General features: G+C 39.5%; 6 protein-coding genes across 13 annotated transcripts; 3 read left to right on the top strand and 3 right to left on the bottom strand.

Annotated features, from left to right (window-relative positions):
* Positions 1-24,455: 24,455 nt before the first annotated feature.
* On the bottom strand, positions 24,456-31,635 carry dsc2l (desmocollin 2 like). Its single transcript, XM_072363219.1, has 16 exons — positions 31,498-31,635; positions 31,273-31,363; positions 30,935-31,143; positions 30,748-30,846; positions 30,299-30,448; positions 29,780-29,924; positions 29,537-29,691; positions 29,291-29,425; positions 28,974-29,159; positions 28,597-28,844; positions 28,258-28,400; positions 27,538-27,759; positions 26,059-26,280; positions 25,693-25,808; positions 25,280-25,597; positions 24,456-24,916 (listed from the first exon to the last, which is right to left on the bottom strand). Exons 1-16 carry the CDS (start codon positions 31,534-31,536, stop codon positions 24,719-24,721), a joined length of 2,676 nt encoding a protein of 891 aa, XP_072219320.1. The 5' UTR covers positions 31,537-31,635; the 3' UTR covers positions 24,456-24,718.
* Positions 31,636-34,834: 3,199 nt separating this feature from the next.
* LOC140268300 (desmoglein-2-like protein) lies at positions 34,835-41,941 on the top strand. 2 transcript variants are annotated; one of them, XM_072363099.1, is made up of 14 exons: positions 34,835-35,088; positions 35,669-35,791; positions 36,351-36,509; positions 36,603-36,744; positions 36,832-36,995; positions 37,096-37,230; positions 37,318-37,503; positions 37,638-37,915; positions 38,404-38,546; positions 38,648-38,869; positions 39,356-39,586; positions 39,827-39,948; positions 40,043-40,384; positions 40,606-41,941. In XM_072363099.1, the coding sequence occupies exons 1-14, from the start codon at positions 35,035-35,037 to the stop codon at positions 41,611-41,613; spliced, it is 3,309 nt and encodes a 1,102-aa protein (XP_072219200.1). In that variant the 5' UTR covers positions 34,835-35,034; the 3' UTR covers positions 41,614-41,941. The 2 variants fall into 2 exon arrangements, with proteins under 2 accessions (XP_072219200.1, XP_072219199.1); XM_072363098.1 differs by having other exon boundaries at positions 34,835-35,092; positions 35,673-35,791.
* A 3,555-nt stretch (positions 41,942-45,496) lies between these two features.
* LOC140269132 (tubulin beta-2A chain) lies at positions 45,497-50,320 on the bottom strand. Its single transcript, XM_072364153.1, has 4 exons — positions 50,121-50,320; positions 49,592-49,700; positions 48,283-48,393; positions 45,497-46,922 (listed from the first exon to the last, which is right to left on the bottom strand). The coding sequence occupies exons 1-4, from the start codon at positions 50,175-50,177 to the stop codon at positions 45,838-45,840; spliced, it is 1,362 nt and encodes a 453-aa protein (XP_072220254.1). The 5' UTR covers positions 50,178-50,320; the 3' UTR covers positions 45,497-45,837.
* A 623-nt stretch (positions 50,321-50,943) lies between these two features.
* LOC140269447 (solute carrier family 22 member 23-like) lies at positions 50,944-83,443 on the bottom strand. Its single transcript, XM_072364539.1, has 10 exons — positions 82,448-83,443; positions 76,305-76,408; positions 76,059-76,213; positions 63,988-64,156; positions 62,230-62,357; positions 59,720-59,822; positions 58,786-59,021; positions 57,355-57,387; positions 56,249-56,372; positions 50,944-55,544 (listed from the first exon to the last, which is right to left on the bottom strand). Exons 1-10 carry the CDS (start codon positions 82,883-82,885, stop codon positions 53,999-54,001), a joined length of 3,036 nt encoding a protein of 1,011 aa, XP_072220640.1. The 5' UTR covers positions 82,886-83,443; the 3' UTR covers positions 50,944-53,998.
* Positions 83,444-90,764: 7,321 nt separating this feature from the next.
* On the top strand, positions 90,765-105,766 carry dspa (desmoplakin a). Of its 3 annotated transcripts, none has more exons than XM_072364656.1 (24): positions 90,765-91,077; positions 92,177-92,261; positions 92,407-92,525; positions 92,710-92,851; positions 94,390-94,515; positions 94,692-94,751; positions 94,839-95,006; positions 95,098-95,202; positions 95,290-95,385; positions 95,470-95,595; positions 95,889-96,041; positions 96,165-96,319; positions 96,561-96,687; positions 96,820-97,006; positions 97,326-97,567; positions 97,731-97,912; positions 98,036-98,174; positions 98,534-98,727; positions 98,812-98,974; positions 99,289-99,372; positions 99,472-99,579; positions 99,840-99,938; positions 100,095-101,909; positions 102,304-105,766. In XM_072364656.1, exons 1-24 carry the CDS (start codon positions 90,833-90,835, stop codon positions 105,514-105,516), a joined length of 8,133 nt encoding a protein of 2,710 aa, XP_072220757.1. In that variant the 5' UTR covers positions 90,765-90,832; the 3' UTR covers positions 105,517-105,766. The 3 variants fall into 3 exon arrangements, with proteins under 3 accessions (XP_072220757.1, XP_072220756.1, XP_072220758.1); XM_072364655.1 differs by having other exon boundaries at positions 97,323-97,567; XM_072364657.1 differs by having other exon boundaries at positions 90,766-91,077; positions 97,323-97,567; positions 100,095-100,592.
* Positions 105,767-108,151: 2,385 nt separating this feature from the next.
* Positions 108,152-139,813, top strand: LOC140269522 (tensin-3-like). Of its 5 annotated transcripts, none has more exons than XM_072364659.1 (27): positions 108,152-108,518; positions 114,942-115,103; positions 115,324-115,374; positions 115,595-115,717; positions 116,154-116,218; positions 117,319-117,402; positions 119,228-119,340; positions 119,721-119,781; positions 119,984-120,059; positions 120,158-120,287; positions 120,542-120,607; positions 121,603-121,704; positions 126,372-127,550; positions 130,724-130,881; positions 130,999-131,128; positions 131,231-131,314; positions 132,918-133,044; positions 133,179-133,717; positions 133,810-133,896; positions 133,983-134,114; positions 136,336-136,431; positions 136,935-137,012; positions 137,221-137,298; positions 137,493-137,661; positions 137,767-137,835; positions 138,118-138,147; positions 138,278-139,813. In XM_072364659.1, exons 2-27 carry the CDS (start codon positions 114,954-114,956, stop codon positions 138,420-138,422), a joined length of 4,122 nt encoding a protein of 1,373 aa, XP_072220760.1. In that variant the 5' UTR covers positions 108,152-108,518; positions 114,942-114,953; the 3' UTR covers positions 138,423-139,813. The 5 variants fall into 5 exon arrangements, with proteins under 5 accessions (XP_072220760.1, XP_072220759.1, XP_072220761.1 ...); XM_072364658.1 differs by having other exon boundaries at positions 108,152-108,571; XM_072364660.1 differs by lacking the exon at positions 115,324-115,374 and having other exon boundaries at positions 108,152-108,571.
* The last annotated feature ends 4,366 nt before the right edge of the window (positions 139,814-144,179 follow it).

The following is a 144,179-nucleotide window of genomic DNA, read 5'->3' as shown; positions in this document are numbered from 1 at the left end:
AAAGCTACACTGATTCAATATGAGGGAGAGGGTAAAGATTGGGATAAATTATCTACTGATGTCTCTTTTAGATACTTCTGTCCCACTGATGTGTACTCAACCCACACTATCTCCCCCACCCACCCCACCCCAACCCTCCACCAGCCCCACTTCTCTCTATCTCTTCCTTATTTGACTTAATGTTGATAAATGAGCCGGTTCTCACCCATTTCTCATCCTGAGCATCCTGGGTGGACTTACTTTGCAGTATCTTCCCCTTCTTTCCTTATGTGGCCAGTTACAAGGTCAAAAAAGATTTTTATTGTGTAATTCTGTTCAAGGGCATTCACCAAAGGTTCAACTCGACAAGAATATCTGAGTAAGAGTGGGTTATTTGCGTTTTCGGACTCAAAGGAGCAACCGTTACTTCCTCAGATACTGACAAAAATAGATTTTCTTTTTTTTTGGTAAATTTCTCATGTTCTGGTTTTGTTTCATAGAACTGCGTGCAGTGAACAAACCTTTTATAATGTTAAAAAGAAAAACACTGGCGTTGTTATTTTCACAAATTTTACCTTGGAGACTTAAAGTCTTTTAAGCTTTGCCATTGATGTAAATGAACACTATTATTCATTCAACTGTTTTCCAGAACATTATTATAATTACCATAATTATATACAACATTTTTTTTTTCAACTGCTTTGCTTAACAACTGGAGCAATATATGCAATGCCGCACTGTTTCACGTATGATTGCACTTTTTCTGTCAGAAACTCCTTTAACAAACTTATCATAACCCCCGGCCAGCTTTTTATGTTGCTCTACTTTCTTTTTTTTTCATTCTATTCTTAAGGCAATGGGTGTTGAGAAGGAGAAACAGAAAGAACTATGTGCAAGTGTAAGTGAGATGTTGAGCTTCACTGATACTGCTGGCTGCTGCATGTGACACCGGGATGCCATATCTGGGTCAGACCTCTCAGCCTGGTTCAGGCATCATGTGAGATCCTGCAGGGAGTACTCTTTAACAGCAACATGGGTGAGAAGGAGATGGATTTTGAGATTATCTTGTTCCGCAGGTGTGGCATAGCAGATAAAACACTTCCTGGTAAGACAGCTGAGTGGATATTCATCAGTGGCTCTGTGGGTTGAAACGTTCACGGGCCAGCTGGTGTGTTCTCACAGCTATTGATGGCACAGAATTTCACTTGTATTCTCACCACTTGTACGCGTACCTGTGTCTGTATTTTTTCCTGTCACAAAAAAGTGGTGAAAAGTGATGGTAAAACACAGCAGGGTGCTCCCTTGACCCACTCTGCTAAGCTATGCCCTTGCGTTACCCAGGGCCTCTGGGGTGCAGGCCTGTTGATGTACATAGTTTAATCAAACTGGCAGCATGGCCTGTGCTGACAGGGTGTGTTATTTGAACACACTGCACTCTGCAGCTGGCTCTTCATTCCTTAAAATGTGGCTCAGTGATTAGAGCCACGGCAACAGACCGCATTGCTTGTTTTCCTGTGCACCAGCTACTCCCACACTCAGTTAATCAAGAATGCACTCCAAAAAGGCTATGTTAGTCTTGAATTAATTGATTATCTGTTCATTACATGATGATTTGTGCATGTTCATTATGGTTGCTTAGCGTGGCTCTGTTCTGAATGTCAGACATGTAGTTGATCATGTGTATGAATGCATGCGGGAATTTCTGTGCTTAGTTGCTAATACCATTTTGTCTTACAGCACTAAGTGGGAATATTTCACTGCTGGAGCACTTTAACTTAGAATGACATGATTCCTCTTGGCAGAGCCTGTAGTGTCTTGTGCATTCGAACGGAAACATTTGACCATATTTGCGAGTGGGCGTCCTCGTTGCATAGTGTAGAGCCGTGGGAGATAGTGTTAACATCTTATGTGTTACAGCCTTGGTGAGGCTGATTGCTGGCAGGTGAAAGGAGGCTGCTGACAAAAACACGTGTCACAAAAGTGGCACATGTTTGTCTGTAGCTCTGCTTCTGTAGGCCAACAACAGTCACAATTATTGCAATTTACGAGAGACAAGGCAAGCTGGGAAAAAAAAAAAGAAAAAACCATTTAATAGAAAAAAAACATAACAGAATTATTAATCAGAATCATTATTCTCCTGCGTTTTCAATTAATACTATAGCATTCCAAGCCATTTTTACTAATGGCAGCAGTCTGCTTGACCTTAACAAACAAGTAAAGAGGATAATGCTTTTTTTCTATGACAAAAGGAATTTTGGTGGGAATCCTTTTCAATAGGGGGCCTGTTACTGTGTTGCTTTACATAGGTTTGAAGTTTGGAAATTGACCTCTATCAAAATAGCGAAATGCTTTGACTAGAGATGTCCTTCACTGTAAGACAGGCAGCTATGTAGCTATACCAATTTTCTATATTGTCATACGATGCTGAATTTTACACCAACCCTTATTTCTCGTCCTACCAGGTAGCTTGGGTGTTGAGACAAACTTTCTTTACTTCCTAAACCTAATCAAAGACTGTGAGAGAGCAAAAGTTTGAAATAAGAATAAAATCATATCACATGGGACTAAAATTGCAGTATTCAGACTGAACTTTAAAATGCAATGGTGTCACACTTGGAGTAATCTCAGATCCCTTAGAAAAATCTCTGCCACCATGAGATTATTAGTTGACATGGTCTGGAATAAAATGTATTTGTAGATGTTCCCAGACCATTCGCTGAAAATATTCCCATGGTTTAAAGAACCGTAGAATTTTAAGAAACATTGACATTATGTGGAGCCTATCTGGGTTTGAGAAATTTAAAACAGCAGCTCTTTAAATTCTTTCTAACCTTGAAAATTATGTATAATGAAAGCATAATGCAAACAATTTTAAACTTTAATCTTCGATTCTCTTCATGGCGTGGGGAAAAATATAAATGATATTATACAGTGTTTCAAAGTACACTGATTTTAATCTACGTTTTCATTGAATCTGTGGCATTTCTGTTCCCTTTTGTGTTGCAACCTATTTCAGCTGATCGGCAGAGATGCCCTTCCTTTTTGTTATCGCCAAAGAAAATTCTGAATATTCTTCTACCCACATTTCTGTTTTAAGGTTATTCTTTATGCTGTTCAGTTTGGTAATATCTTTGACCAAACCAGTAGTTCTCTTATGAGCTTCAAATTTCTCAGAACATCCTTTCTTCTTGTCCACCTTGTGAGTCATAAGTCCTAACAAATGGACCCTCAGCAAAATTGTTTAAGGTTGGTAGGTTGTGTACAAAAAAGAAAAGGAGCTCACTTCCACCCACGATAGCCACCCTGTCCAGATAGCATCTCAACTCCAATATACATGCAGCAAAGCTATTATACATTTATACATATATATATATATATATATATATATATATACATTTATCTGCATGTCACTGTGGGGACACAGATTGTACAGAGTCATCTGAAGAGTTTCTTGTGAGAAATTATCATGTCAAACGATGAAGGCAGTCTACTGGTGCAGAGACACCTGGGAGTCTGTTGCAGTACTCATCAAGAGATTTTGGTTTGACCAGCATTTTCAAAGGTGGCACACCCGATCAATAGATCAGAACTCAGTCATTAAATGACAACACCCTTCTTATCACAATCTCCCATGCTCTATTCCTTCCTCTTCTTCCTCTCCCCATCTCCCTATAAGTGTAGAAATGCCAGCGTGTATTCTTACTCATCTTTGTTCTCCAGAACTAATTACTTTCAATAAAATAGCTTTCCTTTGGGGCACTAATTTCATCCAGTGTCTGATGAGCTGAAATTATATGTCTAATGGAATGGAATAGTTGTGCACATTAAAGAAATGAAACACACTTCTTTTTTTTTTTTTTGTCTTGGTGCCACCTTAAATTAGATTTTAATTTGGACCACACTAACACATAATGGGGTGCAATAAGCTTTCTTTAGAACCCCTTCTGCTTGCCTTTGGCTTCTATTTTCTGCATATTGCCTCTTGTATACATTATGAACTCCAGTGTCTGCCAAGCAAGACTCCATGTGAGGCAGATATAACAAATGTAGAACCGGTTATTTTTGAAATGCAACTATGATAAGGGAAAAAATTGTACTTTTTACAGCTCCCATTCATGGAAGAAATGTTTATCCAGCTCTGGAGAAAAAAAGCTTTTCTTCCTACCAGGTCAATAAAGTGACATTCAATGAGCAAGACAGTATTTACAACTCTTTAACACAGTCAGCAATGTAAAGTTTGATGATACATTGACCTAGAGGCAATTTACTACTTTATTGAAGCACTGCAACTTGGTTATGATGTGTAATTCACAGATCATTTTGACATGGCACAAGTCTGAGCTCCTGCAGCCACGTTAACGGGCAGACTTGCACAGTAGCAGTGGGTTCCTTTGGCTTAAGATCAGCCATTCAGAGGAACCTGATAGGTCACATCATCAGAGTCCTGCTGTCCCATCATCTGAGCCAAAAGAAGAAGACAGAACTGTTTTAATGCATTGCCTCTGCTCTGACCATTTATCAATTCTATCAGCTTCTCCCATTCATCTTTGTTTTATATTTTACATTCAGCAAAATGTCACGTCTGTCAGCTTGACATGTTTTTTTTTTTGTATTTTGGCTTCTCACTTGTGCAGAGATAGTGTTTTCAGGTGAAGTAAAAACTGCAGTCTTCCTTAAGTTCATAATAAGTACGCTATTACAACAGTGCAACTCACCCTTAACAGTTATAACACTGACAGTTTTACAGCTTAAAAAACGTTGAAATGTGACATATTCAGATGTTTTAAATCACTATTATCATGCTTTATACTTGCAATATGGTCCAATCTTGCAAAAAAAAGAAGTCAAATATCATGCACATGTCTAAATGACGCATGCGGAACATTGACGCAAAAATGACTGAATGAATGACTGAATACCATTGCCATAACAGACTGATGAAGCCATTAAAGTTACAAATTTAATGTCTGAAAAGGGCTGAAAGGCTTTAGGTGTTAGTATGACTGTTATGATTGAGAGTGTTGGCCTATAGGCATGCTTAATAATGTACTATCTATTCTATGAATAGCCTTTTCTTTCTGAATACTCAGTGTATGTTGGTCACAAGGAGAAAATAGTGTCTCACATAGTGTAGAAGTCATTGGTAGTCTACAGCTTCACTTGTGAACTCATGCACCAATACCACTTGCAGAACCACACACAAACACAAGGCTGTTGAAGTATAAGTTTTTTTTTCCCCTTTTTTTGTACTCTCTTGGGGGAGGAAAGAATAAGCGAGTAAGCGAGGAGAGGAATGTTTGCTCTGACTCTTACATCTGAGCCCATTTGAAAACATGCCTGAGTTCCAAAACAGAGTGAAATAAAAGACAAGATACAGCTGCCTGAGTTAAAAATAAACAAAAAAACTCCACTTACGGGAAGAGAGTTGGTAAGAGCTTTGGAGGCTGCTTGAGGAAGCTGACCTGTGGGTTCAGAGGTCACACTGTGTGTGTGTGTGTGTGTGTGCGTGTGTGAGAGACCTACAGTGGAGAGCTGACTCAGAAAGAATTTAGCAAGGCTTGAACAAACTTTTCACATACAAAAGACTGTTGAAGATACTAAATGTAATAGATATTATACAATGATAATTAGTTTGAAATGTGCTGGCTTTGCTAAAATATAGTCTCTTATATGTATACTCTCTTCTATTAAACACAGACTAAAAATCATATTACTTTCATGAAAAAACTATTATACTTGTTAGGAGTAAAACAAAAAGAAAGATAATTAATCTACTGATTAGTTATAGTCTTTGGTCACTATTCAGAATTGTAGCAGGGACTGGTTCCAAGTTTAAAAAACTAAGATGTAATGACTGATGAAAAGTGCTTTTATCTAGTCTCATTAGAATTCTGCCGCAGCGATCTATGTGCTGATGTAAAACCAAAATGAATTTTTTTCTTTATGAAACATGAGGGGAGTCTGGCAGCTGTCAAGACGCTCTGTTTATAATGTGAGCCTGGGAGACAAGGCAGATACAGTGTGTTGAAAGAATTGCACTAACAATAGAAGCTTATCAATGACACCAGATCTCCTTTCTTTGACTTTTTCACAGCTAAGTCACTGTGCACTGCACTTAAGAAACTTGACCTACTTCAGCCAGGTATCATGAAACTGTATCTTGTCACATGCTATCACTATTGAATAGATTTCTTTTCTTATAATTTTTCACCATGATCTCAATGAGTTACTCCTTGCCCTGGGCATTTATTTGAACTCTTATCATTTCACTACATTTCCTTTACCATAAGTGCATTATGGGCCCTGCTTAAAAAGAGGAAGAAGAACATTAAGACAAAAGAAGAAAAAGAGGAAGAAGATACCTCTGAATTGTCTAAAGTGCTTCATGAAACTTTTATTCTATGACCTAGCCACACAACCACATCTGCACTTGTGACAGATTTGCATTAATAAGTTTGGCACACCTCAATCAAAGAATGTGCAACTGCCTTAATCTTTACTATTTTTGACCAATGAGCTGACTCGGCTTCAAAGAGACAGAAGCAAATTAAAAGAAAAGCTTACCACAAGCATGATATGGGCTTAATGGCCTAAAAATGCTGCCCAGGAAGCATAAAATATGCCTGAAGAGATGTGCTTTTTTATACACTGTGCAGTGAGATTACCTTAACTCATCCATTTCAGAACTTCATTTAAAAAAAAAAAAATCAGGTTTAATTAAGTTTTAAATGACACACGTCTCTAAAATTTAATTATGTTCATGGATAGTCTGCCAATACAGAAAGCTTGCGCACAGTCTCCCAAAAATCGTTACACCACTAGTACTATTGTTTTCTTAAAGAATGCTATTTGTTAAGGAAACCCAATACGTAACACACTCTGTTTGGACTATATTACTATATCATGTGTTAACAATACTGACTTGGTATGAGTGCCTTTTTAAAGTGCAGGTAGGAGGTTTTTCCCCACTTGTCCTGGATTATTTTGCACTTGGTGCAATTTGGAAGAGGTTCTACAAAACAATATTCTAAAATTGACTTAATAATTGAAAATTGAATGTTTTAAGATCAAAAGTTAGGCCAATGTAGAAAAGGTAATAGTCTGGTGTGCAATGGTCAGAATTCCTTAGGTGGGAAATTCCATACATTCATTTCATTCATTTTTATTGTCTTATCAAAAAAACTCCTATAACACTGAACAAATTGAACAAATATTGTTCACTGTATAGCTTGAAGATTCACTGATGTGTGCAGATACTGGAGATGTATCTAAATCAGACTCAGCGATGGATGTGAATGTCACAAGTCCCTCTCAACAAAGTTTGACTGTGATTACTAGCTGCTTCTGCAGTTCCGGTTGTTGTTAATGTTACGGGTTCTGCAATCACCATATCCTTAACATTGGGTCCTGCCTTCATAGGGCCTGCATTGGCTGTACCAGGTTTGTAGCGGTTCCACGAGGCTGCATCAGGCTGCACACTGATTCTTGGGGGATCACATTTTTATCTAAAAAAATGAAATGCTATATCATCTCTAACGCTTTCGGGGTTATTATCCCTGATGTGCCCACCATGACATGGAGTTAGAGTTCTGATTATGCTATAATAATTCATTTCTAGTGGTGGTACAGGGCTAGAAGCATTACTTTCATGGCAAACCAGCCCAGTTTTTCATCTCTTATTCTCTAAATAATGCCTTTGCATATAACATCAGTGTCAAACCTTTAGGCCACTCTCAGTCGTTTCAAATCCCCATTTATTCCCACTATAATTATATAACACTGGAACTGGTCCCAACAATGCATAAATACAACTACTTGCCTTTCCGGAGAGCCAACTCTACCATGATCCTTCCCCTGGACAGAGGCCTGTTTTTGCCTGACCTGTTGTAAGGGCCGTTAGCTGCCACGGTGCTGACCTGCGATTAATCTGAGATCACGATAATTTGTCTATTTATTTATCTATTTTTTTTTAGGGATAAAATATTATTTTGTTATTCAGCTAGAACAAGAAATAGTCAGTTCCTCTTTTACAAAGTCACATGACTGGGATGACTACACACTGGCTACACTCGGAACTGCAGTTCAGAGCAAAGAAAATAATTAGTAATGTATAAAAAATTAACTATTTTACGACATGGCAGATAAGAGATCCCGATAATGATGTTCACATCAGGTCAGCAACGATGACCTCAAACCACAACTTCAAAATGTTTCATGCCAAAACTTTCTATCTACATACATGCAGAGAGGGTTTTTTTTTTTTTTTTCCCGAGAAATAGTTAGCACAGTCTGGTGCTGAAGCAGATGTTGCTCCTCAACATATTCCGAGCAAACCTGATTAGAGGTTTTCATCAGGTGACCTTTATCTCACAAGTAAGGGCGGGATTACCTTGCAGACAGACTGAATATGAGCAACTTCCCTTGTTCTCTCATTATCAAAAGTGAATTCCACCAATCAGAAAATCTTGCAGATGGGAGGTTTTGCGTTCAGTGGCAGTGCATGATATAGATGAGAACATAATTAGTGAAAGAACATCTGTCTGCACCTAAGCCAAAACAAATGTTCAGCCTACATTACAGGTGCATTCACTGGGCTTTTTGCAATGCAAAACTGCCTCTTAAATCCTTATTCTGCTGGCAGGCATTCACTCTCTCTTTGTCTCTCATATCTCTTCTCTGAGACTAGCTTGTTTTGTTTTTTTTTATGCCATTTTGGTTTTGTAAGCCATTGTTTGACAGTTTCTGGTTTTCTTTCTGGGAAATGTTGTAGCATAGTTTTATGCATGTCCATTATTGTATTGACCCATAATTCCATGCAGTGCGATGTAGAACATCACATCATCCACTAATCCTCATTAGCATTTAATCGATAACTGTGACACATGCGTAAGGCCATGAATGATGTGCTTCTATACATCTTATATTACTATATTTTTGTATTTTTCAGTAATAGGACATCATAAATATGTGATACCATGACATCCCAGACATCAGATGGCACATTACCCTTGTCTGTGTGGGCATCATTGGTAACTCTACAGATTAAAAAGGTTAGACCCATGCTAAACTAGAGCAAAGGTTAACATTCCAACTGACCTCTATTTGTAATTCATTTATCGACTAACCATTTGTGTTGTGTTTTTACTATTCTAAAGAACTATGCTACAGGATTTATATAAACCGTGAGCACAAAGTCCCAGGTAGAAGCAAACAGCATGGGGCTACATAAACACTGATGGGTTTCGTGACTTTGTTGCCGTGGCTGAGATGAGCAAAGAAATTCCATTGAGGTATTTTATTTGAGTTTTCTGTAACGCTATCTAAAGTGTCTCAACAGTGGGGAGTAAAAATTTTGGGTTTTTTTTCTTTAGAAAATAGTTGCTTCAGTCTCACCTTTAATGAGTGTTAAATTTTCATGATTTACATAGTCTATTTGTACATTTACCATGTAATCCCCCCACCCCACTTTCACAGTTCTCCAAGTATACTTTGAAAAAAAAATTAAAAATTAGAAATATAACGCTTCAAGAGTGGAAGAAGATGCTATTTTTGATTATTTGGACAAAGGAAAACCGAATGAATTCATTCCATCAACCAATATAGCGTGGAGTGTGCTGCAAGAATTACCTATAATAAATGAAAGCACAGGCAGGAAAGGGAGAGATAAAGTGAGCGCATAAAAACAGAGGAAGGGGCCCGCCATTTGCAGATTTGTTGTGTGAATTGGCTGGCCATTATCTGGAAGGCCAGAGAGGTTTAGCACAGTGTGAAGAATGTGAAGGTGTGTCCTGGCGTGTAATTAACAGATAAACCTGTTGGTTCATTAAATACATATGCAGTGTCATGCATTCACTTTGCTAGTATTGATCGTCCAGACATCTCCACGCACCTCCCTGCTCACCAGACTTCTGACACTGCATCCATCACCTCACCTACCTCCACCATATTTATAGAATTTTAATTAGCTCTGAACTCAAGCCAACATCATTAGCTCTTTCTCGCTCGTCTTTTTTTCCGCAAACATCCATGCATGATAATAATGGTGTTCTTCGACAGAAGCAGCAAGTACAAGGGCAAAGCTTCAGAGAGAAAACACAGGACTGAGTGTTGACAGTTTAAAATGACAATGAAAAATGAAAGCTGTGGCAAAAAAAAAACAAAAAAAACTGCATAACACATGGAAGGTAGGTACTAATGTCACCTTGGAATAATTTCAGTATGATTAAATGAGTAGCTTCAACAATTCCCCTTGATGACAGCATCTAAAAAAAAAGTGATATCTAAGAAGGTTGGTGTGAGGATCTAGTTGTTCCAAAACAAGACCGTCAAACCTGCACAAAAACACGTTGGCAACAATATTCAGTGATTATTTTAGAGTGTTAATTTCATTGTCTTTGTGTCTCGTCACCACGGTAACCCAGAAAAAAAGGAGAACCTTATTACAAATGGGGGTAGTTTGCCTTTTTGTGCTTAAAGTTGTAACACAAGTCTGTTTTAAACAGACGGTGCACCAATTTTAAAAATCCATATTGATAATGATGTTAAAAATGATAATTTGCTGAATGGCTAATCAATGAAACCACTTGTTTTAGTAATAGTTTTTCTTTATTGGCAGGGTAGCAATGAAATATGCCTTATAAACTAATAACTTAACATTTTTTTGGAAGTATTTCAGCCCATCATCATATTATCTTTGATGAGTACAAATTAATTTATACAAACATATCAAGACACCTTAATTACAACCTCTCTTGGGTTTTTTTTTTTAGACTTTTTAGCCAGCTAAATCATTATCAATTCAGTTACTTTTTTCTCCTGAGCCACACTAGTTTAAATGTAAATAAATCTTGTCAATTTCAAGATAAGATCAATACAGCACAAACAGAGCACTGCAGATAATTATCAGCCTCTTATTTACCAATCGGTTGATTGCAGTCAACCAGCTTAACAGTGGCTAACACCGATGTCGGGCGTTATACCTTTCCACCCCTAATGTTAACCAGAACCATGATCTCTTCCTAAAACTAACCAAGCAGAGTTAAATCTAACCAAATAGTATAGAAAATTAAACAAAGGTTTATTTTAACCTAGTGATCCTGTAAACCTAACCCAACAGCAAAAACACCACAAAACACTTTTTTTTTTATCTGAATCATGCAGTTTTGCTGCCTCCAAACAAGGTTTTTCTATGGCAGAAAAGCACAGGCAGGGTGTTGAGTATCACTTCATCAAAAAAGGAGTTCCCATTTGCAGCTTACAGGAAGCTGTAAATCCCAAATGGATAAAACCACAACATTCTACTTCAGACAGATATGGGATATATAAACAAGACTACATATGCAGCTTCTATAATTTCTTCGTACCATACCATACCTATATGATTCGTCAGCCTAAAAGAAGCCACAGCAACAACACCATCACCTAAGTCCAATTTTCCGTCCAGAAATGAAAGGCTGTATGAAAAAGGACTCTGGGACAAACATGCATATTATAATACAGAGCACTTTATGTTCCATCAGAGATCTGATTACTAACCAAAGGTGTGTGTGAAAACACTCTGATTGCATAGTTTTACCAAAGCTGCTCTCAGCTACGTAGCTAGGATTGATTCATGAACTTGACCCTCTGGTCTTTTTTGGAAATAAAATTCACACACACATACTCTTAGGGACCTAAACAGATGCACACTATCCCGCAACACTCACATACAGTAAGGGTGACCTAATTAAGCCGGAGGGTAGGTGTAATTACATGCAACCTTGAGCTGCCCTGTTCTCTATTGTTATGGCTACTTGCGGGTTATAGCCTGAGTCACTGTGTTCCCTCACTGCTGTCACCCAGGGACATAAATGTCATTTATAAAGTTTTAAAGGGATATATTTAGTCTTGACACATTACCTTAATGTTCCATTTATTATTTCATGGAATTGCATATAAGAAAATATTAGTAACTTTTCACTTGGCTGCATGTTGGCGCGTTATGAAATAGTTATACAAATGAATAATGAAGAATAATTGTATTCTTTGTCACAGAATGTTGTCACAGATCTTGTGCTCTTCTAACTGAATACACTATAATATTGTATGCCAGCATATAGCCTCCTGTAAAGCAGAAAGACGATTTTTTTTCCCACCAAAGTAGTCGACCTCCTTAAGGCTACTGATTTCCATCCACCAAGAGAATTGGTCATTAGTCTCCAGATTAGTAATGGAAAACATTGTACCTGATAGACGGTCTACACTCAGACTTTATGTCGTGTTATTCATTGATACACTGATATAGCCATAATACTAAAACTATTTGCCTAATACTAAATAGGTCACCCCATGCTGCTAAGACAACTCTTATTCACCAGTGGATGTAGATATAAAACTCTTCAGGGTATCCGGAGGGATTTGACAGTGGGGCGTTTGCAGTGGATCTCTGGATTTCATGACGGGACCTTGAGGTTGCCACGAGAGGTTGGGCTTGATTCATAACAGTGTTTAGGTGATTGGTACATATTGACGTAATAACCACATACAACGTACTGTAAGAAGACATCACTGTGATTAATTTCACACGATCATTTGTTTTAATACCACAGTTGATCAGAGTGTAAGAAACAGTTTGTAATGCTGATGAAACAGGTTTATCTCTCACTTTGGAGCCAATGTTTTTGAGATGCATGAGAGATTTCATGAAGCAGCAAATTGTCTCACTTTCAAGACATACAACTTTAGATGATGAATGGTCCTTTAATGCCAAATGGAGCACCATTTACATGAGCTTGCTCATTGGAAAACCTGGTTTGATAACTACTGGCCGAGTGCATGTCTCATCTTTTTTTTTTTGTCTTGCAGCTGTTGAATTAGCTCGAAATAAATGCACGGACACACGAGGCAAATTACAAAACTAAATGATAGATAAGAAAAAAGAATAATTAAGACAGGAAGCTCCAGCCAAGTCCATAAAGAGAAAGCAAAATGACTATAGTATAAACGTTCCCACAAGGAATTCCAATGCAGAAGCGAGGTACCAGGTAGGAGCAAAAGACATCTGAGCTGAAGAGGGGAGCACAAGAGTGTGATGAGGTAAGTGGATGCAGGTGTGTCAATTAGAAACAAGACGTTAAATAAAAACTGTGTTTGGATTGTTCACTTTTTCATCCACTCACTCACTGTTCAAGACTCAGTAGTAGATAGGAGCAGGCAGCTGCCGATGCATTTCAGATACCACTTGAATGCATTGACGCTTCATGATTATGTGCCAAATATTCACAGTTACGTGTTGCATAAACACAAACTGCCGAAAGTTTGCTGTCTTTGGTTGAGAACATTTTGTGATTGACGTTTGTCCCCACAACACTGACAGAGAACTTTATGACAAAAATCTGAGCACACAAGTGTTTTTCTGCGTTTGTCCCTTTTTTTATTGCAGTTTATTCACCCATGCAAACATGGACGGCTTCAATGATCATTAACTAACATACTGATATGAATGACCTATTATTAATTTTTTTGGGGGGATTTTTTTGTTTGTTTTGTTTATTTTTTTTGTAACTATGGAGGCAATTTTTATTTTTTTTTACTTTGCATGCAAACATCTCAAAACTCAGCTACATTATAACATATCCTCAATATGTTTGCTGTATAGACTGAACAACTAAAGTTTAAAATATGGTTCAGGTGCAAATTCTACAAATAGTTTCACAAATCAGCCAATGGCAGAGGACTTGCCACACTCTGAGACGTCTTAGGAGTATTGTCATGCTCAGGCATTCTCACCAGGTAAGAAAATCCCAATAAAGAGTTGTGGACGTAAGCATATTCTGTTGCCTTCGTAAGTACTGGTTACAGCTCGCAAAGCATGATGGTCTGCATTAAACAATGCAGTGTAAAGGTTCTGTACACTACTTTTAGTGAAGCACGTGGCCAGCTAGTATAGCACCATATGATGGATAAGTATATTCATGTAAAACTTGCCTGATATGACTGATTGTTTTGAACTAGCACTTTGTGAGTTAAGATAAACTCAATTGAATGTGTCCAACATCAAAAATCCAAAGACTTTTACAGTGATACTGTCTCATAATGAAATTGCAATTCTCATCTTGCATTTGTTCTTTTTTTGCATCACTGACCCCATTAAAGCTCTCCATGATGGAAGGTTTAAACAAGAACTGTGGGAACTTTAGTCATGGAAAATGTGGTAGAATTCAGTGAAAAGAAATTTTGTAGTGAGAGCTGTTTGCAGTTTGCTGCAGGTCCTGTTAGTAATTAATCGAAGTCCTCTGGAAATGCATTCATTCTATTGAAATTAATTGATCACATTGGACAGTGACCCTTCAAAGGTCAATCTCCCAGTTAACCTATATATGGAGGATGCAGGGCGAACTCACCCCAGCCAGAACCAAATACTTACTATGCACATATTAAATGAGTCCCAACCGAGACAGAATTTAAATGTGCTTAATAGAACCATCACAATGTACTAAAGTTAATTTACAACTTTAATAAATCGGATACCTTTAACTTGATTTTTATTCATTAATTTAATGAATTAGTTAATGTTATTTAATTAATCAAGTTGTATTGGCAATATCAGCAACATCAATTTTCAACATCAACTTATTGCCACTAAAAAATAAGATCATTTATTGAAGACTCTGGTTTTCTGAATGTAGCGGGGTGGGGGTCATATGCAGAGATCTTGTATATTGTCTAAACCTATTTTTCCATTATTCAGTGGAATTATTTCAATTCATTTCACGGTGTTGGAACTGCTGATGACGGGGCTTTGATTTGACCTCTTGGTGGAAAGGATTATAGGTTAGAGGAAGGGAATGACTGCCAAGTGTGCTTGCATTGATTTCTCCTCCTCCAGTATTCCTTTAGCTGCCACTTTCAAAAGATGAAGTGATTTTTAAAATATGTTTCAATGCCAATCAATGAGAGGGGAAGATGAGGTAGTTTTGGCATTTAGGAAAACAGCAAAATAGATTACACTGAGACAGAGGGTCTTTTCATATTCTTTTCTATCCATCTATCTATCTATCTATATATATATATATATCTATATCTACATATAGATATATATAAGGAAAAAAAGAAGTTGCCATTTTTCAGGAAGTTATTTCTGAACTACTGCCAGACATCCTGTGGAGACTCCAGGAAATTATTGTACTGAGCCAAGAAATAGTCCACACGTAACCCAGTGCAAAACGGCAAATTATCATCTGCACACAATTAGAGAGGTTTAAAGAGCTGCAAGCAGACAGATTTTCCTTCCTCTCCACTATCTCTATACAGAAGGTGTAGTGTGTGTGTGTGGGTGTCCTCACATGAGCCTTTAAATTTAAGCTGTATCATCCATGTTTTAGCAGCACGCACTTACTCACCGCGGATACATATATAAAACAGTGGAAAATAAACTTGAAGTCCAAGTTGTTGCATTTATAATCACAGCTCAAGTAAATTGGGAATCATTTGGGGTCACAAGGCTTTCTACATACTGTAGGCACAAGGCAGACAGAAAGGAGAAGTGTGAAAACATTTTACCCAGAAAGAATCCAAAATTATACTCCCCACTGCTAAAACAACTAACTCTCGCATGAATCCAACAGCCTAGGAATGTTTCTAATCTTTGTTAGCTTAGCTAATGAAGATTAGCTTAGAACTCGTTTTGAATTGGCGATCATATATGAAAGTGGTTTCATTGTTGTGTCATTTCAGTTGTGTTGAATATAGATCAAATAAATAAACTAAATAAAACTAAAACCTGTTCTCTATCACCGTGTGGATTTTATTATTTTTTTGCATAGGCTATACAACTACAAAACATTTTCGCAGGTTTTCAATTGCTCATGACATTTTAATCAATCCTAACCAAACGAGTCTAATTGATACTGTTAGTAGATGCGCAACCCTCAGAATAGAACACAAAATGGATCATTTGCAAAAGTCTATTGTGCTCCTGTGATGCTTTTATTTATTTTTTTATTTCTATTGATTATCAATTTACAAACTGTGTTGAAACAGGACTTCACAGACATCAATCACTTGGCTGCCAATTGTCTGAGGATGCAGGGCAAGTGCACTCAACAAAGCACAACAGATTTGTAAGTTTCTGCTTAAGTTGAGTCAGCTGCATGAGATATGAGGTCAACCCCTTTGTTTTCCACAGCATGCATCTTCATTTGCTGGTCTATTTGTGTTATGCTTCCTGTCAGATTGCTGTGTTGGTAAGCAGCAATAGAGCCTTTTGAAAGGACAAGGTTGATCCAAGTTTGACAGCAAATCAATAAATTATATACCCATAGCGCCAGTGTTGGTGGATATAAGAAATGTCTTTTGAGCTAAGTCTCAGAACCTGAAAGGGATTGACATGTAAGAGGTGTCGATGTGGGTTAACATCCTTAGACTTTGGTATAAAGACACAACATAGTGGTCACAGGGCTTAGTAGGAGAGTTGCTGCTCTGCAGTATTGGATTTTTTTACACTACTGTGGATATATTTACTCAAAGATAATGCATCTGTATTCCTTTGTATCCTATACATACAGTATTTGCACTTGTGCTTTGACCCACTGAAACATCCTTAATTACTGACAACTCATCTTTGTCATGTTATTAGAAGATTACTGTGTGTAGAATAAGCTCTCTCTCTCTCGCTCTCTCTCTCACTCTCTCTCTCACACACACACACAAATATATCTCTAAAACTTTAAATTTGCCTGAAAAATAATCCAATCTTTTTCAGTTTCAAATTCCAATAGTAGAAAAACTTTCTAAAAATCATCAATATATTAATTTCCCTGATATGGACATTGAGCTCAGAGGTCTGAGGGGGCTGATATTTGGTAACACACAGCCTCAACCTTTAGCTCATGTTGTTTTGACACCTACAGTGTCAAAACATTCCCTGAAGTAAAATGTGCAGCGAGCCAATTAAATTCCACACTAAGACTGTGTGGTTATCAGGGCATAACCCCTGAGTGAGACTATGTTTTGTAGTCAGTTGAAGTCTCTCTCTGCACGCAGCCAAGAGACAGGCAATGAGGAAAAATCAGCAGCTCGCTCAGACGGTGGTCTGATCAGTCTTATAGATCTTCACTGCAGGGGTTTCACACTAAGAGTCTGGTATGCCTCCGTCCGTGCACCAGCTTAACATCAGTCCCCATAATCAACTCCCAAACACCTACATGAAAATGGTCTAACATCTTTGTGCGTGTATGTCTGCCACTCTGACTCTCTTCTTTATACTCTTAATCTACCTGTTTATCCTCTCCTCCTCAGCCTGTCTAGCCCTTTCAATCTCTTTCTTTCAACTCAGGCATCTCACACTCTGCTGATCCCTGCATGTTCAGCTCCTAAATCCTACAGTGTAGCAGTTCAGCTGTTAAATTCTAGCACTTAGTGAAACATGACAGTACAGCTTTGCAGAGGCCTAACTTTGATTATGATAACTACAGATTCGGTAGTTCTCTTTGCAGTAGTTTGACATATGCTTAGAGTAATATCAGCTTGACCTTTATAAGAGGAAAATTGCTTTTCAAACTTTCAAAGACAAACAATCTAAGCTAGAGAGAGCTTTGTAATGTAAGCCCCAGCTGTATGAACAAGAACCCAACTTATGACTGTTTTTTTTCAAGTCTTGTGTCTCGCAGCTACTCTCTGACCTCTGGTTTATTGCACTTCAGTACTTCTGCTCAATAAAGACAAACACAAGCTGATATCTTGACCACACACCTAAACGCAAAAGCCTTTTGATGTAGGTCAGAGGTGCAACTGTACAGCTGAATGGCATCAGGAGCAGTCACCCTCTGCCATTCATTTGAAAAAAGTAATGGATGTGAGGCTTTGTCCTTCACCTGGCTGTTACTGCAGTGGACACTTGATGGTGAGGCACAAGTGTGATGAACGCAGCAGATTGGTCCTCTAGTCAAACAATAACTTTAGCGGAAATAAAATAAAACCATTGTCATCTTCCTGAATCTTGGCCATTAGCGGTTTGTAGAGATTTAAGAGTTTGTTTAACATATTCATTTCTGATCTGGGCTTTTTAAAGTGTGCATTAATCATGTCATTGTAGCCACTGATTATTACAGCAGAGGCTCCTGTTCAATAATATCAATGTGGACTTGACATTTAAATCCATGGGCAATAATGGCATGTTTTTATAGACAGTGTTTCCAAGGGCTCAGGACACTCCTTATTCACTATTTGGTGAAATACAGTTGTCACATATAGTATCAAGACTCTTGTCACAGGAACACTGTATCAAGAATCTAGACCAATCTGAATGACTTTGAAAAGAAAACACACCCTCACCCCCTCCCCACAAACAAATGCACACTAACACATCCAGTAGTCAGTCAACTGACACTCAGTAACCTCTGATTACAATATGAAAACATCATTCAAAAAATTTGCACACCAATTATTTTGAATAGATACAAATATTGCAAATGCGCTCTTTTGCTACTCAGCATCCAACACTTTGTTTTTTGGCCAGCAGCTGCTTGTCAGACTTGAACTTAAGATTAACTTTGCTGTGTCGTTTACAATACTTGAGTTTGTGTATCCCAGTGGGATTTGGGGAATTCTCTGTTCAGATGTTATTGTGTATTGCCTCAGCCTCTTGCTTATGTCTCATTTTATGCACTTTAACCTGCTACCATGTGCAGTCTGCACCTGGGATCCTGTCTGCTGTGGTAGAATCAATCTTAATGAATCAGGTGCTTTCCAGTTGATCTTTTGCTACCATGCTCAGCGTCTTCTCGGCAGACTAAGAGCTACTACATACTAAGAAGTTGAATTATTATTGTTCACCAAGCCATGAAATAGGGTTTGGTCAGCAATGATAATTCCGCCTCATTACTCTTTTCTGTTTTCAATGATCAACCTGAGGTCTATCCTCTTTGTAAAATTCCAGGTAGCTGCTTTTGCATCCACTGTGCCATCATCATCCTGGTATGTGCTGCAGCTGAAGGGGGCTTGGCCCTCAGTGTTGTTTTCCACAGCCACATTGAATTCTTAATGAAATATGTCAGTGCCTTGCTACCATGGTATAGTGCCAAGCATTCTAGTTTCCATGTGTAGGGTATTGAGTCAAAGCCTTTAGCTGGTATGTGAAACTTTGTCCACCAAGCCTTATAGTGTTGGATGGTTGCTTTATTGACCTGCAGCTGATATGTTGACCCTCTTACATTGTTTTCTATCCTCATCTTAGCTTTGGTCATATACTCAACCTGGCTACTACTGTGTGTGTGCTCAGATGTTTCAACTGTAATTAAGCCTGGACAGTCGAGGATATTTCCCTTATTGTTGAAATAAAAACTCTGCATGTCTCTCATGACAAAACAGGAGTATGAAAAAGAAATAGTTATGGATTACATTGTGTGAGTTCATCAGTTCAGCATCTATTCTTCAGGCTGTTTATCACTTATATCTATTTGAGCAAAGACCGAGATGTCTCAGACTTTCTGCTGCTTAACGGATCCATCTAATTAATGTTTAAGCTGCACATTTCTATTAAGTGTGGATGCTAACAAACAACCTAACAATTCATCTCAGTCCCTGCATGGCTGTTTTTAGAAATGCTTGAGAGTGCAGGACATTCTGTCAAATGGTACTTGGTTGGACGTAGTTGCCATAATGACAGTAAAAAGCACAGATATTAAATAATTTATTATATCTGTCATATTTTCTCTTACAGTTTCTCAACTATGACTGATAAGGTCATGGAAAGAATGAATGTGTCTGTAGGGCACAGGCTAAGCAGCCAAAGGAGTCAGGGGCCCCCTGGTCTTATCCCCGGGCGTAATGTATGAATTATAAATCGCTACAAGAGATACAAAATAAACACTATGGACACAGACGGCATGTCAATGAAGATGTATGAAAGGCAGAGACTTGAAAAGACAGAGGGACAAAATGGCAAAAAAGGACCTAAAATGACTACAGAGGGATGCAAGACATGCAAGAAATAAACAGTGACACAAAACAACACAAAATGGCTGCAGAAAGACAATAATGACTACTTAACAAATTTAACAAATTATACACAAACTTCACTGTACGGTGAACTGTGAATGGTTTACTTGATTTCCTTGTCTTGGTTTTTCTGTGTTCTGTTTGATTCTGTTTTCTTGTTTGGGTTCTTAGTGTTTTAAGTCATTGGTTTTTAATTAGGGCTTATTCTCTGTTTTCAGTCTAATCTTGGTTTGCCTTCATGTATATTGTCCATCTTATGATTGCCTTTTTGGTTGCTCTTGCCTTTGTCTGTAGTCTTAGTTTAGTCTTGCATCAGTTCTGTACTTGTATCAGTTTAGTTTATACTTTACTCTGTTCCACATTCTCACTAGCAGTTATCCTCAGCTATCCCCTGCTTGATCTTCAGTTCCACACTCACCTGATTTCAGTCTGTCACAGCTGCAGTCATTCACTCATCAGTTCCCCCACAGTATTTATGCTCCTTGGTTCATTTAAGTAATTGTCAGATCCTTGCTGTTACTATCTTAATGGTTAAGCGCAGTATGTTTCATGTCGTCTAGTTATCCTGCGCTTCAGTTGGCTTTTTGGTTTTTCATTAGTTTAGTTTCAGGTTTTCCAGCTTGGTTGCACTTTCTGTTTGTTTGAATAAAGTCACCAGTTATGTTTCCATCAGCCTGTGGTCTCGGGTCCTCTTCTCTCCACCACCACCGAACTGTAACATAAATTACTAAATGAGGTGCAAAACAACCACAAACAGATTAGACTGATGCAAAACTGCTGCCAGCTGCACAGTTGCAGATGGAACACAACCAAAAATGTAATCTCTTTAAGTCTGTTTCTTAATGCATCTGTGGATATGGTTACCAGATTGACCATACAGTGTTCATGTAGGAAGATAATGTTCGCTGCTGCAAGTACAATGCTCTTGCATAAGAATGATAAAAGCACACCATAGTCCAGGTTGAGTGTGATTTTCATAAGGATTATTTGAATGTATGTTATACAGAAACATTGTATTTGGTTAAATGTTTCAGCTATTAAAAATGATGCGCTTTAAAACATACTCTTGTGAGTTGCGTCAATTGTGCTGGTACACCATCACAGATGGTGGTCAGGTCCACCCTCATTATAGCCATGATGATTACACAAGCAAGTGAGAACCCTGATCTTGTTCAGATCTTGTCACACCAAATATGATTGAAGAGGACTTAGAGCATGAGATAATTGTGTGACATCAATTGGAGGTGAGTTTTGCTGCCACGATTTGTCACTTCACTTTAATTGTACTGTTGTGACTTCACAGCCTAATTTAAGTGATTTCAGGCGTTTGGTTACATGTGCGACTGAATGTAAAGTGTCTTCTCTGAAATCCGCCACCTTCTATAAATATTCCCCACAAGCCACCTTCTCAGCATGTGTTAAACTCAAATGAGAGGGTAAGTGTGACACCTACTGTCCATCAAAGTAATAACATCGTTACAGCCTTCCACAAAGAAAGTGCAACTGAATCATACATGAGAGTTGCTTGAAACAATACATAATTGCAGTCTCTTTCATGAGCACTTCACAGCAATTTCAATAAGTCATCATGCATGCAGCCACCGTGCACAATGACTGATTTAATTATTCACAAAGTAACCTAAATTCCATATATACTTGACCTGGTTTGTGCTTTCCCATGGTGCACCAAGAGAAATTTACATTTGTCATATGCATTTATAGGAATGCATATGAAATATCTTGCACATGCAACTCAAAATGATAAATCTTGAGTCCAAAGTCAACAGGGGGTTAAGAAGTTGCTTCACTCTACGTTCTTGGCAGCTGTAGGCACTTCTCCATATTGAGCTCAGATGGAGCCAAGTGTCCTCAGACTCTCTGGTGGAGGTTGAATACACCCTATCTGGAGAGATTGTTTTCACAGTATGACAAAAACTAATTACAAGCAATAAATTAATTTCACGCTACTGCCTTAGAATTAATTGCATCTTTACAGAAGCGACTTGAAGTGATGGCTCAAGCAGCTCTGATAAGTGTGGACATACAAAGTGGTCTATTAAATTGTGTTTCTTATCAGTGCCATTACTTTACTGTTAGTAATGCAGGGATGCATTTTGAAAATCCCCCCCAAAAACTGGAATTCTTGTTTGTTCTCATTTTAAATACTGCTAGGGTAATTTTGTCGTGCAGCTTCCGTAGCTGCTGTTTTGTGCGGTGCAAGAAATGTTTCTTTTTAAAGATTTAACTATGTTCGTACACGAGAGTGTTTAAAAATGTAGTTCACTAGGAAGAAGAGTGAAACAGAGTGAGGTATTCTATAAAATCCGCAACTGCCATGTTAAACTCTTTCCACCCTGGCTCTCAGTTTGAACTAATGTGATATATTTCACACTCACTCAGTGGTGAGCATCTATAAATAAACTGTGTCAAATGATTTGCTGTTCAAGTAACTTTCATTCCCAAGTCCCAGTGCTAAGTCATCACCGTTGAGCAGCTCCATAGTCAGAGAGTCTAAAAGGGGGAGCATGACCACCTGTACTACATTGTTAACGTCTAATGCTTGTGTTTATCAAGAATTAAACAAGAAATGTTGCAGCTTTCCATTTCAAGTTTTCACAAGACCAGTTGATCAAAAAACAGCAATCCAATGAGAAAAGGAAGACCGTTCATTGGCAAACAGGGGTAACAGAGCTGCTGTCTTATGCTTAGAGTACCATCTTTGCATGTTTTTGGTTTTTGATGACTCATTTTCATCATTTTGTGTTCAGTGACTTTTCAAAATTCTAATTGGACCCTGTAGAAACCCAGCTAACCTTTGATGTTCAGATCTTATTCACATACTAACATAATTCTGACAATATCATCTTAATCTGTTCTGATAACATTGTTGTATTTTTGACGAGATTCCAGTATTTGATCCTAGTGAGAGACCAGTTTCTATCCAGGAAGGAATTTCCTCTTTTTTTTTTCCTTCTGCTCTCCTCTCATGTTCGGCACTCATAATCACAATCACATGACAGATGGTCCTTTCTAGACTGTATTTCCTGCCCCAGCTTCAGATGGGGTCACACTGATGCATGATTTGCTTCGCATCAATAAAGTGCTACAATATGGTTGCTTTTTTTTTTTGCTTTTTTAAAATTTGATCCATCAGTAATCCAAAATTTACCAAAGTGCAAGAAGCTCAAGGTCTCAAAAGGGTTTTTGATTATTTTATCACCATTATTATTATTATTATTATCATTATTATTATCATTATGTTTGTTGTTTTTTCTTAAATTATTTATGTGTCTGTGAATAATTAAGCACATGGGCCAGTTTGTTATCAAGAAAATATGGTATGGTAATGGTAATAGTTCAGGCTAGACATATACTTTATTTGCAAAGCAGCATATTACTGTTCACTTCCTGTTTCTGGCGGCTTTGGTCTGACAATGTAATTAAACTGTTAATAAAATAAAAAAGCATGCCACACTTTTTTATTCCTTTGAAACTTTGTGGGAGAAAGCCAAACACTGTACGCGTGAGAGAAATTACAGAGAAGTCATAATAAATCTGGTGATCCAACTGGATCTGCAGAAGACTGGAGGTAAACATTAGCTTGTTGTTGCGTACTTTGGCTGAGTTTTATCAGGGTACTGCTCAAAGTGCCAAACCAAGTAAATCATTCACCAAACCACACACACAGACAGAGAACAATGGACACTTGTTCCAGCTCGGAGATTCTGTTCTCTCTTTCTGCGGAGCAAAGCCTTTTACTTTTACAGCTTGTAGTCCCAGACTTTTGTTTATTTAATATCTTAATCATCAATAAAATGTACTTAAAATTATAATTTATTATTCCTCTAAATTTTAAACTAATTGAAAACTACACCTATGAGAAAACTTCCTCATTATTCTTTGAAATCCGTGCAACTTAACTAAACACTTATAATATCAGATCCTTTTCTATAAACAGATTTATGAGCATTTTGTTGACATGTCTGGTTTTTCTATGTCAGAACAGTCTTGCATTCAGACAGTGGGGGGCAGTGTCACACCACACCGCTCCCATTCACGCCCTTGAGCCGACTTTCACATCGCCTTCATGTGAAATGTTGCAATAATCTCACAGATACCAGATCCAAACTACGCCCAGTTCACTGCAAACTCATTCCAGGGGAGTGTAGCTGGAAGATAACTGTCATACTACACCAAGAACACTGGCTTGAAATCACTGAAGATCAACATCTAATATGATATGAATTATTATATATTTTTTTTAAAAACATCAAAAACCATAAAAAAAGCCAGTTGTATCATTGTCTTTATTTTATTCTCAAAGCATATTTTTTTTTAAAAATCTATGAAAGTTAACAGATAAAATCTGCCACACAATTGAAAAAAAAAATCCTTTACTGTAGACATAGATGACTTACAAACAACAAAATACCAAGCATTGTTTTAAACTGATATAAAATCTTGTAGTCCCTCTCCACATAAATACCTTTATGAACAAAACCCAGGCTCCCACGGCGAAAAACATGTTAACACTTAGGAATGCATAAAGCAAATTATGTACAACTGATGACATCTGCTTAGTATTCAGTGCAAAAGACTTCTGCCAAAAAATAAATCTCCAACAAGCAAGGCACACACACACAGACACACCTAGTTTCCTTCTCTCGTCATTCATGTTCAGGGACATACAAAGCATTCAGGTGCCAGGCCTCTACATTCTGTACAGTGAAAAGTAAACCCGAACATTGAGGAGTATCTCTGTTCAAGACTTTCTGCAGACGGCTGCGAGGGATTTGAACTTTGGGTCAAGAGTGTTCAGAAAGTCGAGGTTATCATTGTCTCCATAATCGGTGCAGCATCCCACGGAGCCAGCAACAGAGCCCACCCCCTCATACCCATAGGAGTGAATGATGTCATCTGCATAACGTCCATCCCCCTCTGTTTGCAGACTTTTCAGCTTCTATAAGACAAAAGAGAGGGAGTTTGTTATTACTCTGTGTGGACTAAGCCTGGGCGATGAGAAGGGAGATACAGGTACAGCTCAAGATATGACTTGCAGTCAGATATTACAAAGCCAACAAACAAGTCAGCAATGAGTTACAGAAATAACATTTCTCCCCAAGAAGTTTAGAAATATTAAAGCTTACGGAGGATACTATCATGGCTTAAAGAACAAGATTATGTAAAACACTAGAGTTCCCTTAGCTCCAACTGATAATGCAGAAGCTGTCACACCTCAGAGAGTAAAAGGTTCATGTAACTTCCAGACATATTGCTGTTACATAATAAAAATCAAAAACACATCTGCATGCAACAACATTACCTGTTGTAAATAGATGCTATTTGTTTGCCAGGTGTGATGATTAGTGGAGCCCTGGTTGAGGTATCTGTGGTCAAGGCCCATGCCCTTACAAAGCAGCTGACTTCCAGCATAATGGTTAACGTGCTGTTGGTCATACTGGCCAGAGGAGTATTCTTGCATGTGAGTAGTAGAAATGCCGGGCTGGTAAATTCCGTTTTCATGTACACTGTGGCCTCCGATTGTGCTCGCGCTCTTGTTTCCCTGCCACCCCACATTCACCAGAGAACCCTTCACAGAGCCCTTTGCGGTTTGCTCATGAATTTTGATGAGATTACAATCCTAAAGGGAAAACGAGCGACAAATAAATATTTGAAGCAAAGGGGTAATAAAAAGTTAAGATGACAGTAGGTTTTCTTTTATGACAATGTCCTCACCACTTCGTCCCCTGGGCCCTCTGTGTTTGAGGGGAGCAGGACTCCACCACTGTATCCCGCATCGTCAATTTCTCGATTGTCTGGATTTGTCGTGCAGAAAAATGCCAAAAGTAAACCTGCAATAACAACGCAAATGTGAGAGAAATAAGTATACAACAAGTGTACAGTACTCAATTATGTGATAGGCATCCCAAGAGTGAAAATAATAACATTATATGTTGTACCATACTATTATATCTATCACTACTCAGCTCCCAATATCATCTTTACTGGTTTTTATACAGATGATAGACCCCCAAAATGCCTACATACACAGTGGAAGTCTGCATTACTCTGCTGGAAAGATAACAGCACCGAGGGACTCACAGAGCAAAAGGAGGAGGGCCAGTGGCAACAGCAAAGCCAGTATACCCATCGGCCCCAATTCCACGGATCTTTGATTGGCCAAGCAGGCTCCATTCCTGCATCGGCAGACTTTCACTGTCACCATCTGTGTTTCACCTTTGCCCTGCATATCTCTGACGATTAGGGGGACTTGGTGTATCCCTCTACGAAGCTCCTTTACCTGATGCAACGTTGCGGCCGTGTCTACAGAAAAAAAAAAAACACGTGTAATGTAGAAATTTGATTTTGAAAAGGGACTATAATACAAAAAGACTATCAGCTGTAGATGTATTGCTAATGAAAAACAACATCAAAATGTAAATGGGATTGACTGGTCTGAAATGCAACCATATGTGAGCCGTTCAGACTTGCAGGAAAAAAAATCATGTCACGACTCATAGCTCAGAGTTTTGTTCTCCAGCCTCCGAATCTTTATGCGCTCCCAACTTCAGGTTAAAACTGCTCTGGATTTACTGCACTTCTGAGAACCGAGATGTTAAACAAAACAAATGAGCTAGTAATGTTCCACCTGTAGTTTGTTTAGTATTTCCTACTTGAAATTGGTGGGGTTTTTTGTTTTTCCTTTTTTTTATTTTTAACTGAGTTTTAACCCTGTCTGTAGTATGTGCTGGTATCAGCTGTCAGGTCAGGTGCTGTTGCACTCTCAAATGCTTCAAGACTCCAAAAGTACCACTTGTATTCAGGTAATACTTGTTTTGTATTTCAAAGCTGTCGGACAGATCATAGATAAGGCACACCCCACAGAAGACAGGGTGCAGTTGAGTAGCTCACTCCACACCCTAAATTATGTCGGAAGGAATGGCGCTGTAAAATCATGGTTTTAAAAAGGAAAAGTTTCAATGATTCTGTCACATTTTGACCAAAATATGTCACCCCAGGATAGTGTTTCAACTTCAAAAAGATAAAAAAAAAGAGCAGCATAATATATCACTCAACTAATATCCATATACGTTGTATTGTGTGGCCTCTTAAGTACTAAAGCTATTTAAAAAAGACACACTGGTGAGAAGTGGGCTACTGGAACAAGACATTCATTGACTTTGAGCAGAAGCTACCAAACAATTTGTTGTTGTAACCAGCAAACTCTGTAAGCTGTTCCAGCTGAGATTGTGTGTGAGACCAGAGCAACTGCTCACATGAGAGGGACAAGCAGGGACTTTTTCATTTTCATATGGAACAGTATAAAGAAAAAAAAAACTTAAATACTTAATCACACTTTTTTTGATCATATAAAATTTAAAAATGTAATCATGTAAATGTTTTGCAGTTGTTAATTATATCAATATGTTATACTAGCGTGAATCAGGGCTGAATCGTGGTTTCCGTGTGAATAATTAAATCTGCTTTCACGTTGCCACCATTAAAAACAACAATCGCAAAAACAACACATATATGATTAAAAGGCGATATTTGACAGTATTTTGATAACATTTCACCTACCATTGAGTGGCTTCACAGACCATTTGCCATCATTGTCAGGCGGCATGCTAAAGGTGAACGGTGACGAGTATGGGCTTGAGTCATTGTCTTCAGCGACAAAAACCAAAGAGCCAAGCTGTTGTGAATTGCCCTCACACATCACCAGCTTAGAGGGGATTATTGGCTGGTTGTCGTTGACATCCTCTATCACAAGGATGACTGTTCCGGTTCCTGTCTTGGCGCCTGAAATTCAGTGGTACTACATTGGTTTCAAGCAGGACAAGCATGGACAAACTTTTTTTTCTTTTCTTTTTTTATGTAATCTTGTGAATCTACATTCTAAGGACACGGAGACATGATCCAGATGTTATGAGTCATTGTAAATGAGTAATTACACAGATGGCGGGTGAAACAGACAGGGTTGACAGAATGTTCAGACAGGTACAAGGTGGGGCTGGGATTCTTATTAACGTTTGGCTTATATATATATTGCCAACAACAAAAGAGAAGTCAAACATGGTGTCTGATGATGTAACATAAATACTAGACATGTATCCCAAATACTGCAAATTGCCATCAGGTTAATAATTAACCAGCAGCACAGAATTGAAGACTTTGACTTCTTAAAATGGGATAAGTTTCAGCACCACTACAGAAAAGCAACATATGCTTGAGCTTGGTATTTTCAGGATGAACTACATGGGTTAGTGACGGATTAAGCAGCATTAAGAAGCAACTTACTGGTATCAACGGCCTTCATGGTGACATTATAAATTCCATCCTTGACCAAATGGGACTCTCTGTCAATTGTGTTTGCGACCCTCAGCTCTCCCGTATTTCTGTCGACACTGATCCAAGAACCTGGGTCTAGAATCTTGTAATACCTGGGACACAGTGGAAAATGTGTATTATTCAGCAAATTCAGTCCTATGCTCAAAGGCTGCCCTCCAGTGTTTAATAAAAGTAAAATAAACTTGAGTGAGTATCTTATGGATTTGCTCCAGTTATGTCCAGCATTTGCCACATTGCACAACAGGAGAGAAACATTTATTAAAGCCCAATTTAAGAGAGATTAATTACCTGATGCCGTTGCTGCTTTTGGTCTCAGGATCCACAGCTGTGTAGCTTCCTATCAGTGTGCCATTTGGAATGTTCTCTTTGACACTGAAGCGGATAGTGGGAGCGCTGAATTGTGGACCCTCATCAACATTGGTGACAGCGACATCCACAGGGATGGACAACCACTGAGCCGTGGTGCCACTAAGCTCCGCCTCATTGCGTGCTAAAATCTCAAGCTTTACCTTTTCGTTCTGCTCATAATCCAAGGGCTGGAAGGACAAAGAGGTGTGAAAGAAGTGCATTGTGCAATAAGGCTTTTACATTGTCATATAGGTCACTTCTTAAATAAAGCAAACGTAACCTACTTGTGAATATCTTGCACATGTCAAGGGACTCACCTTTACAACGTACAGAAGCCCCTCGTTTGTACTGTTATCAGTATCAATCCTGAAATTTCCTTTTTCATTTCCCGATTTGATGATAAATTGGGATTTCCAGTTGGGTGTGTTTATCAAATCTTTATCTTCCACAGGAATTCTCAGGATAAGCTTTTCACTTTCGTTTTCTTTTATACTGACTCCATACTGTAAAAATAAATCAAAGTAAGTGTGTGTTACCATAAGCTTACAGGAAAATAAGCTCAAACAACAAATATGCTTAATAGTGAACAGTAATTCCTGGTTTTTACTATTTTCTCTTTTCCCTAAGCACTTACAGATGTTTTTGTGAAAGTCGGCGGGTTGTCGTTGATATCGCTGAGTGTAATCGTCGCTGTCGCTGTATTATACAGACCATTTACTGCACCATTCAAATCCTTGATCATTACAGTCACCATATGTTTTTCTTTCACCTTAAAAAGAAGCATAGACAAAACGACGTTAAGATAAAATGAAAATGCGAGGCAGTATGCTACATGGACGTAAACAAACAAAAGCATCAGCTCGGGGATAACAGGGCTCACCTCTCTGTCAAGAGTGTTGGTGACTGTGGTGATGACACCTGTCTCTGGGTGGATGGCAAAACGCTCTAATCCATCCAGAAGGGTGAACCTGATCTTAACGTGGGTGGTCTTCGGGTCATCTCTGTCAGTGGCGTTCACCTTTCCCACAATCGTCCCTATGGTGGAAATCAACAACTTAGAGCACCTGCCCTGCGGAAGGTAAGTAACAGCAGAAGGGAAGTTTTTGCATTTCTTGTTCCTCACCTATCTCGCATTTCTCGGGCACAGTAAACTGTAGCTGGTCTGTGAATTCTGGAGCATTGTCATTCTCATCATCGACTAGTACTTGGAGGTCCAAAGGTAAGTCTGCTGACTGACCCGTCTCTGCATCAAAAACACTGACCATTAACTGTGAGGACAAGAGATTAAAAGATATCACAAGATTAGTGAACATATAAATATGCAAATGCGAGCAAAGGATTTCTTGCCATTTAATAAATTTTCAGAGTCAGATAAGGATTTTAAACTGTCTTTAAACATGTATACATGTATACAACAGGGACAAGTTGATAATCAAAAAGAATATATATATATATTATCATTACATTAGGATAAACTGTGCAATATTTGTTCATTATTGAAACAAAAAACAAGGGAGATTATTTGTATTATATGCTAGTTTATTAGCAAACTGTGAGAGCCATTTTCACAGATGGAGGACACTTTATTAATCAAACAATTAATATATGAGTAAATGATTGTTGTTCCCTTTTTCATACTCACAGTAAAGCTTGGATATTGTTCACGATCAACTGCTCCAAGCACACTCAACCTCCCAGTGTCAGACTCCATACTGAACAACTTAAGCTGGTCGACGGCAGGTCCACTGATGCTGTAGAATACCTTGCGCGTTGCTGATGCATCTGATACAACCTAGATAGATCAAATAGAAATATTCTAGCTTGCAATATTTTGAAATGGATAACAAGATTAAAACCAAAAAAAATATCCACTGTATTAGTTGAAAGTTTTGTCATACATGCATGTCAAATATAGGTGTGTTTTGGTAAGTATAGTTTCCTTATAATGTACAGTGAATTACCCTTCAACGAAGATGAGCGTCGGTGCGCTCAGTTGGAATAAATCAAACACTAAACCTACCATGTGGGAAAGGGAACGTGTAGAATTGTATTTTTCACTAGCCATTTGTATCGTATCAATAATGAAATTACCGTTTCAACGAATCTTGGAAAAGGCCCTTTCTCATTCTCACGTATATTGAAAGGTGGAGGGCTCCAGCGTCTTTTGGAGCGCTTCAGGAGGCCCTTGTGCTGTGACATGAAAACAAAGCATGAAATTTGCAGCAAAAAAAAGGCCGATCAATCCCTCTAATGACGCTGGAATGTGCAACTGCCTTACATCCGTCTGCTGCATTGTGTAGCGGACAAGGTGAACTTCCATCTCACTTTCCTGTCCACTATTGTCCTGCGCCGTCACAGAAAATGTCCGCCCTCCTGCTGCCACCGACACAGGAGTCAGCGCAACTATCGCTCCATTGCTCTCTACCATAAAAGTAGGGTCCTTCAAAGTTAACCGTAGTGATTTAGTGTCACATTCGGCTGCTTCAACTGAAAAACAAACAAATAAAAAAACGATAGAGGTAAAGTAAAGATCATAATAATAATAATAATCGTTATGCAAGCAGTACAACCAAATAATTTCATGTTGAGTTGATGAACAAATAAGTAACGGTGTACCTTTTGCGATTTGGTATCCAACCGGAATAGATTGTGGAACAAGCACGTAAAGCGAGTGGGGGATATAGCACGAATCCACTCGGGAAATGGTCTGAAAGACAACGTTTTACAGTCTGTTTTTGACAACTTTTTATTCGCGTATCCCTTCAAATGAAGAAGAAGAAGAAAAAAAAACAAAAGCAACTATAAACAGACAAAAGTTAAAACGTAAACTTAGAAACTTACCAACACCGAACAGATGGCAAAAAGGAACACATTCGCCATTCTTCAAGAAAAACTTGACGCACTTTGTCCCGGTCCGAGAGAGGAAGAGTCCAGACTAAGTTGCTCTCTGACAGAATGACAGATTTTCTTGATCTTGCAGCTCGTTGGACTGTCACCTCTCAACTCGAGTTCTTCTACTGTGCGCACAGGGGCTGGTTTTTCTTCCTGTGGCAACTGACAGTGAATCAACAGACACACCTAGACACACCCAGCGATCATCCAGAGGGAGATCAGCATGCAAGGCACGTTTAAGGCGTGTCGCTGTCTGACTGTACACCTCAGTGCTTGGCAAATCTAAAAACTTTACATATATATATATATGTAAAGGATACATATATATCTATATGTATATAGATATATATATGTATCCTTTTTTTTGCCAGCAGGGGGAAACATTGCCCAAGTTTTGTGTCAACCAAAGCAGAAGTTTGCACCCAAAAATAAATTAAGCTGGAAACAATTACAGTGTATTAAAAACGAGGCCTTTTTCAAATGTTTTATTTGAAAGAGGCTCATTTTCAAGCTGTAGGGTAAGTACGGTTTTGCATTTTTCTCATAACCTCAAGAAAAATGACTTGATTTTAGAAATCCTCTGCACAGAGGTTGACCCCTGCTTGCTCCTCCTTTCTCCACACCAGCATTCTGGCAGCAAGAACTGCATTTGGCTCATCACTTAACACCACAGGAATGCGGGCCTGAATTAAGCCTGGTCTGGGGGAGGCTGTGCTCCCACATGGAAGCACTCGCTATCTCTGCAAACTGCTGATAAAAGTGAAGGCATGTGTCATTCAAAGCTTGTCCGAAATGAATCCACCGTCCCTTACAGGCCTTGTTTTTTACGAGTACCTTGGGAAGTCGGGGCATGTGGGGCAGCAACAGGAAAGGTGAGGAAAAAGTCAGGAAAGCAGTGTTGTTGTGAGTCATGGGTGTGGACATAATTAAAAGACTTGGAGGTGGGAGTCTCCCACAGCAATGCAAACTTCCCCCTCTTGAGTTGGTCCCAAACTACAATAGAAGGTTGTTGTCTGTACTCAGGCTTCTGTGTGTTGACAGAGTCTAACTACGGTACACTTCTTTGGGAAGATAAGTCATAACAGATACATTTAAGATTGCATAACAGCTCAACTGTTTTCTGCTGAGAAGTGCAGTTTGAAGATGTGAGCTGAGCCGTTTCTCTGGAAACAGATATATTTACTCCCTGATTTTAACTTGTACATCTTGTACCAGTGTTTTTTTCTTTTCTTTCTGCAATGTGACCACACCACCACTTCATTGTACATGTTCTTTTAGTGATCACCTGGGTGTATCAACCACATCAGCATGACACAACAAGCAAGTCATCTGTGACACAAGGTGCTACATTTAATGAAAGTGACAGCTATCATGAATCCAGACAACAAAGAGCTTGCTTCTGGCATTCATCCAGACGATTGTCAGAAGATTTCCCATCACATGTGACGAGTTGTTACAATATTCATTGGTGTCATGTTTACAGAATTCTGAGTGATTAATTTTTCACTTTTAAAACAGTCATAGTGACATGTGACATCTATTAAATTTTGTAATCAAAAGTTGTTACACCCTGTTGTTTTCTAAGGATATAATACTTGAATCAATCGGAACTAACTCCATTGTGTTCTTATTAATGCCGCACCTGTATTTCAACCCACGAGTCTAATGGTCAGCCAAAAGCACTAATAGGAGGACGGATTGTGAGGGAGCGTTATTACAGTTTACGAATTTTCAAAAGGTGATTGGGTCCCTCAAACCTGACAGTCAAGAGACACCCATCTGAAACAAGAGCCCAGAGGCATTTCTGACTAATTTTTGCACAAATACTAAGTGAGTGTATTCCAGTGAAATCTGGACATCATTAAAAGAAGACGTCTGTCTAATGATGGACAGAACTCATTGTTAAAAGCAAGCACCCTCACTGTTAGGGGAAAAAAAAGATACAAATGTAATGGAAGGTACAGGCTTTGTATGACAAGGTGAAACTAGTATCATATATCGCCTCTCACACACCTTTGACCCCAGAGAAAACATATTTCCTGTATCATGGCAACTCTGGGTGTGACAGTATGAATCTCCATTTTATATTTGTTTCCCCGTAGAGGTAGATCAAATACGGCAACACCTACATGCTCACACATGCACACAGTCCTGTGTGCTGTTCTATGTTGGTGTGCCTACAAGCTGTGGTGATCGACTTCAGAATTTCACAGGCACTGGTGGAGTTTTACAGATGGGTGAGAAAACATTGGTCAAAACGACTACATTGCATTTTTTAAAATATCAAAATCGTGAATAGATTCCAAACGTAATCATATACAGAAAACTAAGTGGAAGAATCACAATGCATTTTGCATTCTGAAGAAAAGAAAAGAGGATTTCCCACCTTTTTCACCCCAAAGGGCATCTCCACACTTCTGATTAACTGCGTCTCAGTAAAAAACATTAAAGACACTAAATTTTGGTAATTGAATTGAATAAGAAGAGTTGAAAAAAAAGGAAAAAAGAAAGAAAAACGTCCAGTTAACCATAAAAGAAAATTGAATCTGGGTAAAGGTTTGTCAGTGGTGACATGTGTGTACAGCAATCATATAGCACCTTGGCACAAAACCACCTTCTGAAAACTGAGGTATAACACAAAAAAAAATGCAAAAGCAGGTATTAAACTCAATCCAAGTTCCTATTTTATTTCATTCACACATGCTTGAGAAATGAACCAACTCTGTTTGGACTTGGAGTTGGACGCGGGGCACACTCAGCCTGTCAAAGTGGAAGAGCATTAATTACTTTTGGATTCCATACCTGTTTAAATGCTTTATTTTTAAATGGTTTGAACAATAAATTAATCACTTCTTGTTGATTTACGGACGATTGACAACTTACCATTCAGTGACTTGGTTGACTTGCATTCTGTTACCATTTGCACAAGCAGGTTATGATTTGTATTTTTATGGGGTTTTTTTCCAGGTTTTTGCCTGTTGACACATTTATGTTGGAATAAACATCTTATGTCTCTATCAATATTTCTATCCTTATCTTTACAGCTAGTTGCTTTAGGTTCAGCAACAGCAACATGACAGTCGGCTGCTACAATGGGAAAGTTTTTAATAAAGTAGCATTACATCAAGAGAAAATAAAATAATTTGATATGCGTGGAATTGTAGTGTCGCAATGGGATTCATTTAAATTTTACTTTGTGTGTGTGTGTGTGTGTGTCAACGCCCCTGTTTCACACGTAGCATTTCAGTCCAGGTGTTTTTTTGCTTTTTTCATAAGCAATAGGCTTAGTCTCTTTCCAAATAACTCTCTCTGCGTCGATTATCAACAGCAGTGAGCCAGAGGACCCGCCCCACTGTAGAACTTCTCCCTGACTTTATCAGAGGTCGAAGTCCTGTACAAAACCAACGAGAGGCTACTGAGAGACTCAAACTGACGCGTTTTTACGCCCCAACACCAGGGAGTTAAACGTTTTCATTTAATCAAACGATGACTTCTCTGCTGACTTGCAACCTTTTTCTTCTGCTGGCAGTCCTTCTCATTGTAAGTAAACGGTGTTTAACGTGTTATAGATTCGTTATTGTGTTTTGGGAAGCGGATTTTTTTCTTTTTTTTTAACAGGCGTGGCTCCTATTTGTCTTCACAGCAATACACACAATACAAAATAAGCCTCCGTTAAATTATCAGATATGCGCCTAAAGCTACCGGAGACAAGATGCGCCAAGTTTTCATACGTAGAATGACGCCGAGCAGGTTTACGTTTCCTCTCCAGCAAAGCAGCTAATACCATGAATATTGAATGTGGAAAATACTTTGGCGGCGCGAAGTATCGTTCAGGTTCTGGTGTCACATGTCAGTTAACACTTGTTAGCCTTATTCTTATTCTTATTATTATTCTTTTCTTTTTTTTCCAAGTCGATAATGTTGTATTGTGGACTATTACATCAAGATGTAAGTCTTTATTAGACGTCCCATGAACAAAAGACAGATTTACATACGTCTATTTTTGACAACACATAATGATGAATTATGTCAACAGAAGAAATGTCCATTTGCTTTGGGTACATTACATTTATATAAAATTCTTGAATTAACTTTCTCCCACCTCTTTGTTTATCTGCAGCTAGCTCCAGAGAGGGGAAAAGGAAATGGCCCAGGAGGACACAGAAAGAAAAGAGAATGGATCTTAGCTCCCAGACAGCTCATTGAGAACCATGATTACACCACCTATGACTTTATTGCTAAAGTGTGTATTTCTTTGTTGTATTTCCTTGAGAAATTCTTACAAAACTGACATCCTACCTTTTTATATTTCACATTCCCTCTTAAATGCTGAATGTTTTCACACTCATAGATATTTTAATGTGGGTAAAGCAACATTTGAGTATTTAAAATGAGTGCATCAATCGTTAATATAATAGTTTGAATCCCCCTTCTCACAGGTTTCACCCTCTGGTGTCATTCTTTTTTTTTATATATATTTCTAAATCAAGCACTGACGTGTGAGAGTAGCTCCACACACAGGGTTCATGATGAGTCATTTTAGACACAATTACACAATTGTTTTGTTTAGTGATTTATGATCTCAAACTGCTTATATGTTGGTTTGATTTTATTCTAATGCAGTGATGCAAGTTGATTATGATGTAGGCCTGTGTTCAGATGATCTTATGAGACCAGTGGATGACAAACTGCAATGAATGGGATTTAAACTATATAACTAATAAGCTATGCTTGCACTTAAAATGTGAAGGGTTTAGACTTCCAGATGGTTTGATTTTTTTCTTTATGTGTTTGTGTTTCAGATTCGCTCTGATAAGGAGAACTTTACCAGAGTAATATATTCTATAACTGGGCCTGGTGTTGACGAGCCCCCTCAAGGTGTATTTGGTGTTGATGCTAAAACAGGCTTTGTGAAAGTCTATTCTTCCTCTCTGGACCGAGAGACAGTCCCCTTCTATCATGTAAGCGCACTTTAAAAGCTTTCTTTTTGAATAGTTATAAGCTGTGCAGTGAAGAAGTGGTTATATGTGTGTGCTTGTTTTTCTTGTCTTTAGTTAAAAGGCATCGCACAGTTCACCAATGGGACCCGAGCTGAAAAGGATATTGACCTTGTAATTAAAGTTGTGGATGAGAATGACTGTCCACCAGTCATTAAAGTAGAACAAGTTGGCTATGTCAGTGAATCCAGCGCAGAAGGTATTTTAACATCTGCAGTTTGTTTGTAATATGGCTTCGAAAAGCCTTTTTACTGCACTCAGAACTGTATTCTGGGATGTTTTTTAGGTACTGTTATCATGAAAGTGATAGCAACTGATGATGATGAAGAGGGTACACTCAACTCTCTAATCTCCTACAAAATTGAAAGTCAGAGTAACATCGCTGGGATGTTCTACATTAACTCTAGAACTGGAGAGGTCATGGTTCGAAAGAACACTCTGGATAGGGAGGTAAGGATTTCCTGTTGTTTTATGTAGTCGATGAGGAAGATGCATTTGATGACTTGAATACATTAATGAATGCATTCTATCTCTGATCGCTTTCCTTTAGAAACAAGACACATACACGCTGACTATTATTGCCTCTGACTTGAATGGAGGAGCGGGAGGAAACTCAGGAAGTGGAGAAATTCAGGTTAAAATTAATGACATTAATGACAACATTCCAACCTTGGAAAAAGAATCGGTAGGTGTGACACTGCCACCACAATCATACCTTGTGTTCTTTTCCAGGTGATTATGTTAATCTGTTGGTGTGCATTTTCTTTTTTAGTATGAGGGGAGTGTGGAGGAGAACACAGTCGGTATGGAAGTTATGAGGATAAAAGCCATCGACATGGATCTAATTCATACTGATAACTGGCTGGCAGTTTATGAAATCATTTCCGGGAATGAGGCGGGTTACTTCACTATCACAACCGATTCTGAAACCAATGAGGGAATCATCATGATCAACAAGGTGAAGACTGGTGCTTTGTTGTTATTAGCTGACATCGTAGACAGTAAAATGCCAGCTGTAAATGTAATGGAGTAAAAATGAGCATGAATGCTACCAGAAGATGCATATCCTGTATATTGTCCTTAAATCTACAGGCCCTGGACTATGAGGAAGTGAAGACGCTAAATTTGGACGTGAGAGTTTCCAACAAAGCAAAGTACACATTTGGCAGTAGCTCTGACAACCAGTTCATATCTCCTAAATCGTACCCCATCAAAATTAACGTCGTCAATCAGAAGGAGGGCCCCCGTTTCCAGCCAAGCGTAAAAGTGGTGGCTGTCTCTGAAGACAGCACATCTATCTCCATCAACAAAGTCATAAGTACATACACTGCAATTGACAGTGACACCCTGAAGACTGCCACCAATGTAAGGTACTGTTACTTAGAGTATACTACTTTGATACGTTAGCATTTTCTGAGCAGTGCAAAACATCACTTACTACTACTGTGAGTGACCATGTTGACCCACAATGTGTTTAGATGCATTTTATGTTCTGTATTTGAGAAAAATCAAAGAAAATGAGTCAAGTGTGCGCCAAGTACATATTTCCCCATAAGCAAATCAAAGACATACAACCTTTCTAAGTTCCTTTTTTGGCCCTTTAAACCTGCTCCACATTTTAGGAAAAAATGTAAATCTAACCTATCCTTTGAAGGTGCTTGTAACTCGAAAAAATTTCTAATATTTGGAATTTATTTTACTTTTCTTTGTTCCCCTTTCACAAGAAAAGACAAGGAATTAAAAAAAAATCCTTGTTGAATTAACAATGAAAAGCCCAACTAAAAGTAGACAATAAGACAAATTCATATGCTTTCTATTTATATTCTTCAACCTAACTTTCTTTTTTTTTTACTTCCAGGTATGCAAAGCTCTCTGATATTGACAATTGGTTGTCAATTGATGAAAAGACTGCAGAAATCAGGCTGATTAAAATCCCTGACCGAGAGTCCAAGTTCTTGAGAAATGGAACTTATTATGCCGAAATTATATGCATCACAGAAGGTGAGTTCAATGTTTAACACAGTATTTTTAATCATTTTCTACTGCTGGTTGATATGGTGCACAACACGTTCATCATAATCTCTTTTTGATCTTCCTTTCAGATGCTCCCTCAAAAACAGCGACAGGGACAATAGCCATCCAGGTGGAGGACTTCAATGATCACTGTCCTAAGCTGACCTCTACACTTGAAACCATGTGCATTGGGGATAGTGTCATTTATGTCGCAGCTGTAGATGAAGACGAGTTCCCCAATGGAGCGCCATTTGACTTTACTGTGATTCAAGAGAGCAGCGAAGAGAAGTGGATGATAGAACCCCTCAATAGTAAGACTATGTGAATAGAACAATTGATGCTTAGCAACTCCCTGTTAAATTGGCTAGTTGATGTCTGAACTAAAGATTGATTTTTATTCAGTGTTTAGCATGAGCTTTTTACTTAGAGAAAGTCAAATTTGTCAAGACTTACCACAGACTTTACAACAACTTTGATAATATGTAAGTTAGTATTTTTATTACTCTTTTTCCTGACTGTAAGAAATCCAGGAGAAAATTGTAATTAAAGGATTTAGGAGGGAAATATACAGTACACTCCAAATCATTTAACCACAGGTGTGTAGACAGCAGAATAATTGTAATCTCTTACTTAACTGAATAGAGCTGACATTCATCTTCAGCTTCTATAGAAAATAAATGTTGTGGGAAACGTGAATGTATTACAAAGAACAGGAGCTTAATTACTTAATGACACAAATAAGTTTATTTTCCAACTTGTGCTGCAGATTTTAAATTTCCAGTCTTGTCGTTCTTTAGGAACCGCAGTCATTCTGCGAGCTCAAAGCCGCTTGTGGCGAGGCATCTACAAAGTGGAGGTGGACATCAAAGACCAGCAAGGAAAGTCATGTGATGAACTCCAGACAATAGATGTAGTGGTGTGCACATGCCAAGAAAACACTAAAACCTGTGTGAAGCGTGACAAAAGCACTGCGGTTTTTGGGGCTGCTGGTGTTTTGCTTCTGCTGCTGGGACTGCTGCTGCTGCTGTGTGAGTAGAGTTCATGTTTATCCATTTATTTGTATATTTTTTTTTCAATTTCTGGTTGGACACGTCAAAAAGAATCAGTCACTCCCTGTTCCAAGGTAGTCTAACGTAACAATCTGTAACATGCAATTTACGCAATCACCAATCTTCCTAATTAAATCAATTTCTGAAGAAGACATTTGCTCATGAAGAACCTGAGGCCTTGAACAGTATGCTTTAAAAAAATGTTTGGTTTTTTTTCAGTGATTCCCCTTCTGATGCTCTTCTGCCTGTGTGGAGATGCAGCAAGACAGTTCAAGCCTATTCCCTTTGATCCAAAACCAAACCTGATTGCATATCACACAGAGGGACAAGGCGAAGACAAGGTACTTTTATACTCAGCAATCTTTCACTGCTGAAACTTTTTGCATTCTGAAACTGCTGCAACCCTCACTGAAATGGCCATTTTATTTCTCACAGGAAGTTCCTCTAATTCCGTTCCCAGGGGAGGTTGATGGTGACATAGTGAATATCAAGGACATCAAAAACTATGAGGGAAATGGATACATTGAGGGCGGATTTGGCGAATCAGGCGGAGCAGTAGGTGGAGCAGGTGGATGCATTGATCTAACCACATCCACTGTGACAGCTGAGAACATGCATTTGTACAACCAGTATGGATACCTCAGAGGGCAAAACGAGACGGAATTTATGGGTGGAGGGATGATGATTGGACAAGACATGAGTTTCACCCATTACAAAGGTGGAGCCTTTGATGGGATGGCTCTGTCTGATCATTTCCTGGGGGAGTACTATGTAACAGTAAGTATCTTCAAATGTGAATAGGATTTTTATGCTAATATGTCTATTAATGAGCGTATTATGGTAGTAATTGTGAAATGATTACATTTGTGTTTTTATGGCGGGGACAGTTTTCATTAGACGATATGCAGGAGTAGTGCTGCATTATACAGTGCTGTATTAATGGACTTTAATCTGCATTATTGAAATCACATGCATATGCTGTTTTTATTTGTTTGCAGAAATCAAACAATGCTTCACAGCAGTTTACGGTGAATGACCATGCCCAGGTCTATGACTATGAGGGTCGAGAGTCCCTGGCAGGCTCTGTAGGTTGTTGCAGCCTCCTTGAAAATGATGATGACCTTTCATTCCTGAATGACCTGGACCCAAAATTCAAAACCCTGGCAGCGATTTGTCAGGGATCGACCCTTGTGAGCAAGTCAGCAGATGTAGGAGTTTCCAGCACCACGATCAGACCGGTGTCTCCAGCCAGGCCCTCCACTTCGACCCACACACATGTGCATACACACTCAGAAACAATCAGGGACAGGGACTGGGTAAACACTCTCAACGCCTCCAATGCAGCATCTGGGTCCTCCACTTTCATGCAAGAGGAGCGGATCACAGAGAGATCCCAAGGTTCGGTGACTGCTCCCAAAGTGCATGTCCAGGACAAGATTATCATTCCTAATCAGACGGTGCTCATACAGCAGCCTGCCATGTACTACGCTGCTACACCCATGTATGTAGTTGAGTCTAAGCCACAAATGGTGCTCGTGTCTGGGGAAACTCAGCAGGTAGTGGGTCAGGCGGGCCAGGTTGGGATGAGTCAGGGGTTGGTGCAAGTTGGTAGCCTGCAAGGCTCTCAGGGTGTGATGCTTGTTGATGGGCAGGTCGGAATGGGTGGAGCAACAGGGCATGTGGCACAGGGTCTATCACAGGGAACCATTTCCAGATCTACACAAGTACTAGTGGTTGAGAAGGGGTCCTCAGGACGAAAACAAGGTACACATTTAGCGGAGGGCTTTGGTCAAGCAGAACAGGGGTCTACAGAGGCTGGCGTTGACATGAGAGGCAAAGGGGTGCAGGTGAAGTCCATTTCACAGGGTTCTTATGGTTCCACAGGGTCAAATGAGGACTTTGCACTGACAACTGCACCCATGTTTCAAGGCAGCCAGAGGGTGATCACGCAACAAAAAAAAGTCTCAGTGACCGAGAGAAATTTTGAGTCCAACACAAGAACCTAAATTGTCCGCAAACTGTATGTCACACATATAATGACATGTATTTTTGTAGAGCGAAATGCACTACAGCACACCTTAAGAGATGGATTTTAAATGATAGCAAAACGGGTAGTGTGAGCTGCTTGTTCTGAAGCTTTAGTCTTCTGTCTTCTGCTCTAACAAATTAACACAACACTGTATTAGCATTTAGTAAATCTATGAGAGAAAACAAGACATTACATGTACATTACAGCTCAGCTGAATAAATGCCTTGCCATGGCTGGACCCAAGAATAACCAGTAAGGTTCAATATGATAGCCCTAAAAGTTCTGCAGTTATGTCAGGTTCAAATCTAAGAAAACAGTAGATAAACAACATCAAATGAAAGTACTACTTGCCATCCTAATACTCAACCTGCAAATGAGAATTCATGAAGTAACCGTTACAAGGTTTGTTAACAGGTTGCGAGCTTGCTTTGCTCCTGTTTTCTGTGAATGTCAGTATGTGGAACTCACCTAAACAATCAAATCTAATATATGAATGGTGTACCTCGAAGACAGCTTATTAGACACAACCAACCCCCATGAACACCTTTTTATTTTCATTGTGTATGCGTGTATTTCTGAAGTGTACAAAAATGCAAGTGTTAAGTGCCAAAGCAGTAGAATGATGTATTTTTTAAATTCTTTTTCTTGCAAGTCTCCTTTGTGCCATGATTAAAGTTTGACTTTAGATAAGTGTGTGTGTAATATAACTTAAGTATTTGATTTGCCAGAATAATCAAGGCATGCAATCAAGGCTTGAAAAGCACTGAAAACATTTGTTGGGGGGGGGGGGGGGGGGGGGTACAGTCTTGATGCTGTGGTTCTTGCTATTGATCAACATGTATTTTAATATCTTGTCTCTTTTATGCTGTAGAGATATGGTAGTCCGGCCATACTGCTGCTTGTTAATGAAAAGAATGTCTATTTTGTACATTTTTCAACTGCTGTCCTAATAAAATTTAGAAAAAAGAAATAGTTGATGGGTTTTTCTTTTGGTATACATGACATTTGAAACATTTTGTCTCATTAAATGAAAAAATTACATACATAATATCATGAAATTACATGACAGATTATTCTTCTTAATGTTCACTAATCCTAACGGCGCTTTTGGAAATACATGTTATTAAGTGTCTTAGTTTAAATAGACTTTTTTTTTTAAAAACGTTTCATTAATCCAATATTTTTCCACCTTTTTTTTTTTTTTACTATATATATACTGATAGTGTTGTAAAACAAAATGTCTGAAAGCATTGTGTTTTGTTAGCAGTCAAATGGACCTACAGTGCCATGCAAAAGTTTGTTTAAGACATATCTGCTTACAAAAAATACGTAACTGCTATTTGAAACTTCCACCGGGAAAACTATGGGGTCAAACTGAATAACCTTAGGCTCTATTGAGCCAGCTGGGAAATTTATTCTTATCATCATTTGTAAAAACTATTAAAATTCCAGATTAATAAAAAATAATGTCAATCAGAGGGTGAATGAAATGCTGTACAGAAACTGCTGCATTGATTTCAGTCCTAGCAATTCTTTAAAGCCCCTTTAATGTAAGTGCCTGACTGACGGTTGCACTAAATAGCAAACACAGTCCGAGCAGAAGGGGCTTCAGTGAGGAAGAGGTTAAAAGAGCCGTCATTTAGGAAGGTTCACGTTTCCCTTTAAGTGCTTTCAAGTGAACAGAAGCATTCCTGTGTAGAACAACGGGTTGCTCTGTAAAGCAGCTTATACAAAATACATTCAGTCAGGTTACAAACTGAGAAAGGGGAGAAAGGAGAAAATCAGGTTTCAGTCAGTGTCAATGCAGGTCAAGCCATACAGAGTTAGAGTGGTCTTAAATGAGATGTGACTGGTAAAAGCCAAAAGACTTAATCTTTTCTTTCTTTCTAGAATTTGTCTTCCAAAGTGTAGCTGTTATAAACTGTGATATAAAAAAGACACTTTTCCCATGAATGTTTAAACGATAGAGAGTGAATTTGTGTCATATGGGCTGCAATGCTGCACAGTATTTCAACAGAACAAGCGCAAGGACACGGTCATCTTCGTAGTATTAAAAATATGCTCTACAAAGTCTCAACCACAGCAGAAATCTTTTGAGGTCGGAAAAAAAGCCATCTCTGTTCTTACATGCTAATTTCCAATTACCTCTTCAGAGGGTCATAGCTCTGGTCTTTTGCATCTGATATAAAAGCTGTGGCAACCTCAGACCCACAGAAATCCAAATCCAAGCTTGTAGTTAAACTTCTAGTCTTTCTTTCTAGTATCACAGTTCCAATATTAATGTTAATTTCAAACTGTGAATAATACAATACAAAGTAGTATTTTGTGAAGTTTGACAGTGTTGCTCCACTGCTCTTGTCTTCCTTTTTTTTCTTTTTTTTTTTTAACCATCTCCTGAATTTATTCCTCAGGCCATCATTCATAAGAAAACACGTTTTCTATCAAAATGGAAAATTCTTGCTTTCACACATATAACCAGGGTGTGGTCACAAAGCACAATGTATTTAAGACAAAAAGTGAAGTTTAACAGCCAGTTTTTCCTGTGCCTGTCAGAACAGTATTGTGAAATGTTTTCTGGCTGAGAACATGATCATATCTGTTTCAACATCTCACTGCCGTCTTGTGCGCCACATTCTTAGCTCATCAACCCTCAGCCAGAGTTTTAAATCTGTCATTACTTTTTGTGCACGTTCGCTAAAGACTCCTCCCTAGTTTTGTGGGTGTGTGCTAATCTGAGGCTTACTTGAAAAATATTATCAAGATGTCATGACAGCTGCCTTAATTAAAAAAGTGATAGACTTCTATAAACACAAATTGTAAAATCAAATTTTTCAGTCAAGAGTTCATTTTAGTTTATGTAACATGTTTATGTTTATGCATTTAGCAGACGCTTTTATCCAAAGCTACTTACAAATGAGGATATAACTATACATTATATATATATATATATATATATATAAAGAGGAATTGAAGCTATGTTTAGACTTCCTTGTATATTAGAGGGCAAGGCAGTAGTTGTTTATGGTTATAAAAAAAAGCCATCATAAGATAAAAACAAGTGACTTTTAGTCCACCTCTTAGTATTTCTGCACCATGCACATCAACCTCCACTATAGACTGATGTCTTATAAAATGTTTCACACACATGGTCTACGACATGTTTGTGTATTTCAAAAATTGCTTTATTTCCGCAGTGCCTTTGTGAACTGTCCCTTTCTAGAAAAAGCTATGCAAACAAGGAAGTGTATTTGTTTGGTATACTTCTCAGTCGCATGTAAGTACCATATTCAAGCATATTCAATAGTTTTTGGAGAAAACTGAGCACTATGGCAAAAATGAATTAGCTACAACAACCTTTGGCTACTCAGATGATTATAGTTTATAGCAGCTATCTAACGGTTTTGGGCTTTTCAAATTAAAATGATTTATCCAAACCTCAAAAGTTTTCTTCAGAAAATATGCATTTGCATTTTATGGGAGGAGTTATTTGACCAAAAAGATGTTTAAAATTTCTCTCTGTCTTTATGAACATTTTTTATATTTCATTGAATATACTTAAATTTACGAGCTCTGCTCGTGGAGCACCACTGAATACTGGCAACGCCTAAAGATGGCAAAACATATGCATAAATGTGTTGGATAAACAGATGCCGAGGACAGAAAAGCAGACCAATATGACATGTGAACTTTGGAAGATTGAGACAAATAGTTTGTATAAACAGCCAAAAGAATGTGGAGATTCTTAATTAGTTATCCATGTCTTCCAGACATGAGCTTCTGTATATTGCAGCAAATTAATTGTAATTTTCATAACCCTTTCACACGGTGTAACTCCTAAAGAAATGAAACAGGATGTGAAACATGGTTTGGATCTTTTATTTGAGACCATAGATCGTAAATGCAAGGTGAAGTGGATGTTACAAAACTGTGTTTTGGACGAGACTGCAATTCTGGCACTGGCAAAGCATGACTTGGAAAAAACAAATTCTATTAAACTATATTTTAGGTTCTAACACTACTCATTAGCTTTGTCAGTATAAGCTATGTATATATGCAGCATTATTGTGGCTAAACAACAACATTTCATCATGTTCTGCACACTGCAATATTTAGTTGAATATCTGCATCTCTAGCATACTTCATATAATGTCGCTGCATTTGTCCAGCAACAACTATTCTAAAGAATTGGTTCAATGTCCCATCAGTGGCGAACATCATGACGGACCTCTTCCTCATCCTCTATTTCATCTTCTTCATATTCACCCATCTCGTCTGCTGTGGCATCTTGGTACTGCTGGTACTCAGACACCAGGTCATTCATGTTGCTCTCAGCCTCTGTGAACTCCATCTCATCCATTCCCTCGCCAGTGTACCAGTGCAGGAAGGCCTTGCGGCGGAACATAGCGGTGAACTGCTCAGAGATCCTCCTGAAGAGCTCTTGGATGGCTGTGCTGTTGCCGATGAAGGTGGCGGACATCTTGAGGCCGCGGGGGGGAATGTCGCACACAGCGGTCTTGACATTGTTGGGAATCCATTCCACAAAGTAGCTGCTGTTCTTGTTCTGTACGCTCAACATCTGCTCATCCACTTCCTTCATGGACATGCGACCGCGAAAGATGGCTGCCACTGTGAGGTAGCGTCCGTGACGGGGGTCACACGCCGCCATCATGTTTTTGGCATCAAACATTTGTTGTGTGAGCTCTGGCACTGAGAGAGCACGATACTGCTGACTGCCCCGACTAGTGAGAGGTGCAAAGCCTGGCATAAAGAAATGCAGGCGGGGGAAGGGCACCATGTTAACAGCCAGTTTACGGAGGTCGGCGTTGAGTTGGCCAGGAAAGCGGAGACAGGTGGTTACCCCACTCATTGTGGCTGAAACCAGGTGGTTGAGGTCCCCATAGGTGGGTGTGGTCAGCTTCAGTGTACGAAAGCAGATATCATACAAGGCCTCATTGTCAATGCTGAAGGTCTCATCTGTGTTTTCCACAAGTTGGTGAACAGAAAGAGTGGCATTGTAAGGCTCCACCACAGTATCAGAGACTTTCGGGGAGGGCATGACGCTGAAGGTGTTCATTATACGATCTGGATACTCCTCCCTGATCTTGCTGATGAGCAATGTGCCCATCCCTGAACCTGTGCCGCCACCTAAGGAGTGGGTAAGCTGAAAGCCCTGGAGACAATCGCAGTTCTCCGACTCCTTTCTCACCACATCCAGCACCGAGTCCACCAGCTCAGCTCCTTCTGTGTAGTGACCCTTGGCCCAATTATTCCCTGCTCCACTTTGACCTGCATGATATGAGGTTTGAAGACAATTCATAATGAAAAAAAAAGTGTTTTTGCAAACATTTAGCTCTTGGTATGAATTTTTAAACAATCCATCAACTGATTTACTTGAAATTTAAAAACCAACATGATCCACAAAGGATAATCCTAAAACAGTGGAATACAAAAGTTTGCATAAACTCATCTCCATGAGTCATATGAAAGGTTGTTTACGCATAATTTGTGTTTTTGTCCAATTTCAGAGTTGGAGCACCCAAAGACATTTGAACCATGAGATAACTTTTATCAAGCTCTGAGAGCTTAAGGAGCTTGTTATATCTTTGGTTTCAGGCAATCATATCAAAGCTTTATAGGTACTCTGAATCCCAAAACATTGTCCCACCTCACACCTCATAAGTTTATAATGTAATTAAGAAATTTACCAAGGAGCAGTAAGTATAAGGGTCTAGAGGGGCGATAAATATGTCTAAAAATCATTTTTGTTTTATTCAAATAGTCACTTAAAGTTCAATAGAAAGCGTGACTCAAACTTTTGCATGCCTCTGCAGCGGAACCACCAGTGAAGTTTCATAACAAGAGACATTTCCTGAAGTATGTTATGCACTGTCATGATATTTTTTCATGTTTACTTCATTGTAGTCTTGAGCATGATTCTCTGATATGGTCTTATGTGAAAATCTAAATTCATAAAGTTGAAAAATGGCAGTGATTTACTTGGATTAAGTGATAAATGCAACTGTTGCAACACCAACAAGCTAAACAAAAGACAAGTGTGATGACTATAAAACATCCCACCTGCTGAACATTAACATGCTGATGCTGGCACAGAGCTTAAAGCGCCAGTACTCCTCAGTGAGGTCTCACAGAAAGGAGCAGGGCTGCAGAAGCTTTCTGGTTAAATCTGGCTGCCAAATAATCCAAATAGCGTTTGATATATAAAGCCTTACTAGATAATGAATCAATCATTATCTATTTGTTTCAGCTTATTCATTAATGTGTATTTCGTTGTCAGGAGAAATAGTCATTATGTGGTGCAGTAGCCTGTATGGATCCTGCATCCTCATTTGTAATCACCACAGCATGTCCTGTTTTGTTTTTTTTTTCAGTTGTCCTTTCTTTTTTGCTAAGTCACCAGAAGAGCTCTCACTCCCTCTGACACAGCTGCCTATGGTCAATCAATCACACTATTGGCTCTTTACTTAGAGACTGCTAGAGAATTGTGCACAGAATACGCAGCACTGTGCTATGCTCTCAGGTGAAACTGAGCACATCGTTCCGGGGCGTGACAGCAGTTGCTGACACGATGGTACAGCTGCAGTTGGTTCAAGATGAGTGGTGATGTTTGGATTTTCCCCCCACTCACCAAAGACAAAGTTGTCAGGCCTGAATAGCTGTCCAAATGGGCCAGAGCGAACTGAATCCATGGTTCCTGGCTCCAGATCCACCAGAATGGCACGAGGGACAAATTTGCTGCCTATGAACAGGAAGTTAGGGTGGGACAGGGAGAATTAAGGAATGGAAGGCTGGAGAAAGATATTAACAGTCTCAATAATAGAGCATTGCAGTGGACTATGGGTGAAGGAATGAATCAAAGAAAAAAAGGAAAATTAATATATTTAAATTTTCATTCTTTACAAGAAGAACAATAGACTAAAATATATAAATACAGTAATGTTGTTTGCTAAAGACACGAGCCCAGCCAAACCAGCTATTCAGAAAGTGTCTTTTTTTCTTGCACTTTCTGTTGCTCCACCCTCTCTGTCTGTGACACATCTAGCAAGCAAACTGCTGCAGCATGCTGCACTGCTTATTTTGGACCAGCGGGGCTTCTAAAGTACTGAGCTCTGCAGTCCATTCAGATATTCGGTTTTCCTCTATAAATCTCTATATTTGCTTGTCATTACAGAAGTGTCAAAAGATGTCTGACTATGTTCTTAAGAAAAGTCAGTCATTTAGATTTTCAGCTCACATGCAGTACTGACCTATTAAGTGATGCTGACAACAGCGTGCAGCATGGAAACACTGGTTCAATAATGCTTGCTGCTAGGAAAGAGGATAGGGGTAGACATCTGCACATGCAGGAACTCATTAAACCAAAGCAGATGAGAGAGCAGTTTGATCTCAACCCTGGCAACACCTGAAATGAAATGTCTGCTGATATGTCCCTCTTTTAAAGCTTCAGTCTAAATGATGAAGCACAGAAACAAAGTGCTGTGTGATTGATATACTTTCATTCACAAGCAATGTGTACCTCTTTAATGAACAGAGGCTGAGACCAACAGTGAAAAGATGCATTTGGGATGACCTTCACCATGCCACATAAATAATATAAGATACTGAGATGACACTAAAGCAGAGAGGTCATCTACACAGAGACTGCAGATACCTGTACTCCCTACAGAGAGAAACAGAGAGAAGGGGTGGGGAGAGGAAGGGACACAGAGAGAGATATTTTAGCAGGTTCACTGCCCTATTTTCTTTCCCTGGCATAGTGAGACCTACTTTTCCCCTGCAGCTAAATTAGTGACATGAACATGTGGCATTTAAATGAGGCCTGTGTAACATAATGCCATGCAATGATAATGAGCAAGGTAAGCATACTTTTACTGGTGAAAATATTTCGATTCAAGCCTGTCATTCATTAAAAACAAACTTGGGAAATGTTTTGTTACCTGATGCTTCATTATAGTACACATTTATCCTCTCCAGCTGCAGCTCGCTGTCACCTTGGTAACTACCGGTAGGATCGATGCCATGTTCGTCACTTATCACCTCCCAGAACTAACACAAGACAAATACATTCCCATGACCTTTTATGAGGTAATTTGGAGAGCAAACATGGAGTAAATACGAGTTTAAGGCATGTGCGTCAGCAGGCCTTTTTCTTTTTTTTCTCTCCTGCGCATCTGCTTGGTGGCAAAATGACACGCATCACTTGGGTCACCGTCGCTGTAGCCGCAGCAAAACCAAAGCCCGGACGGACTGAACCCCACCCTGCACCGTTACAAAGCATTAACAGTTGATACGTCAAACTTATTTCTAAAGAAAAGTCTATGTCTAAGAAACATCAAAGGTGTTATGTAAATTCATCAACTTTATTAACCATTAATTTAAAAAAAATATTTATATATATATATACATATATACATAAAAATTCCTGGAAAAATCACCTGTGATAGAATTAAATTATATTATCTATACCTTTGCCCCAATCTGATTTCCACATTGTCCAGCCTGGATGTGAACGATTTCCCTCATGTTGAGTTGCTGATGTGGGCAGAGAGCTTCTTTTCTCGACCTAACCGACGTCCGATCTTCAGTATGTTGCCGTTGTATTTCTCAAAATCAGCACTTGCCTCATTTCTCGGGTGAGCGTTCACCGGGCGAGATAGATAAACGTACTGCTGATCGGATGACGTTACGCACGGCGCAGCATCCCTGTCAGCCAATAGGAGCGCCCCGGTTTGATGCAGTGGACCGGAGGATCATGCCGCATCATCCTTCTGACATCACCGTGTCCCATGCGGGGAAGATTTTGCCTCTCTTTGCCATATTGAGGTTGTTCTGTACAGTTCAGTTACTAGTTTTATCTGCCAGGAATGGCTCTCAGAGAAATATTGAAGGATTGCAAGTAGCTACTGGACCTGACTGTAATGCTAAGTAAGATGCCTATTAAATAACCTAACAACTTCAGATTAAAAGATCTCACAGTAGAGCTGCTAGATAAATACTTCCAAGAAATATTACACAAACCTATCTAACTCTCCAAGGATATATCCAAATCACTGGACTTTTCCATGGGTACAACAATAACATTTAGAGTTGTCAATTTTAAGTGAAGTGTCTGAGACTTAAAAATGGCAGAGGGCCTGTGATATGTTTACCCTTCTGTAAGGCTTGTATTCCATTCTTGGTTACCACTGTAATGATTATTAAGGAAGTACAAGACTTTTCTATTTGGGATCAACTTTTAATAAGACTTTCAAAACACTGCTATATAATCAACAACTCACGGATAGCCATATTTGATCAATAAATAGTGGTTTATTTTAACAACAGGTATGGCTTATATACAAGTGCATTATGCATGTTAAAACAACAACAAAATGAAACCAAACAAGTGGGACTTATAAATGTACAATCCATGGTTTTTACATTCATTCAAATCTCCAGTCAGAGATTTTGAGTCGCTCAGCTGAGAGAAGCAAAACCTGACGTGTGCACTGAGAACACTTAGGTCTCCGGGACTTTTATTTGCCAGCATTACAACAAGTCTTAACAGTCCATGCTATGATTTGTGATCCTTCATCTTGTGGAAACTGGACACTTCCACACATTTATTATTTACAAAGTCCCAACCAATGCTTCTTTTTATTTTTTTTGCTTTTCCAACAATGAATATCTTCCAGTTTACCCTGCCGCTGGTGTTAACATTGCTCTAAATTGCTTTCACTGAACTTTATTTCAAACTTAATCCAAATAAAGTTTAACTAAGTGCATACTAAAGCAATGTAATCTCTCGCCTCAGCACTGAAATAGCTGCATTGCCTAAAGTGGAAGTAACAGATCTCAGAGGAGACACCGGTTGTGTTGTGCAGTGACTTTGTACCGTTGTTAGATAGGGTTTCGGAGACGCACATTTTCATTTCTGCAGTATGCACACTGACGCAGAGACCAACACACAGACAACGACGACTGAATTACGTGAGGCTACTGACCACGGCAGTCAACACGTTCTCAGATGCTTCTCATGTAATCAAACATCAACATCATCTCTCACATGTGAATGTATTGCAAAGGTTTATGTGTAATTAGCAGTTTCCATTTTATCTTCAAAGCCACAATTGATTTTCCCTTTTTTTTTCTCCGCCCCCCCCCAAATAAGACACCAAATCCAACACCATATGACTGCAGTTCATTGTGCTTCGAGGTGCAGCAGCATGGCATACATGCGTTTGACATAAACAATGATATGAGTAAATCAGTACTACAAATGTGACAGTCTGTTAAAAGACCACCCTGGTATTATGATCAACATCTGAGCTTTCACAATTCGATCCAAGTTGCATTTGAACAAAGCACGACAGTTAAGTTTACTCAATCGTCCAAATATATATATAACTTTTTGTATGAGTACACAGGCTGAGTTTTAATGTGTCAAGAAGCTGTGAGGTTTTATTTATAACGGTGTATCAAAAGATGGTAACAGAAAATTTAATCAGCCTGGTAATGCGTTTGACTCCTGAATGATACCTTAACAGATCACCAACACTCCCTGGATATATGATCTGCGTTTTATCACATTTGAAATAACAAGACATCATCCAGTTGGCTCTAAAGTCTTACAGTACTGTGTAGTTATCATCGTGATTATTATTGTTATTTATCATCATTATTGTGAGGCTTGTTGTAAACAGTTGTATATCCATCATCACACATCCTTCTTTAGACAAATACTACAACCTCAAATGCAAAGTATTACAACAATCAAGTTACACACGTATTCAAGTCAAGTATTTTGCCGTCCAGAGGTGGACACGAGCTTTGGAAGAAAAAGTGCTTCCTTAACAGGGAGTCTGTCATTTTACAAATATCAACAGGTTAATCAGTCTATTAGAATTTTCTTTTTTTTTTTTAAATGTCATTTTGACAAGTGGGTAGCAACTTTCAAGTTACGTTTAGTTGCGTGTGTGTGACTAAATAAAAACACTGATATACATTAACTATGTTAATGCCAGAACATGATTTGAGAAAAAGAAATGATTTAAGTGATGTTGCAACAGTTGGTAATCACATTAAACATTTTGGAGTCTGCAAGTTTCAAAAACAGCTTTTGTCTTTTTCAAGAGTTGATAAGTTTTGTTGACACGTTCACAATGATGTTCATGCTTTGTCTCCTCTGCACAAAATAAAGTGCCACCACAATAAGGTGCCATGAATACTGTAAGAATCAAGCATAGCTCTGTACAATAAGGGCACACCATGGGAGATTTTCCAAAAATAATGCTTTGAATTTAAAACAAACAAGTCTGAGTAAAGCTAAACAGCTATTTATCCATTTACTTACATTATCACATTTACAAAAGAAAATTGCATACCAGAGATTTCATTGGCTGAAAGAAAATGGAAAATTACATTTTTTTTTCATATTTTTCACCAATAGAACTGCCCATAGAATAATCCATGTGTTGACAAATCAATTAACCTAAATTTTATCTCACTTTTAAATAATCAAATGGTGATAGAGTTTTGCAGTCAGTCTTCTTCTGTATTCCTCTTTTGTATAGAGTCTTCCAAAAGGGTATTACCTGGTATTTCCCCAAACAGGCAAATACCATAACACCGTTAGCATTTTGGCACTATGTCTACAATTAGTTTTGGTCAGAGTAGTTTTTGGCTTACATGTGCAACAAAAAAAAAAGAAAAGAAAAGAAAAGAAAAAAATATCAAATTTGGATCATTTACCTTTTAAACTGTAAAAAGTATTCTGTAACATTCAGATTTTTTTTTCTCCATATAGGTAAGGCGACATTTTTTTTAAAAATACAAATACATGAGATGATCATTTTCTTTGAGTACCGTTGATTCTTTTTTTTTTTTTTTTTTTTTTTTTTTTTCTTTTCAATGTTTGTATGTTTTTAGCATCTTGCATTCTTCATCCGTGCTGATGACATGTCTCAGTGATTGTGGGCACCGTCTTCAAAATGACAGACATTGATTTCCCCATTCATTTAAATCAGAGTAGTTTTTACGCTGGTGATTTCCAGTGACATTACTGAAAAGCTTAAGTTCCTGTCACATTGAAACAAACCAGCCAGTGGCACTCTTCACTTGTGTGGTCTCATTTATTGGCTAAATGCACGGAGAGGGGAGGAAGGTAGGGATGGGGCATTGAGAAACATAAAGCAGCTCTGTAAGACATGTCTACTCAACTCCAGGTGGGAACAGTCTTCATGAAGTACCTGAAGTCTGAGCAGGAAGGTCCCCCCCCCCTCCCCCTCCTCCTCCTGCAGGATTAATGTGGGTGGCTGCCTCCTGGTGCAACACTTAAAGCTTCATTTTCTGACTGCAGCACTGAATCACGATGACGATGTGCTACTGACAATGTTGTTTTCTGTGCTGGCGCTCTCCCTGTGACTGATAGAAAGGACACCAGAGTCTATGGGGGAGGATACGGTACAGTCCATTAAAGACGAAGGAGCTTCTGCTTCTGTCGAACTTGAATCTATAATGGAATTTGTTACTGAATCCAAGACAAGGGAAACTATTGCTTCTGGTACAACGTCTGAGACAGTCAGGGTGGCTGATTCTGGAGTCGAAGTATTCACAATGTCTGTGACAGGGAGGACAGGAGGAGACACTGCAGTGATGACAGTATGCATTATAGGGGGAATGGAGGAGTCTACTGAGGTCATATTGCCTGAGTCAATAGGTGGAGGAGGTGTAGGTGATGGTGAAATAGTGTCAGGACTCGGGGGGGTAGAATAATGTGTAGGTCCATCTTTATCATGAGAAGAGGTAGAATCTAACTGTGCAGACTGGGAGTCCCTAATGGAAGGAGTAAATGTAGCTTCATCTGCTATTTCTAACTGGATGGGAATGTCAGAGTTTGGGGTAATGAAGGATGGAGGATTAGAGGGAATGTCACAGTCTGTCCCAGGAAGGGGAGAGGGAACAGGAGATGGAGGGAGACTGTCATGCATTGATGGAGTAGGGGAGTTTTCTGAAGTGGAATGAGCATCCTCACACAAAGATGGGTCAGATGTTGTGATGATTGTGTCAATTTCATTACCCAAAGGGTTTGGAGACTCCAACGTGGAGCTAGGTGGGGGCTCAAGAACGGGTGTGGTGCAGATCAATAAAGAAGCGGGCACGGTTTGGGGGATGGAGGGAGAGGAAGAGTCCTGTGAAGCGGCAGGGCCTGAGCCATCCTCGCTTGTGGGAGAAGGAGCAATGTCATTTAATTCAAGTGGGGTACAATTTATCTGTGGCTCAACAGAATCCTGGACTGTTGCAGGAGTTTCTTCTGCATCAGGTAGAAGTGGGTCTGTGATGCATGGGGCTTTGTGTAAAGAACTGGAAGACAACAAGTGCTCTTTGCTGGCAAGTATGATGCCATCTTTACCCAGGGCTGTTACAGGCGTCGGGGATGAAGATGAAACAGAGTGACCGTTGGGGTCTTTGAGCTCAGGCTTCCCAGACTGCCCCTCCATGTGCATGGAGGCAGACATTTCTCCAGCCAATGGGACAGTTAAGTCCACAGCTGAAGAGGCAGTGGAGTCCATGGTCGACACTGCCGTGGCTGCTGCCTCATGGAGTGGCGTATCATGCACTCTGGTATAGTCCCTGCTGCTCTCAGACGGGGCCAGCAATAGCCGCTGTTCTCCAGGTCTCCTCGGGGGAAGTAGAGGTTGACGAGTGTAGCTCTCGCCATCAGCCAATGTCTCAGGGAGAGGTTGGTAGCGTGTCTCAGGCAACAGGAGAATGCAAATTATGCAAATGAGAGTGCAGCAGGCAAAAATGATGTGGTGAAGAAAGTAGCCCTTTTGATTGTGAAGTTCCATGATTGGTGCAGTGAGCATGCCAAAGCCAGCACTGGCTAGTACCAGGCCCAGACCACCACCCCTATGAGGAGACAGAATTTGTGATTACCTGGTAAAATGTAGGAATGATCACATATATCGTTTAAAGCTCCTTTAAATGCTGGTCAGTCAGGTTGGTTGACTGACTGATTTTAAGACAGTCAACCACCATGTCCTAAATTTTCACCTAAATCACTGACATAAGCAGGAAGCGCTTATTCTTCTGTGATGCACCATTCTGATCTGTCATTTTATCAAACAGCACCAGAGTGTGCTGCAGTTCCACCAAAAATGTCCTCTAAATGCAGTCCATTCCTCTCATTTTTGCACCACCAGATGGTGCTCTAGAAACACCTTCATTAGAACAGCACCTCTTAAATAACCCCACACAATAAACATAAAAAGTAGAGTCATATATTCTAAAAGGAGATGGGTAATTTGCACAAGATGTGCATTACATTCGACTCTGAACGATGAGAGTTTGTTATTTCCAGCAGTTCTAGAATTCATTCCATAATTTAACAGGTGGTGGAGCTGTTAAGCCAACTGCAGAATGGATTGCATTGATGAATAGCAACTACTGTGTCATCTACATTATTAGCTGAATAAAAAAATAAAGCAGTTTAAAGAAGCCCTAAAAATGTCCAACATCATTTAACTTGATTATCTTTCAAAGTCAGATGTGCAAGAACATATACCCCCCCACAATCCACGGATAGTACAGTCCTGGTCTTGCTTTAGGTTTACCTGATCACAGTGGGGGTGATCTCAGCACAGAAGAAGATGCTCAGGTTGCTGACTGCGTGGGAGGAGAACATGCCGATGATGGAGAAGGCGACGGAGAAGTTCTTTTTCAGCTTATCTGAGCTATCTGCAAACAAAGCAGTGGGCACACACATGGAGCAATTTTCACTCAGCATCCTGTGTAATTACTGTATGGGTAACAGTGCTGTGTAGGTGTATAAATGACAGGGGGAAACATTTTTCTTTTCTATACTTTGTGAAGGGATCTTTTCTAACTGTTTGCATAGAGTATTATTCTATTAAAATACATTATTTCAGCGTTTTAGTTCAATTCAATATATACACACACACACACACACACACACACATACTGTTTAATAAATGTGTCTTCCTAAGCATAAGGGTTTAGAATTGAGAGTATTAAATATTTTATCATTTTATCATTTAATACTTTGTATCAAAGATAATGAAGCCGTGGTACAGGTTGTTTTGAAAGAACAAAATAACTTTCCATCTACATTGAGACATCCTTTGGGTAATGTGGCAATAAAATGCTGCAAAAATGATGTGCCTTCTAAACGCTACAGTTTATTTTGATGACTTGAGGGAGAAACAGGCTTGGTGAATAAAAGACAAGTTTAATCCTAAAATGGCTCGCATACAGAGCGTTATTAATAAGGCATGGAGAGGATGTCACAGGGATCAGGAGAGAGTGCTCCGTGATCAGTGCTTGCTTCAGCTTAGAGAGAAATGGAGGAGAACAGTGCATTCAGTAACAAAAAGCCTCGTCCTCCTCAACAAAAAGGTAATAAATAAGTGGAAAGACTGTCATAATTGCATCATGGACTTCATGACGAGCATCTCCAGGCTAGTGTGTCCCTAATGCAGCTCATTTTTCAAATCTCATCAATAAAGTGATGCAACCTAAATGGTTTGAGTCATGCTGCAAAACGATTCAAATCACACATTGAAAGAATGTGAAGCTAATAAATACGACAGTGGAAAAACATCTGAGCAAGATTATTCAATTACTGATCAGTTATTCTTTCGGCTCAAACATTTTAAGAAAACACAAATAAGAAGACATGTGCATAAACAGATGTACCTACTTATATTTAGATGGTAACTGTACTTCCCCAGCACTAGAGAGTTAAAGAGATAAACAGACAGGCATCAGTGAGAAAATCATCTTAGGCACTCAAACAAGAAGTTAAAATCAGACTCAAACATTCAATTTTAAAAAATGAACATGACGAAAGCTTGTCAACAGTGTAATAACACAAGCAGCTTCAAAGGGAACATGACACATAAGCATAACCGTGATGTGTTGACTCAGGTTAAACATTACGTCCAGCTTGTTTGTAAATGAGTAAACCGATGGACTGTTTTTATCATCTGGAGAACTTTTGGTACATATTGACTGAAACAGTGTAATCATGTTCTGTTACTCCACTAGAAACAACTAAAAGTAACAGAGTTCCCAACAATAAGAATGTTTCACATGTGTAGAAGATGAGGGATAGAAAAGGTCATAATGTTTCACCCTCGAGAGCAGTGAGTGCATCTGAACTTGTGACACACATTAATTCACAGGGAGCTTTTTTGACACAACATATGTAAAGCATGTGCTATCAATGACGTAAGCAATATCTCTGTTTTATTCAAGTGTTCCAGTTTGCAATAGAAGTGTGACAGTTTGGATGCATGGAACACATCAGGACTGTGGAACCAAAGAAGATAAATGGATTTAAGCCACTATTCATTTGAATACATGTGCATTTACTACTATAACCTTCTAACTAAACATTAACCGTTCATATGGGTCACAATAAAAGTTCCTGTCTGACTGTGTTAAAACTAAAACACACCTCTTCATGTTTTTGTTCTTGGTTAATTGCTTAATTAAAAACAACTCTATAAAGAGCACTTTGGACTGAGTGGAGGTCATTTTCTTACCTAACCTTATGTTGCTGACCTGGCATCAGCACACCCAGAGCATGACAGGGCAAGGACAAAAACACTTTCACTCTTTCACTTTGAAAAAAACAGTTGCTTCATGGACTGGCCTCCACCACATTAACTTCAAGGTTAAACTTCATGTCTATTTTATTTGTGCCCTAAAAAAAATTTGGAAATTTCGTCCTGGTTTAAAAATACAAAAAATTTAATTTGTGGCAAGTAGAATTTATTTTGACATTAGTAATGATAAATAATATTTTCAATCCCCAACTCTACTGTTCATAACCAAAATGTATGTACTACAAGCAACTGCTGGCTGTATCTTTAGATCAATTTAAGTCGACCCATCTCGAAAATCTTTGAACAATTTTGAAGAAAGCAAATACTCTTCATTTAAAAAGTAGTTTCCCTTGATGCAACGAAGCCTGATTGAGAAATCTATATCTAATTTCCCTTTGGTTTCTTTCATACTTAGTTCTTCAAGCAATGCTCAAACTCAGTTAGCTACATCAGTGGTGTCATTCCTCAAGAATGAAAGGGATTTCACATCCAAGAATATGTGTTTTTCATATATTACTTACAGTTGAGCAGACCAAGCTGCAGCAGTGAAGCCAGGGCAGTGACGATCATGAACATAAGAAGGCCACCACGCCGACCCATCAGGCCTACAGCTGGGCACAGTGCAATACACGATGCCACTGCAATGCCCGCCATTGTGTAATAGTCAGCATAGAAATTGTGAAACATAGTGATCTCTGGGACGTCCTGATCCATCATGCTGCGGGCAAAGCAGTGGTGGATCCCATAACCTGTTAGTCTGGGTAAAGATATGCACAGGGATATTCAGTTAGCTAAAAGCACTGGGAAAACATCACAACATACAGAGGCTATAAAAATGGATATTGGCCTTGAGACAGCAGCAACAACAAAGAAAACAGAATTGCTCCTGAAAATCAAACAGATTAAATATTTGAGAGGAGAGGAAAGAGAAAAAGGTACAATTTAATATCAACATGATGTCCTTCGTCTCCACGAATGTCACAAAACTGCACACACGTAAACACTGACTTAATGACAGAATACACCTCACAGGCACACAGAAGAAAACAAGCAAACACTCACAACCCCCCTTCCTGTTTGTCTAATGTTTCCTAAGCACAAAACTCATGTAAAATGTATGCTGACTGAGGGACACCATGCACTGAAGCAGAGATAAAGCTGGGTCGGCTGAGCTACTGATGAGGTCTCAGATGGTGGGATTGAGGAGAGGGGAGATCCCATTGGAGATGAAAACAGAGAGCAGCCTATGTGGACGTGCAGGCTAAAGATCAATTCTGCATCGAACTCGCAGGTTGATAGTGGCATCCTGAGTGCACAAAATGGCGTCTCTGACTGGCTTTGCCCCCACACGTGCATATAAGCACCAGTTTTCAGATCCTCACATTCAAATACATACATTAGAAACTTGACACATCGCTGTCCTACTAGGCGCAAATAAACAGGCCCAATACTTACGAGTTGACGCACAGAACTACAATGTTCTTCCACAGGTTCCTTGTCCCAACCATTTTCACGATGCATGTCTTTTTGGGTTTTTTTTGAAGAGCTTTTTGGAGTTCTGGAAACAAACGCATCAAGTAAAAAATCATAACCTGCTCTTTGAACAGGTGTACTAATTTGAGTTTTTTTCAGGATATTATTCTTTAATATCACAAATGAAACATTTTCCCTCCTATGCTAAATTTTCTCTTGAATGGGGGTGTAAACAGCGGTGTAATGGTGCCTGTAGAAGAGGGCATACTCCTAATCTCTGCCCCAAAATATAGAACCCACAGTGTTATCAGCAGTAACATGTAAAACAATGCCATATTCGATAAAGACAGACGCAACAGTTTTTGCATTCAGATATATATATAAATATAAAGGGACAACTTCCTTCACTTATGTGATTTCCATACTTGCTTCAACTCATTCAGGGTCACTGGGGGGCTAAGACCTATCCCTGCTGCGATTGGGCGAGAGGGAGTGTACACAATACAGTGATAGGCAGTCTATCGCAGGACCAATAGAAAAACAAGACAAGAAAAACATACACGCTCACACTCAAAATGGTCACTAGTTAACATGTTTTTGGACTGCGGGTGGAAGCCAAAGTACTTGGAAAGAATCTAGACAGAACATGCGACTTCCACACAGATAGAGATTCAAGCCAGGAGCCTTTGTGCTGAGAGACAGCAGTTGTCAGCAGAGTATAGACAGAAGTCTATAATCCTTATTTAGCACAACTTTAGCCTGCCCCAGCCTTACAAAGTTACTCTCTAAAAGATTTGCAAAGTGTGGCTCAACATTTTGTTTCCGCAGTCTGGTTTGCTTTTAGAAAGCTTTCAGTTAGCATATATAGCCATGTCCTCTCTTCTCAGGGCAGTTATCTGCTTTCATTCACATTCAGACCGCTGTCTTCCTGCAACTACTGACCTCTTATCAGATTTCAGATCAAGAAATGTACATCTGTACAGTGAGACTTGTATAGAGATACTTTTAATAATGTTGTCAGACACTTACAATTGATTCTGTCAGTTGAAAACAAAACTTTTTCCACAGCAGGAGCGGTGCCTGATCATGGCAGTCTTACTTAATATTGATCAGACTGCAAACATGTTTGCGTCTGAGCAATATTACATTAAATACAACGGAAAATAAGGCTGGATTATTCCGGAAGTTTCCTTTAACATTACTACGTAATTCAAGTTCTCTCAACGAAAGTTCGACAGCAGTCTGGGTGCTTTGACGAGTCAAGCGAGGACAGCCCTACTCTATTCCATCCGCAGAAAATTCCACATGTATTTTTAATGAGAAGGTGTCAGCCCACACAGATAGTCACCTGCTGCTTTGTGAAACAGGTCTGACAGTGCTCACAGAGGATGTGTTCCTGAGCAAGCAGCATCCCTGCCCCACAAGTGATATGTGACACAGCATACAGTTGATGTTTTGGTATTGGACTGCAGGTTGCCATAGCAACACAACACTGATATGTGCTACTGTATTTTCATATTGACTCAAAAATGTGTCAGCATTCCGTATCACCCCCTCAAGGTTATCCACTCAGGCTTTCCAATGACTTCTTGGCCAATCTTCAAATCACTGAGTCAGATTTTTCCTTCTCAGATCTTTGCTAATCATTCAGCTCATTTGCCAAAGAGGGTCTAGTCAGACGTTGCACATGCAGCACTCATGCGTGCTGGAACTCTTCTTCTTTATCAGTAGTAAGGACGGTCAGTGTCTTGAAAGAGAGAAACTGTACAGTCACGCTTAGGAACAGTCTATTTCTATAAACTCAAGACCAGAGACAGCTAAAGCTTATGGTAATATATTTCCCTCTAAATGCTGCATCAGCACACAGCCTAAAGAGTGCAGTCGGTTTCACTCTTACCAGTTCCTCTTTGAGCCTTTTTTCACCAATAGTGGTTCTTTTTATTTTTCAGAATCTATTGATCACTGCAGTAATTGATCACAGGACAAAAACAGTAAGAAAAACAGCATGGGAAGCAGTGCTGTCACAGCTCAATACAAATGCAATCTGGTACGACAACAACACAGTGGAGTCTGCTTTGACTCTGGCTGGTCTCCTGAGAACAGAGAGATGACCTGGACGTAAAATATCTGACCTGCATCCATCTGCCGTCTGACCACCATCATGTCAGCTCATCTCTACTCATTCAGGATATAATGAAATTAATGAATGTTTGAGAGTGTCATAATGTAATGTTCAACACCCAGCGCTACCTCTTTAGGGGCATGTTACTATGGTAACAAGACCAAAAAAAAAGAGAAAACGATGCAACCTTGTCAATCTGTTTGATTTAGAAAAGCACAGCTGGAGAAACAAACACTTTTCAAATAGAGTTAGTTACTTGGTAGAAAGAATTGTAGCAAAACTACACAGACCAAATGTACAGTATCTGATTTTAACATAGCACACAGTGAGCAACATAAAATATCACAACGTCGTATTGAATGTCCATTACCTGTAAGGATGTTATCCACATCAAGTTCCATGTTCACTCGATTCTTCTCTGCAATGTGTTCCATGATCCATTTGGAGCGGCCATACTGCTGAGTGGCCAGCAGCCAACGCAGTGACTCAGGGAAAATCCTGTCGAAGAGACAGGGGTTTTCCTTGTTAATATGACATGAAAAATGAATCACAACAGAGAGAGTTCCACTTTTGAAATACTGATTGAAATCTCACTGAGACATAGTTAGCAATGCCACAGTACATCTTGTTTTGTCAACCAGTGTCCTCTTCCAACACATATTAGATAAAATGCAGAGCTTGTAAACTGATGGTGAGATTACAAATTGTATCCTAAACAGAAAACACACACACACACCATATGCATGTGGCATTGTCTTGTTATAGCTGTGGCTGTTTTCATATGATATGCTCCATTACCTGGTATTTTCACTACATCACTTTGCACACATGCCTCTGAGGAATCTGGTATCTGAATATTAATATCAAAATGAGTAACCAGCACTTTGCCTTAAAGAGTAGCTCATTCAGTGAGTCTAAACAGGCCATTTTCAAAGAAAGTATCTTCTTTCTTGCACAAGTTCAAGCTTTTCACCAAGTTTCATGAAATTTGGTTTGCAGTTTTTTGCGGAATGTCTACATTGGTACATTGGCCCTGCATGTCTCAGATTGACTTTACTGTGCAATCTCTGCAAACGCTTTGCAGAAACAGTGTTAGTCTCACAACCTGCTTTATGTCTTTAAATACGTGTAATCTTTCAAAAAGCAAGACCATGATTGCACGAAAGCAAACAACTATTTCAATCCCATTCAACTACTTAGCCTCTGATCTGCCAAGACACCATCACCTCATAATCAACACTTACATAAGATCTGAAGACACATTCACATAAAACATAAATAACAGTGTCTACCCTCACGTTAGCCCAAACTCTCTCTCTTCCGTGCTCCTCTGTAGCTATAGTATGTGTCATATTGCAGGCTGACTGACAGCCGGGAAAGTGCTGTTTATCAGCAGTGTGTTTTTTCTTCTTTCCTCTCTTATTCTCCCATTATTCATCGGATGCCCACAAGTCATCGGTGCTCATATATAAAACATAGTGCATAGCTCCAAGTCGAGCAGCAATAACAGTGACATGCTGTTAACATATTGATTCAAGACTAGTAATGCAGTAATTCTATAGATAACAATATCATTGAATTGTACAAAACCAGAACTTTTCAATTGAAATTACAACTCCATTTTGTATCAAACATGTATGTGCCACTACTTAAGCAAGAGTTTTCTTTAGATGAGTAGTTTAAACTTTCCCAACTGGTAGTTTTACACAAGTAAAGGATCTGAAAACTTCTTTCAAGTTTGCTGTATGATTCTAAACTTTGATCTTTTGGGCCCAACAGAATAGCTTGGAGCCTGACAAGATGGATTATCTCCTTGATGTGACCTCACAAGAATCCAGCTGCCTCACACAGTAACTTAATGGCGGAAAATTCATGAAAGTAGTTTTTACCTGACCTTTTTTTTTTTTTTTTTACCCCCAGGTAGAGGGCAGTACAAATGAGTTACCAAACAGACTAGAAATTCACTTCTGGAAAATGTCCACACTTCATTTCATTGCTGATGGCTCCACATCTGTTCAAAATACTTGTGTAGATTCTAAACCTCCAAAAAACGCTTAAAACTGAGACAGACTAACAAAAACAAAGCTCGGTACCAATTGTTATGCACGTTGCTAAGGTTTTTCCTTACCAAATGTAGGACAGCATAAGCAGCAGGGGACAGATGATGACAGCCTGAAGTACCTGCCAGTCGCGACAAAGGTACGCCACACCGGGCATCAGGAGCTGACCACCCAAAACCACAAAACTGGCCACCATGGTCATGGAAAATCGCCACCCCGGCAGGCACAGCTCAATTCCTGTCAGAGAGAACAAAAAGGTGAGGGAAAGACTAAACAAAAAAAAAAGTTTTTTTTTTATTGTTAATTTGCTGGGGGTGGGGGTACATCATAGCACAGGAAGACAGCCGATACAACATACCTCAGTTTGACAAGGACTATTCAAATGATATGAGAAAACAACAAAGTTTGCCAAAGTTTCCTATTTCCTAACAGTCAAAAATGTAGACCCTCAAAAATTCTTGTAGGCAAGCATACAAGAATCAAATTTAGTTGAGCAGCTGGACATTCTTCCTGTTAACACAGCGAGAACAGAGCTGATGATTCAACCAATAAAACACGGCACACCCAAGAAGGTTAGGCAAACAAGCCAAAACAAGGATCCTGACGATGATGCTATCCTCAGTGAGAGTTGTTTACGCCTTTCTGACCCAAATAAAAAAAAAAAAAAAGATGAATACCAATGTCTTTCATACAGTTCCAGTTTTAAGACTTGGCATAAACTTTACATGAGTTACACTTAGTTACTAAACTAGAAATTAAGCCACTTAATCATCTAGAGGAAAATTAAATACAACAAAAGCTTAAATTAAAGCCGAATTATTCCTAATCCTTTATGTTAATATAAATAAAGATTTAGTACATTTGATTTAAATTGGTTCTGCAATATTTTCAAAATATATGCTGAATTAATCACTATGTACAGTTGTTGTTCATAGACAGATAACAATAACAACAGTAAGCTACTGTGAGGGTGAACTAACTAGAAGAGGTTCCTTGTACTCATTTCTCTGCTATCAGAATAGCACCGATTCATTCTCCCAGTCATTAGCATGCGTACCACATTGGCAGCCAGTAACCCCAGACAGTCCAGGCCTTTAGTTACTGCAGTACAGAGGATAGGTTCCCATGAAACCACAGAAAATGAACACTACTGTAATGCTGCTATTCTCAATAAATCTTTAGTCCTGCTTCATTTATTTCTTGTTGTGATATGTCTCTTTTTTATCATAATGGGTCTCCTCTGCTGCCCAGAGACAGTTTCAGATGGGCCTTTCAAGGTGACAGGACCAGCATAATATAGTGGGTGTTGGCTGTCCCGCTTCATTCCAGTGGAAAAGACTGGAATTTCAATTAGGACTTGCCCCCCTCTGAGGACATGAATAACACTCTCTGTTCACAGACACTATCGCAGCTGGAATGACAAAGCCAATGAGCAGAGAGCGGGGCGATGGGTGCAAGACCCGCTGAGTTTGAACTAACTAACCTCAAGGCTCCCTCTCTGTGTGCTGCTGGGATAAAAGAGCCGGTTCCCTGGTTATGGAACTGCATGGGATTTGAATTCTTTGGTTATGTATAAGACGTCATGTGCACAGAACAGGTCGCTGCATTGTGAACAGTTCATCTTGTGGTGAGCTCTGGGTGAATGCTTGTATGCGCAAAAATACAGAGAGTTAGTATACTAAGACAGGAGACAAATTAAAGCAAAAAAACTCAACTTCTGGCCCACAGTAAGATATGTGGTGATGTGATGCAGTAGGGGTCGTTTTGCTGGCATTGTTCATACGTGCTTGTTGCTTTGCACCTGCCTGTATATATAACTGAACTAGGCTGAACTATTGCATGGCAACCAGAGGCTGTGAAAAGGAGGCTTGAGCTCCTTACTCCTAGTGACCTTAATCCTCTCACAAACCACTACATAAGCATTCTCTGTGGCACCCTCTGTCCCATTGACATAAATCTACAAATAACTAATGTGACATAACAATTAGTAGCTTTCAAAAGCTGCTAATCAAGAATGTGTGGTGTGAAAAAAAGAAATAAATGGGACATACAAGCTGATAAAAACAGACATATTAATATACATTTGAAGAAATGCTGATGACAGTGAATGTAAACATGACATCATCCACGATCAGGCCAATAGCCAATTAGTAAAGATGATAATCTCCAAAGAAGCTTTGACTGGTTTGCTGACTTTGGCAATACAGGAATGTGAGCCATACTCTGGTGCAAGCCACAGGAACAGCTAGACTTCTGTCAAGTACAAAGCAGACTCAAGGAAGCACATTATTTTCTCCATAAAAGAGGTTGGTTTACCACTGAAGCCAATAAGTGCAGCTACTCCTTGTACCCAAAAGGCCGATGACCTTTTACTGGTCACATGAGGTTCATGGTCCCATGCCATGATTTCTCTTCCTAATCCTGCTCGCTACATGCACAATGCATAATGATTTATTTTTTTATAGCAATTACATTAGCCTTAAAATCATGACTTAGCCTATCCTCAAGCTATGTCCCTTTTCTTTTCACATCATTCACCTCTATGACTGGGATTTACGATGCTTCAGGGTAAGCTGTACCCTTACGCTGAATCGCCTTCCTGATTCATTCAGCAGTTAAATAAGTCTGCTTTCTGCTCTTTAAGGAGGTGATTACTCCTTCTGGAGAATTAAGTGAAGCTAAAATAAAGTGGATTTTCCTACATGGCTGCCACATTAATGTGATCAACACAGCCGTACACCTGACTCCCAGCTGAAATCAACATATTTCTTTGCTTACAGTAAAAAAGATAACTACTGGTATATGCAGAACAGATAAATCCCTCATTACTGATTAGTCACAGCAGAGCGAAACAAAATATCGCTACGTCCCATGCAGAAATGAACCAATATGAACACAATGTGAGGCTGGATCAGTGGTACTTGCCTCATGACACGCAGGCGCTACCAATTGAGAACAGACCTGCATTACACATTCATCTGCAAGCTGCCAGAACACAGTTGTTCATAACTGAAGTCCTTTGGACGTGGTGGTGTTCTGAATGGCCTGCTTAAAAGTGAGGTGATATGTCTTTGATCATAGAGAGGGGAATTTGTTGGACCGCAACCTTTCTCAGTTTGGATCTTCTGGGACACTGATGCATTAATACAGCGCTCGCATTGGTGTTAACTGAACTAAGATGTGGGACCTGGTGCATATGAAGGCCACAGCATGTGACTCACATTAATGAAACCAGGGACACTCTTTGCACTGCATGGAAAATGCTTTTCTATACAATCGCACATTGTACTGCAAGCTCTCAGAGACTGCTGCTTTCATCTTTATTTGGGTGGTCTGCCTGGGGTTCATCCCAGCCTTACAGGTGTGCCTCTCACTGCATTTTCAGCATAACTTCTGAAACCTTACAAACTGTAGTCACAGATGTATTCAGGCATGTGTGGCTGTATTCAGCTGATGAGGTTTTGGAGTGCTTCTTCCAGTGCTGCACCATCAGCTAACATCATTTCCTTGTTTGGTGTCCAGTAAACCTTAGTCTTTGGTTGGCAAAAAAAAAAAAAAAAAAAAAACCTGAAACCTCTGTGGAGTATAATGATTACATAGGAGAAGAAATCAAATAGTGTTAGGGTGACTGCACAGTCCTGTTTCAGCCACAGTGTATCAGGAATGTCCCAGAATAATTGCTCTTAAGGCCTCCTTCATATTCCAGTAGAACATAATCACCTGAGAGGCCCTGGCAGAAATCCAATGCACTGATGGAGCATGAAAACACTTAGGCTGACAAGGTCAAAGCCCTTTGTTAGATCAATTAAAGGCATGATAAAATGGTCTTCTCTACTTATTGGCATTTGTTTTAGAGTTTTAGCATCAAAAGTACACTACTGGCTGCTGCCATTTATTATTCCAAGTAGAAATGTGCAGGAACAAACTGAAATTTATTCACAGTTAATCGGGGAAATAACTAAGTTCAAAGTGCACTCTGGAGCATTTTTTCCTCATATCTTTTTTACATACATGGTGGCTGTGTTAGCACACAAACATCCTGAGGTATCCTCCACTCTGCCTTCTTGCGAGCACCAAGAAGGGGCTACTGACTTCAGTTAAGGTTATGCTCATTGATTAGCCTCTTATCTGAAGTTGCACAGAATACCAACTGACACCAACTAGCCACAAGCACTCTCCTTTGATCAATACATGCAAAAACTCTCAGCAATCAGTCAGTAAAGCCCCACCAGTGGAGTATTTTCTTTTGATAATGTTTAAGTGCGAGTACATTTGTAAACCCTAACTCCCACCAGTCCACCACTTGCATCACCTTCCTTCTACACAGAAAGATCAGCACCTAACAGGCTATCTAGTCTCAGGAAATTGCTCTCTGGGCATTGAGTGACTGATAATTAGCTGAGCTGACAATTGAGCTGACCAAACATCCAATCACCATGATCAGACAGAAGAACTGAAACAGTATTATTTTTTATTAACACTTATCAGAGGAAAGTACAAGACGCTGATTTAGTCCCTTACTGGACTTTACTTAGGATTTGTAGTGTGATATACCTTGAGGTTATGTCATGCAATATGACTCACATAACAGAAGGGTTAAAAAATAAATTAAAAAACACCCTCTTTCCCAAATACACACACACAAACACATTTATTAATTAAGTCTTCTTTTAAACAGGAAGAGGTCTCCTAAAAATCCGACATGTAGAAATCTTCTATTCTAACACGTGTAAAGTAACTTTTAGACAGAGGAAGTTTGCTGACCAACAAAAAAAAAGCATGCTCTGCACAAAAGGGAACTTTAACCCTGCTCAGAGTGAAAGAAAAAAAAAGACAGTGTGCACCTTAACCCACTTATTACCAGACAGCTGGAACAGATTGTGGGGAAGAATGAAAGTTCAACCTACGTTCCATGTAAAACACTTGGCTTGTAATTGTGTTCTCTACACGCCCTGCAGTCCAACTCCCATCCTGCCTCTATAGATGATGTGCCCATGTCTTCATTCATTACAGTCAGTCGTAACAAAAGAGTAAATCAAAACTTTTATCAGAATGAAATGAACTTGGGTAAGGCCAGATTCAGTGATAACCATTAGCATACACAGCATATACACGCAAAGGCTGTGTGTCAGACTGTATGTGACATTCACACACAGGAACCATCCAAGCAGATAACTACACAGAGTTCCTATTTTTCTGCACTGCTCCTTGGGCCTCATCTGTGTGCAGAGAGATTAATGCCTGAGGTAAGTGGAGGGCAATACTGAGAGAAAGTACCTCATTACAGCCGACAGTGAGGAAGAAAAGGCCGTCCTGGCCTGGCTAACCTGACAAAACACAGCACAGAGCTGCAGCGGGAAGTGTACATGACCCATCATCCTGTCTGAGTAGAGGAGCATAGCTCCACTGTGAGAACGAAGGTAATATACACAGACAGCTGGGGTACACACTTGACAATACAAAAAAAAAAAAAAAAGAAAAAGAGGAAGAAAAAGAAACAACTCAATTGGGACAGATTAAATGTGGGGGTGTAAATGTATAACAAACTACCAAACATTCTGGTTTTTGATTTGCACATTGAATGAGATTTCTGCAATAGTGGATTTGCATTGAACTTTTTTAATGTGCTTTTTTTAATTTTCCAAGAGCTAGACAAAGCCTTTGGACTGACTCTGTGAAAACTGCATAAACATAACTGTACAGAAGTTATTTTACAGTGACGTGCTTCATATTGAGTAACATCACTGTGTCTATGATACTGATATGTGCTGTATACAGCAGAGCATTGACTTGTTTTGCTTTTAGGAATTTTACTTCTGCCTCCTCAGTATTTCTCATTGGAATTATAACAATTCTGTAAATTTCTTTTAGTGGTTCACTTATGCTCCATAAATGTACAACAGATGCCATGTATCCCATGAGATGCTTCAATTTAATTCTGAACCATTGCCAGAGAACAAAACTGCCAACATAAATCATCATACACATACGCCTTGCTAAACTATAGCTAGCAACTAGCATACAAACACAAAAAGCAGCTAAATCCCAACTTACAAGCACTTCAACTGTGACTTTACTCTGCTAATGGATATGTCCTGCAGAGTGCTATATTGCTATTCATTTTATCATATGTGCTTCCTCTTTCCTGACTCTCTCGTAAAATTTAGTTTTTCATTCACACCTCTGTAAATAATCTATCCGCACGCAAAGTACTTGCACAAAAGGAGGGACAGCAAACACTATCCAAACAGCATGAGCCACTTGTATGTCTAGGCGTGTCGGCAGAAATATCAACATATATACAAAAACGTAGCCACACTTGCTAACATGGGTCATCTACCATTTATTTCTTTCATCTATCCTCCCTTACCTAATGTATTCTATCCTGGGAACCCAACTACTACAGAGATATTGTCTGGAAATATTAACTAGGTAAAACAGCAGCCACTAGGGACAACATGAACAGGGAATTTTAGCTAGGACTCAATACAGAAACCACAGCTCATTTCAGTTCATTATTTCAGTGCATAGGTGGAAGTTTGTGGTACATACTAAAAGGCAACATATTTCCACATCCACCTAAGCTGGAAACTAGTTAATTACTGTAATCTTGTAGCATTGCGTTTGTCTTTGTGTAACCTAGTGAGGCCCATATTCTGTCTAGAAATCTGATGACTTTATTTGTGATCTCAAATACTCAGCACAAGAAAAGAGTATAATGGATATCCTATAAAGCTATATCATAGAACTCCAGTTTTGGCAACAATACTCTACCAAATACTTACTGTTTAATTTAGGCTATAACTCCTACCCTGCCAATAGCTTCCCCTGATAAAAAAAAAAACTAGACAGTCTCTCACTTCAATTTCATTTGTGCCATTAGCCAACAGCCTCCTGCAGCTCTGTGTTCAGACAAAATAAAGTGTCTGGCAATAGAGGATCTCTCATCTCCATTTCTTACACTATTATGTACAGATATCCTAATCCTTGATTTTGAGAAATTCTAATCCTCAAGGACGTTCTCTCACATTGCTTTAGTTTATTTGCCCACTTCATTTCCTAGACGCCTATGGGATCTAATTATGTTATTGGATTCCATATACATACACAATTAGACAAATACAGCCATATCCTATCAATTAAGAAAATACTGAACACATAAAAGGAAAATCATCCTAAACAACAGTATCTTTTTGACAAGGTTACACATATCTAGGCTATTCTACACAATCTCCTTTCGATATATTGTTACAATATATTTTATATAGCATCACTTCAGCTCACTGAACCGCCCATGAGGGCACCCTGAGGAGGCCTGTCCCCCAACAGCTAGTGGATTCACCAAAGCATCTGATTGTGAAATATTTCTTTTGTGCGCTGGATGCAATGATACAGAGCAGTCTTGGCCTTTTTCATCAAATGCACCACTTCATGATGTCTCTGTGACGCACATGCCCATGACATGTAGAGGCATGCCACCTCTGACTCAAACACAAAAACTCCACTTCAAATTAATTCAGAGCAATTTGTCTTATCACAGTCAAAAAAAACATCCTGTCTTTTAACAACTAACAGTTTAAACTAGGACATTTTGGCTGTAGGGTGTAAAACATTAGACCAAACAGATAAACTACTCTTTAACCCACAATCCTTTCACACAATCACAGGGGCTCTGGACATCTGCCACCCGCACTGAACACAATCACTGTGTCTCGAGCTGATCACAAATTTCTCACACAAACACCTCGTGCAGCCAGCGAGCATGACTCAGCTGGCTGAAGCGTTGTGTGTGTTTGTTTTTTTTTTTTTTTGGGGGGGGGGGGGGGGGGGGGGGGGGGGGGCTTTTGGCCAGGGGTTAGAGAGGGGATGGGTGTTTACTGTTGAAATGCATTAGTGGGTAGCCCCACGATGCTACACTACAAACACTATAGCCTTGTGCTGTGATGCTAAAAAGGCTAGCCTACAATGATGGGGCACTAAGGTATAAATAGAAACGCATCATATGACTTTCTATAGCTATCGGCTTTGCTATTCTGCTGCTATACTTGGGAGCCAACATACTGTATATCAGTTATACAGGGATGTGCATGGTGTAAACACAACAGGGCTTACTGCTAACATACAGAAACACCTGATCTCTCCTTGTTGTGTTAGTATAATTACCTCTTAGTGAAGCATTCTTATACAAAAAAATATCTTACTTTTTCTCTTCATACTTATATGCTGACAGTTCACATTCTCCCCTTGTCTGAAACTACCCAGCCATAAACTCTATTTTTTTTCCTGTCTCTCTGTGTAGCAGTTAGCATCACGGGCTGTGAGATGTCACACCACATCAGTCACTTGAGTCTTGCACAGTGAGGCTTGCCTTTGACAGGTCATTCTGGTGGAGTGGATAGCAGTTCCACCAAATTGCTCCAAAACGTTAAAGGAGACTCACCCATATCCTGAAGATTCAGTGGACTTTGCAATTGATGCCTTCAGGAAAAAAATACCTCGTAAATCACCAAATTTAGACTAAAACTGTCATTCAAAATAATAAGAAAGATTGCCACCATCATATTGTTACTCTCTGGGTTGAAATAATGGAACACAATGGTGTCCAGCCTTCAGGAAGCCTGTAATAAGAGTTAATTGAACATGGATTGATAAGAAAGAGGAGATTAGTGTAATGTCTCGGGCGCAAACACAGCTGAAGCTGGGATTTGGCTCTGGCTTTCCACTGAAAGCAGTGGCAAACAAAGCAAGCCACAAAAGACGGTCATGTGGTTTATAGCATCACATGTCATATGACAGAAAGAGCGTCAAGACTGCAATGAATATGAAACATGAAATAGCCTCTCCTGAACTCTTCACATGTGGCCCACTTTCACGTCAATGCAGTAAAATGCCTTAAAATGAGGATTCTTTCCAGTAAGGTGTTGTTAAATGTCTGTGTTTCTATGTTCTAGGAGAAGCTCAAGTGCAGTTTTGTCAATACACAGAGGCTACAGGGCAAATATCATGTGACAGGAGGCTGCACATGGATGGAAATAAGGGTGACTATATGCCAACACAAAACCTCAAATATGCACCTAACCAACAAAGCCTGCTCACTTTGAGTGTGCTCTGATGCAGCACTGGTGAGGAAGATCCAATGCACTGGCACATAGACAGAGTTATAATTTATGAAGAGTTATAAGCTGTTTAGCCAAAAACAATGAAGCGGCTTATGTGGGGAAATTAGTTTTATTATTATTTTATGAATACATAATGCCTGAAATGGGAAACACTGTGACAACAGTAAGGAGGAAATATGTATCACTACTCCTTTTTACTTACAAATGAGGAACTTTTCTGTTTTATAATTATCATTTGCAGTAAGAAACAGTAAAAATACCTAATTTACTGTTGATGCAAAGGGATTTATAAGGGTTATCTAACCGGCTGAGTCATGATGCTGGTGCTTTATGCAGGCCTAACAAATACTTGGTTTTCAAGTGGTAGCTTGAACACACTAAAGTTAGAGTAGAGTTTTCTAAAACTACAGCAAATTTCGTGACCATTACATTTGCTTTCCAGTCAGTACAATGTAACTTCGTAGAATGCAGACAATATAAATGAGTGCCAATTGTAAAAAATAAATAAATACAATAATAATAATAATAATAATAAAGTTTGAGAAGTGTACAGCAGAAGATAAGAGATGGTGGATCAACACAAAATAACTTAAAGATAATTGAAAGAGATAAGACTGATGGAATATAAATGGAAACCATCTTTACTCTGACATACATACTAAGACACAAAGTTTGGAGTTTGGAATGTAGTCCTGTTACAAATCATTTGAGGGAAAAAAGTATTCCCTTTCTATTCACTGGAATAGTCTGATATTATCCTCTTTATATGACAACATGCGCAATAGACTGCTGATCTTTTATTCTTACACAATCTAAGGGGTTACTCTTCATTTGACTAGATTCTTCAAAAATGGTCAAGCAGTTCAAGTTAGTATAAATGTGGTGAAATATACGGTGACTCCACAAAAATCTCCTGGGTTCCAAGCACCATGGTGAGAGCCACTGATTCATTCAACCATAAACTCTAGTCCAATGTGAAAACAATGAATGCAGGTGTCAAGTTAAATTTGATAAAACACCAAGACATACAGTTAAACTCCACCCATTTACCTCCGTCTGTTGCACCCTCGCTTTTTTGTCCTGAGAGAAGTCGTTAACAGTCTTTCTATTTTAGGTGAGTGGTAAAGCTTTTCAAGGTGTGCAGTGAGGAGTAAATTAGAATGACAAGGACACTGGAGACCTTCCTTCATCATATCGTCCTTGCTCCCTCCCTTCCTCCCTTTACCAATCTCCTCTTCAAAAAATAGTTACTGGGGCTACGAAGGCTTTTAAGAATCCATCGCTGAGACCAGAATGTTCCTCAACTGCAAAGGAAATGATCAGGGTGCTGCCAGAAAGTCTCTTCCCCTAACATTATAGCCCAACAGTGCGTCAAACATATTATTCAAACCTTTTCTGTCAGAGAGAAGGTCACATAAACAGAGGCTTAATCCTCCCACACACTCTTTTGCAGTGACGAGGTTACCACTTCAAGTTATCCCTCCCCCGCCATCTCCCTTCGGTCATAGATATTGTTGCTGGATTATTGATAGCACTAATGAAGATTAACATTTCAGTAAGAGATATGTGCTGCTGCACCTAAATGAAAATAAAAGAGTTCAATTAAAGCGGAAGCTGACTGGTAGTTTTGCAGTAATGACGATATATCCCAACACAGACATTCAAGCTTAATAAGTGTTAAGAAGTCACTGCAACACAATTGCTCTTCTCGAAGCTGAACGCTTCCTTCAACTGGAGACAAAAACTAAAGTTGAATAGCTTTTTGGTTAGCTCTATCAGCTTCCTAAGAGACGACAACATGGGGATGATTAATATTAATTTAGAAGAAAATGTATACATACACATATTTGTGCATTTATGCAAGATATAGTGCATTAACACATTTAGAGTATAAGCAGTTTTTCCAATTGGAATTCAAATTTACATTTTTAGATTAGAATTTCTTCACTGTGTAACAGTATTTGAATACTATTTTTGTACTGCTATGGTAGATTATCATTAGGCAACATAATATGGAGCCAATAAGTCCACAAATTACTAATGCGCCCAAATGATGTAATCAAGGCCATTTTTTCCCCTAATTTATCATTCTCTGGTTGTTTATGTAACTGGACTTTAACTTTATATAATTATATATGGTGGTTAGCACCATCACCTCAAAACAAGAGGGTTCCTTGCTCAATTCCCGGCTGGGGGTCTTTCTGTGTGGTGTTTGCATGTTCTCTCCGTGTATGTGTGGATTCTCTCCGGGTACTTCAGCTTCCTCCCACCGCCCCAAAACATGCATGCCAGGTTAACTGGCGACTCTATATTGTTCCTATGAGTGATTATGATGATTGTTTCTGGCAGCCTGTCCAGGGTGTATCCTGTCTCTCGTCCGGTAACAGCTGAGATAAGCTGCAGCCCCCCCCGAGTTGGATTAAGCGGGTATAGAAAATGGATGGATGAATACTTAGGTGAAACTGTAGTTGTGATCATAGCTCATTATGATTAACCACCTAAAGTTTTTAAAAATGTTTAACAACCCAAATGTTTAGTTATTTAGAATATATACCATGAACCCCATATTTTACTGTGTTTTTTCTAATCATTTTGACCAGAGAAAGGGGTAAATGATCAGCCTAATTAATATTACAGTCAATATGAAAATGTATTAGCCTGGGCTAACTTCTGTTTTAAAAAAACGAGATGGCTTAAAAATAAAAAATAGTGGTTCACAAACCAGTAGATGCCTTCGTGGTGGCTTTCTCCATCTTTTATATACAATCTTTGGTTAACATAAGTCAGCTAAAAGCTGGGACTTTTAACCAACTCACAGCTAAATAATTAGCATAGTTACAGGTAAAAGTTGTAAACAAAAGCTGCAACAAAAAGGCAACTGGAAGACACCTGCTCTTGTCTCCTTCCTTGTGAAATCTCCCTACAATAACACCAAAGATCTAAAACTAAGCGTAACTGAGAGGGAAATTTTTCAACCAAAGCTCCATTGGTGCATTTAGTTGAGCGACCGAGTTACTTACTGAGGACGTAGAGAGATAGGGTGATCCCTGCCAGGCAGAAGCCCTCAAAGAAACGCAAGGTACTGAACATGGGGACGTTGACGGAGAAAGCGACAGTCAGACCAAACACCAGCATGAACAGCACCGATATGATCAGGACTGGGTGTCGGCCAAACCTACAGAGTAACATGAAAATGAAAATGACACTTGTAATGTAGAAAACATCTTCTAATGATCTGCCTGTAAGGGTTGGTGCAAAAATCTTACCAGTCTGCAAGTATGCCAAACACCAGATATCCAAAGATTGATCCCACCAACAGAGAGAACTTTGCAATATGGACTTTCCATGCTGAGTCACACACCAGACTCCACTGTTGAGAAAAACAAGAAAATTAAGCTGGTTAAATAATGCAGAGGTGGGATATTAAAACATTTCTTTGAGGACAGTGATTTTATAGCTCAGACATTCTACTAAGTTGCATATATTGAGCTAAATAACCACCAACCCTTCCTGGTATGTGCTTTAAAGAGAGCACAGAAAGTATTTCACAGACAATCATCTTTCCTTGATTTATCATGTGAAACAACTTACTTAACTATGAACATTTGGGAATGCATAAATGTTTTTCCCTTTGTGTGTGTTAATATCATAAAGCAATATTTTCTTTAAAAAGATCTGTTTCATTAAAAAAGTTCATCCTAAAGTGGTTTGGTGGCATTTAGCCTTTGAAAAATCAACATCAGGGATTACATGCACTATCTATGTCAGTAATCATGGAAAAGATGACATAAGTAAACATTTGTCTAGTGTATTATTTATTTTTGCTCCTTTACAGTGTCAACATAGTAAATGACAGAGCACTTTTTCTCCTTTTCCCACAGTAGCCCTCAACATATTCCTAGAGTGCTAACAATGTAGTTGGTGGCTGTCTTTGCATGCCACACACACCCTGTTTTCCCAGCACTAGTGAAAACAAGTTTTGACAAAAAGACTTCATGGTAGACACAAGTAATGACTGAAGGGAAATGGATACAAACGTAGAGTTGTGAAGGTGAATTTCTTGAAGAAGGAAACTCAATACTGAAAATATTCTTCAACTTGCAGCTTGGACTACCATAGACATCGCGAGCAAGATTATTCAGAGAGAACCAGATGAATTTTAGAGAGGAACAGAACCGTATTGGGATTTTTGTGACAACACTTGATTCCCATCTCACTTTCGCCAAAAGGAGGAACATTAAGGAGCAAATAGGGGCGTGGTGGCCACAGCAGGTGCAGACGCTGATCAACCATGATTTCAAATTTAGCCCATAACCACACCCTCTCACTGTAAACAAATGCATAAACAGATATTGTATACTGAACTCTCTGAGGAGCTCCAACCTTTCATAACCTCTAGCCACAGTGACCTGTAAAGGCGATCCATGATTACTCAGAGCCACCCAGCCATCACATGATCCACACATGCCACTCATTCATGGTTTCAGTATCGATGTCACCAGAGAAAAAGAAGTTCCCGTTGCGCAATCACAGGACGAAGTTGCCCGAAAAAAAGGGAAGCTACTTTCCTCTGACACTGAGACAAATCTATAAAAACATTGATATGAGACTCTTAGCCTGTGATTACACTTAGACTGGAACTGCATGTCTGGAAGTTTGGTGACTGTGCAGAATTGAACATGTGCTAGTGACAACACACAGATGACCAGTGAAAACAGCCACATCAGCATTCCCAAATCACATGTCGCACACAAAGCACCAACATCTCACAAGAGTTACAAAGATTTAAATGTGTCAGCAGATTAGCGAAGCACGGTGCTTTTTTTTTTATTGCAAAGCTTCATTAATGTGCTTTGTTTAGAAGCATCAGCCAATTAACATGTACTGTCAACCATATCTGTCTACAGGACAACACAACAAGGCATCCATACCCTGTAAAAAATATCTTGAAAGACTTCAGAATAATATAAATACATAAAGAGAAATCCTGTCTCTGAAAACTTTGACTCAGTGCAAGCATGAGTCAAACCCATTCAGCCTGTCAGCTCTGCTCCCATCATTTCTGTCACTTGGTCTGTTTCCATTGTATTGCTCATTTGAGCGTAATGAATAGAAGTGTGTCTAGAGTTGGGTTAGATGTATATGAATCTTTTAATGGACAGAAAATGAGGGATCGAAAGAAAATCAGTCAAATTCTTGAGTTTGTTGACCTCTCTCTAATGACTGACCACCAATGATCTGTCTACGCCATTTAGGCTCAGATGAAGATGCTCTCAGCCACAGCTGCACATTTCTGTACTCGTTGAACTATAAAGTGGTGGGTGGAGGTTTCAAGGGAAAGGGAGCAGGCCTGGAGGGAGGGATGTAGACGGGGGGGGAGGACAAGAGAAGGGAGAAAATAAAGGCTACAGAACGTAGCAACAGAATGCACAAAAGATATGGAAGGAAGAGAGGAAAAAAATAAAAAATAAGAAATATGGAATGGACGACGGACTGAAAAGACAGTGGGAGATAAGAGATGCTTAAAAGCAGTTGTAAGGAAAAGGCAGAAAACACACAGAGACTGCTGCATAGTTACTGCCTAGCAACAGACCGTCACTGAGGTTATCTGACTCCCATCTGCTTTTCAAGTCTAAGTTTTAACACAGCAGCCTCGCCATCATGGGGGGGGTGGAATCCTTTGATGTGTTGGTAGCATATGTTAAGGTGCAGAAAGATACAATGTACTGTTAAGAGTGAATGAAAGCAAATCAACACTAGACAAACGCAAACTTAATTTCACTTTTGTAGCAGAAAGAAGTCAAAACTTAACAAAACACAAAATATCACGAGCCACAAATATTTGAAAGGTTGGCTGATGGCAGTTATATTTCCCTGCTATCAGCAGTGACAGATGGTGAAACAAGAAACCCTTGTCTATTAGTCTATTATTCATAGCCCCCTGTTCATGACAGTTAAGCATAACGACACGTCTTTATCACCTATAAGACTTAACGTGAAACGACAACCCACAAACACAAGCCAAATTCCATAATACCATTCAAAAACCAGCCCTAAACCATGGCCAAGGGTCGGAAACCCCACAATGTCAATGACGGCCCGTTACAAAACAGCACTTATCTGAAAAAAGCCTGCAGCACACACTCTTCTCACACACACTCACAGAGCCTCAACAGAGTTTTATCTTCTAGTCACACAAGCGCTTTTCTTCCCAGCTGACGCTGTGAGAGGCTGTCACTGTGTGTTGACTGGGTATCTGCAGTGGGGTCATCGCCTTTCGACAGCTGAGAGCGAATCAAAAGAGTCCCACACTGATCCAGGGTCTGTGGAAGGAGTCAAACAGCTGGGTAAACAGTATAAGGGACACAGGGCAGTGAGGCCTGCAAGGGTGTTCAGCTACAGTATCATCTTTCAGATCTATGGGTGTGCAGCCCCATGTACTGTGATACTGGGGCTGGGTGTACCCACCAATGTTCTCTGACAACATATCTATCTTTCCCCTTTCACGGAAAACATAAGATTAACATGTCTGATACACACATATATTTCAATATTCTCAATTATTTGACCCGATTTAAAATTATTTGTAGTTTCAGTAAAGTGTAAAAACAACTTTGAAAATATATATCATCTTTAACCTATCATCTTAGAATGTATTTGGCAAATATATGAGGATAGCTACACTATATGACAATGACAAATTCTCTCAAAGCCGCATGCTGTATTTTAAAATTTGGTCAAACTCCTTTGAAATTACTCAATAGCTGCTGATTGTTATTCCATATATCACCTTAATTGCCTAAGTGTTTCAGCTTGGTAATCAGTATAAAAATGAAATAAGAATTAGTTTTAATTAATAATTAATTTAAGCTATTCATTATTCAAAAACAGATCCTAGTGTGCAGAAATTGCTGATGATTTATGAATATCTGATGTTTTCCTTTTTAAACGTAAAGACATTTTAAGACAAAACCAAATTGATTCTATGTCTTAATTTGTCAGAGTTATGTAGTCTTAATGTCAGCGAATCATCACAAGAGGAGAACCATAAAGAGAGTTTAAAAACACCACTGGGTCTTTAACTGCACGCACATCCTTTTGTCATACAAACACTTCATGAAGAATCAGTAAAGAGATTAATCTGTGCTTTGAAGAGGTTCTCAGGCCACTATTTCAAGAAAGCTGCTGCCCATCTGAATGGGAGCTGAGCAGGTAGGTTGCACAGAAACGCTGTCTCTGAGTAATGATACATTCTAATTTCTAAGGCTCAGCTCAATTAACAGGGACCCTAAGGACAGCTTTGACTCAATTAGGATGGGTCTCCACATTAACCACTTTGGATCCTTCACCACCACTTCAGCTTCTGTTGTCATCATCCAAACAATGTTTCTGTGTCACTGAGGAAAAAGGAGGAGGAGCAGAGAGGTTTTCCTACTAGCCATGTGGCAGAGAGCGGAAACATCTATCACTAGTTACATGCTGACCTAATTTGATAGAGATGCATCAACACAGTAGTAAAATGTTTTAATGTGTAGGTATGTTTTGAAGAAGAAGCTGCCACGTTTCGTCAGTGTTGGAACTCTGCTCTGCTTTTTAGGGATTGAGTGTTCGCAGATAACTGAGCTCAGTCATGTGCAGTTATGCCCATGCAATCCAAACACAGGGGAAAATGCCAGGTCATCACTTCCTGCTTTAGTGTCACAACCTAGTTCGTGCACTGTGTTCAGAAAACAGGGTCTTGGAAGAAAGAGGGGCTAGTTGTCAAAACAGGCAAGGCCAGTGACAAGTGTGCATGTCAGTTCTGCTTCAATTAGGACTCTTCTTTGGGCTCCATCTGCATGTTATCGGATTCAGTTTCTCCTGACTGTAACCTTGTTAGAATACAGATGCCATGGGTCAGGAATAATGAGCAGTGCCACACATGTGAACCAACTGCTCAGACCTGTCACTGATCTGTCATGGTGGTAGTATCAACATGACATTCTCAGTATATGTGCAAAGGCAACACAAACTTTAGTATCTACAAGTTACAATGCTAGCATAACAGTAGAGTCAGCACTGTGTCCATACATCAGCCTTATTATGGAACACATGTTTTTGTTTTAAACTATGAGAGAACTGGCTGCTTGTAATACTGATCCACCCTGTTAGAATTCCCCACATATGACTTCATAATCAGCTGCAGTTTAGGAGTATTTAAGCCATTGTTGGTAAAACAGTTTATCACCCTGACCTTTAATGCAACCCCAGCTTCACAAAATACCAAATGGATGGTAAATGAAATCAGGTATTAAACTGTGCCTCGGCTCATGGCAAAGTTAAAATGCCACAGGGGCATTTTATTTGCTTTATTTCAAGGGTGACCATTATCAGTTACAAGCAGATGGACTGTTGGCATTACACTGGATGTAAGCCCCCCCTAAAGCAGAATGAAACAAACCCAGCGTCAAATCAAACTCTTAGAGATAATTAATCTTTCTATGACGTGTGCCAACCTGTTAAGAAGTGTAGACTGCTGCAGATTAAAATTCCATTTACAATGTTCTGTATGTGTGTGAGTGTTAATCAATATTTACACATTTTCTTTATGGAAATGTATTGATCATTTCTGGTTCTCAAGTTGAATATAAGAACTTTCGAGTGCTAATAATTACATTTTCTTTAGTATTCTGGCATCAATGTTTTCATACCGCTACCCACCCACACAAACACCCTACCCCACCCCTTCAGCTCACAGTCTGATCACAATGAATAAAGGCATAAGCTGCACAGTATCTTAAGTCTAGCCGGAATGTAAACGTAAAGACATCACTTCTGAGAGACTAAAAGTAGCTATCAACTCTGGATGCTGTAAGAATATCTCATCAGTGTTTAATTAGGGTAGAGGTAGGGCGGGTGATGTTTGGCCAGGGTTGGAGTTGCATTATTCTAGAGAGCACACTCATGACCTTTGCTCCAAATCAAAGGCTCCGTGTCAATTGTTCCCATCAGGACAGCCAGTGAATTCCACAAGCCCTCGCGGTTTTGCCTAATATGCCAATGCTGGCTTCTACCTCTGCGTCAGGTGCTGGGGTGACTCAATGTCATGCTTTCATTTATGGGGTCCTACTACTTCAGCCTCCGACAAGAACCTCTGTAAACCCCAATAGATTTGAAATAAGTGGCTCTGCACGGCGCGATGTGGAGAAATGAGTGCCATAATGGAGCTGTAACCACAGCCACCACACGAAAGCTGATAAAGAGGACAATAGCCGAAGTATTTTAATGACCAGAGTGAAGGTGCAATCATTTGGATCTCTCTGGCGGTCCTATAAATCGACCCAATGAGGAGAAATTCTTATTAGATATCGCCGATGCACAATAGCCTATAATGACACCATGTAGAGGATCCCCATCCTCGTGATCTTACCTTTGTAACCACGTTCTGCACAAGTCCAGAGTGCAGCTCGAACGTCCACTCGCTGCACATACACTGCATGTTGGTCGTGTCATTTTGAGCGCTGTAGTTTCCATTGACATAAATAGGAGCCGACCGCGCGCTGATGTTTTTTTGACTCTCCAACAACGAGGAATAACCTGTACTCTGATTAGTCAGATTTGCCAAAGGCTGAATACATGTGTTGTTTGGCTGGGCGAGAAGGAAATTATCAGAGTACTGGCTGAATCCAATAAATAACGCCGGAATCCATGTCAGCACGATCAGCTGTTTCTGGTACTTCCCAAATCCCCCAAGAAATGGCAGAACTGAGCCGTCGATGCGTGTCAGCAGCCCCGGCGACGTGGTTTCGGGGGACACAAAGCCGTTCTCCGGCTGATGATCCCCCGTTTCGAGCTGCACCAAGGCCATCGCGGTTTCGCCGATAGATGCCTCCGATGTGTAGCGAAGCCGGGGTTGCAGTGCTACCCCCTGTCGACTCCACAATGCGTCAATGCCCCCAGCTCCGGCGGAGAAAGCCGTGCGCAGTCAATCACTAGAATGGAAATAAGACGCACCTCCTTATTATCAGGAAGCACTTCCCTCCGACCGTCTGGTACTAAAAACCCGTGAGGGGCTGACAGCAGGCACAAGCTCCGAGACAAAAGGCGGATTGCAGTGAAATAGGCAATGACTATGAAAACTATTCCATCTTTTCCATCGTCCGATTCAATGTGGCCTATCTCTGTGGGTCAAACGTGACAGAGGAGTCCACGGAAGTGCTTCCAGGTGGAGCCACAGGTAACACACCTGAATACAAAGGCTGACTGACTGCCTGAACAGGGCGACCTACTCTGGCAACCACCTTGAAAATAGATTCCACCCTCTGTGTCGTGGTACGAAAAGTAAAAAACTGAAGAATAATGTTATCTGCTCTTAAAATGTTTCATGGAAGACATTCTGTATAAAATATAAGTAAGTTATGGCAACAGAGACAGAAAAAAAGGAATATCAAACAGAAAAAAAAAGAAAGAAGATCCCAGTAGTTCCATGTGATATTTCTAAGTTATCGGTCTATGGTAACTTATTGGCTGTAAAAAAACACACACACACACACACAACAACAAAAAAACAAAACATTAAAATCCTGAACGGATGTCCTGTCAACTGTATGGAAATGGGAGGAGGAACAATGTACCCGCCCATTTCTTTAGCAAATAAAAACAGTGCCAGGGCAACGGGATGACATTTGAATACATAGATAAGTAAGTAAGTAAATATGGGATGATAAAGAAAGGGGTGCACAAATAAACATTTGCTGGGCAGTTCATTTAATAATAACAGCATAAATCTTCGTCTGCGAGCAAATACACCAATCAGCCATAACATTAAAAACACTGTCAGGTCAGGGCCTCGCGTGAATTTCCCTTTGACACCTGCCTAAACATTTCTGCAGGGGGGGTCCTCATGTGGTCCTGGTCCAAAACTCTCAAGAACACCTTCAGGTGTCCTTTGGCTCAGCGCTGACAGGTCACAACTCTTTTGGCAGGATGCGGATAGCATACTTTATATTGGTCATAATGTTATGGCTGATTGACGTGTATGCAACATCTGACATTTAGAGACAGCTGTGTTTTATAGTAAGTGGATGCAGCATCCTAATGGTCTATTAGGGATCTAATCTCCTCTCATAGATCTTAGAAGAATAGAGGATTTGTAACTGAGGCCTGATATACTGATTAGGGAAAAGTATCCAATATTACATAATGTGTATGGCAAAAGTATGTCAGCCTTTACTGTCACCATATGCAGCACTAACATACATCATTAACTGACCATTTCAATTTTCTAAACCAAGTGAAAATAGCTCAAACTGTGCAGCGGTATAAGTCTGGGGATAGACACCCATTCAGTAACTACAGGCCTGTTTCTCTACTTCCACAATTATCCAAAAGTCCTTTAGAATCTGTTCAATAATCCACTAGAAAAGTTCTTAGATAAACTCAAAATACTCTCCTACGGTCAATATGGATTCTGATCAAACAGCTCACTGGCATTAATTGTTAATTAATCAGTTGAGGATATTACAAATGCTATTGAATCAGAAGCAATATGCAGTTGGAGTAGTCCTTGATCTTAAAAAAGCATTTAAAACAATCAATCACAACATATTTATCAACCAACTGGAAATGTATGGAATCAGAGGGTAGTATTGCATTGGGTGGAAAGTTACTGAAGGAACAGGAGACGATTTTTGAGGATGGTAAAATATTCCTCATCATGCTTAGACATTGCTTGTGGTGTTTCCCTGGGGTCGATGTTGGGTCCAAAACTGTTTATTATGTATGTAAATGACATTTGTACGGTATGAGACGTATTCAAACTTGTATTATTTGCTGATGATGCAAATATTTTTTTGTTCTGGTGGGAATTTAAAGCAGTTAATGGATGCTCTTTGGACAGTAATATGGACAGTAATAAGCTATCTTTAAATCTAAATAAGACAGACACTATATTATTTGAGAATTGGAAAAGAAATACAAATAGGCAGATGTATATTGATTATGTATAAATTAAAAGAGTTCTGGAAAATAAGTATCTTGGGTTGATAGGAGACGATAAAATGAGCTGGATATCTCATATAAAACATACACATATCAAAGTTTCCTGAGGCATTTCAGTACTGAATAAAACTAAATACATTCTGGACCACAATTAACTCAACTTTCTCCGTTGAGCACTGGTGCTCGTTATCTATACTGCAAAAAAAGGACCACGAGAATTATTCAATATACTGGTTACAAAGATCATACAAATCCACTTTTTTTCAAATTAAAAATATTAAGATTCGTTGATCTGGTTCAATTTCACACTGCATTTGAATTACCCCCACTGGGGGATGAATAAAGTTTTTTTCTATTCTATTTCCAATTTCTATTTCTATAAATTATGTATAAAGCAATAAATAATTCACGGGAATATTTCTTTGGCAAGATACAGGGAAGAGGTATGTATGTTCGTGTGTGTGTGTATGTATGTGTTTAAATATACACAAGTATTTGTGTATGTATGTATATATATATATATATATATATTTTTACGTAGATATATTTATATGTACACGTGACTGGCGATCTGTCCAGGGTGTATCCTGCCTCTCGCCCCATGATAGCTGGGATAGACTAGAAAATGAATGGATGAATATATATATATGTATATATATGTGTGTGTGTGTGTAGATGTTTGTATGTGTGTATGTACATACATGTACATATATTCTACATGTCAAGTTATGAGGACTATTGTTTGTTTGTCTTAGTTTTTGTTTTGTTTTTGTTTGCTTTTCCAGTTTTGTTGGTGTTTGTTGTGTCATAACATGTTCTAAAATAAAGCACCCGTTCATTCATCCATTGGTGGAAAGCAAACTATGTAGGAATGGTCAATTAATCGTTTCTGGGTTGGTGTGCATACACCTCCACAAAAATGTTGTGGAGATCAGATTTTGATAGATTGTTATTGGAAAGAATAAAACAACCATAAGACACTTTTACCTTCAGATTAACTGGTAATTTTACTGTTTCCAATTACATATGTCATATTGGAACATCGTCAGCAATAGATAGATGGCCACATATTTTTTTCCCTCTCTTGTTTAAGTGGATTGTCTCTGTAGATTGTTATGACTTTGAACAAGTATGTTAACATCCTAATAATAGCTGAAAAATTTGCCACAAAGCTACTGAAAACTCCCGGGGGGTGCTTGTTTCGTCATAGCTTTACATTCAGGATTAAAGATGTAAGTTACTACCTTTAAAGCACACACCTTTTGCACATTTTACCAATCAAGAAAATCTTTATCCTATTCAGATAATGAATAAATCTTGTTATTTTCCTGTAGTATACCATTTTATTAAAATTCCACGATTAGAAAGAGAAATGTAATGTTTATGCTTTAAAAATGACAATAAAAAAATAAACAGTCAGATTTAACGTGAGCAAAGAATTTTATTCATAAACCCTTTATTTTTGGGTGCTTTAATACGGCTTGTTCTGGAACTACCTTCACTGTAGAGGAGCTGAACCATCTGAACAGTATAATAACAAAGAGTTCAGTGTTGGCCAGGTTTGATTCACACCCTGAGAACCTGTTTTCATCTGAGCACGTGACACAGATTCTGACGCCATCTACAGCACACACTTGATCCACTTAGCAGTGCTTCACCCTTCTGACCATAACATGCTATTACATCTTTATGTTTTGCACTTTTCATTTTCATCAGTTTCTCAGAAATCAAGTGAGGACATTTATACACACACACACACAAACATACATTTATATGTATATATATATGTATGACCATTCTATATACCATACATATGGATATATATATATATGACCGTCTTCCTCTCCTTTTGATACGTTTTAAAAAAGCCTCCAGTTGTTGGACTGAAATAAACCTTGATTTGATGCCAGCTTGTATCACATTTTACATATATTTCAAACGTGCACAAAGTGCTCTTCGTTATTGTTACTGCGTGGGCTGCAAAATTTGCCCCAGTAGTGATGACAAAGGCCTCTGCATTGCCCGCAGCGTCTTGTTGCAGTTTGTTACACACAGGTGACTCCTGCAGGCAGATCGGAGCAATGTCACTGCAGTTTGTGGATCACAGCATGTCCACCATATCATTTTCTAAGCCAGCAATCATGCAGCATGTGTACTTATGAAATGTTCCTGTTTTACAGTTGTTTGAAGTTATTTTGATTACTACAAAATCAGGATTGTGTCCTCTGTGTGCAGATTAACAATAATTAAAAAAAACTTAAATTAAATTGTTAACATTTCAATAGGCTGTGCAGCAACTAATGAACTGATTATATGATAAACTATCTTATTGGCTTAGCTTTTGTTTTGTCTGGGCTTTATTGTCTGACACATACACAATGACCAAATTCATAATAAAAAATAAAAAAGATCAAATACCAGCCAGACAATTTTTTATTGCTATGTGCATCAAATAAATTTGAATGTCTGTGCCAACAGAAACCGGTTGACCATTGTACTGACATTATCGCAGTGTACTGCTTGTTATCATTCAAACTTGCTTAATGCCATCCCTAGCAACTAATCCAGGTGTGTCCAGGATCCACCCATGTGCAATGCAGTGAGTCAGCTTAGTGTCTGAGAAAACAAGGGTTGTTCTCTCTGTCTATGTCTCATAAACCAGTTGCTTATACAAGAGGTGTAAAAGAGTAAAATGCCTGGGTGTGTCTGCAGCTTTCACTGACGTGAGTAATCAAAAACTGTTGCACTGTCGGGAAAAAAAATACAAAAACATTTCAATTTCAGTCATGTGTAGGTGAGAACCAGTCACCAGTTTCCTTGGTTATCTACTGAGACAGAGACTATAATCATTTAATGTGACCAAAAAGAGTTCCCTCCACTGGTGAACCATGTAATCATATATAATAATCATGTAATCATGTAATATATATATATTTATTATAGGCAAAGTTCCACAGATGGTAAAATATGGAATTTATTAGTTTGAAGATGGTATCGGCTCTGATAAGTTGACACAACATCAAAGTCATGGGTGGAGTGCTTGTGGATAGTGTTGGTGACAGCACAAAGATGTGCACGCCTTGATGCAGGCATCCATTTAAACGCCTTCAGTTAATCTCACAGATAAGATAGCTTTATTGGTGCAGCACAGCGTTTACAAAGGTCACACATTGGTTATATATAACGTAGGCGCTATAAATATTGCTGTCGAGGGTAGCCTACTACGTTCCTGTTTTGCATCCAAAGACAGTGGTGAGAAGTTTACAATGCAGCATCTCTGTGCTGATCAGCGCTTCATCAGAATTCTGCATGACATCAGTAAATGTTTATACTTTAGACGAGCACTTGGCGTTCTCTGAAATTTCTTCAGTTTTCAGGCTCACAGAACTTTTCGGTTAAGGACTAAGTGTCATGTCCTTTGTAATGTTAGTTAGGGGTTTGGGAGAGTTTAATGACCTGTGGGGTGAGGTTTTCTGCAGCGAAAGACATTTTCCATGAAGCGAGCTTGTCAAACTCCCACAGATATTTTTATACCAATTATCTTGATGTTTAACTATTTCGGGAGGGGTGAAAGTAGTTGAAGTACTTTGAGCGACTTACATAAACTTTTTAAACATTCATTTATTTTACCAAGCCTTTTCTTTGTTGCAGTTTATTTGGAGACATGTTTTTTTTTAAATGTTTTCTCTTTCTTTACTTTAAATGTAAAATTCATTTGAAAGTATCTAGGGTTTCCAGTGATGTTATGGGAAACGGTAAGATACCAGACAGACCATCTGTACAGAAGCTACATTAATAAACAAGACAATGTGAATTGTCTGCAGTCTGCTAAACCAGCTGTCAGGGTTTGACAACCCCCCCCCCCCCCCCCCCCCCCCCCCCCTCCACGGTTTACTAAGTGTATGATGTCAGTATCAGATCCTGGAAATTATATCATACGTGTCTGCAAGTGTCAGCAGGTCTGAAGTCACCATGAATCACTTCATGAACGGCCTGCTTGTGTTCACCTGGTGTCACTTTAAATGTCAGTGTGTTGCAGGTTCATGAGTGAAAAAGTCACCGAAGCAACAAAAATACAGCCGGTCAATGTTGCAGGACCCACACTGGCATTTAGTTAAAAATGTACTCTGTGTGAAGCTAGAGAGACAACTACCAAACCTTTCACTTTCACTTCAGACTGCCCCATGCACATTTGGAAAAAAACACATGCAAACAGATAGAGAGACAGCGAAAGCGCAAAGTTAGTTTCAACAAAAAGGTTTCAGTGCAATAAGGTCAAATATATGTCTTTTACATTTGGGGTAAGATTGATGGCCTGTTCTGAAGTAATCCTCACAATGTAATTACAGTCCGAAGTTCACTGCTCACTCCTTTGTGTTTTTGGCAAAACTGGAACTCAGTCGGCACATGTTCACTCTTGCTTTGTTTTCTTGTTGGGAATAGGTGGGGAGAAAGTGAGGAAAAAAAAAACAACGTCAAGATTAAAAGTAAATCCTCCATAGCCTGTGGAATGAGTCACCTGGCGTGTCTTTTAAAATGGCTTTTGAGGAAACAGCCATGATTGTAACTGGCATTGAGTTCACCTCTGAGTGAGAAAGTTTGAATGCAAACCTGGGAGGGATAGCAGGCTATGAGTGAAGAAACAAATAGAGGGAAAGTTAAAGTAAAATAAACAAGTAGAGTAATGAAATCAAGTACCAACACACAAAAAAAGCATCTCACTTTGTTGTCGCTTTAAGCAGTGACGCACAATGCTTAACCCTGAAACTGACAAGTTTTGACCTCAGGAATGTTGAACTGAGGTCAAGATAACAGATACTTTGTAAAAACCACTACCTCTCCTCAGTCCACCAGGGCTGGCTGCTGCCATCCTTAATTACTGTCAACTGGATATCATCATCATACTTAAAACAAATTCAGATTGGACTGTGCCTGTGTAAGCAAGAGGACAAAAGAGCAAGTTAGGGCCAAAGTGATACATTTGGAGGTAGAAATGGCCCAATTAATTTAGAATTATGCCAAAAAAAAGAGATTAGATTTGTCCCAACAGTCCATGAAGAACGAGAGTCTAGAAGAAAAAGTAAGAAAAACTTGTTCGGTTTTGATCGATTTAAGACGGTGGGAATTACAGTGGAGACGCAGACCACCTCAATGAGATAAAAAAAAAGAAAATTAAAAAAACACTATCGAATTTTGTGCATTTTCTCATAAGTTGTGTTTTCTGTTTAGCTGTTGTGCTCTCGTAAATGTTATCAGTGTTGTTATTTTTTTTGTTATGTTTAGTTTGGTTGGGGTTGCTCTTAGGATTGACCACAGAAATAAAGTAACCAGCAACACTTCCAACAGTTATAACAGAAAACAAGAAAATTAGGCAGAAATATGTCATGTTGTTGGTGTCAGATCAACAGGTGATTTCAAGCAGAAGAAGAATCAGTCAACGTTTCGTGACTAGCTGTTTTGAAAAGGGCACAACACCTTTGCTCAAGGCAATTTGGTATTAACCAATAAGTTTAACAGTTTAACGCGTAGTTTGTATTTCGTCATAATTCAAGCGAACAGAACTGAGGTGTAAAATGAATTTTTGACAAATGAAGTGACGTCGCAACCTTTCCCAAACAGCCTACAGAGTTTCGCAAATACAAGGTGTGGTTTATGTCCTAAAGCAGTCCGCTTCCGTCTATTCACAGCAGACTGTTATCTGCGCAACAGGAGACGGGGCGGAGAGAGACGCACTGTCTGTTCGCTGCCCGGACAGCAGAGCAGAATAGCTAAAAAGAATACTTTAGGGAAACAGAAAACTCAGCAAATCGTCAGTATGTACGGGTCTAATCAAAAACTACACACCATGGGACAGAGGAGTAATTCCCGACCCGATTTGACCGGAACTTACAGAAACGAAGTGTTTGTCGGTGGAAACGGCTATCATGGAGATTACCAAGCGGGGGAAGGTGGATACACCATGAAAACTTCCACTTTTTCCAGATCCTCCATGCACGGCGGCGGTGCTGTTGGAATGAAGGTGCCCGGCACAATAATTGGAGGCGCAGGTGTTGGAGCCAGGTAAATGCTTGAAAATCACCTGTTTTCTCACTTAAATCGAAGCAAACGTGACGCGGAGAGCACCGAAAACGAGGCAGGGAATTAAGATGAAACAACTAACAAAAAGAATATCGAGAGAATGTCGTTTCTGCTGTGTTAACCCAGAAAAATAACACTTCGATTTGAGCTTGTTAGTAGTATGTTTCTGATTTTACACCTGGTTAGAACATGTCATGAAGGAGGTTCCTTCGGACCTGCTTCGAATGAAAACTGCGTATGCAAATTGACCTTTGAATAACACAGGGGTTAATCACTGGATATTGTACCGGACAGAATATATGCATGTAAACTTCATTGATTGGTTTAACTGACCTTTGATTAAAAACATTATTTTCTAAACTTTTCTATAAACGTTATAGTGATATGTTCTAGAAATCCCTGTTGTGACATTCCTTAGCTTATTGCCCAATGCCACAACAAGAAAAAGAAGATTTGAACACACCCCTTAAAATGTCCCACTGATGAGCAAATACCTCTGTAAATAATTTACTTATTGCAAGGAAAGATTGAAGTAATATGTTGGGTACTTGTTTGAGAAATTCTGAGTTCTTTATTGAGATTCTTTGTTGTTTTGTTTTCAGTTCCGGTGACACCAGGGTGACCCATTACATATAACCAGACTTTCAAATACAAATAATGAGTGTTTACTGGATTGAAATAACACTTATTCATTTATAAGCGGGTGTATTGCTGTTGTGTTCTTTTTTTCTTTTAAGAAACTTTGATTAAACACTTCCTCATGGGGGACCGAGCCCTTGCCATCGCTGTGCCCCACCTCTAGAACTCACTTCCACAACTCATCAGAAACTCAGACTCATTACAGAATTACAAATCACTCCTCAAAACCCACCTGTACAAACTGGCTTTCCTTTAACATGTTGTGTTAACGCACGTGTTGTTTGTAAAGCGTCTTTAAGTTCAACGTTTATTAGTATTATTATTATTGTTATCTTTCCATGAGATTATTCACAGCTGTCTATTGCAGTTTAACCTATTAACTATATTTTTTTCAGCATGTGACAAAATGTAATTTCTGTTTCTTCTTCTCCCTTATGTGTAGTGCACAGACAGTTCAACGCAAAGCCGCCTTCCTGGTGGAGCAGTGTCAGAGTTTCCTGGATAACGCTGCGTATATCGCCAGCAATGTAAGTGGACACTGCAAATGAATTTGTCTATGAAGTGGCATAACAAAAAAAAAAACTATCCTTCTGTTGACTGCACAAGTATACAGGGGGAATGTCATTTTGAAGGGCACAGGAAATCAGTGTCTCTTCTTTGTGATTTTTGTAGGGGGGCTCGCCCGTGGATGTGAATAAGTTCTTAGCCATGGCTGCAGAGACCCTTGAGCAGCTGAAGATGTGTGGCAGAGATCTGACCCAAATGCATGTGCAACATGATGTTTTCAGAAGGTAAGACAAAACCGTGCTTCTTTAAAACCTCCGAGTGTGCACTCCTGTGAATTTAGATCCGGAATTTTGTTTTACCACAAATTCAGTGTTGCGAAAAGCAACGAGTCTGAGTTCAATGCCCTCCGCATGTGATGCGCAGTATCTGCTTCGAAGATTCACTGAGTGTTTTTGTACATCTCCACAGTGTCGAGCAGTTCCAGCAGATACACACCGCTATCCATCAGACACTTGCCGGTACTACGAGTATAAGACGGAAGAGAGGAAGTGTGGGCAGTGATGGGGAGCGGCTCTTTAACGATGCCATGGCCTGGATTGCTCAACAGAAAGTGAGCTCTAAATATCTGATCAAACAAGTCTTCTTATCAAGACCGATCACAATGTTGCAAATAATCAAAGTTGTTCCCACCAAATTGTCACTGTTTCAATGATCCCTTTTGCTGTAACACAATAAATCCAAACTATTTTTACAATTATGCTAATAGTGACTAAACTGAGCTAAAGGATTTTCAGACGGTCTAATTGTTTTCAGCATCATTTCCCTCATCTGATGCAGCTGATTACAGAATCATCCATAGATGTTTAATAAAACCTGGATCCTACTCCTTTTAACTTTTTAAATTATTTTCAGCATCTAAATAAATGCCTATGCACTGTTTTTTTTTAATGCAACAGGAGATAGTGAAAGGAGATACCCTATCGCTTATCTTAACCTAATGTAATTGAAACCATCTGGACTTGCTGCAAAAACTTGATGCAAGAGGGAAAGAGGCCAAGGGGGGTAGCAAGAGGATTGGAACAAAAGAGAGGAGAGAGATAGGGAGTGGGTTGCCATCTTAGAAAGAAGCCGAGCAGGGAGTAGAGTCGAAAGACATGGAAAAGAAATCGTGGGAGGCAAGAAGTTGTGGAAGCAAAAGGGAAAGAAGCAGAATAGGAGTGTGATATTTGACACTCTGCACTCTGACAGCACAGTTCACCTCTAGCATGTTTGTGGGAAAACTCCCTTCTCTCTCAGCCCAACCCTTCCACCCCTAGCAGAAACACACCCTGTCATTCAGTAAACACTCCCTGCCTCACCCCTCTGTATGTCACCGTTGATTTTCCTGCCCGCTGTTACCACATGTTGAAGCATGTTTTGCACATTATGTGTCTGGGTCTTCTGTCACTTGATGAACCGTCAGTGCATTTGTGCTGCTGGTCCCGTGAGCATTTCAATACATAACTATTTGAATATGTTACAGTCAGACAAGAACTATTACAAACATTCTGGCTTGTTGCCTGCAGCTTAAGGCATATGTTCGTGAAGGAAAGAGGAGTGGTGGGAGAACAAAAGGCTCGAGAATGAAGAGTGAAAAAACATGCAGCCACAGAGTAGGGGCGGGCTGTGTTGTTTGCTGGCAGAGCTCATATCAAAGCTGAGGGCTGCGAACAAGGGGGGCATAGTTGAAATAGTTTCCTGCTTAACAGTAACCTAATGATTATATGGTGACACCTAGAGGCTCAAGAGAAAAAGTCAATGATTTAAGACCAGGGATTTTATAGAAGGAAATATTGTGTATCTACTGTGATTTTAAAAAGATTTATAAATTATATGACTGGTGAGATCCTGTGTTTGTCTGATCTAAGATTTATAAATATAAGCTTTATTAAAGAATAAGTTAATTTACAGTGGCCAAGAGTTAAAGCTGGGACAGAAAACGTGACTTGTATGCACAGATGGATGTGATCATTTGCTAACGTTTGTTTGGACAACAAATGAATCAAAGACATCCATATATTTTGCATACAGTGATATTCCATCAAACATTGATCTCTTTTGGCGGTTACTGTATTTCAGTGTGTAGTAAGGTGTCACTCTATATTTTAGCGCTTGATTGAGACAGCTCCATGGGGAGAAGACTCAAGTACCATAGAGAAGCAAATCGCAAGTCACAACAAATTCCACAGCTCGATCCAAGGAAGACCGGAAGTGGAACGTGCCAAAGATGAACTGGTAAGGTGTTTTTCATCAGATTTGTTCACTGTTTTGAAGTGCATCATAGTTTCTCTATTGCTGTACTCTTTTGTGGATTCCCCTTAAAAAAACTTGTTTCTAAAGAGTAGGATCTTCTGTGCAACATGCCAACTAAAGCCTAATATTTACAAAGTGAAACTAATCCTTCTTCTTAGCTTACAGTGGATGACAAGTACCACTTCAACATCCTTGACAATGAATGGGACAACCTGCAGGTAGTTTCAAAGAGAGTTTAATTTTGTCAGTGTCAGCAGCTTTGTGCATTGTTGCATTTTCAACATTTTGCCTTGTATTTGTTGCAGAAATTATCTGTCAGCCGCCTGAATCAATTGCGTGAGCTTCAGGCCATCATCGAGGAGATCTCCAGAGCCATCATGTGGGTGAACGATAGAGAGGAGGAGGAGCTTGTGTTTGACTGGGGAGACAAGAACATTGACCAGTACATCCCTAAGAAGGAGGAGAGCTACTCTGTGAGAATCCCTGCCTGATCCTTATTTTATTAAAGTCTTGGGTAAGTGTAGTGTAACTCTTACAGATCCTTGCTTTCTGTTTATGTGACAGAGGCTGATGAGGGACCTGGAGGAGAAGGAGAAGGAGTTGAACAAGCTGAAAACGAAAGCAACCACTTACATTAACAACAACCATCCTGCTTCAGATAAGATTGAGGTAATGTCCTCACCTTTTTCTGCTGTGTCTCAAACCACACTTTCTTAGATTTTTGTGTTGATGTATCTACTGTATGTTTACCCACAGGCCTATATGGACACCCTACAAACCCAGTGGAGCTGGCTTCTCCAGATCACCAAATGCATCCATCTCCATCTGAAAGAGAATTCTGCCTACAGCCAAGTAAGTGATCAGTTCTACTTGTTTGCAAATGAAAAAATGAGTGCATGTCTTTTCACGGAAACACATTTTTATGTCCGTCTTCAGTTTTTCAAGGAAGCCAACGAGACTTATGCGAAGCTGAAGAGGGATCATGAGATGATCAAAAGCACATTCACCTGTAACAAGAACACCCCACTGGAAAACCTCACTGAACTCCTAAAAAACCTTGAGGTACCATTACACATTATTACTGTTAAGTGAAATTAACCTGTGTTAATTTCTCTGTATCTGTGAAGCCAAACGAGATAAAAAAAATTACATATATATATATTCTGTTGAATGACATGGCTGTCAACATCTGTATGTCAGGTGAGCTTGTTAGGAAGTCTTTATGGAGTCCTTCAGCATGTCTACATGTACATAAATAAAAATGGGAAAACTATCTAAATGAACAAATTTACAACTTCTCAAAGTTTCAGTGCACATTGCCTCCATAAAAATCTTTTCTCTGATTTCTACCACAGGTGGAGAAAGAGCGGATCATGGAGAATAAGAGGCAGGTCCAAAGTCTGGTTAACAAGTCCAAGTCCATAGTCCAGCTGAAACCTCGCAACCCTGAGGAGAAGAGCAGCAGCCCTGTCATGGTCCGGGCCTTATGTGACTTTAAACAGGACCAGGTGGGATATGTTATTTCCCTCTCTCTATCACACATGCTTAAAAGACATAGTGCAAACAGACACGGAGAATGAAGTGTAATCTAACAAGTATAACTCGCTGTGTCCTCTTTTTCTATGTTTCAGAAAGGTATATTAAAAGGGAATGAGGGCATCCTGAAAGACAATTCACAGCGCAGCAAGTGGCTTGTGACAGGTCCTGGAGGTCTTGACATGTCGATTCCATCAGTGTGTCTACTCATCCCACCTCTGAACCCACTTAGCGTCAACCTCGCCAGCAAGTAAGAAACACTCAGAGATGGGGAAGGATGCAGATCAAACACGATCTGAGAAAATCCCACACAGGTGTTAGTTAAGCCTATGAACATCTTGTATGGCAAGACAGATTTATTTAAATGATTGTACAAACATCCGTTTTCCTACACATTAGATACTTTTGGGGAAATTATGCCCTGTTATCTCATCATTATGACTGCTTCAGGTTTCTCTTGAAGAGATACTGATGGCTTGTCTTTTTCTCAGAAATGAACAGTACTATGAGGCCATCATGGGACTTTGTAATCAGATCTACATCAACATCAAGAGCCTCATCTCCTGGCAGTATTGCATCAAAGACCTCAATTACATCAACTCCCTCACTCTCAGTATGGTAAGAAGTCCCAAAGTTTATACTAAACTTAAAATAAGTTTTGTGCCGAGCCAATATTTCCATATTACCTGGTACACTGTACTCGCCTCCTGTGTCTTTTGCTTAATCTAACCTTTCTCAACTGTTGGGCAGCTGTCGAATATGCGTCCTGAAGAGTATCGCGGTATCATTAAAAGGCTGGAGACTCACTACCAGGAGTTCATGCAAAGCAGCCGAGGTTCAGAAATGTTTGGGGAAGACGACAAGAAAACCATCCAAGGCCACTTTGACAAAGCCCAACAACATTATGATACACTGATTATCCAGCTGCCTACGTACAGTGAGTTTGCATTGTCTTTCTTTTGTTCTGAATTGTGAGAGAGCTACATTTTTTGTATTAATTATCTGTGTATTCATACAAAATGATTTGATCTTTAGTTTGGTTTCAGACTTCTTTTGTTTAGTACAACCCGTTTTGTGCAATTACTGTCACTCACGTAATTCTTTGCGTTGATCTTTAACTGTAAATATAAGTTAGTAATAAATATGTTGGATGGTTTTTGTGGTCATAGCACAGCTGCTAATTTAAAAAAAATTGCACCATTTTTTTCTACTATTAATTTCGATTATTCAACTTTCCCACCAATGTCATTGAGTAGAAGAAGGAGTGAAGCCTGAACCTCAAAAGTCAGAATCTCAGAAAGTCATCTCGACAACTACCACCAAAGTCAAGACTACGTGCCCTCCAGCCAGTTCTACTGTCAGCCTCACGCTGCTCAACAGCCTGCAAGAAATCCGACAACGGCTGGAGACAGCTGAATCCGGTCTCACCAGTCATCTTCACATTCCCCTGGGGGATAACAGTGTGCACGAGTGCTCGGTGCACATTCAGAAGCTGCAGGTATGCAACCATTTGTTTTTTTTCTTGTAATGTTTAAATTCATCACGTGATTCACGGTAAAATTGAGAACTGATTTCCTAAAGGTTCCTTTGACAAATGAAAGCACAGACATTTCCTTTATAAGTCTCGATTTAACAAAATGTCCCATTGTATTCATTTCCAGGATGTGCACCAAGATCTGGAGACAATTCATGATGACTACCTCCGTCTGAGGGAGATGATTACAAAGCAGCTAAAGACGATACCTGCAGACTCAGAGCAGGCCAGGTTCCTCCGCTCTGAACTGGAAATCATCAACCAAAAAGTGAGAGGACTGCAGGGTCTCTCTTCAACCTATTTTCAGAGGTACTGTATATGAGCCTTACTAGCTTTTTCCTTTTTTGCCATAAGTATGTGAATTTCGGGCTACATACAGCAGCAGGTTCATCTCTTTAACTATTCATTTAATTTGTTTTCTGTCTCCAACAGACTGGCGGCACTTAAGGCCTTGCTTCAAAGTCTTAATCAGGCTGAGGATATCATAAAGGTCCACGAGGCCCGACTTACTGAGAAGGAGACCAGCTCCCTGGACATCCGAGAGGTGGAAAATTATAGGATCACGCTAAAGGTTTGAATCACTTTCTATGTATTTGGACATATTTAAATACGCATATGTGTGTGTATATATATATATATATATATGAAGGTCTGACACATTTTGTAGTAGATCATTATTTTTATGGGACTTTGAATTAAAACCATTTAGTTTTATACACAATTATTATTAATGGGTTTATTTAAAAAGAAAACAAATAAAAAATAATCTTCTTTTTAATTAATTTCCCTAAAGTATGAGGCGGTGATTTAGTCAATAAGTCAACAGTCATGTCATGCAAACATTTTCAGAACTCTGGTGGTAAATTGAAATTTGTCCAAGATATGTGTCTATGAACTGAAATAAACCTCATGTGTGATTCTATCATAAAGCAAATGAAGAATGAAATGGAGCAAAAACGAGACCTGCTGACTTCAATGGAATCCGACCGGAATAAAGTGTTTCACTGGAATGGTCAGATTTCTGAGTCCTTTCACAAGTGTGATGCTGATTTGTCCAAGTACTCGGACCTGGTGGGCCAGATGTGTGATCGCTGGCACCGCATCCAAAAGCAGATTGATAGCAGGTATAACTAGATGTTCAGTACGCATTCCTCAGTGATGGCAACAACACTAGCAACATCCTCTCATTCTTTCCCCTTCCTCCTCAGATTGTGGGATTTGGACAAACATGAGAAACAGTTACTACAATATCAGCAGAGCAGCACGTCCCTGGAACAGTGGATAGACAATGCCAGGAAACGCCAGGACAGCCTTCAGATGGTTAAGATCAATGACATCCAGGCTCTAATGGAGCACCTCAACCAACAAAAGGCATGCCTTTTCATTAACAGTTACTTACAATTAGAATGGAACTGGTTTTGAATTTTAAAAAGCAAACATTTTGTATTTGATTAAGGTGTTAAAACTTGTTAGCATGTGTGGATCATTTGAAATTGTTTAGCAGTCAGTGTGGAAAGTGTTGCAAAATGGCAGTTGTTCCTAGAATGATTTATGAAATTCAAGGTGAGAAGATTTAATTGAAAAGTTGTTTTATTGCAAAAGAACTTGATGCCACACACTGCACTGAATAGACTTGGGTCAGATTTAGTCAACGATATTTATATTTATACTTTTTTGTTGAATAGGCACTTCACAATGAGATTAAAAGCAAGAAGGAGAAAGTTGAGGATGTGCAGAAAAATGCCGACACCTGTGGTGCCTCTATAAAGGTTGGTAGGCAGTCACCGTTTACTTTTTTTTAATTCAACCTGAAATATATTAAGGTATTTTGCCAATATGTTTGGTTCAAAATGTGTTGTTTGTTTCAGGACTATGAGCTGCAGCTTGCTTCATACAGTTCGGGACTGGAAACGTTGCTTAATATTCCCATCAAGAGAACTATGCTGCAGTCCCCTGCTTCAGTGGTCAGACGACAGGTATAAGCACTGGCCTTCAATTCAGTCATTCTGATCTAAACCTCATTTGTATATTCATATGTTATATTAATTATGAAATATTTCTAACCTGTTTCTTCAGTTTTGTTTTTATTCAGTGGTCGTTTCTTTTGTATTTTGTGTTTATACTATACTGTCAGGGTCAATTGCTCACTTACAGTAATTTGAAAATAAGACTTTATTGTAATTGATATTAGACTGCTCAATATCAGTATTCATCATCTAATATTAATTTTTATCAGGCTGCTGACCTCCAAGCTCAGTACATTGAGCTACTTACCCGCTCTAGTGACTACTACAAGTTCCTTGGGGAGCTGCTGAAGAACATGGAAGAGCTGAAGGTAGATATTCTGTAAACCAATGATGCCATTTTTGTACATTGATTGTATTTGTAAAAGAAAGCAGTTTCAGAAAAACAATTATCTGAACTTGCATTTTCTAACTGTATGAGAGCAGGTAACTGATGTGTTTGTTTCTGACTTTGATGCTTTTCTCAGTTAAGGAACACCAGAATTGAGGTGCTGGAGGAAGAAATGAGGCGTCTAAAGGATGACCTCCTGGATGGCAACCAGAAAAACAAGTCTCTGGAGGATGCTTTGGCCCGTTACAAGCTAGAGCTCAGTCAATCAAAAGATGAACTTTTATCTATGGAGGAAGTGAAGAGAACCACAGTAATGCAAGTTAATGCTGCCAAGGATAGCCTAGGCAGCACACAGAACCAGATTCAAGATCTGAATGAACAGCTGACCCGCATTACATACCAGCTGGATGAGGAAAAGAGAAAAAGAAGACTTGCAGAAGAGCGATACAACAGCCAGCAAGAAGAGTATGAGGCTACAGTTCGTCGCAGACAGAAAGAATTGGAAGAGGTCAACTGGATAAAGATTGATTTAGAGAAGTCTGTGAAAGACAAGGAACGTGAACTGGACAGGCTGAAGATACAACTGGAGGAGGAGGCAACACGCCGACGAAATGCTGAATCAGATATCTCAAAGGTAAGAACACAGTGCACCCAGGAGATTAGTCAACTTAAGCAGACTTACGAGACAGAGATCCACGTTACCAAGACCACCGTTCTGAAAGCCTCTCAACAGAAGAATGATGATGTCGCAGAGCTGAGGCGGCAAGTTGAGAAACTCACTGCTGAGAAGAGAGATTTAGAGGAAGAGTTAAGGAGACTAAGACAGACTGTTGCTCACACAGAAGAGCAGAAAATCAAGGCAGAGAAGGAGATCAGCCAGCAGAGGGCCTCAGTGGTACAAGAAACAAGGATACGCAGTGAGCTGGAGGTGCAGCTGAGAACGGCCTTGCAGCAGAGAGGAGATGATGAGCTCAAGTTAAAGGAAGTCAACAAAAACAATCAAGAAAAGTCAAAACAGATAAGCATGCTAATGCTGAACCTGGAGGAAGAGGGGAAGAAGAGGAGAGCTTTGGAGTTGGAAGTCAGTCATCTGAAACAAGCTGAAGCAGAGCTTAAGGCAAAAAACACCTCACACCTTGAGACGATTAACAAGCTTAAAGTCTCTGAGCAAGAGATCCGCATCACCCGAGTGGAGCTGGAAAAGCAGACCAGTGAGAAAACCAAGGCTGAGCAAAGTTCTGCCAGACTGCAGAACCGTATCCGGGAACTTCAGTGCTCTCTGGATGGGATGGAGGCTGAGTTGGAAAAGCAAAAGAAGGCAACACAGGAAGAGTTCACCCGTAGAAAGCGTATGGAGGCTGAGTTAGAGAGGATTACACATACCTGCAGAGAGCACACCACCACAATTAACTCACTGAAATCTATTCAAATGGAGACTTCCAACTCGGGGAGAAAGTATGAACAGGATCTCAGGGCTCTACAGGAGGCACTGGACAAGAGCTTGAGGGATCATAAAGCCACCAAGGAGGAACTGGTGGCTGTGACAGCTGAGCTAAAGACACTAAAACAGAAGCTTCAGCAGGAATTGGTTCGAATTCATGAACTAAACCAACGCAATGAAAGCCTGTACAAGACCATCGAGGAGAAGAGCCGACAACTTAACGAATACATTAAAGAGATTGAAATGCTGAAGGGTCTGACACAGAACCTCACAAAAGAGAGGCTGAGGTTAGAAGAGGAGCTGAGAGCAGTAAGACAAGAGAGAGATGAACTGAATATTAACAAAGATGCCATTGATGGAGAAACTGCCACTCAACTCTCAGCCTTGCATGTCCAGCTTCAAAGTAGCACCAAGAGGACAACAGAGCTCCAGATTCTCATCAGTGACCTGACCAAGGAGAGAGAAAAACTTAAACTGGAAATAGAAAAATTCCAAAAGCAGTCAATTGAGGTATTTTGATTGCACTAAAGGATCATCTCCTCAATTAAATTAAATTACTGCTTGCATGGTTGGTTATATCTGCTTTAAAACTGATTCTGACTTACAATAACGTATACGTCTTTAAGAATTGATCAAGCATGAAATTCACTTACTCACAAATGCTGCTGTATAGATATGCATGTAAATCAATTTTTCAGTAACACTACACTATGTCACTCAACTTTACTCATGCATTGTAATAAGCACATTAATAAACACTATACACTAACATGTTGGAAAATGTATGTAAACTTTGCTGACAAACGGAGGTTACATGATTGAATTCCATCTTCTTATGTTGATGTTTTATATGCAATGGAAATAATATTACAACACATAACAGTACTCCCTTATCTCTCCACAGACATCCATGATTGTGCATGAGTCTCAAAGCCAATACAGTGAGCTGCTGCTGGAGAAGGATAGCTTGCTATCCAAGCTTAAACTGATGGAGCAGGACAGGAACCGTCAGCAGCGACTTGAAGAGGAGCTAACTCGCATCAAGCTCACTTTAGAAACTGAGATTCGTAACAAACGGAGGCTGGAAGATGAAAAGAATTCCATTCTGAATGAGTTTAACAGCATGAAAAGCCAATATGAGCTGAAAGATAGCCAGATTAGACATTGTGAATCAGACAAGGACAAGGCAGAACGAGAGAGGCTGTCCCTGAAGAGTGAGATTGAGAGGCTCATGATGGAGCTCAGGAGTGTCGAGGAGAGGTACAAAAGCCGTCTGTTGAGCTCAGAAAATAATGCATCCGAACTGGCTCTGAAGAGAGATGCCCTGGAGAGAGAGATACAGAGATTAAAGCAGAGACCAAGCAGTCTAAATAGACAGACCCAGACAGATGAGAAAGTTGTAACAATTGATCCATCAAAGCTCGTATTTGATGGGGTGCGCCGCAAAGTCACAGCCCACCAGCTTTGTGACTGTGGTATAATCAGTAAGGCTACCCTGAATGATCTCCTGAAGGGAAAAAAGACAGTGGACGAAATAGCTGTGGATATCCAGCTTAGTCTTAAGGGCACTGGAGTTATTGCTGGAATGACAACAGGTTCTCAAGGGAAAATGCCATTCACTGAGGCCAAACATAAGAATCTCCTCAGTCCAGAGAGTGCTCTGATGCTCCTAGAAGCTCAAGCAGCAACAGGTTACATAATAGACCCTGCATTTAATGAGAGGATGCCTGTGGATACTGCCTGTTCCAGAGGGATTGTAGACACAGAAGACAGAGACAGCTTAGTGACAGCTGAAGCAGCTAGCATAGGCTTCAAGGATCCATACACAGGCAAAGTATTGTCTGTGGGACAGGCTTGCAAACATGGCCGCATTGACAAAGAAACTGCCATCCGCTTGCTCCAGGCTCAGGAGTCCGTGGGAGGAATACTGGACCCTGTTCTGAGTGTTTTCCTTCCAAAAGATCTGGCATTGGATCGCAATCTTATAGATGAGGACATGTACAGGGCATTGAATAAAAAACCTGCCTGCTATCTGGATCCAGCAACAGGAGAGAAGATAAATTACATTGACCTTAGGAAGAAATGTACCATAGAACCCGCGTCAGGCTTGCTCCTGCTCCGTGGTCCAGAAAAGCCCATGACAGTGAAGGGTATCCGAGGTGAAGTCTCTGTCTCAGATCTTGTCAAATCTGAGCTACTAGATGAAACTGATATGCAAAAACTTAGTCAAGGAAAACTCACCAGCAAAGACATTGAGACCAAACTCAAGTCTTATCTCCATGGGTCTACATGTATTGCAGGGATCTATGATGAGGCCAATGATAGAATTATGCCTTTCTATCAGGCAATGAAAGAAGGTCTTCTCATGAGAGGAACCACTCTGGAGCTTCTTGAGGCTCAAGCTGCTTCTGGCTTTGTTGTTGATCCAGTTAACAATGCCTTCTTGACTGTGGAGGAAGCCTCAAAGAGAGGCCTCATAGGGAAAGAGTTTAGGAATAAGCTGTTGTCTGCAGAGAAGGCAGTAACAGGATACAGAGACCCATCTACAGGAAAGACAATCTCCCTATTCCAAGCTATTGAGAAAGATCTTATTGAGAAAGGTCATGGCATCCGGTTGCTTGAGGCTCAGATTGCGAGTGGGGGGATTATTGACCCTGTTGAGAGCCACCGTATTGATGTCTCTGTTGCCTATAAAAGAGGGTATTTTGATAAGGAGATGAATGAGATCTTAACCTATGAAGGAGATGACACAAAAGGTTTCTTTGACCCTAATACAAAGGAGAATTTGACTTATCTTCAACTGAAAGAGAGGTGCATCACAGATCCCAAAACAGGCCTAATACTTTTGCCACTTGGTGACAAGCGGAAGGCCAAGAAGTCACAGGAGAGTCGCACCAATGTTCTCCGCAAGAGGCGGGTAGTAATCGTTGACCCAGACACTGGGCTTGAGATGTCAGTAAGGGAGGCCTATCACCGGCAGTTAATTGACTATGACACTTTCTTAGACTTGTCAGAGCAGGAGTGTGAATGGGAGGAAATTACGATCAGGGGGTCAGATGGCTCTGCACGTTTGGTGATTGTGGACAGAAAAACTGGAACCCAGTATGACATTCAGGAGTGCCTGGACAGCGGTGTCATTAACCAAAAGTCTTTAGACCAGTATCGGGCTGGAACATTAACCTTGACGCAGTTCGCTGACCAAATTACCAGTAGAACCAGCAGCACTGAGATGACCATTGCAGCCAGCAATGTTGATGACATGGTCACCTGCAGCAGCCCCACCCAAGCCTCACCATCTTCTCCTACAGTCCGTAAACGCTTCAACAGTATTTCTATTACAGTGTCACCCGCAGAAATGTTTGATGACCACAGCCCTGTGGGAGCCATATTTGACACAGAGACCTTGGAAAAGATAACTATTCCTGAGGGGCACAGAAGGGGTATAGTTGACACTATTACTGCACAGAGGTTGCTGGAAGCCCAGGCTTGCACAGGTGGTATCATAAATCCTTCTACTAGTGAACGACTGTCGCTTGAAGATGCCGTCCATCAGAGTATCATTGATGAAAGCATGGCTTCTAAGCTGAAACCTGCACAGAAAGCTTACATTGGTTTTGAGGATATGAAGACCAAAAGAAAGATGTCTGCAGCTGAGGCAGTAAAAGAGTCCTGGCTGCCTTATGAGGCTGGCCAGAGATTTTTGGAGTTTCAGTACCTGACAGGAGGCCTGATAGAGCCTGGAACAGGACGCCGCATCACCATTGAGGAAGCCATTCGCAGAGGTTGGCTAGATGGTCAAGGGGCTCAGAAGCTGCAAGATTCTCGAAACCACCAAAAGAATCTGACCTGTCCTAAGACGAAACTGAAGATCTCATACAAGGAAGCCATGGACAACTGCATGGTTGAAGAAAGCAATGGCATGAAGATGATTCAGGCATCCTCCATATCCACCAAGGGTATCAGCAGCCCTTACAATGTCTCTAACCCAGGGTCTCGCTCTGGGTCCAGGGCTGGTTCCCGAACTGGCTCTAGAAGTGGATCTCGCAGAGGCAGTGTGGATTACTCCTCTTCTTTCAGCTACAGCTTCTCTTCCAGCAGTACCAGCTATAAATCTTAATGCATATCACAAAAAAGATGATGTTAGACAAGTTACTAACACCAGCTACTTGGCAGTTTTAAAGTTTTTTTTAAATATTTTTTTTTTTTAAAGTTTGCTCCATATAAATTTTAGCTACTTACGAGCTTTGGCAGGGTTTGATAGTTGAATTACTTAATCTGATACTTAATACATAACTGTTTTGATTTTTTGCAATTTTGAAAATTCAGTGTTTCAATATAAAATGCTGACTATTATGCACACTCTTGTTTTTTTAAAAAAAACAAACGTTTAATATTTGTTATAACCTATTTTACCTTTTTCACGTATCTTTTTTAAATTTTACTGAGTTGTTTTCGCCTGTTGACCTAAGCCTCTCTGATTCACCAGAATTAATTTAGAGTTGATTGTTTTCTTTTAGTTTTTTTTTCTTTTTTGGAATTAATTTTTCGTCCTACTTTATTGCAGCTTCATTCATGTATTTTTTTTATATATATTTGGAGATCATTTTTGTTAACCTCAAATGTTTTGCTGAAACTTCATTAAGTAATGATTTATTGTGAAAGTTCTGCTCTTCTTAAATGTAACCTCTTGAGTGATTACAAATAAAGTTGTTACAACACTTCCAGTGCATTTCGTTACCATTTATTTACACCTGTCTTTGACGATGAAGATATTCAGTGTATTAAGATAAGCTAAAGTTTGCTTTCTACTGTTTTCAATAGATTGCATTAATTTTAACACTTGTAAGGCTGTAAAGCTTTTAAATGAGACCTAAAAACTCATATTTTTAAAAAAGCTTACTGCTAAAATATTTTTTATAGGTTCTCTTTTTAAATATATGTTAAAGTTTTCTTGTTTTATATTTTGAGGCTCTCCCTTTAAAAATATATTTAAAATAATCTTCTCTTATTTTTCTGTTCTGTTGCACTTTGAGATTATTAAAATATAAAATGCAATACAAATAAAATTTATTATTATTATTATTATTAATAATCCTAATCATTAGAATAAAAGATAACAGTCGTTGAATATAAATTCTTACACTCTCATTGCAATTTAATATTTGCAGTACTGTTGTATGAAATGTCATATTAAGAACTTGGTAACGGTTAGTTTATGAGAACAAACAAGATCCCTACCAAACAATTGAAATGATAACGCAAGTTTACAGTGTATGCCAATTTCATGTGTTGGACAAGTATAGATGTAGTCATAAAGTTAACAATAATTAACTAAATATGTGTCTTAAGTTATTGAAGTCATCACAATTGAATTGTCCAAACTGGCTGAATCAGTATCTATGATATATTACTGTTGTACCACAATGAACCTTGGATGAGAAGAAATATTTCAAGAGACTTCAACACAAAAGACATAGAACATCTTGGGTTGTAACTTTGGCTGTCATTAATAATTGTTCTCTTCTGTAGAACAATCTCTGTGCAAAGGAACTGAAAAGGCCAGTTGTGGGACCTTTGGCAGAGGGGGGGGGGTTAATTCCTGTCTGATCAAAGATTCTAACTGCAGTCCTGGGTCTTGGACACCACCAGGAGCCTATCCCAGCAGTCATTGGGTGTTTTGGGGTACACCCTGGACAGGTCACCAGTCCATCACAGCCTACGGCGCTAGAACTTAAAGTATCACATACATCCACCACAAATGAGACAAACAACCATGGACAATTTAGAGTCACCAATTAACCTGACATGCATTTTTTTGGATGTGGGAGGATGCATACACAGGGAGAACATGCAAACTCCACACAGAAAGGCCCCAGGCAGGGATTGGACCTGGAACCCTCTTGCTGTGAGGTGACACTGATAACCACCACACCACCTGCAGCCCCTTTCAATTTCAATCAATTGAAATTTAAAATTTCAGTGGTGGTGTTTTTACACATGTGGCATCTTCTTTGCACAATAGAGCTCCAACTTACATATTATTAACCTGCAACTTGTTCCTGCAACTGTTTAGAACTAGTACATTTCAAGCTTTTTGTTGCCTTGCTTCAAAGTTTTCGTTGCTGCCACCAAATTCAAGGTGAAATAGTAAAAAGTCTCACTTTCAACATGTGAGGTGTTTTCCAATGTTCTATTCTGAGTAAAACATTGCTTCATGAGATTTGCAGATCACTGCATTCTGATCTTATTGACATTTTACATAGCACTTCAACTTTTTTTTTTTTTTTTTTAGCTTGGGTTGCACATTTAGTACATGTAAATAAAGAAGAAAGAAAATGTCTGTTTTCCTCAGCTCAAGAAAATATATCTTAAAATATTTAGTAATAGTACTATCAAGTGTTTTTATGCTGTAGATTTTGATGACAATTTTACAGTACTTTTACTTGTAGCAGCCTACGGCGCTAGAAGTTAAAGTATCACATACATCATTGTTTTGGGTGATGTAATATCGTGGTCAGTTTGGGATACTGTTGTTTATTTTAGACCATATGACACTGAAATGTTTCAGTGGGTTTATTAGGCTGCATATTTAATGGGGGGGGGGGGGGGGGGGGGGGGTCTGTGGGGGGATGGCAGGAAGTCTCCAAGTGCGTGTGGGGAGTGAGGGTGAGAACAAATGGAGGGAGGCACAGGGCGAGAGAGGAGGCCACAAAGAGGGGAGGTTGCGCGGAATGGGAGGGAACATGGGAAGCAGCCACAGCGATGCAGTGGGAGGACTATCCCATGCCAGAACTTGTGGTGGCTGCAGCGGTAGTCTGGACGATAGGAAGTGAACCGGAGGCTGAGCAGAAACAGCAGGAGCAGCAGTTCAGGAATTAAGCAAGGACTTCCATTTTTATCACCACAAAAAAAGGACGAAGATAGAACACAGTACAGCTTGGACAAAGTAAGCGTCTCTGATCAGCCGGCGCGCACATTCCAGCAAAGGGAAATGAGCCTCTCAGTCCGCACTAAGCCCGTATGACTGGCTGAGGACTCTTTGGACTTTTGGTATTCGTTCTCTTTCTGTAGCATTGGCTGACAAAGTGAGTCAAACGATTGGAAAAGAAGAAAAGTAAGGTACGGCTTGTGGACTTCTTGATCAGGGCATTGGGAGTTGCCTCATTGGGCTGGTCAGTACTACTTAGAAGCAAGATTATACCTCTACTCTCACAGTACATTTTAACATTTTCCTCTTGTTTTCAGCCCTTTGCTTAGTCACATTCAATTGAATTTGCTCATTTATTCAAAGAATACCGGGCATTGCTCTCTATATTTACTTTAGAGCAAACCAAAGATGTATGTGTTGCTTGTGTGTGTGTGTGTGTGTGTGTGTGTGTGTGTGTGCTTGGCTCTCTTCAGTAAGGAGAAGGGAGTCATTCAAACTGAAAAAATTCATCTTGTGATGTTTTGTTCTTTCTTTCTCAAACTGTGAAACAGTATTAATGAAAGCATTTAAGCTTAACTCCCTACAGCTTAGTTTGACCTTATTGAATCTTTTTGGCTTTTTAAATGTCTTCCTTAGTGAATTGTACTTTGCACTGGCTATAATTTCGGGTTCCTTGCTGTTGTGGGTTATGGTGCACCGAAGACCTTTATAATGTGAAACATATGGTAACGTGCTTGTGGGAAGACTTGTACCCAATAGTCTGGAGAGCTCAAACAGAAACAGGCCATACTTTGTCCCATGTTGTTGGAGTTTTCAGCCAGCGGTTAAATGATGGAGACAAACAGATTGAGAATCTCTTTTGCTTGAGCTACAGCTGCTTTGCAGTATTTGTAGCCTCAAGGCTTTGCTTCTCAGGCAGCCATTGTTGATGACATGTACAAGAGTTCTTACATCACAGCCGCCACAGTCCTCCTCACTTCGATATCAGTTCCCTTGAAAATCAGATGTGCACCTGCATCCATACCATCTTGCACATGTTTCTTTCAACCAACAGAGCTGTTTCTCTGAACACTTTGGAAGCCATATTCAAGATTAGCTGTAAATTCACACCAAGAGACTTGGGAGAAATATTTTTCAAACTGATTATTACAGTTTTTGTTTCTTTTTTGAGTAATGTGAAACATATCTAACCGTAAACTAAATGAAAATTGCACCACTAACACAAAGTGTTCTTTTTTCTATTTGCTGATACCAGGTGGCACTTACAAATGGCTTTCAGAGCAACAGTTAAATGGGTTGTCCTGACAGTGTGGGTTGGCAGAGGGTTTGGATTGTGTACTGTAAGTAGAACACTGTGATTTCAGCACAGGATGGAGCACTGGGGCATATCATTTTGTCACAGCACCACTCCCACGGGCACTTGGTTGACATGTGCAAGTCATTAAACAGAGCTGAGATCTAGTGAAGGAAGAAGAATGAAAGCAATAAAGGGGCAAAAATGGCAAGAAATAGGGAAAAGAGAGTGGGAGAGCGAGAGTGGGAACATAATCCCTTTTGGAACGCATTCCACTATGACCTTGGGTTAGAAAATGGTAATTAGGGAGCACTTTGGAAGCTTTAACGGTGCACACATTTGCTCAGTGCAAGGACGGTAATTTTTATATCCTTCAAAATATTTCTTGCAAATGGGAGACAAATACATGCTAGAGTTCCAGGACTGCAAAATAAACTTGCTAAAAATACCCTTCACCCACTTTAGTGGGTTTTTTCAATAGTTCTCATGGTTTGTTTATTTCAGTTCTTCAGCCATGAATGGGTGTCAAAGCCACAGCACAAACATCCAGAGCCCCTGGCAGGAAAAGGCCAGAACAAACTGTGGCCTTGTCCTTCTCTGGGCTTTTACACCAGTCATGTCACTGTGGACATGCCACCCCACAGTATGAAAGCACACTGTTGCCAAGTATGAACAGAAAGCAGTTTGGAACAATAAAAGCTGGTGCTATCCAATCTATTAGATGGCTGATAGATGTGGGTACTAAATTACAACAATGAGAAGTACAACCAGACAAGATAGGCACTTTTGCAGACAAACAGCCCAGGAGATCATTGCTCTGTCCAGAGTCCTTCAGAAAGACAGTAGTGTACTGCATGCCAGGTAGACCTACTTTTCCAAAAGTGCAAAACATGCTTACATGCTACGCTTGGCTGAGATGTAACACTTCAATACTGCTGCACATTATTGTGCACTAAATAAGGGTGGTAGACCAGTCCACCATTTTTTTTCTCCTAAATTTCAGATATTTGACTTAAGTTATGGTTATTATATATAAATAGCATATATTATATAGTATATGAATATTGTTCATGTTTTCTAGAAATATAGGTTGTTGTCATAACCAGACATTTGAGCCAATAGCAGCAATTTAGTTTGATTTTGGTGTGTGAATGGGGGAGGGGACCCCACGATTGCTTTCATATGTGTGCAGGCGTAATGTTTATGCATGTGGTTATTTACTTCTCCGTCCTACTGATTTGAATCCTAACCAGTTAAATATGGTAAATATGTTTGTTATTTTCTAAAAACATCCTGTAAGACTTAACATTCATTACCACAATGTACTTATGGACTTGCACTTCTCATCATGTACTAAATCTATATAGGTGGTGAGACATTCAATTGGTTTCAGTTTTAATTTTTCGGCCTCTATAAGAGTTTGTCATCATAAAAGTCTAATTCTAAACAGCATGAATACATTGATTTGACTCTTTTCTTTACTGCTTTGTCCAAACATTGCATGACGATGACCACAGTGACATCACTAATGGAAAATGTAGTCAGGAATGGTGAAGACATGTAGAAACCAGCCTAATCACACACAGGCTGTCTCAAATGGTTTTTGTTGCTGTGGCTTTGGTTAGTTTAGTTATTTGTGACAGATAAGTATGCAAAGTTTTCACCAGCTGTTGTCACCACAGTAATATGATGTATCACAAGGAGCCTATGATTTAACCATTATCGCCCCATTAACTGATGTGTGGATTATCAGATGCTTCTATATGCAGTTTTTGATTATATAACACATCTTCCTTTATCACATGGTTCACCTGCTTGTACAAAATGGAAGATTCTGTACAGGGTCGGTGCCAGGGGAAAGGTGTGGCTCTCTTGAAATGGGCTTCATCCCAGTTTTTAACACACAACATCCTACTCCTTCCAGCATGTATTATGCTTGTAAATGGAATGTTTGATTAATTTATTTTCAGCACAGTTCAGGGTAAGTGAAAGAATGCCATTCGTAATGGGTTCCAAGTAATGGTCATGCATGTGTAAACGTGGCTGACAGCACCAACACAGCTTAGTCAAGCACTTACTTGCAGGGGTTGAAACCAGGGGAGCCAGACACACCCTAATCCCCCAACATCCTGACCTTCGTAGACCTGTTGCAGCTTGTTCACCATAGAACTGGCAAACTATCGTCTTAAATCTACTTGCTTACCCCGCTTCTCTGCCAGCCTAGCTATCAGTGCCATGGGTGGGCTCTGGAGTACTTTGCCACTGCTTATGCTGCCTTTGTAAGCTAATGTTGTGCTTCAAACCAGGAACAAAAGCAGTGAGTGCAAATTAAAGACCAATTATCTTTAGTGCGTGCTGGGGCAAGTTGGTCTTGTTGACTTGAATGTTGAGTAGAAGAGGTGGGAGGTTCTTGCAGAAACAAAAAAAAAAAGATTAATTAACTACAGCGTTGCACATAGATAACTCAAGCGCAATTTCGTTCAGTGATGTATTTCATAACTTGAAAGTCTGTTGCTTTTGTTAATCCTCATGGGATTAATTGGAACCATTGGCGTGACTGTTTTTGGGAATGGGTGGCTGGCCCTACCTTTGGGACAATTCACTACAGGCCTACTACAGTAGACTGTAAACTATTTCATTTTAGATATTCTAATGATGTGCACTGAAATTAGTTGTGCTGCTTACAGATGCAAAACAAAACCCCTATACGCTCCGTGGTATCCTGTTAAATTCTTTACCACACCTGAACCACCATACACATTAACCCTTGGTACAAGTGTCTGTGTTGACATACAGTCAGTATTTCTTTGGTCAAAAGCCATAGATCCATGCAATTAATTTACCTAAACTGCTAATTTGTAATCTGAAATTTCTTAAAACAGATTTTCAACTATTGCATAAATACCTACCATTCCTGTCTCTAGTTTGTGTAGTACTTTGGCATTTCAAATATATTTTGCTGCCTTCTTCTTTTGGCCCAGCCCTGGACATTCACATAGTCCTAAGTACTAGTCGATCTGTTAATTACTATCCCATTAATGACAGTTTGCCCTTGTAGTCACAGGGAGAAGAGACTAAACCAGCCCTTAGTTCCAACAATCCCTGAGGACCTCACCCAGCTTACAGCACCAACACACACTCAAAAAAAACACAGCCCAGTTTCCCTGAGTGATGACCTCTTCACATGGCCCCTTTCATTCCGCTCTGAGGGTTGGTTTAAGCCATGACTGCACTGTTCCTGGTTTATGGCTCTTCCACTGTCCGGCTTCATAGTGGTGGACTCTAGCCTGCAGTCATCTCAGACTCAAGTGATGGACACACTGTGGTCTTGTGGATCATTTAATCACAATAAACAATCGGGGTCATTCATAAGGCACGATGGTATCTCCAGCAGCCTTAGGAATTTGTTTGTCTTTGAGAATGTGTGTTTGTGTAAAAAGTAAAGTCCAAAGCAAAAACACGATGCTAATGATTTATTACCTCTTACAAATTCTAAACAGATGTGTAGACCAGTTACTTTTGTAATTTAGAATTTGGTTTGGTTTATTGACATTATTGAAAAATATTTCTAAAATCAAACATATCACAGTTTGTCCTCACGCTTTTAATGATTCTAAAAAAAACAAATGCTGCAAGTGCAACGTCTCATGTCACACTCCTGATCTCCCAGTACACACGGGTCCTTAAGTTGTTATTATGCTCCACGCATTAATTATTAGAAACTGATATGTGAAGATGCTGTTGTAACTGCTTACACTCACTGTTGATTTGCCTTTGACTTACAACAGCCTTCTCTTGAACAATAAAGTTAATCACTTTAATCAAGGAAAAAATATCAATCCATCACTTTTATTCTTATCGGACCGTTGCAGCAACGCCCCCACCCCCCCATAAGCTCTGTGACATTCAAGGACTCCCTGTGCTCCTGAGTAGTGGGTTTGTGGAGATGCCTGTAAAGACAGATTTGCTCACATGCTTGTCCACATTGCAAATATTCAAACTTGGCTTTGTACGTCAGGTTACAGAAATTCAGAGGAGCATGAGCAGCTGAAACTAAATGGCAAGTTGCACCAGCCATAAACTAAAGTCTAACCCCCTTGGTTTTAATGCTACACTTGCTACACTTGTGAATATGAACTTCCCCCATTTCCTTGAAATGATTTTAATAATCATAATTAGATAAACTCAGTCAGCAGACTATCTGCTATGGCTGCAGCTCATGCTTTTTTAAAGCTCCTCAAATTACAAATTATTTGGTATTCAGAATATATTTGTTATAATGTTCCAGATCGTGATACTACCTCTTTACCTTTTTTTTTTTGTTACAACATCTTTATGCAGGTGACCATTTAAACCACAACCCCAGTATTGTGTAGGTAACCTTCGTAACCCCAGACCTCTTAAGGTGCCTTTCTGTGTGTGGCAAATCCTCTGGGTCCTTTGGTTGTGGAATAAGGTATTTGTAGATTGGGAGTTTGGAGGCTGAGTCAACACTTTGGGTTTGTTGTTGAGTTTTTCAATCCGTTCCTTGAATAGTTTCTGTGGCCATATAACTGCCATCTGGGCATTCCATTTCTAGGAAGAGGTGTGGTTGATCTTTATGATTCACAACAATTTCTAAGTTGGTTGCGTGTATAAAAGTAAGATGGACATGAACGCCAGAACCCAAAGTGTTTACTCTTCTGCAGTGATGTCTGCTGTTCGGTTTTCTGTGAGTTCTGCTCATTGTTTCAATCCTTCTGTTGGGATTCGACAATAACTTTGGGTGCACAGAAATGACTAGATAAGAGAGTAAGGGATGTGTCTGTAGAACTACTGGGGTGGCAGGGGAGATGGGCTCTCTTTAGACCACTACAGCAGAAAGTTCATGGTCACAGGAACAAGACACCAGTCAGGGATCTACAACAACTGGTTTCAACTACAGATCCTTGAATGTTTTCTTTTTCTTTTCTTTGTTACTGTTGCTCCAACTGATTATCTGTTTGAGCTAGATTGTAGTTGTCCTCTGTTATTCTCTTCAAAGTACAAACAAGTAGAAATGATCTGTCATGTGTTAAGAAGTCCTTGTTTCAATTCAACCAGCTTGATATCTGTGACACATAATGTCAGCCGTTGCTGTGTAAACACAACATCCTCTGTTTTACAATCTGGAACTGAAGTCATTCTCTAAAGATATCTGTGGACAACCTGGACATGGTGACTGAAGCTGAGGACTTTGACCATTAAATATTGACTTAAGTCGTGTGACCTGTTTTAAAACTAGAACGGTGTGAGAGAACTGAAAGGCCTTATCATCCTTTATGTTGATATTTTTTAACAGGAAAGATTCACAATGGAGGAGGGATACGAGCTCGACCTCACTTATATCACAGAACGTATCATAGCTGTGTCCTTCCCCCGTGGCTGCTCTGAGGAGATCTACTTGCACAACCTGAAGGATGTCACTCGAATGCTCAAGTCTAAGCATGCGGATAATTACCTGGTCAGTGCTGCTTGTCCATGTGCTTCACTTAAACGTGCTATAGCCAGGTGTCAAAGTTCTAATAGCATTGTTGTTAATGCTGAAGGGCTTTTATGGGACATTGACATGAAAGTATTGATGTCAGACTGTATCTTTCACTCACTCTAACAGTCAGTGTTAAAGCAGTATACAGTAGTCCTAGAGACAACATTTGAAGTCATGTGCGTTGTGCTTTCTTTAGATTATTAACCTGTCAGAGAGAAGACATGATCTCTCTAAAATGAACCCCAAGGTAAGTTTTATTGAGGTATCTATCTCAAGTAGCAGTATATATGACTTTGGAAAAGAGCACAAAAAATAGTGCATAGTAATGGTACTCCATATCTCTAGCAGTCCTCTTTAATCAACTTTCTCTTGCCAGCCAGCTATTGTAGACTCTATATTATTGATTTGAAAATGCTATGATTTGTAAGAGAGTGCGTGTGTTCACACTGAACAATGATGTTTTTCAGACACTGGATACAGGTTGGCCAGACCTGCATGCCCCACCTCTGGATAAGATCTGCACCATCTGTAAGGCCATGGAGAGCTGGCTCAATGCTGACCCTCTACATGTGGTCGTTATACACTGCAGGGTGAGCATCTGGAGGCTGTGTAGTATCGGCTCAACTGCAGTTTTCACTCACTGATTTATTCAGTAGCTTCAGATAAAACCGCATCACTCATTTCAAGTGTTGTTGGGTTTTTTTTTAAATAAGAAAGCATAATACATTTAATTGTAACAGTAACTGTTCTTGACTAAATAAGCAACAGCCAAAGTAAGGTTTATATTCCTAATTTAGAAGGTACCATTTATGGACTGGTGTTTGTAATCTGATTAAAATCAGTGCAAAGTAATGATAGGATTTTTTTTTTATCCAGCTTTGGCTGACAATAGTGTGTTTATGACAAAGCACAAGCACTAAGCTACATTTGGAGCCCTTTTGGGGTCCTTAAAATAGAGTAAAACCACAAGTGCTGCATGGTTGTTGAATCATCCTCTGTCATGTTTTTTTTTTTGTTGTTGTTTAGGGCGGCAAGGGTCGAATTGGTGTTGTCATTTCATCCTTTGTGCATTTCACTGATGTATCAGCCAGGTAACCACAACCATATGTCGCAATTCTCATGTCATGTTACTATAAATGTTTTCTCTTTCTGTTCCTCTGAAGTCAGGATTTATCATAATACGGGTACACCCACTCACCGTTGGCAGCAAACAATATCAACAGCAAGCCGCAACAATAAGGATTCATTTTGTCAACCATAACCTTTGTCATTGCCCAACCACATTTGATTAATTTACCTCCTGTAACATAAGGTTAAGGTGATTCAGAAAGTGAGTCAAAGAAAAGTTGAATCTTTCAGATTCAAAGGAAAGCCACATGATTTAAGCCATGAATCACCCTGTTTTGAATTGCATGAATCAACTTAGAAGCATGTTAGTCGCTGTGATGCCCTCTGGCTGCAGTGTCAGTTTCAAGAAATGTATTCATCATCGAGAATACCCATCCAATGTTTTCAACCACTGTAAGTCAGACAAATCGGAAGTGCCGATGCTTTAGGGAGCCGTAAAGTCAAGAGATGTAGCAAACACTGAGGTTTACACGGCTCAGTGTCATGCCGTTATGTAGATCCTTTCTGCACACAGCATAGGCAGATCATTGTATGAGCCCACCTCGACCTTTGATTTTGCCAATCCCTGGCTACCTTAGTGTTTGTGTCCCACTGAGAAATACCAGCTCAGTGGGGTGAATGTGAGAGACTGGGCAAAAAAAAAAAAGGAGTAGAGGAAGAGATAGTAAAACAATAAGGCAGATATACAATGGAAGAGACTGAGGGGGGAGCAGAGAGAGAGGTGGCCGATGAGAGGAAAAAACAGAGTTGTGGTGAAAGGCTGCAGCGCCTGTTGGTTTTAGGTCTGTCTGAATTGCCAAGCTGTGCATACACTCTGGCCTCTCTCTGTCCCCTTCTCCCCCTCTGTGTTTACTTAAGGCTGGCATTCTCTTCCTCTCTGTTGGAAGCCTCTGTCTTTCCAGTTACTTTCCCTCTTGTCAATTATGTGTGTGCATGCATGTGTGTGTGTGTTTGGGTTGCCCTAAATGAAGTAAGGGTTAAAACTATTCAATTATGGTTCAGAGTGTAGTCTTGAGTCATAATTACCTAAAGTGTTTAGTGCGTCTTTCTGTCTCCCACAAAGTGCTGATCAGGCATTGGACCGTTTCGCCATGAGGAAGTACTACGACGATAAAGTCTCAGCTCTGATGACACCTTCGCAGAAGCGGTAAGACCCATAATATGCACAAGCCCTTCGGCTCAGAAACATATCATATCGCTCTGTGTGTTGTACTGTATGTCTCAACACATGTTTCCTTCCAAACGCTCAGATCTCCCACCCACCTGTTTCAGTAGAAAACACTGGGTGTCCCGGTGCTGTTTATCTATTATTTTTTTTTCAGCTAAAAAACAGTCATTGTTTTTGTAGTTTCAATAAGAATAGGATCCCACGATGACCTGGTGTAATCCTAACCTGGTGTGAATCATCACTGCTCACACTGATGAACAAAAGTGTTTTCTCCTAGCAGTCTAGAAGCAGTTTTCTGTGATAAACCTTCAACAATGACAGCGCTTACAAATCTATGGAAGTGCTGGAAAAAAAAGATTCAGTTTCCTTTTGGCAAAATAATGATAGCTGCTTATACTTTTTTGGTCTTTATTCAAAAGTTGTTGGTCAAATTTAAAAACACAAGGATAGTTCAGCTCTCTTCTCACTCGCATTATGTAATCTTCTTTAAATCTTGGAGGGGTTTTTTTCTAATGCAGATATCTACTTTAATAGAGATTAAGAGAAAGAAATGTTTCTGTCTAATTTCATTTAAGGTCATACATGGATTTAAGTAGGTTGTGTAGTGGTTATCGCATTTATCTAACAATGTCCCCTGCTTATAACCATCCAGAAAGAGATTTAATCTGTTGGAACATGGAAGGGATGCACAAGGATAAAACTGGAGATACAGCTGTTTATGGGCTACGGTGGGAGGGTTATTTAACTATCTAGCTCTATTGTCACGGAGGTGTGAATGAGAGAATTAATAGAAACTAGCTAAGGTTAATAGGTGCTGTATAAAGGCAGTCCCTTTCCTATTGATTTTCACACATATAATGCTGTTGCCTTAATTTTAACAGGCTCTTAAGAGATATAAACATAATCCAGTATATGTCAACTTTCACTGGCTGATTGTTACATCCTGTATTAATTTTGAAATATCTGCTTCACATTTTCTATGCATAAAATGGCTTTTCACCAATTTACAGCTGTTTGCAAAATAATTCTACCCCAATTCATTGGAAATACAGTGCGATACATAAAGACTGTACAATGGGAACTTGATAGTAATATGCCTGGCCATTAACTTAACATACGGGGCGTTTTCTGGTTGTTATTCCTCAGTTTTTTCTTCTAAACAATTGTGACCAGGCCTTTGTTGCCTGTGCTTTTATACCGTGGAGCATTCCTGTCTGTGAAGGAAAGACTCGCAACACCCCTGGTGTCCTTTACATCCCTCATGAAAACATTCTCTTTTCATGTTTTTTTTTCTAAATAAGAATTTGTTGATGAGTTTTAAAAACCTGCATCATTTTATAATTTACCTTGTATTCACAAATGTTTGACTACCTATTTATAAGTCATTTGATTCAATAGATGTCTTCTATTTTGGTACGTTCTGTTATGAGCTCTGTAACTTTATGAAAGAAACGGTCTGAAAGCTGTTGAAAAGACACTGGAGCACTGGAGTAAAATAAAAAGTCTGTTTCCACTGACTTCGAGACAGAACATCTTGGCCTCTGACACATTCTAATAATTACTATTATTTTTTTATTTTATTTGTCTCTTATTAGTCCAACTTCCTTAAGAAAGCAGAAATACTGGATGACATTTGTGCAGTATTAGGTACTTGGTACGATAATTGTGCCTTATACACTGGCGTGGATGTAGTAGCACATTTTCTATTGTGGGAATGCATATAGTAGCCATGTTATTATAATAGTATATATAATATATAATAGCCCAATATAATTGCTCATCCACCCCTTTTCTTTCCTGTCAGGTATGTTTGGATCCTCAACAGTTTACTAAGTGGATCCATGAAGATTAATGCCTCTCCCTTGTTCCTGCACTGCGTCATCCTGCATGGGATACCAAACTTTGACGCCACCAGAGGTTAAACTCAGATTGTTTACCACTATACACAGCTGCATGTCCCAATGGAATAACTTTTTCCAAAACACACTTGCATGTTTAGGCACATGAAGTTTGTGTACAAAAGCAGAACTGAGGGGAAGAACTTCCCAGTTCCCAGTAAAACTATGGGAATTCGCACATTCGAGTGTTTGTTTGGAAATTGCTGTTTTCACTAATTTCATTGAGAAAACAAAGGTTGTCATCACACCATGGAGCCAAAATCCCTTCTTCACAACAACAGCTTATCACTCTTAGACAGTGAACAAAGCAAACTGAGAAGCTGCATAGCAAGCTTTTCAAGGTCATGCTATCAAATCTCCTATAAAAAACGTTCATTTTAGGCTTTTTCTTTTTTTTAGCGTGTCGCCCATACATCAAAGTTTACCAAGGAATGCAGGCAGTGTATTCATCTGGAGTCTAGTAAGTACCCTGTACATGTGGTCACGGATTCATTTGAACATTGTTGTTTGCTTTTATAGAATGTTGCAATAGTTTAAAGCAGATTTCTGTTTAAATTAGCTTAATGTTAATTTTAATTCTGACTTACTGGTTTGTGTAAATTTCTGTAATTGCTTCCACACTCTGGCTCACTTTACAGCCTTCTCTCTTGTTTTCGTTTAAGTCTCATTGGTCCAGGCCACAGAGACCGTGTATGCATCACCCTGGAGCCTGCCCAGCTCCTGAAAGGAGACATCATGGTAAAGAAAAAACAAAATAAATTACGCTGCATTTACAGAGATTGCAACATCAACGCTGATAGCTGGAATCATAATGTTTTTTTGCTTTGCTTTTTTAGATCAAATGCTATCATAAAAGTGACATAACGTCCGAGCGGGAGGTTATTTTTCGGTTTCAGTTCCACACGGGAGCAGTGCAAGGTTACAACCTGATGTTTGAGAAAGAGGACATGGAGAATGCCAACAAAGGTACACCTGAAAAACATTGAGAGCGGGTCTCAACTTGCAGCTGCTAGTCCACAGCAGCTCTTCCGCTCCACATAGCGTCTGCAAGACTCAGTCTGGAGTCAATTTAGACTTGGCACTTTAAGCCTAGTAATCTTGTTTTCCTAAACATGTTACGTGTACTGAGAGAATCCAAGTTGCAGAACAACAACATTGTTCATCTTTCTAGTTTTGGATGGCTGGCATTTATAGCTTTCTCGCGTGTGGTGTCATTTCAGATCCCAGATTTCCAGACTATGGTAAAGTTGAGCTGGTGTTCTCCGAGGGACCAGAGAAGATCCCAGGTAGATTCCTAACTCTTCATCTTTTTAAAGCAGTTGTCCAGAAAGAGATAGTCGGAAAAGCAGACATGGTGCTCTCGTCATTCTTTTTTTCGGGCTTCCCCCTCTGCCCCCTGGTGAGAGGGGATGTGGAATGCATCAGAGGGGAAATGTAGTGTGAAGTGTGTGCTGACAGAGGGGTAAAGAAACACAACATGTCCTGCCCCAGAACCGCACGGGACTGAAACTATGTGGGTCTGTATGATTTACTATGTGCTATTTGTGTATGAGCCCTTTTTTAAAAAAAAACAAAAAAAAAAAAAACATTGTCTTTTTTTTTTTTTTTTACTTTGACTTGGTTGATCCTTCACCTAGGAACGCAATACCTGGGTTTCCATTGGCATTTATGACAATTAGAGCGTTTTTGCCTGTTTTGAAGAAGACGATATCCGTTGGAGAGCATGGAGAGACTTGTAAATCATGTCTGATCTGGCCAAGACTTGAATTATGTTACTCACCAGCTATTTCTGTGAAACTAATTGGACTGACCGGGTGTCTTCAGTGATATCCCACATCCCCAGAAAATGAAAGGAATTCCTGATGAAGAGTTCTCTCCATTTTCTCATGTAGATGTCCACCATAAGTTTTGTTTCTGGTTAGGAGTGGAGGTTAAAAAATGGCCTCTGTTCGGGCAAAGTGTCTGTTTCATTTTTGAGTTTCGGCAACTTTTCAAAAGACCATCTCAGACTTGCTTTGCTCCTGAAAGGAAGCCCGGCTAATAGACACTTTTTTTTTTTTTTTACTTGTGTTCGTCTCGTGAAAAAAAGCTAGTGCTATTTTAGATGAATACTTTGATAAAGTGAAACTTTGAAGCTTTTACACCTAAAGATTCAACTAAAAATATCAGATAAATGCTGAAACTTTCTAGATTTCCCTTTTTTTTTTTTTTTTGTAAATAAGATTTGTCAAAAAAGATACAGCTGTACGGTATCTACAGTAATGTTATTTTTTTGTTCCAGGTGCTGACAGGTGGCAAAATGGACCAGATGTTAGTGTTGACTACAACACCGCAGATTCTCTAACCCGCTGGGACTCGTACCAGAACATCTGTGATGGTGAAGGTACAGTTGCTACGCTGCATTAGTCGCAACATAACTCTCAAGACTTTGTTATAACAATGCCAAGGTTACATGATGAATCAGACACTAACTGAGCAAAAATATTGCTGGATGTTTCATAAATGAGAACAGTTAATAAAGTTTTTTTTTTCTTCTCTTTTAACTTTTCTAGCTTTTAGTTTGTTCTCTGTGTTTCACAGTTACACAAACACACACAAACTCTTTCTCTCACAGAGAATTAACAGAGTGTGACAGGTCCTGTGGCCCATATCACTGAGGAACTGCAGTGTGTGCATTAACATCCACACTCATTTATCACTAACTTGGTTATGGTCACAGTTGATGTACAGGAATCTTACTTATGAGTGGCACTTAAAACCCTGGCAGGCAGACCTTTGGAAACAAGACTTGCATTATGCTGAGGAAAGAAACCAGAGACTAAGTTACCTTAGCGTGCAGTGTAATGAGAATGGCAAGGAGTGTTATTTCTATGTAAAGTACAGAGGAGTGTTGTTGTATGCAGGGAATGCTGGGTTCAGAGGAAGAGCAGATATTTCTCAGGAGATTTCTGTCTTGTTGTCTTGTGAAATGAATAGGCACGCTTGAGCCATCCCACACATATGCACACTCTAACTTGTGCCCCCCTCACACACAGTCATACATTCACACTCAGAGCCACCCTGCCGGGGCGTCCCGACCTAGCTGTGGTTGTTGCTCTCCACTGAACCACAGAATTCACAACAGCCTCCCAGAATAGAGCAGCACGGTGGCGGCATTAAAATACAGATCCACCCTTTTCCAGTATTCATTGAGTGTTTTTATACGTTCAGCTTGATGAAAACAAGCTGTCTTTTTTTATTTCCATTTAAAATGACCTAACCCATCTACATAGAATTTTATGCCTTCTTTTGGGAGTGCAATGAAAATGCTGCTTATTCAGTTTTAGAATTTCATCAAAGCAAAGCAAAGACACCAGCTTTTTTTTTTTTTTTTTTTTCGTTGCCTTGATTCCAAAGCCTTCATGTGGGATATTTACAACCTTGTTTTCTCATGTAAACACTACTTGTGAGAGGGAAGACTGGGAGCTTAGTTGGAATTCTACATGTACTTACCAGCAGTTGTCCTCCAGCAGGTCCAGTTTGCTTCACAGTCTGTCACCCAGGGAGTGGTCAGGAGGAGGAAGTCTAGAAATCGTTTGACACTGCAGTGCAAAGTTTGGGAAAAGAAAACCTCATTTACTTCAGAGGCTGTTCTTCAGTTGCCAGAGTGTGTGTTTTTAAGAGTCCAATTTTAGAAGATTGTTTTCCCTGAAAGGTTGTTTACTTAAGTTTATTGATGAAGTTAGGTGTCTTCTTTGTATAGCAGTAAATGGCGATGAGGTTATGTCTGAACGATCACTTTGTAGTCTCTCAAGAATCTTTTCACTAATTTCAAAGGGATTTCATGGCCTCATAATGCAGATAGTTTTTTTTCTGTCTCTTAGAATTTTGCTGCCTCCTGTTTTAATACAGGAAATATGAATGCGATTTTTGTTGAATTTATCGAGTGCTGAAAAAATCCCCCAAAATTGTAACATCTCTTTCTAGAAAAGGTGCCATCCAAAATATTTTTTTCATAGAGACAGTCACCATATGGAGAACATTTCTTCAGTAAAATGTAACTCTAAAAACACTGGAAGCAGCAACAAATGTAGAGTCCATATGTAAAGAAAGGAACCCACATTGAAGATAAGGATGCTATTATTGAGAGACGTTTATTCCTCTTTTGTTACTTGATACTTGGATAAAGTCCCAACAAACCGAGTACGTTTTCATGAAATTAGAAAACAATCAAATTATTGTGTTGGTCCAAACTTCTAAAATACACGTAAACATATAATTAGATTTTTTTTAAGTCTGACTAACACACCAAGATAATGCTCTTAGGAGTCAATTTACTCTTACATGCAGTTGCATGTTCAGTTGGACTCAAACAAGAGAGTCGCCCTTAAAGTTTTCTATCCAGAACTTTGAGCCAGAAATAACAACTAAAGACAGATGAAAGCATAGCATGCATCTCATTTATTTAAAAAGCAAATCAGACAGTTTGCATGACATATACAGAGCTGTAAATCTGTCCAATTCGCTTCTCACCATGGAACCAATTTGCAGCCAGCTAAACTGTTTCAGTTGTTTTGGTTTGTGACATAACAAGTCAACCAGAAAAAGCCCAATACTCACAAGCTGAAAGGGGACATAACGCCACCTATCATAGCAGAGTCTGACACGCTTTGGTCAATAGATCAATTCCCCTTCTGTGCTTGTATTCTTGGATATGTATATGAATGTAGTCCAATCAAATGGTATGATAAAGCTGTAACTGCTGCCTCACTCTACTGTGCATGAAAGCATAGTAACTGATGGCACAGGATGAATAGACAGAACACAGTCATCCTAAGAAAATGGCAGCTCACTGTCTCTTCAAGTGTGTATGAAGCATTTCACCTCAGCTTTAAGACCATGTGCATAAAATCCTGTAAAACAGTATTTTGTTTTGTTAAATGTATATATATATTTGAGTTTAGGGAACAAGATGGAATGGAAAAAGTTGGGTAATTGCATAGCAAATACACAATAATACCTCATGTGATGGGGAGCAGTGTTGGGAACAGTTGTGGTTTTCTGCCCTTTGCATTGCAGTTGGTGGATTTTTCAGGAACTGTCCACACCATAAAGACCAACATGAACAATACCAGATAGACATGGTTTGACTGACACTGATTCTCTCAAGTTTACAACTGTCTCAGTCTTATCATTGAAATGTAGATAGCTAAAACTTTTTTTTTTCTTTTACAATTCATGAACCCCATAATTGGGTTTAGGACACATCTGTTTCTTTCTAGTTTTGTACACGAGGAAAGAAAGCATGTAATTTCTTTTGACACATAAGACTGAGAGAAAAACAACTCGGTTGCCACTTTTCATGAAAATAGCCCGGAGCTCCTGGTAGAAGTTAATGATTGCTTTAATTAAAAAGTGTCTTTTTACAGAAAGAAAATGCCTTGAGCTGCAGGAATGTTGTTTTCATCCTCTGATCTACTCTGGGCCACCCTCTCTCTTTCATTTTCTTCCATTCTTCCCCCTCATTTTCCCCAGTGGGGTAGTCCCTTGACGCAGGGGTTAGATGCCTGGTTTCCTCTGGCCCGCCTCTGCTCCATAGCCCCGCCTCACTTGTTTACATTCCTCTGCCCGTATTTGGAGATCTCAAGGCCTCCCCTTCTTCCCTTGGGTAGAGTGCAAACACTCTCACCTTCTCAGCAGAAAAGAAAGCTGGGCCAGCTTCATTTACCTCACTATTATCTGCTGGGTAAAAGCCATGTCTACCCTCAAGCGTCTTCATTGTCTTTTTTCCTCCTCACCTGCGGTTTTACTGGAGACTTCGATTGCCTTGTATTGTTACCTAGCAGGGACAGAGGAGGTAAGAGATTTTCCTCTTGACTCAAATAGGTGGTCAGGGGGGTGTGGAAGGAGAATAGACAGGTATGATGATGGCAGGGGTGACAGAGAAGAATAGCAAGACTCAAGGGGAAGGTGTTGAAAACCCGATCACACGTTGGAAGGGGTGTCACAAGAGGGGTTTGTTGGGAAAGTACCGATGGAACTGCCTTGCATCGGGCTCTCAGCGAGCTGCTCACAACAGAATGCAGGTTTGTGTGAGTCGTAGGGTTAAACTATACATAACAGGAGCTTTGGTGGAGGAGGAGGAGGAGGAGGAGGAGGAGGAGGAGGAGGGAGGGGGCGCTTTTATCATGCGTGACTGGTATTCAGATCCTGGTCATGGTTTTACTGGAAGGCAAGAACTTTTGTCATTGGGTTGAGGGAGAAGTATAGGAGTCCTGTTCCAGCTTTTTTTTTTTTGTTATATGCACAGGGAGTGTGACAGTGAAACAGCAGCTTTATTTCATCCATATTTACAGTTCTTCCCTAGCTGTCATTTTGCAGTCTGATTTCTTGAACTGCTGCTTAAGTCGTGATTACACACAAAATGACTGATCTGTGATTTTTTCTGTTGCTTCTGAGGATTAATGATCTTGTTTGGACATATGCTGAGGGTCAAGGGGCAAGTGAGAGTGAGTAGGGTGGCTTGATCGCAGCAGGGTGAGGAATGCAGAGGTCAGACATGATCCATAGCTATTTGACTCATGTAGCAGCACGCAGAAGATTTAACATCTCATCTATAACCGGTACACGAAGGACACCTTTGACCGTTGCACATGTTATGCTACTACTACAGATGTGATAGTTCACCTGTAGGCTTGATGGGAGAGGATTAAGTTTCTTTTCTTTGTTTTTGGTTACATTTTTTCCTGACAGATTTAAACGGGTGATTTGTCTCAATCAAGCAACACGATGAACATGTTTTCCTGTCATTGTCTTAATGCCTTGGTTATTTGTTGTCTGTCGAGTCTGGAATGTCATGCTTATGAGGTGAGGTGTCATTATGAGTGACCTTGTCAATCATAGATTCAGAATGTCAGAGTTTGTGGAATGACTGTGCATGTTAACAGCGTCTTGTCTTGTCTGTGGTGTTGTGCTTTTCAGTTGTTTGTCTGTGTGAGTCTGCCATTTGTGTCTCTGCGTGTGCCCATACCAGCTGACTGTATGAAGCGCTGCATCTCTTCTATTTTGCAGCACCACGCTCTCATGGCCTAACCCAGGACAAAGAGGCAAGCAAGAGGAGCCCCAACGGAGAAGAGGCCACGCTGGGACGAGGGGCCCGCACGACCTCCGCCACCTCCAGCCCTGACCATAGTGACCACGCCCTCTCCGTCAGTAGTGACTCGGGCCTGTCTAGCACTTCTCTGTGGGCAGACAGACCCACACCGGTCACCTCCACTAACACCATCAGAGCCAACCAGGGCCCTAGCCAGCAGGAAAAGGTCCAGTTGAAGAGGCTTCTAAGTGGTTTCGGTGTTGAGGATCCCTCACTTGAGGAGATGGATGATCAAGGCCCACGAGTGGGCATTCAGCAGACAGTTCCAGCAAAAGTGCACATCAATGGAGACAACCGACCCCGCGAGAGGGAAACAGACATCCTTGATGATGAAGTCATCGCGGCTCATGATCTACACAGCGTGGATAGCCTTGGGACCTTGTCATCATCGTGCCACAAGAGCAGTCAGAACTCGCTGCTGTCAGATGGCTTTGGCAGTCCTGGAGGAGAGGAACATCAAAGCCAGCACCACCTGCATCATGCTGGACCTCCTCCTTTGGAGGAGTATGAGAGATCCTATGCAGAGGCTAGAAGGGCCTGTCTTAGCTCCAGGAGCAACTCTGTGGCCTCTTCTAATCCCAGCAGCGCTCCCAAACCTAAGCAGCACGTGTACAGACAAGGAAGCTATTCAACACAGTCCTGGGTTCGTCAACAGCAGATGGTTGCTGCACAGCAATTTATCTACATGCCCGAAGACGGAAACGACTCAGAAAGATACCCCGGGAACAAGCAGGGGATCACCTCATCCAAAGCGGGTCTGTCGTCTGAGCCACAGGAACCCATCAGGGACACAACAAGCGATGCTATCAGAAACACAGCACCTCACAAAGAACCGGCTGTGAGCAACAATAACAATAACAACAAACGGGATGAGGAGTTCAAATCTCTAACGATGGATATTGACAATTCCATTGATCAGCTCAATCAGCTGATTATGGACCTGGATCCCACTTTCATGCCGGTGTCGAGCCACAGCAGCTCCGTTAAGAGGAACGGTGGGACGCACATCAACGGCTCAGTTGGCAAACGTTCAAATGGCATCAATCTCAGATTCAACGATACTAATGAAGCACCCCTGAAAAACACACAGCAGACAGGTAAGCTAGTCAGACTGTCTGGGTGTGGTGTGGACTTGAAAATAAATGTGTGTTTTTTTTCTATCAGAGAAGTTACTTTTCTGGATATGACAAACAAGAATAAAAAAAATTAGGCTATTTTTATTATCTAAAAATACTCAAACCTGAATAGTTCCTCTCCACAAGGCTCAACTTTTCTTTTCCTTCAACATAAAGCACAACCTCTCTCCCTCTCTTTGGCAGAATTAGTGGCAGAAATAGCAGGATTCTTGGCAGGATTTCAGATGTTTTCAGTATGTTTCTGAGGAGAGAGCGCCGTCCAGACTTGCCTGTGTAGCTATCTGAGTTCAGGATCAGCAAGGTACATGAAGAAACAGAGCAGCTGTCATCAAGCATTGTGAACATCGCTGTCTCTTGCTGTTTGATTGCAGAGACTGCATGTTTAGAATACATTTTTGTACAAAGTTGTTTGTACAGTTTCAATTTAACTCTTTTGACTCTTGGATTAGAATGTCCCATTTGATTGTTAGGTTTGTTAACGAAACAGTGGTTATGCAACATAATCACTCTTGTATTTACAATAGATATCCAACAAAGTTATTTTGATGTTCAGCGATTAAATCAGTGATCTCCAATCCCATCTGTTCTTATCCAATGTGATAGAAATGTAAGGCTTGGAAAATTCCAATTTGTTTATCCTGCAGCCACATTATGATGATGGACATGATCAGAGAAACACCAGGTGACATTTGGAATGTAAACTTAATAAGAACCTCTTTATGCTTTGACAGATTTTCATATTTAACTTGCTCTTAGCAGTTATTGTGTTCTGTAGTGTTGATTAAAGTTTTTTTTTTTTAACTAAAACCCAGTGAGTCAGAGAGAATAGGGAAAGCCATGTTGGCTGCATGGATCACAGCATGAGCGTTTGGTTGCAGATGGGGCACAGGATGGGGAGGCTTTAGGAATTTCCAGAGGAGGAACAAGTGAGCCCGCAGGCGCAGTTTTTTCCATTTGATTCCAAAGGCTTACCTGTCTGTGCATATCAACACAGGAGCTCCTTTCTGAGAAACAAACACCAAAGGCTAAATTTGCTAATTTGAAAAACAAGCTGTAGGAACCAGGCAGAGAAACTGCTTTGTAGGTTTTTTTGCTTCTGCAGTTGATTATCTAGCAGATAAAAAAAAAAGGCAGTGGTGGGTTTTGTCTTTTCGTATTCTTTGGTTGGTGCATGTAAACATACTCCATAGCTCCTTTTTGAAAGTTTAAAGGAACTTGGCTGGGGAGTTTGCCTTGTAGAATTTTCTTAAGAAACAAGGCTCTTGTGCGATGACCATAGTTTACCTGCTTAATTTAACTTGTTCCGTTATTCCATTTATTATTTACCTATTTACCTTACTTGTGATACTACTTGAAAGAGATTTACGTTATATTCTAAGATTCCAACAACATAAAAAAAAAAATCTACGAATGCTATGTCTTTATATACAGGTGTTTTTTTATTTTTTTGTAACATGGCCAACCTTCTGGAAATTGTAGCCAAATCTTTGTTGCCTCACAATACTGTATTTTCCATGCTTATTCAAGATGTCATATTAGTTGACAAATGTATTAGCACTGGAAGGGAGAATTTTTCTTTTTCTCTGTTGTTTGTCACATCTTTTAAAGAACATCGCTAAATATACCCAAAATGTCAAACATGGTACATTTTTTATTGACTAAATAGAAATGTGCTTTTTGCAAATCAAACACTTGTTGAATTAAGAAAATAAACAACAGGGAAGACGGGGGAGGAGAAACATTGCAACAATTAAAATGCAATTATATGACTTTCTTTCAGCATGAAGCAATTCCATTGTTTTGACTCAATATATTTGGCCTGAAACAACATAATGTTCTTAGGTGTATCCAACTTATTTACTGTGGTTGAAGTCATTTTACATTAGTTGTTGAATGAAGCAGGATAGGGTTTGTCAGGCTTACTTGTTAAAATGTTTTTTCTTTATTCAACAAGAATAGACTGACATGAATAATACAAAGTATCTGTTCAAAGTACAAGATTGGGTTTCGTTTTGCTGAAGTGTTTAACTTATAGAAATGCAAACAAATGTGACTATACCCATGAAAAGAACATATTTGTATTTCATGAAAAAAAGAATGAATCTGGTCTCGATAATAACGTGTGTGTGGCAACAAATGTTTGAGGTGTTTTTCCATATAATAAGGAAAGATTGATTGTGCATTAGTCAGTGCTGGCGTGTAGCTAAGGAGGTGGATTGCTCACACTTCAGTTAGAAATGTGTTGGTTGGATCCCCATCTTAGCCAGACTACACATCTACATGCCTTTATTCTTGGGCAACATACTGAATCCCATAAAACCACTTGATGCGTTTTTCTCACGTCACATCAGAGCCTATCCCAGCTGCCATTAGGTGAAAGGCAGGGTACACCTTGGACAGGTTACCAGTGCATCACAGGGCCTAAGTTACATTAACTCTAATAACTTCCAAATATATTAATTTGAAACAACAAAATTGATCAAATCTGAACGAAAGCCATATGATTGTGTGAAAACTGATGTCGTGTCACAAAGTTATGTGTCCGTGTGGAGCAGGTATAAAGACACTGTTAAGTCTGCATACAACACTGTTTGCACCAGACAAAAGTGAGTAATGATCCCAGGCATTAACACTTCTGCATCATTAGCGTTCTTCAGAGCTGAGAGGTTGGACCTCACTGTGAGGGCTCAAATTAACACCCTGGTGATGAGTGGCAGCACTGTTTAGAGGACTCACAACACCTCCCCTGCCCCACAACACACACATACTCACACACTCCACGCCCTCTATTAGTCCAACAGCCAGACCTTTGGCATTCCCCAGCTGTCTCCTCAAAACAGTAGAGGCAAACCTCAATGTTAGCTGTGTCTGATCGAAGTAAGATGAATTCAATTGTGTCATTGTTATTATTCCTCATATATCACGTTTCTTGTTCATTTACCTATACTGATATGAAATAGCTACTTTTATTCTGGAAAAATACATTTTCTGAAAGCGGTTCTGAAAGTTACCACAGACACAACTATTTGCCTTTTGGGCTGTTTTTATGCACTTACTTACTTGAAATCAGTGATGCTTGTAAACCTCTTGACATTTAATGACCTCCTCACTGCTGCCTCCCTGTGTGTATGCAGCTGTCCAGTCCAGTGACGGGCGAGTGGGTGTCATGCGGAGTCTAAGTTGCCAAGGGAGGGATGTAATGGATCACCCAGGCTTCTGTAACTCAGGGTGGGGTGAGACAGAAGAGTACAGGGGCCAGCGGACATATCCCTCTTGTGTCCCTCAGTCCCAGGTAATTCAACATTTTTTGCATATGATTGTATGTAAAAAAGCTTCTTCTATCTCATACATTATTTTGCTATAATGGTCTCCACATGCATTGTGTGTGTGTGTGTGATGTTTGTTTCAGCATTCCATATTGTACAGAAGTGACAGTGCAGATTACAGAGCCCAGGGCACAGATGTAGACAGCGTAGAGGCCGGTAGCGACATGGCTCCACCCACCCCTGCCTTCCCCGTCTCTCCGCCAACACCTTATGGTAAATATAATTTGTTTTCTTTCATAGTTACCCGATTTATATGATCTGAACCTATGCTTCTGCATAGCTAATGCCGCACACTTGTGTCCTTTGCGTTTACAGTGAAAAATATGTCAGAATTGTCTGATCTCAGGCAAATTCCACCTCCAAGCATGCAGTCTTACGGAAGCTACAAAACAAATCACGGTAGGCACAGAATTCTTTTAAATCTCGGTTGGTTTACGGTTTTGGTCAGAAAAACTTAACATGAAAATATATTTTAAAAAATAGTACAAAGATAAACCTAACAAAGGATTTTACAGATGGATTTTTCTGGATTTGGCACATTTAAACATCAGAGGTGATGCAGTTGGAACAGTAACATCAAAACATTTAGAAAGTTTTCTTACATCTCTGCTGTTTTGTGTTGTTCTCTTCTCAACCAATACAGTATTGTGAGGGAGAAGAGACTAACAGTGAGTGAGAGGTGCAAGCAGGATTCTTCTTTCATGTCTACCCTCTCGCTGCGTGTTTGGAACCTCTGTCATTACAACAGGGTCATTTTGGTTCACCTGTGATTTGACCCAATAATGGTGACATTGTTGTTGACAGAGGCTCAAAGCAAATATGTCTCATGTCTCACAAAATTAGGGAGTTTCCTAACCAGTCTCAGCTATTTGTGGAATTTCTTTGTGAAAAAAAACTTTCTTTGACATTGTTCTCTAAATTAAAACAGAGTTGTTGTTTTTTTTCTGTTTGGATTTTTCTTTCTTTTTCTTTTTCTTCATCCAAGTGGAAAACTCCCTGCGTGTTTTTAATGCTTTGTAGCACCAGCCTCTATAGACTTTGTTGTAAATTCTAAAATACCATTGAGATGAATTATTGCTTCAGAGATCATTATTGTTTTCTCCCCAGTGTATATGAATATATATAAATCTTCCTGTCACCATTTTTCACTCCTCATGAAGACACAATTTCATTTTCATTCTTTTTTTGACATTTTCGTGTCCATGGAGATCTACAGTATGTGAAAAGCTTGTAGAGCCTGGGAGTATATCTGTGCCCCTGCTGTGCCTCTTACCACCTCAGACAACCAGGCAAGAATCCCTGCATTCACTTCGGCTGCATCTCCATGGTTACCATGGATCAGGAAGCATGGCACAAAAAAAACTTTCCTTCCCCTGTGAAAGTGTCTCTGTGTGTTCAGAGGAGAAACGAGGACATGGAGAAACCAGCAAGCCTTTAAACTTTGCACCTCTGGTTTCTATAAAAGTAACCCAGAGAAAAGCTGGCTGTAAAAACTGGGCTGGAACCATAGCTTTTTGGCTGATGTGTGGCCTTCAGACTATGGCTGATTTAAGTAAAGCTTTCAGATAATTATGGCAGTAAGCTTTTCATTTCTAGCTGCAGTTGAGTTTGATTTGTTGACTCCATGGGTTAGGGCGGAGGTAATTCGTGATTGGTTTTATATGTACATATATATAGACTGAATAGCTGAGTTCAAGGCCATGTGGAGAGTTTGCATTACCTTTATGTAAACTCCAATATTTCATGTTTGTGGCAGTAAAAATGAAAAAAAATAAAACAAACAGAGCTTCTCTTAAGGACATTTTGTTTTGTTATATTTATTTCTTTAATTATTGAGTTGTTTATTCTTCATAAGCAGCTCTTCAAATTCCAGAAATGTTTGATTTTTTTTTTTGTTTCTTTCCAGAAAAGATATACCATCAAGTTAATGTGTTCATAAGTTTATTTGAAACATTGTAGAATTTAAGCCTTTTTTAATTCATTTTCTTTGACACCCACACAGATCCACAGGGCTATTCTGAGATCAGTCATGTTGTAATGGAGACTTTGCCAGATTCCTCCCTCAACTGCCACAGGATGCTGAGTTCATACTCTGCCTCCCTTGTTGGGACCCATCAGCAGATGGACAGGTAGAGATCTGACTCAAAGGAACATGACCTGTTTTTTACTACCACATTAAAGATGTTTGAAGTTAATATTCTGCCTGACCTAGCCACATGTTCATATTAATTACAAGTCTTCAATTTCTTAAATGTCATCACAGAAGCCCGTCTGTGAACCAGTCCTGGCAAGAGCATCCTGTCCTGAACCTCCACACCTCCACGAGCAACTACTCCTCTGCCCGACCTCCACCACAGCACTCTGTGTCACTGGACTATGGCCACCACTCTCCTCCCTTACACCACCCCCACATTCACCCCGCCCCTAATGCCCACAGCTCTCCGCGTAACAGTCAGCGAAGCCGTATGGCTTGCTATGCCCTCAGCCGCAGTCCTACCCAAAGCTTTGACGAGCAAGATGACTTGGGCCACGGCTATGGCACAGACTGTCTTAATATGGGCCTTGACGCAGAACTTCTTACCTCCCTGGACGGGCAGAATCAGTCACATGCTCCCCAGAATCAACCCCCTCTATTGCCGGAAAAAAAGAGAGTGTCGGATGGGGAGCATTCACTGGGAACAGCCTCTCCAGCCCTTAGTGGATTCTCAAGTCCCCACAGTGGAAGCTCCCTGAGCATTCCTTTCCCCAATGTCCTGCCTGACTTGTCAGCTCAGACACCCCGCACAGCCTCGCCTCTGCCAGGTAAGCCAAGGTTTGCTAACGGCCTCGTGGGTGTCACATGTTTTGATTATCATGCACAGATAAATACTTTTATGTGTTACCATGTTTTCCAGATGTACTAGCTAGCAAACAGGTGACTGTAAAGTTTGTACAGGACACATCAAAATTCTGGTACAAGCCAGATATCTCAAGGGATCAAGGTGGGTGCTCAATATTCACTTTTGGTTGACATTGATAAAGGGAGTAAACTTTTTCAGCTTCACAGTCCATGTTTGTCTTCATGTAGCTATTTCAGTGTTGAAGGACAAGGAGCCTGGCTGCTTTATTGTGCGAGACAGCCACTCCTTCAAAGGGGCCTATGGTTTGGCTATGAAGGTGGCTAAACCCCCTCCCTCAGTTCTCCAACAGAGCAAAAAAGGTAGGTCACATAAATGCTGATTTATACTAGTATTGTTTTCTTTTCTTTTTTTTTTAATAGTAAGATTGGTTTTATGAGAAGAATTTTTTTTGCAATCCTTTTTTTATTGAACATCTATTAGTGAAATTGACTTAGTACTCTCAGGTTTGTGCGTTTGAATTTAGAGCTGTTTATATAGAGCTAAATTCTTTAGTTGCCCTCTGCTTTCAGTCTTCACATTAAGAAAAAAATGAAATGTTTTTGGCTCAGTACTTTCAGTTGTCATGGTTAGGATTTCAGGGATTGTTGGTCCTGAACTATGGACATCCTGGGAATCATGCATAACACAATCACACCCAAAGCCATCTTTAGTTACATCCCACTGTACTCACATTCATGATGGAACCTGAGAGTCCCTCTCTCTGTTTGTGAGCGAACTCTCATCATTCTGTTTCTCTCCTGGGCATCATCATGATGAAACCAAACAGACCACTTTTGCATGATAGCCTTAGATGTAAATCTAAAGTTTCACCTTTTAACAAAGGACATGCTGGGCCCATGAGCCTGTTCTGATCCCAGGGCTTTCTTCAGAATAGCTTCCTGCCCCACATAACTGTCTGATATAAAAGTTATATCTGCAGAACTATGGTCACAATATATTTATTTGGTTGTTTACTACCTCGTTTATTTTTTTGTTTTGCATATTTAAGGGAATAGAGGAAGGGATAGTTTTTGGAATGACAACAAAGCTTACTGGCAAGTCAGGCCAAACATTCTCTGGCCACGTTTGAACATGAAAACAAAGGCTGATTGAGTGATGATAACCATAAATGTTCTTATTCGAAAAGGGGCTGAAGGACATTAAACCTCAACAAAGTAAGTGCATGTCAGAAACAAGTCAGATTATACATTTTCTGACAAAAAAACGTCACATAAGGAAACAAAGGATTCCTTTATGTGCTTTGCAACCGCAAGGGATGGGGATGTTTTAACAGCCTCCCTTTGGCTGAAACATAATTCTTTACAGGTAATTTTTCTTTGAATTAAACAAAACAAAAAAAAAATGTTTGAAAAAATCCCCAAAAACTTTGCTCCATGGTTAGAACAGGAAAAAAACAAGTCTGTTGTGTATCAAATGTTACTTTCTTGCGTAAAAGGCCTTCAGTCAACAAACTCCAAGTAAGCTTCAAAGCGACATCAGGTTAAATTAGACCAATGCTACAAATGTAGAGTGTTGCCTTCCTTTCTCTGACAAAATGAAAGAGTTCAATAATCTCTAAAAAGGGAAAAGGTTGTGGACAATTTACCCAAGTGGCATAGCAGCAGCCAGACTGCAATGGTTGTTTCATGACTTTGTGGTCATCGACTGGCAAAAATGTTTAATGAAGGGAAAATAGAATCGCTGTCGTGTTCAAGTTTACGCTCTCTACAGTAAAATGATGTTAGAAACTAAGTATCAATGCTTAGTAATGTTTCAGCATTTTTCTTCACTGTGAAAGTCTTCATGCTGAAATGCCAAAATAGTTGCAGGAGTGGCATTAATACACTGAAGTAAATAACAATGGAAAATGAAAATTAAGTATTTTGACCCAATGACTAAATCCCAGTTTATTATAGTCGGGCAGTGATTTGTTGTTGTTCCTTTTGTTTTGTCAATGCAAAGATATTGCATGTCTGTTTTTATGTGGTGTTTCATGAACTATAAATTAGCCTAAATACATATAGTTAGAATAAAGCAAAAATAAGAATTTATGACATCTTTGGTTTAATTTAACTGAGAAGATGTTCCTTCCATTGCAAGTGAATTAGTTTTTTCGGTGTTTTTTCAAGAGGAAATTTGTCACTCCGTGTCCCAGAACCCCACATCGCTCCCCACACCTCTCTGCAGTCCAACAGTACCTGTGGGTGACATCATGACACAGTCCAGCGCCACACTGAGAGCTCGAGGTGTCGTAACTCCTTAAAAATGTGAAACCCAACCCACCTTAAGGAACAAGCTTTATTCCGAGCTTTTGTGTGGACATTCCTCACGTTTGATGATTTTCTGCCCCCTCAGAGTCGCTTCGGTTAAATCATAATCCTTTTAATCTCTGGTCACACTGAATGGGGTCATACGTTTCACGCAACTCTTTGAGGGTGGGAAATCATATTTGGTACTCGGTAGAAGTTATTTAGGGTGTCAGATCGATTGTTTACTGTTTTGAGTAAGTGCTCGTCTCTGTTGGTTTCATTTCTCTCACAGGAGGAGATTTATCCAATGAATTAGTGCGCCACTTCTTGATTGAGTGCACACAGAAAGGAGTTCGGCTGAAGGGCTGTCCCAATGAGCCTTATTTTGGTGAGTGTCTCTTCTGCTAAAACCTGTAGCTGACCAACACCAGTGACACTGGTTATGACAATAAATATCAAGTCTACATGAACAATGCTGCCCTCTATTGGCGTGTGGTGCACTGTACTGTTTCTTTTCGTTTCTTTTCTTTTCTTTTCTTGTCTTTTTTTGTAATCAAAGAAAGCACCATGCAATACGAGTGAAGGGCTTCCAGCACTTTATCAATTCAGTGTTAATGATTTTAGTATTTTCCCTTGAATTATGTGGTATTTTTGTACACTATTATAATTGCATGAATGTATCTGGGACACGTGCATAAACTACTTAAATTTATGTTTTGTATTTACAAAACACAATAAGGATTGTATTTTATTATATTTTATGTAAATTATGCATTTTTCTTCTTTGTATGTGTTTCCTTTCTTACACTTTCATGATTTGTGTAATGATGCCAGATAAACAGTAGGTGTTGTTGTGCACATCATTTTGTTTCACATGCTATTGTTTTACAGGAAGCTTAACTGCATTGGTCTGCCAACATTCAATCACTCCTTTGGCCCTGCCTTGCAGACTTATCATACCTGACAGAGGTACGGATTCACACATATACACACTCGTCACATTTCATTCATTAAAGAAATGATGGTTAGCGCACAAAGTAGGTTTTATTTAAGTTTTGCAGCCTCCCCTAACAGACCATTGAAAATGCTTGTTTACCTGCTTGGCCATTTAATGATTATACCTGGTGGTGTAGCTGTTGATCTCTGATTTTCTTTTTTTTTTTTTTCTTGTTTTTAGATCCTCTCGATAATGTTGTGGAGAATACCTCCCAATCAGTCACTAACTCTGCTGCTGAGCTGTTAAAACAGGGTGCAGGTAATCTGGCTTCTTAGGTCACTCTCTATGTATAAATATTCTGACAAACACATAAGAATAAATACTTACAAAGTCTGTGGGTGCAACTCAGCTATGGGACTGTTTTTGGACATGAGTCATTTTCCTAGTCCTGTTATTATGCATTGTGTCACTGGAAAATGCTAAGTGTAATTTGGATGTGTTTGTTGCCGCAGCGTGTAATGTGTGGTACCTGGGCTCTGTTGAGATGGAGTCACTAACAGGCGTTCAAGCAGTGCAGAAAGCCACCAGTATGAGCCTGAGCGCTAACCCTTCACCAACCTCCACTGTGGTCCACTTCAAAGTTTCTTCACAGGGAATCACCCTCACAGACAATCAGAGGAAGTGAGTACAACACACACACACACACACCTTTACACTGTTCATACAAAGATACATCAAATTCTGTCAATCTCTTAATTTTATTTATTTAATTTTTTATTTTTTCAGGCTCTTTTTCAGGAGACATTACAATGTCAATACAGTGATATATTGCGCTCTGGACCCTCAAGATAGAAAGTGAGTATTATTTATGTGACACGTGCAATTTCTGGGTTTCTAGAGTGCTGGTCACTTGTTTTTGCTTGAGAAACCTGCTATTATTCCAGTCAGTTGTTGTGAAGAAATACAAAACAAATGTCTTTATACAAATATAGTTAGATTCAGTGTATTTTACACTGAATCTGGGAGGAGAGCTGTGGGAATTGGGGGCGGGATGAATGTGGGGTTGGTGTAAGGGAGGAGAGTGGTGGCCATAGTATCTTTGTTGTAAGTTGATAATGCTATTTTTACTGCTCATAGGTGGAAAAAAGATGGCTATCCCTCCGCAAAGTAAGCAGATGATTATGATTTTCACCAAGCTGTAACCAGGACACAGTAACAACACCTATTTTTCACGGCATTGAGTCAGTTAGAGGCAGGTGGCAGTGCTGCTATTAACTACTTTGGTTCACCTTTGCAGGATCTTTGGCTTTGTGGCGAGGAAAACTGGCACCTCCATGGACAACATATGTCACTTGTTTGCAGAGCATGACCCTGAGCAGCCAGCAAGTGCTATAGTCAACTTTGTCTCCAAGGTGATGATTGGCTCACAAAGGAGTAAGTAGGACAAAGCTGATCATCTGGACAGACACTAACTGAGAGTAGACGTAGCGAGTGAAGACTGAACAAAGGACTTCAGTAAATGAAAGGTGTGAAACGGGTGATGACACAGACTTTAACTGGGGATTTTACCTGGATGTTGTGGGCATTCTAATGATTACCCTAACCTGATATTCTCTTAAGAAAACAAAACAAAACAAAAATACCTTTATTTTCTGTATGAACTGTAAATTAGCAGAGAAAGGAAATAATAATAAAAATACATTTATAACTGTAATGTCTCATAATTAGACATAATGGTTACAACATGTGTTTTACTGTGGCTGCTTTACTTGTTGTTGCTTAGCATTTTATTGACAAATCAACTGAACTTATACCTATAGTTGCATTTTTTTAAATACATTATTTAATCAAAACCTATTTTTATTGAAACCCTTAACTAACTGTACAGTTGTAGCTGACAAAGAGGCACCTCACTGCTGTGGCTGTCTGGTATTAAAAACAGTTTGGAATTAAGAACATAGAAAAGCAAAGGAACAAATATGTATAAATTGGACTACATTTTTCTACATGTCATCCAAGATCTTGTTATTTTATCTATGCAGTCTATGCATTTTTTTTATTTTTTAGATTACGGTCCTCTATACATGTGTAGCACAAAAGTGGCTTCTTTAAACCTGATAGGTCATCCTTATGTTGAAATGTATTTGACCTTAAAAGCTGTGTGTAAGTTTTCTTTTTGTTCTTGATACAAGCATGGGTGTGTGTGTGTGTGTGTGTGCATGCATATTTGTGTGTGTTTAATTGAAAGAGATCATATAAAAATATTTTGATTAAATATACAAGTACATACATATATATATATGTACTTGTACTTATATATTCTATAAGAGTGGCAGTATGTTTTTTTTATTATTATTATTCTATTCTTATTTACACAAGCGACATTATTGGGAAAATAAATGTTTTTTCTATGAGAAAAACTAAGGGCACAAATATATTTAATATTTGACTTACTCAATTTGTCATCTGTCAATGACTTATACAATAAACTTTGGGCCGGGGGGAAGACAGCTGTTTATTATTCAGGCTAACTGTTGACATTGTATATGAGATGATGACCATGGACATTTTTGTGCTTCTTTTATTTTTTTTTACTTACCGTTTGTTTGTGTAGGGTAACAATTTCATTCACAGAGGGACCTACAATTGCAATGAAGTTGTTGCTCTTGCATTGATTATGTGAACACTTATTATTTTTACGACCTATTATTTGTACCTCATATATCTCATAATACTGTGCCTCTGTGTATAACATGTTAGATGTAAACAGCTTATTTGAGTATTGATATTGCATTGTTTGAGTTGTGTCATGTAAATAAACAGTGGAGCATTATTTAATTTTGACAAGATATTTTCTTAGGAAAACCTGGCGCCAGGCTGCCAGGAAAGACTCCAGGATGTGTCTGGTTAAGACCTGTGGTAGAAAAGTAAAAAGACAACAGTCTGGGGTGGTCGGTGGCGTAGCGGGTTGTGCAGAGGCTATAGTCCTTGCTGCAGTCGGCCCTGCCTCGAGTCCTGCATCGGACAACCTTTACTGCCATGTCATTCTCTGTTTCTGTCTCTCCTTCTGCTGTTCTATCCATTTTACCCCTCCCCCACAAAATAAAAGACGGCTGTCTGATTATGTTGACAAGGCAAACTGGATGCAGTGTGTTCATTGGTTGAAACATGAGATATACCAGTAGGCAGATTTAGGAGGTCTATTAGCTTTGTCCATTGATTTTTATCTTTCTGAAAAGCTGAAATGGGTTGCTTTACATTAATATAGTGAACTTAGTATAATGGCAAACTCAAAAATGTTTGGACAGATTCATGAAATGACATACCAGCAAAAAAGCCCAGGGAGTAATGTTTCTCTGCTGTTATCATGACACAAAACAACTAAGATTACACAGAAAGGAGCAAAAATGAAATGACTAAAAATGACTGGAGACAAATGATTGGATGGTGAAACAACTTGAAGAGAGGTAAAACAAAATAATTGTATACAACACCCAACACAAACTGACATTAATTGTCTGCAAAGAGATGCAAAATAATAAAAAGATGTAATGAGACACTACATAGGTCGAGAAATAACCACAATGGATTCCTTTCAATGGAGTTGACAGATGAAGCTGCAAACTGAGTGTTGGGGATTAGCGATCTTGCCTGATATCCAACAAATTGAATGTCAACGTGTGGGAAAACCGAGATGCAAAGCAACCAAATTATGGTGCAGTGTGATGAAATTACAACACACCCATAACTTGACTCATACAAAATGACAAAAATGATTCACTAAGTAAGCTAAAAAGTAAAAGGACTATAAGTTAAATAGAATGGTTATAAATTACCCAAGCGATAAAAAGAGATTGCTATTGGAATAAAAATAAAAAGCTGGCCTCAATAAAACCCCAAAGAAATTAAAAAATGACCCAATGGGTTTCAAAACAAAAAAGAAAAGATAAGACACCACACCAAGAAGACACTAAATGATGTGAAACTTTTCCATGTACTGCCTGACAACAACATTCTGTATTTGTTGTCAATAAAAACTTTGATAGCTTACATGAAATATTTTCCGTGACCTTGTACACTGAGCAGCTTCGTAGAATCTGAAGTGCAGAGATTAAACATTGATGCACAGTATGCATTTGTAATGATATGATGCACTCTGCTCAAGCTAGCTGAGCACTACCTGGTGTCAGGTTTCTTTCACATCAACTGGAGTATCAGTCACAAACATTTGTCATAGCTCCTGGCTCCACTGTTTCATCACTTTTCCCATTGTCTATTTTCCCAGAGTCTCACAAAACAAAGGACAAAATCAGAAGGATAGATAGATTACGACAACCTGTGTATTACCTGTAACGGTGCAGAAATATGGAGGAAAATAACATTAACATTTTTTTTTAGTTCAAGCTGCAGCCAGCAGAGGACACTAACAACAAAAAAATTTTGTAGTAGGACCCAGGTTGAGTAGGTTGTCAAAATGTACTTTTTAGATGTTTCTCATGGGTGTGGTAATTGTTACAAAAGCAAAGTAGACCAAACCCTATTTTAATGAGGCTTACTTGCTGCATATACACATGTGCATTATCTCATATTTGAGGTGCGGGAAAATCAGGATTCTACCACCTAACAAGCCTGTGCATGTTGCTCTAATGGTGATGAGAGGGAATAAAACTGCATAGCCAAGCCTTAAAGAGGGAGGGAAGGTGTAATGGAGTGGGTCCTCCTTCCTCTCCCTCTCACTAGCGTCCCTCTGCAGGTGGTGAAAGTAAGGAATTCCCGGGGAGGGCAGGAAGGAAGCCAAGGCCCAGGTGTGGTGTGGTGACGGCAGAAAGCCCACAGACTGTCTTCCGCTGTTATTTAGTGCGAAGTGGCCTTGAAATGAAAGAAGCTGGGGAAAGTCCAGAAAGGCAACAACGCCATTATAGACTATAGAGGGACCTGCCAGAGAGATAATATTTCACACAGGTAATAATAGCATGTCCAAGCACGAAAAGATCAATGGGCTGCAATAATTACCCATTAGAATTTAAACGAGAATCAATTTGAATCAATATCAGTTTAATATGTGGATCAACAAAATTGCCAATGAAGTGCATGAATACTGCGGTGAAATAAATACATTAAGAAATGAAAGCTGAGAGTGGCCATGTTGAAATCATTCTGAAGTGTAAATGTCAGATCTCAAGTATCAGTGGCTGATGTCTGTGGCAGCTGCATTTGCCATTAGGCTTTATTCTGGAAGTTGGTCAGCCTGTTGTCTTTGCCTACTGAGAACATGTTGTCTGATTTATACAGCATTTATATACAGCATATATATATATGCTGCTACTGCCGCTCAATAAATGTATTTTTCAATGTGTACATTTTTTTTTTTTAAGCTTTAGTTCATCATATATATCAACGTATATCTATGTAAATTATTTTCATTGTCTTCACTGAGCAATTTCATTGTATTAGGGATACTATGATGAGCTGGTGATGGGTAAAGGTGTCAGGATTTGATATAAGGGATACTTAGTCTTTCCAATCAATTTCTCCCCGCTTTGTGCCAAACTGTTGGGGAATCATCAATCAATTTTCAATGCACAGTTGCAAAGAACTTGTAAGGAACAGTGTATAATCTCAGTGCCTGGTCAAGGAAAAAATGTTGGATAGGTGTGACGGTGAGAAACAGTCATGCCACTGTGACAATTATAGCCACATGTGTTCTGGAGTACCTTGGAAAACCATTGTCACTGAACACAGTCTGCCACGACATCCAGAAATGGAACCTGAAATAGTATTATGCAAGGAGGAAGTCATTTACCTACTGCAAAGTTTTTGTAGCAAAGGTCAACCTAGAATGCACAGAAAGACAAAAAACAAATGTTCTGTGGTCAGAAGTGTCTATGTTTCAGCTCGGTTTTAGGAAAATCTGGCATCTGGTTGTACATGCCAAAGATGAGAAACACTATTCAGACTGTTAACAGCAAAAGGGGTGAAATCCAGGGGGATAACATTGGAATACATCAGCCTCCGTGGCATGGGTTATTTGCATACAGTCATGTGAAAAGGAAAGAAGCTTTTTATGTATCAGGACTTCTAAAAGAAGTGTGACTAAAGAAGAAGCGTGTAAAAAAAACTAAGAACACTTTATGATTCAATAGCTTGTGGAAACCACCTGAACAGAATAACTCAAAGTTAGAATTCTTTATATAACGTTAGAAGTCTCCCACAATGTTGTGCTGTCTAATTGTACCGTCATAAACTTTTCAATTTTGCGAGGGTACCATTGATGCAGAAGTGTATATTAGAATTTTTGAGAGAAATACATTATCTTCAAAGAAACTTTATTTTTTCCCCGGAGGTTCCTGGCTATTTTAACAGGACAATACAAAACTGCACTCTGGATGAGCTTGGCTTCAGAGGCACAGTGTGTGTGTGTGAGTGTGTGTGTGCTTGACTGGTGTGAATGTATTCCAGATTGGCCTCTAATGGAAAACGTATGACACCTCATGAAGAGAGGAATTAGATGACCAGAGGCTGTTGAGCAGTGGAAATTTTGTATTTGTATTCAGCAAGAAAGGACACAGTTTCCTCTCACAAATCCTCAGTTCCCATGCAATTAAAAAGTGTAATTGAAGGAAGGAAAGATGCAACACAATGGTAAACATGCTTCTGCTGGTATCAAATTCTATATTTTATTGTATTATCAATGACGAAGGAGCTTAAAATACTTGCTCCTATGGATTAAAAGTTGAAATGAAATGACAAATTGCAGATTAATGTTTTTGTTACATGTTAGAAAACTTTTGTTGCCATGTTAGACAACAACTGTTTATTTATGTATTTACAAAAATCCCATGTCATACAATTAGGCTTTGCACTTCTTCTGTTGTATTCATTGCTATTGTGACAGCATTCCTGACTTGAGCAAAGACCCCTAAAAGACACTAATTAAAACTGTCACATATAGTTTGTTTATCTCAACAAATGCCAGCTTTACAAGAAACTTCACAGCTCTCCCCCAGTCTCTTAAATTTTCATTTTTCAGCTAATGTGGGGGTGGAAGGTCGTGTTTATTGGGCTCAGAGCATTCATTCTCAGTTCTCTAGCAACCCAGCTCTGCAGCCTTTTAATGGCCATTTAATTAGAGGGGCAGGGCTCATCTTTTTTTTCCGAGGTAGAACAAAGATTGGGGGACAAAAATAGAAAGTTCACTC

This window comes from Leuresthes tenuis, unplaced genomic scaffold (assembly GCF_036924035.1).
Source record: "Leuresthes tenuis unplaced genomic scaffold, fLeuTen1.0.hap1 SCAF_14, whole genome shotgun sequence".
Lineage (NCBI taxonomy): Eukaryota > Metazoa > Chordata > Actinopteri > Atheriniformes > Atherinopsidae > Leuresthes > Leuresthes tenuis.
This window is presented reverse-complemented; position numbering and strand designations above follow the sequence as displayed.

Excerpts from the sequence above, each read along its gene's own strand:
- LOC140269132 (XM_072364153.1), bottom strand. The coding sequence starts at position 50,177 with ATGAGGGAAATCGTTCACATCCAGGCTGGACAATGTGGAAATCAGATT. Across the intron at positions 48,394-49,591 it reads GTACTATAATGAAGCATCAG|GCAGCAAATTTGTCCCTCGT; the intron begins GTAACAAAACAT and ends TCCTGTTCATAG. Across the intron at positions 46,923-48,282 it reads GCCTGACAACTTTGTCTTTG|GTCAAAGTGGAGCAGGGAAT; the intron begins GTGAGTGGGGGG and ends CATATCATGCAG.
- LOC140268300 (XM_072363099.1), top strand. The coding sequence starts at position 35,035 with ATGACTTCTCTGCTGACTTGCAACCTTTTTCTTCTGCTGGCAGTCCTT. Across the intron at positions 35,089-35,668 it reads TGCTGGCAGTCCTTCTCATT|CTAGCTCCAGAGAGGGGAAA; the intron begins GTAAGTAAACGG and ends GTTTATCTGCAG. Across the intron at positions 40,385-40,605 it reads TGGGGGAGTACTATGTAACA|AAATCAAACAATGCTTCACA; the intron begins GTAAGTATCTTC and ends ATTTGTTTGCAG.
- LOC140269447 (XM_072364539.1), bottom strand. The coding sequence starts at position 82,885 with ATGGCCTTGGTGCAGCTCGAAACGGGGGATCATCAGCCGGAGAACGGC. Across the intron at positions 76,214-76,304 it reads TTTGGCATACTTGCAGACTG|GTTTGGCCGACACCCAGTCC; the intron begins GTAAGATTTTTG and ends GTTACTCTGTAG. Across the intron at positions 59,823-62,229 it reads TGTGGATAACATCCTTACAG|AACTCCAAAAAGCTCTTCAA; the intron begins GTAATGGACATT and ends GTTTGTTTCCAG.
- dsc2l (XM_072363219.1), bottom strand. The coding sequence starts at position 31,536 with ATGGCGAATGTGTTCCTTTTTGCCATCTGTTCGGTGTTG. Across the intron at positions 27,760-28,257 it reads CATGAAGGCCGTTGATACCA|GCGCCAAGACAGGAACCGGA; the intron begins GTAAGTTGCTTC and ends ACTGAATTTCAG. Across the intron at positions 26,281-27,537 it reads GTCTGTGAAGCCACTCAATG|ACACGGCCGCAACGTTGCAT; the intron begins GTAGGTGAAATG and ends TTTTTTCTGTAG.
- LOC140269522 (XM_072364659.1), top strand. The coding sequence starts at position 114,954 with ATGGAGGAGGGATACGAGCTCGACCTCACTTATATCACAGAACGTATC. Across the intron at positions 119,341-119,720 it reads AAACTTTGACGCCACCAGAG|CGTGTCGCCCATACATCAAA; the intron begins GTTAAACTCAGA and ends TCTTTTTTTTAG. Across the intron at positions 137,299-137,492 it reads GCTGTTAAAACAGGGTGCAG|CGTGTAATGTGTGGTACCTG; the intron begins GTAATCTGGCTT and ends TTGTTGCCGCAG.
- dspa (XM_072364655.1), top strand. The coding sequence starts at position 90,833 with ATGTACGGGTCTAATCAAAAACTACACACCATGGGACAGAGGAGTAAT. Across the intron at positions 95,386-95,469 it reads AGAATTCTGCCTACAGCCAA|TTTTTCAAGGAAGCCAACGA; the intron begins GTAAGTGATCAG and ends GTCCGTCTTCAG. Across the intron at positions 95,596-95,888 it reads AACTCCTAAAAAACCTTGAG|GTGGAGAAAGAGCGGATCAT; the intron begins GTACCATTACAC and ends TTTCTACCACAG.